Consider the following 121,896-nt stretch of genomic DNA (forward strand, 5'->3'; position numbering starts at 1 on the left):
TGTCCAGCAGCTCCGTCAGCGGACATCTGGGTTTGTCACCCAAAATATGTACAAGTTCTTCATAAAACGGGCAGGTGACTCGACCACGGCCCCTCTGTTTGCATCTTCATTTTTCTCTGGCACTGCAGCCACGTTCGCCTGTGCCCGCACTCTGCCAGTTGTCTGGAAATAATTTCAAACATTCACCTATTCCAACATGTCCCCTCGAGTTTGCCTTTAACTGAGATACACCCCAGATACTGATTCGGATCAAAACCCCACAGTTTTTTGAGTTTTGTGACGTCAGTCTCACATCAGTGGTGGTCACACTGAAAGACATTAGACTCTTATCCAATTTGTTACCACATATGATGGAGGCCGGGGCCTGTTGTGAAAAAAATCAGATTTGCAATGTTCACACTGTCAAGAAAATCAGAACTGGGCCCCTGTTCCTTTTCCTGCAGTGTGAATGTGGCCTTAGGAACCATCTGCTTCCTGTAACACAGCACTTCTCAAAGTGCAGTGCGGACAAAAGAGGTTTGGATTCCTCCTCATCAATTTCCAAGAAGAAAATCTGATAAAAAGAAAAAAACAGTTTGTTTAAAGCACACACTTTGGGCCAAGGTGAATTTAATCACCCCTGAGGAGGAAACGTATGCTCCAGCCACCAGTAAGACATGAATAACACAATATGCACTTATCTGCCTATTGACGTTCATTATTTCATGACTGAATCCACTGTCGATGTAATGAAGATGAAATAAAATTTTAAAATGTCTTTCAGTAGCAGATTATATGTATGAAGACTCACCAGATACTTCTAATTAAAAGCCTCTAACGAGCACAAGACGAGTTATGCTTTTTACTGCCAGTGGATCTCAGCACCCGATAATATTAATATCTTATAATGTGACAAAGGTTAGATAAATTCCCTACTTTTGTACTGCAGGTTAAGCTGTGAGAGAGAGAGGTTCATCCTCCCACACTTTGAGAACTCCTGCAGTAGCAAATGGAGTCAGGCTTCACCCGCTCTGCACAGGAAATCAACATGTCATCACTCAACCCTTTAGACAACATTGTGACTGTCTGCCTTCCGTAACCCATAAGATCCATCCATCCATCCATTTTCTACCGCTTATCCGGGGCCGGGTCACGGGGGCAGCAGTCTCAGCAGGGATGCCAAAACTTCCCTGACCCCAGACAGGGAAGTTTGGAGTAGAGCCGCTACTCCTCCACATCGAGAGGGGCCAGCTGAGGTGGCTCGGGCATCTGGTTAGGATGCCTCCTGGACGCCTCCCTAGGGAGGTGATCGGGACATGTCCCACTGGGAGGAGACCCCGGGGAAGACCCAGGACACGCTGGAGAGACTATGGGCCAATTCCAGTTCCCATCTTAACCCTCAATCTCAACACTCAAGCTCAAAGCTCAATTTGAGGGTCCCTCAAAAATGAGAGTTCAGGGATATAATGTGACTCGGAAATGGGACACCACTTAAACGCAGTTACACCCTTAAACTGAAGAGGGCAGCACTATATCGGATAAATCGCAGCACTAGCCACGTAGAAGAAGAAAGTAAACCCGGAAATAAACAAGAAGAACAATGTCGATGGAAACTCCAGCTGCGTGGGCTTTGGGAGTCTTTTTAAGATTGTCCATAGAAAGAAGAAAAGCAGTGCGAAGGAGAAGACTCTTCAGACACATGGCAGCACTGATGACTCAGATACAGGTGTGTGTATTATACACGAGCAAACATAATGATAATAATAATAATAATAATAATAATAATACATTTTATTTGTATAGTGCTTTTCAAGATACTCAAAGACACTTCACAATACAGCAAAATAAATTAAAAACAGCAGCATAACAGCAATGCATTCTGGATATCCCTTACCGCCAAAGGTGGTCTGGGAAAATCTCAACATTGAGGGACATAACCTCCCTCAAACTCGTCCCTTTGCTCAAAATATTTGAGAATTGGGACAAGACTTGACTCGCGGGAGCGCGCATTTTTAAGATTGAGGGTTGAGATTGAGGGTTAAGGGGGAGAATTGGAATTGGCCCTATGTCTCTCGGCTGGCCTGGGAACGCCTTGGGATCCTCCCAGAGGAGCTGGAGGAAGTGTCTGGGGACAGGGAACCCATAAGAATAGTCTCACAAATGAACTGCCCTTTGTTTTTTCTTTTGAACCCTAACCCTCTTCATATTTTACATTTTTGTATGTGAGAAGTTCTTGTGTTGTGATTGTTATCATGAGTTGTGCCTTCGACTCTTCACCAGCCTGCAGGGGGGAATCGGTTGGCAATGGACTTTCTTGGTTGAATAAAAGGAAATCCATTCATCCATCCACTATACTGCTTTATCCAGCTTATGGTGTCAGCGTGAGAGAGCCTGGAGATAGATGATAAAGGCAGCATACAGTTTGGAAAATAAAAGTTCCAAAATAAAATTACAATTGTTTAACAAAATGTGGGTACGGAGCTCCCAAAGGGACAACATTTCAGGAGCTCACCAGAAAATTTTATGTGAGCACCTGAAAGTTTTCTTCTCCATAAAATGACAGTACAGGAGTTGGTGCGTGTGTATTTTTGACTTGAGGCTTCATTATAAAGAAATTGCTGCTTTGCTTGCAAGTTGTCATGGTCATGTAGTGTCCGAGAGAAACCTGAAGAGGATTTTGAAGTCCTGTGGTCTGTTTCAGTGTCAAGGATACACCGGTTTGGGTCGTGTATTTAATTTCGTAGAGGAACAGCTCCAAACATCTGGGCAGCTCTGTGGCTATCGATGGATGTACACAATATGTGAAGAAGCAGGATTGTGTGTCAATAAAGAAGAGGTGCGCTTAAAGGAATACTCCGAAGATTTTGTACCCACGCCCTATCCCTATCATTTACAGAGTTAGATAAGCTCATAAATACCTTTGTTGTGTCCGTTCGTCCAGCCGCGGGCTCCCAGCTGTTAGCATCGTAGTTAGCTTAGCTCAACTACCGCAGGTGAAGAGGAGGCAGAGCCAGACTGAGAAAGTGGACAAAATACTCCTTCCAGTGGTCCAGGGGACGGCATATTAGCACGTGAAGTAAATCCAAATGGTTATAAAGCATTTTAAAAGACGTGTTATCTTTTCAATCCGTTAAAATAACGTTTTGATCCACACAAACCTGCGCATGCGCAGTGTTCCGCGGAAGGATATACCGGAGCACAGCAGTAGAAGCATAGACTCAGCCGCTGTGCGCCTGGTATATCCTTCCGCAGCGCACTATGCTTGTGCAGGTCTGTGTGTATCAAAACACTATTTTAAGGGATTGAAAAGAAAACACGTCTTTTAAAATGTTTTATAACCATTCGGATTTACTTTGCGTGCTAATACGCCGTCCCCTGGACCGCTGGAAGGAGGATTATGTCCACTTTCTCAGTCTGGCTCTGTCTCCTCGTCAACTGCCGTAGTTGAGCTAAGCTAACTACGATGCTAACAGCTGTTAGCCAAGCACTGGACGAACGGACACAAAAAAGGTATTTATGAGCTTATCTCACTTTGTAAATGATAGGGATAGGGCGTGGGTCCAAAATTTTTGGAGTATTCTTTTAACTCTCAAACACACTACATGACCATGACGACTTGCAAGCAAAGCAGCAATTTCTTTATAATGAAGTCTCAAGTCAAAGTACACACGCACCAACTCCTGTACTGTCATTTTGTGGAGAACAAAACTTTCAAGTGCACACTTGAAACATTTCAGGTCCGCACGTGAAAGTTTTAGGTGAGCACCTGAAATGTTTTCTTAAAGGTGCTGTAGGCAGGATTCTGCATCTCCGCCATCTTGCTTAGGGTTACCTAAGCAAGATGGCGATTTGACCCATCTAAGATGGCGATTTGAAACCCAGCACAGCCAATCCTGTCCTGTTTTCTCTGACATCACGCCCTTACGCAAGTTAAGCCCCTCCCACAAGAACGTGCGACGAACGCCCCTCAACCAATCACGGTTAGAGCCTCAGGGGCTCTTCTGATTGGTCAAAGATACCTGGAGCTGTCGAGATTCCTTTTCAGCTCAGAACAGGGACAGAGGGAAACGCTGCGCCCTCGCGGTAGTACAATTATGCTACACTCCTAAAGGATTATCAGTGGGTACTCTAACATTTAATCCAAAGAAAACACAGAAAAATTAGCATTGAATAGCAAAATCCTGCCTACAGCACCTTTAACATTTATTTTTTGCATGTCCCTTAGGGGCTCCATATGTGGGAGACATGAATGCTATAAATATTAACAATAGTGGTGAGCAAGCGCCGCAGGATTAAAGTTTGCAGTGTCTATAAGCACCAGGAGTTTTGTGTTTTCACTTTAAATTGTTGACTTGTAAACAGGGCCTTGATAAGAAGGTTGTAGGTTTGATTCCCCTTCTCCCAGTTCAATTGAAAAGGAATAAAAAGAGCAATAACACAATGTAAGTATGAAATTATCAAACCAAGGGCTGTTTTCTTTTTGAATTCATGCAATCTCCAAACAGCAAACTTACACTTTAGATGGATTTAAACACACCGACTTTTCAAATTCTACTCCGTGCAGTTGAAGATTTTGATATTGTGCTGATTATTGCGAAGTTCTGGGCAATTGGCTCAGATCTTTGAAGCAAACAGATGATTCAAATCTAAATGTGTGTTTTTTAAAATATCCTTTGCAAAAATAAATGGTATGTAAACCAAAAATACCCAGATCTTATTTTGTTTTGATTTCTTAATCAGAGCTGTCAGTATTGTGTCGTTGCAATTCGATTGTTCTCCGTTATTGATCAACAGTGACCTTTGGTTCCCGATCCCGTTTCTCAGTGGCTTCTCTTGCTGGAGTCTCCTCTCTTTGTTGGATTTAGAAACAGAAAACAGGCGCACTCCTCCAGCTGCTTCGACCCTGTACATAAAGGAAACCATTTCCCTCCCTTGTATTTGATTACTACTCAAAAAGCTTCCGAAAAAAGCAGCACTCCAGACTCCATTCAAGCTTCATTCGTACAAATTTCTGCCCCCTCATGCTTAAACAGCTGAGAAGTGCCTCATATTCACGCAGCTCCTTTCAGCTAATGTGTAATCCTGCAGAACTCGGCATTGAAAATACATGTTTAGATCCATAAATAGCTCTGAAAACAGAAGATCATGCTCGAGCCGCTGATGCGTTTGATACACACTTGTCAACAAGGAAAACATATTTCAGAGGATTTGGCAGCTCGTGACAGACAGAAGGGAACCTGCAAGATCTCCGTCCTCTGCTCTGAGGCCTCCACACTCCTGCACTCTCTCATATTCATGTATTTAAACAAAAGAGAAGAACTGTGTTTGCTAAGGAAACCAAGACACATGTTCCCACAAGGGAAGCTGATATTGTTCCAGTTGTATTTTTGTTTTGTTTTGAGGTTGTTTTTTATTTCGTAATTTTTTTTTTTTTTGTAAAATTGTTGTTGGGGAACATAACTCTGCTCAGACCTTTGAATGTCACCTGGTTGGCATAAAGGGAATCCAGAGTAACAAGAGCAACACAGGGAGAAAAATGCACTTTTTGTTTGTGTGTGTGTGTGTGTGTGTGTTCGAGATAGCTGCTTCAACCTGACTCGCCTATTGAAAAGCAAAAGGTTCCACAAAATAACAAAACTCTTTTCATCTGACGGAAAATAAGAATTTCAAAGAAAACGGGTGAATAATGGCATAAGCATGGAGTTGAAGTGTACAATATACATGCTACAACTTATATAACTAACTATTAGTGCACAAACAACAGCTGCTGTGTTCCTGGTGTGCAGAAGAAAAGGCCCCAGTGAAATTTCACCTCTTCTTAACCTCCGTGGAGGTTAGACAGTGGTCTGGAGGACACAAATAAGAGCTGGAAAGTAACTTGATTTGAAGTTATACATAAATAAAAATGTAATAACCATCAAGCATAAAACTGTTAGGGAGCAAAACTCCCTTGTCATCCCTTGCTTACGTCTTGATCCAGACTCAGAGGAGACTTTCTGCTGTTCCGGTTGAGGTTGAAAGAAGAAGGAAAGAAGTTTCGTTATAAATGGCTAAAGGTTTAAAGGTTTAAGCTGCTTTTTCGGACAACTTGGAACTTGAACTTGAACATTTTCTGCCTTCTTACTCCCACACCCAATTACATGGAATAAAAGGAAATAATTATTTGTCACAAAGTTTTTGACTGCTGGTTAAGAGCAGAAACTCTGTCCTCACTATCTGAATCCCGGATGAACTCTGTGTGAACGCAGCTTAAAAAATCCCCTCAACCTAAAGTATAATTATTCATTTATCTCTTGATCTGCAGCTTGGTGTTGTGCTGCACATGCAGTGGGATCGGTTATCAGTGCATCCAGCTCAACCGTCCTCATTTCCTCATTCCCTGTATAAGCAAGTCTGACTTCACAATTTAGATTTTCCAGCCTTCAACTTTCTGGATTTAATCAAATAAAAGCAGGAACAAAGGTGAGGAAGAGATGTGAAGGCAGAAAAGAATGAGGAAACAGTCTTTTTTTTTTTTTTTTTACCAAAGTGAATTTGGGAAGGTGTTGGGTTCAAGGACTGAGTGTGCAGCAGTGAAAAGGTCAACAGGGTGACGTGGATTACAGATCAGAGGCTGTGCACGAGGGCAGCTCAACAACCCAATCCTCAGTGTCTCCTTTAGCAGATACAGATATTTTGGCTTTAACAGGAGAATTATTGCAGTGACAGTCTGGATTCATGGTCAAATATAAGTCACTTCTAATCTTACACTAACATCATTTCTTCACATGATTCCAAAAATAGCATTTGAGCTCTTGACAGATGTGACAGCAGCTGCATTGTGTGACGTGATCGATAATAATAACTGACCTGTGAGTGCAGGGCTGTGTGTTGTGTCGCAGCAGCCTGGTATTGTTTGCATGTGATTTAATGACGGTGAACGATGAGTTCAGATTTCTCAGCATATGAGTCCTTCTGCCTTCAGCTGACTGCAGGAGCTTTAATGAACTGAAGGAGGAGCGTTTCAGACTGTATGAAGCAGCTCGTCCGGTCAGATTCACTCACAAAGGTAGAAGCTGACACATTTCTTTAATTAAAAAAAAGAAGCTGTTTCTGAAATGTATTTTCTTTATATATGATGTCTTGGTTAGTCTGTGAAGAAAGGGTTTGCATCAGAAAGTGTGTAAGATGACCTGTTGCAGTCCGTTCACACAGCGTTGCCGGGGATGGGCTCCAGACGGAGAGATGTGGACGATTAGTGAAGGAAACTCCAGCATCACACAGAGACTAACGGAGAACGTCTCCACACAGCGTGACGGCGCGGCGGACTGACCTGCAGCCAAACACCAACATGTTTAGAATTTTCAAACCATTTCACAGCCAGCTTCTGAGCTCCTCCTCTAGCGACCGAGCTGCAGGAACACATCCAGGGACTCCGAGGAGCTCGGGTCCTGAAGCAAACACGGTTCGCAACCCGTGGCTATTAATCTGAGACCCTGGACGCTGGCGGGGAGGCCCGCCGCTCTGCCTTTCTCCACCGGATCGCCTCGCGGGCTCAACCAGCCGTGAGCAACACTTTTTGACAGGCTCCTATTTGCAAGCAAACTAATCCATACAGGCGCCGAAACCAGACAGAGTGATGCCAGAGTCGCATGCGGGGTGAATCGGGGTCTAACGACAGCCTCCCCCCTCCCTCCCTCCCCCCGGCTCCCATCTGACGCCGCCTCATCTGCATAACCATCTGTAAAGCGACGCCGTTTGGGGAAATAATTTCTGCACGCCTTCGCCAAACGCTGCTAGATTTTCCTGATCTTCGCATCGATGCCTGTCTGGGGGTGTGCAGGTTAATTAAATGTGAATACCGTGGCAGCAACATTATATCGAGCACACAGTAAAGGCAAAGTGGAGTGACTGTTTGAGTTGCTCCAGCGGCGATCAATGCAAAATAACGAGGGAGAATCTGTCAGCGGGCCCAGAATGGATGGGGCGGAGTGTGATGTGCAGGCGAATTAAGCAGCAGAGAGAAGACGCTCGGGCTGCGTTTGAGGTTCAGCCGCGCATCAGTAATGAGTGAGTGGATTAACAGAGAAGAGGCTCTGACACTTTCGGGTTACCTGTGAAAAATGCCAGCGCAACATGAGGGGGATTATCAGGGGCCACTTGAATACAAAGAGCATGAGTTACTGTATCAGTCCTCCATTATTGGGTTTGTATTCAGAGAGAGAGAGAGAGAGAGAGAGAGAAAGATCTGGATGTCTCGAAAATTTCAAGCCGCAGAAAAGTTGACAAGCCGGCTCCCAAACCATGCCAACAAATCACATTTTGTATCTGCCCCCTGGACCGGTTTTTATTACTGCATCAACAGCTCACCGAGTTTTCCTCAAATCTGCCTCTCAGTGGGTCATAAAGTGTGAAATCTGTGTTCACGCCTTTTTGACAAATCATCTGACAGCAGAGAAAAAACATTTGCATGCTGGTGTCAAAGACCATGAGATGTTGTTTTTTTTTTTTTTCTTCTTTTAATTTGACCAAAACAGCCAAAAATAATTCACAGACTGAAATTCTTTGGGCGTTGCACGCTCTCCATTAATTAAGGGGATTATGATTGATCCGCTTTTAATTCTTATTGCATGTGCCTGCTGGTCCTCAAGAATCAGTTGGAGCTGATTGTTGTATTTTATTCATTATTGGCCTTTTTAAATAGTTGATTAGCTTTTGTTCATTTGAGATTCATCAAATTTCTTAAAGGGGCTGTATCATGCAAAATTCTCTTTTTGTATGTTTTAACCTTGTTATATAGTTATGTACTCACCAAAAAACACCCCCAAAGCGTTTTTTTCCTTCGTGCCTGCGTGTTTGTTTGAGCTTTCCTCGTTTTTGTGCTGCTCAGAGAAGCAGCCCCTCCCGCACCCGTGAAAACAGTCTGTTTCCCATGTTCACGTCACACTGAGAAGATGAAGATGATAAGTCTACAGTTATACGGGTTAGTTACAGGCTGCTTTTCCAGTGAGAGTTTCACCAGTTAAGAGATTTTTGAAATGAAGTGTTTTTGTGTCTTCATTTTAGAGAAGTTTTGCATTTGTGCGACGGCGACGGCTGAAACACTGAAACTGATGTGTTTAGCATGTTGGGCCACCAGTGAGCGCTGCTGGTAGTTTTTGGAATGAATCCACACAGACAAGAATAAGTTAAGATTGCTATTATAGGTCAGAAAAACTGTTTCCACTGAGTCTGAATGTTTTCGAAAAGTTTCACCTTTGAGGCGTTTTGAAAAAGTTAGGAAAGGGGGCCACCATTGCTGTCATTTACAATCTGTAGATAAGATCTGTTTATGACACCGCTGACGCAATAGCAGTGTTTCAGAAAAGTGGGGTTTTCCCCCGTTTCCACAGAGACTTAGTCAGAGTGTTTTCAAAAAGTTCCACTTCAGAACGGACATGCAAAAACTTTTACTTTTTCCACTAGAAAACGTCGTCCTGTGAGCTTGGGCTTGAAAAAACAAAAGGCTTTAACAGCTCCCTAGGAAAGAAAACACTCAATTTCAAAGTATTCCAGTGAGAACTATAAAGGGTTAAATAATTCAGCATCTTAAAGTACGTCTGCAGATATAGTTTGTGGAAAATTTCCACCGCATTGCAGCCAGAAGTCTGTGAAAATGCATCATTAAAAGTAATCAAACTGCCAGTCTTTAGCGCCAGAAACAGCCTTCAAATCCACACAGTGACAGGGAGTTCTCATAAAGGAATATAAGATTTATGGCATATTTATGACCTCAAAATCCACATTATTGGTGGAAATGGTTCTCGAGTAAACCGAGAAAAAAACTTCAGCTTCCGTCTTTTTATCAGGAGCTGCTCGTCGCACCGTTTAATGACTGAGTGTGGTTGTTTCCCGGTCGTCAGTGACGGTTTGAAGCTGTCCGCGCCCTCAGCTCGCTTCACGAGCATCACAGAGGAGCCCGTGCAGCCTGGAGGCACTTCGCCATTAGTCCTGATCGAAGAGGAAAGTGTGTGATTACTTTCACAACTGTATTCTCCTCGTGAGGAAAGAGTCGCAGGAGGAAATGAGGTTTGGATTGAGTCGCACTGAATCACTGTGGACAGAAGAGAATCGGGCCGGTTTATTAAATGCAAATTAAAAGAGTGGGAAATAAGCTCCAGCATATGTTTATTGACTCTTGCTAAAAACAGCTTGCAGTCACACACACACACACACACACACACTGCCTGCAGCAGCTGGGATAATGTGGGCAGTGCAGGAAGTCATTCCTGCAACAGCGATGCTTTTGGCCATAGCGTAAGTCGGCCGTGTTGTGCTGTCCCTAAACCCTACAAGAGTTTTGCGTTTTCACTTTAAAATCTTGTTTTCCTTCATTGTTTTTGAGAACCTTACAGAAGCAACTCGCCTGAGCACCACTGTGGCGTCGATGAACCGGCCTCACCTCACCTCAAGCACCGTTGTCTTCGAGTCGGCGGTTATTTTCCTGCTGCACCTTATAGATCAGAGAGCATCTTCAGGTGAACATGTTAATGGAATCAGTCATTAGACGGAGCCACTCGCTGCTGACAGCTCAGCTAAACTTAGCGCCGGTTAATATCGCAGCAGCGTTACTTCATACAGCCATTTGCACATTATCAGGACGGGCTGACTGCAGGAGGACAGTACAGCCAGCACAGAGGTTCTCTAATTGTGCACCAAGATAGTTGTTGTTTGATGAAATGATTAAATGTGAATCCAGAGGATCGTCTTCAAAAAAAGCAAGTCAGTAGGATCTTCATGATAACCTCAGCATAACGGTGTGTTTTCCTATTTTCACACCCGGGAGCTGATCACCACATTCCTTCTTGTTTCTTCAGTCTGTGCTGAAGCATTCTTGACTTTTTAGTGAAAAGGATTGAGCTTGTTCTGACAAAAAAACTCCCCACACATCCAAAACTGACAAGAAAGAGTGTTTTTTTTTTCTTCTTTTCTCCCCAGTTGGTGCGTTTAGTGTGAATTCAGCATCACATAAATGTCGCGTAAAAAGGCCAGTGATGTTGCCGAGAGACAAGTCGGCTAATGTAGTTTCTGTCTGATCTAGTGCTGCCTCCTCGCTAGGTAGGGAGGAACAGGGGAGAGATAACACTGTCATGGCAGATTTTGTGTTTTAAATCATCTTAGCAGCAGTGTGCACTCGGTGCAAAGTCAGAGAGCAGAAACGTCGGGGTGATTTTTAACAGTGACTTGACTTTTGAACAGCAAGTCAAGAGGCAGGAGTGGAGTTCTGCAAGCTGAGAAGCAAGAAATCAAAATCAAGTTGTTGTTTTTTTTAATCTTTTACTCAATCAGGCTCCTTTTTTTTCCTCAGCTGCCGTTTCAGCCGCAATTCAACACGTCACCTGTCCATTAGTCTATATTCATGTCTACATACAGTGGTTTTAAGTGGGTCGTTTCAGTGTTACCACTGGAGATTTCTTCCATTTTGTGGCTTTTTTTTTTAATGATGCCTTCCAGATTTCATTGAACCAGTTATCTTACAAATCCATAGATGAAGCTTGAAGCTTACATCTGAGTGAAAACAGTGGACATTGAATTCCAATCAAACACTTCAGTTGGGTAAGATATTAAAAACGATGAATCATGAGATCATTTGACACCATTTATCCCCTCTCCGTGAATATAATATTCAGATTTCAGTGCTGTGCAGACGACACACACACCTTTACCTTTCCACACAGACAATTTGACCCTAATCCAGTGTCACCACCACTGGCTGAAGAAAGCAAGAAATAACTTTTTTCTCCTGACCAGCCTCCAAACTTTGGGCCCGATTGATTTAGATCAGGGTTTCTTAACCCTGGTCCTAGAGGCCCAGTGTCCTGCATGTTTTACCTCTCGCCCAGTTGGAACACGCCTGATTGAAATGAGAGCTAATTACTGGGCTGCTCGGAAAGAAGCATGTTCACGCTAAACGAGTGGATTTTTAATTTACAGGAGTTACATGAGACACCATGGACTTGGACGTATTGGTGAAGGAAATTAAATTGATAAAGTCAAAGCTATTGAGACTGGAGAAAAAGAGCCACAACAACACACAGTAAGATCTGACTGTGGCTTAATTGGAGAGTTGCTGGTTTGATCCCCCGTCTCTCCATATGGTGAAGTCTATTTGAACAAGATACTGAAGCCCAAATTGCTCCCAATGGATGGATTGAGTACCTCGCATGGCAGCTGCCTCCGCTCGTGTGTGTGTGTGTGTGTGCGTGTGAATGGGTGGATGTGACTAACAATGTAAAGCACTATATATATGTAACACAAATGAAATCCATTTAGCATCTTATGGTAGATGAATTGCATTTATGACATTTTTCACCGCTTCAGCAGCTCCCAGAGTGTTTGGAAATGTTAGTCCCATTCACACACACACACACACACACACACACACACACACACACACACACACACACACACACACACACTCATCAGTGGTGACAGCTGCCATGCAAGGCACTCAATCCATCCTCTGGGAGCAATTAAGGTTTCAGTGTCTTGCTCCAGGACATAAGGAGGGAGATGTGGAATCGAACCTGCAACCTTGCAGTCGAAAGATGACCCACTCCACCAACTGAGCTGCAGTCAAATAAAAAGATTAATAAACAACATTTACAGAAAACTGTGCATTGTTCACTACATTGTGTTTCATGCATGAATTAGCATAAACTCCATCCAGTATTTTGTGCAAATTGGAAAACGAGGTCACGTCTGAGCCTGATTTTATCAGCCTGACACAGACACAACTCAAGGTAACCAAACTTTGTTGTGCATAAGCACAATTATAAATCATCTTATAGTGAAATGCACCGGTAGTGTCAGTCTTGTCACACTTGATCAACATCTCATTGGACAGTTGATAAATGCTTTCTGAGGGCATCACCTTTTCACACACATGTTGTCAAGTCAAAGGTGAACATTACGTTTACTCATACAGCAGACGTTTCCTCAGTTATATAGTCATTACAAAAACAGCCAACAGCGTTGACTGGTGGCCCGGCACGCTCACTACATTATTATCAGCGTTTCTGCAGTTTCCGTTGCGTTTTCACTCGAAACGTCATGAAGACTGAGCTTGAATGCCCTGCACCCTGCTGCACACACACTGAACGCCCTGCACCCTGCTGCACACACACTGAACGCCCTGCACCCTGCTGCACACACACTGAACGCCCTGCACCCTACTGCACACACACTGAACGCCCTGCACCCTACTGCACACACAATGAACGCCCTGCACCCTGCTGCACACACACTGAATGCCCTGCATCCTGCTGCACACACTGATCTGTAACTCCCACTTTCAAAATCTTCCACTCTGATTCTCAAAGTCTTGCACTTTTTACAGCTAGTCCTGTACTTTGCACACTCTATTCCAGCATTTTTTTTCTCTTCCAAAATGTCCTTGATACTTTGACTTTTAATACACAGCCTTTCCCTCTTTGTGAGAGTGAAGACCAGGGCTCTCTTCACTGAATAGCCCAACTTTGTGCTTTGTGTGTCAAAGAATCTGTGTAATCTGTTGAATGTCGGTGCTTTGTGTGAACACTCTCCACCCTCTTTGGCTCTGGATGGCTCCTGCGTGGTCCAAGGCTATGGAGCAGGAAAATGTGTGCATGTCAAATATTTAAGAAACAAGAACAAAATGTTTTGTTGAACATGTATTGAGTGGAATAAGAATGGAAACAGAACAGTGGATTCATGTGATAGTTCTTTCAAAACCACAAACCCCAAAGGGAGGCCGTGAACTTCTTTACACTTAAGAGTAGAAGCATCATATGTAAGCAAATATAACTAACAACCTGTTTATTTGAAATATGCAGCACATAATGAAGAGACTGAACTTCACCCCTCGAGCAGGAAAGGTTTTTATCCTTGTGTTACTGTTGATTTCCTCACATATTGATGCTGGGGTTCGAAATACCTTGAACCTGAAGATTTCCTCTGACGTTTTATAATAACGGCCTGAAATGTTTCTCTGCAGCTGGTGGAAATATCTCTGCATGACATGGCGCCATCTGTTCGGCCAGTTATCTGTGAGAATAAGAAAAATTCAGCCGCTGACAACCAAAAACAAATAAGAGTGTGAGGTACATAGTCAAAGGGGATTTCGTTTTAAAGCACAGCTGTGTATGGCTCCAAGCTGCACTCCGGAGGCTTGTTTTTCTGTAAGAACAGGTAAACAACAGAATCCGTCCTTCCTCCAAAATGAAAAGATCACCAACAGTTTGGAGAATATATGGTCAAAGTTCAGACTAATACCTCTATGTCTGCCATACAGAAATAAGCAAATAAGTCACATGACCAGCAAAACTCAATAAAACAGTTCATAAAAAAATCTGTATGTGTAATTTGGCTGTTTAAACCCACGCTGACAAGTTTCCAAGTTTAGTGGTTACCACGTCTCATCGTGATGATGGCAGGTGTCGCATTGCTCTCCCCATTCAGATCTCAGCTCTACGTCCAAATCAATAGAATCTGAGTCATTCCCACCGCTGTCCTGATGGGTCTGCGATGACAGACAGACAACCAGACACTGATGGATATGGAATCTGAAGAAGGATTTCTATCTCAAAGCGAACATGACATGCAGAAGACTTTTCGCTCGAAGCCAGATTTGTCCGATCAGAGGAAATCTTAAAAATGAAAGAAAAGGAAAATATGAGTCCCATCACACCCATGTTAACTCCAAAATTTATCAGCCGTCTTTAAATGCAGGCCGACAGAGACGCCTTTTGGAGCGCAATGAAGACAATGATATACGATCTAAAAGTGTAGAAATCATTCCAGCTCGGACTGCAAATGGCGTTTAACCAGCAGCTCCAAACAGTTGTCAGCAACAATATTCCAAAACTCCAACATTCAAGCAGAAGTTAGCTGGAGACAAAGCTTGCTCATTGTGGGAGCTGGGTGGGCAGAATGTTAGAGGGGGTTCATCCTCTCACTGAAAATTTCGACGCACACTGTGAAGAAATTGCGTAATTTCAGATTCCATTATGATTCTGAAAAGCCTTATGACGGGAAAGCTGACATGTGATCTGTTCGGCGCGGACACAACAAAAAATGTCTTTACAATTAACCATCCAACAAAGGCTGAGCGGCCAAATAAAGACAATGCGCTCAAACTTAAGCCTAACAAGCCCACAGGAAATGTCAAAGTTTGAGTGTGCTCTCTTCAGATGCTCCATTATATTCCCTTTTCATGGACGCACTCTCTCTAAAAAATAAATAAATAAATAATACGAGGCTGTTGGAGCAAACGGCACAAAAACACACTTCTCAGTCCACTCACTGCTAAATTGCCTGTTTTCATTGTTACATTTCCTCCCCTCTCTCTCTTTCTCTTTTGAGTGCTACTCTCAGGTCGCTTTAGTGGGAAATGCAGCCTTCCAGAAAAAGTGGGAGACCACTAGCTGGCATTACTCTGAAAAACAGACCAGCAGCCATGGCTCTGTCTGTATTTAAATCAGCATTTACTGGTTTTTCAAGGTCTTGATATGACCCTCTGACATTGATCATGTTCCAGTGGTATTATTTTGAAAAAAGCACATTGATACTGTATCTTTGCAGGCCCATTCTGATGTGAACATTACCTTGGTTCTTTCTCTAAAAACCTGTTTCACAGCCTCTTGCATGACGGGTTGGGAAAGAGTGTGAACTTTATAGAAACAGGATGAAATGAAGCCCTTTCTTTTATCACAGTATAATTTGGGATACATGTGATGATTCAGATAAATACGTTTCAAGAGAGTTTCTGTTGCTGATGCCCACAAGTTGACAGGAGAACGAGTACAGGATGGATGGATGGATGGTTGGATGTTTGGATCGATGGATGTTGGATGGTTGGACAGATTTATGGATGGATGTTGAATAGTTGGATGGATGGATGTCAGATGGATTTATGGATGGATGATTTATGCAAAACCTGAATACATTTTAAAGCAATACTCCTTTCAGCCTGATTCTATTCTTTCTGCATATTCCATCGCATAAAATCATGATCTAAAATTGAATCAAATAAAAGTGTCATCATTAAACTTTTCATTAGTTTCAATCTTTTAACTTTAGGCACATTACATCCACCATATTTTAGAAAAAAAAAGTTATTGTATTTCTGCTTATTTCAGCACAATAAAAGCAAATCAATTTTTTGCGTATAGACAAAACAAAATAAAAAGCAAAAATAAAATAAATAATGGTGGGGATCCTTCCAGCATCCAGCAGTGACATATAGAAATAAACTATTTAAAAGCTTCAGTCTTTAGTGGAAATAGGAAACTTGCCCTCAACAACATAGACAGAGATGATCAGTTCAGTGCTGCTGCTCTGCAGTCTGACTTCGCCTGTTTATCGGGAGAAGGTTCTCCTGGTGGGGGTGTGGAGGTTCTCCTGGTGGGGGTGTGGAGGTTCTCCTGGTGGGGGTGTGGAGGTTCTCCTGGTGGAGGTGTGGAGGTTCTCCTGGTGGGGGTGTGGTCTCTACAGTGGAGGTTCTCCTGGTGAGTACGAGCAGACACAACACAGCACTGATGTTCGAGCTGAGATATCGGCGATGCTGCCATGACAGGGTACACATGTTTGTGAAAACATGCAGAATGCAACAGCGGCAGGAGAGGTTTTTTTGGACATTTTCCCACAAGGCTTTATGTTGAGATTGTAGTCACTATTGGTTGTAATTGGTTTTGTAAACGTATCATCTGGTATACTCACAAGAAAGATTTTTCTTAACTTAAGGTTACTGTTGCAGCGTTTTACCGACATGGCCAACTCCAGATGAAATTGGACTGTAAGTGGCGCCTGAGCGGAAAAGTGCTCGACGCCTTGGTTTTGTAGCATTTTCCTCCATAAATGTGGATTTTCTGTTATGTGTTGCAGACTGGGGTGTTAGCTGACACCTGTGTAACATATACATCCATGATTATTATGCTCCAGACTGTTAATCTGCTCTTTCATTGCAGATTATTTGTAGGAAACAAACAGCATACAATGTTAGTTTATTATCACTGAGCGTTAGAGTTTATTTTGTTTATTGTTTTTCTTCTTGTTTCGACTAATTGCCCTCTGTTGACCAGCCGCTAGTGGATTTCAAATAAATAATGACAGCTTTGGGAAAGTAGCTTGTAGGCCACAAAGAGTGGAGAAATGGTCCAGCATGTGAAGTGTCCACATTGTAGATGAATCCAGTTTTGGCATTTAAAGGAAAAAGTAAATCTAACAAACTCTTCGACTTTTGAGTGATATCGTGTTAAAATTCAGAATTTTGTTTTCAACTCTCCAGACTTATTTCAACAACAAAATTTTGATTGTGTTTTAAAAAGAATTTGGTCCTGGAAGATCACAACACACCTGCACTGAAGCCACAGAAGAGGTCTGGTTCTTTTAGCATGTTGCGTACCCGGCATGAAAATAATGAGGAGAGAATCCTTCTCCTCACACAGCCTCCAATTTTATCAACACCACTGAGGGTCACTGACATTTAGCTTCATTAAACCAGAAACAGGCTCTCATTCAATGTTTCTTTTTCAAATTTAGAGTGGAAAAACAAAAAGAAGTCCTTGGGGATTTTTTTTTTTATCTGTATTTTTTACATTTAGCTCTGCAAACATCTGAGGTTCTCTGGAAAGTTTCTGATGAAAAACTTTTTGCTCCAAGGCTGGGTTTTTAGGCTTTTACCTTAGTTACTGTGTGTGTGTGTGTGTGTGTGTGTGTGTGTGTGTGTGTGTGTGTGTTTTCGGTCAGTCGGGTCTTCGATGAGGGGTTCCTCACTTTTGGAACAGACTTCAGAATTTCAGATAACAGCGCACCAACTCAGAATCAATCTTTCAACTATCTGATCATTGTGTTATGTTGTTAAGGTGTGCTGTTATTTCAAAGGAAGAATAGAAAGTAAATGAAAGTTAGAACATTTTCAGATGTGGACGTGTCAGAACACAGTTCTACTGCTGCTGCTGGACTTCAATGTTTTTGTTATTTTTTTTTTCCGCTGGAGAAAAACAGAAAAACAGCATGATTGGTCAAATTTCAGTAAATTTCCCTCCAAGTGTTTTCTCTGCAGTCACATTGTCACATTACATCATTCTAACTGAATAAAGAGATCAGATTCTCCTCTTCAGACTGAACCAAGCGATCACATTATTGTGCAGATTTATGTGCAAAAAGAAAATCATCTGATTCAGTCAGTGGATCAATCCCATAATCCCACATGATCCCACATCCAGCCTCACCCAGAGCCAGAAGGTATTGCAGAGGGATTTGTTACCTCGACTAATGAAGCTTGTTTTGACTCGTCTCTCTTTTCACTTTAAAATGCCAAAAAGAAAAAAAAAAAAAAAGCAGAAAAGTCTTTTTTTTTTCCTTTTTTTGTGATCTGTCTCACAACGTTGTAGCTGACTGCTGCCATTTTTCCTCACGACATGCACACGACCAGTGTCATTGAAAAATACACTCTAAAGAATTATTTCACGGATTTAGAGTTTTTTTTCATAACATTGTTAATTTTAAGTATTCTAATGGGAGGTCATCGTTTCAACATCAGTTTTAAACAGTGGCGGACCGTGCATTTCACACTAAGGCCTTCAGAACAGATCCGCCTGAACCAATCCACCTCTCAATAACTATATTATGTCTATTAAAAAAAATCTTATTTTGCAGATATGCATATAAAGAGTTGTTGCACAGCAGATAGATACTTGTGCAGCCACAATAAATGCCTTTGCTGAAGTGCACAAGTCTCCTACTACATCTGCGCACATACAATAAGCATCAACTTAATAAAACAGCAATATTATTTAGGAGAAGAGGAACATTTTACTCACCAAAATCCCAATTATTTGTAAACAAAATCCATCCTCCTTTGCTTCCTCAAAAAGAGTTCAACTGCTCTGTCATATAGATTATCCGTGCGTTTCAGTTCCGTAAAGCCAGGGCTTAAAGTCCAGCTCGCCCTGTGGTATTTCTGGCATAAGTTTTATTCCTCTTCAGGGCTTCTTCTTCTTCTTCTTCTTTCGAGTAATTGCGGTAGGCGACCTACAACTTAGGTGCATACCGCCACCTACTGTATCTCTTGGTGAATGTAAATCAGAGGGCCTGGATCTGCTGTTGTTAGTGTAAGCTAGCTAGAAGGCGCTGAGTCGCCAACTCGAAATCTGATTGGTTGAAGCAACTGTCTGTTTGACGCTTCACTTTACTATACTGCGCTATCAGAACGGATAGCGAAGGCCTCGGGCAGATTTCTTTGACCCTAGCAAGAGATGATGCCTGAAATCTGATTGGTTAAATGATTTAATATGAAAAAAACATGTCTGGAAGCAGCGCAACCATGGGAAAACTATGAAAGGAACTGGAACATACCGTTTGGAATCATTTATTAATTATTTATGGACAAAATATAATTTACATCAGTCTGTTATTCAGATACTTTTTAGGCCAGCAGAGAAGGCTTTGCAGGCCCTGACGGCCCACCACTGGTTTTAAATGAGATGATTCTCTACAGCTCCCTGACAGAAACACCGGCAGATACAGATCCAGCAAACTATAAATCATTTTTAATTTAGAGTAGCATCAAAGATGATATAATGGAAAAACTGCAAGTTTCCAAACATCTTTACAGCAGGCATTGCTGTGTCACTTTGGGACACAGTGGCTGGGATGCTGGTTGAAATCTATTGGAAATGTTCAATTTGGAGTTTGCCGTTTTTCCTGCATCTGCAAGATTTTTCCCTTCCTGCTGGCAAAAACTCATGCTTGTGATGGACTGGAAACCCACCTTAAATCTGAAAGGCCTTTCTTCATTCATTTCATTTCAAGTTCAGACTGGCTGAAGCCGCCCATGGCTCTTGTCTGGATGCAGAATCAGGAGAGTAGCAGAAAGAAGGGAAGGTTCGCAGTGAACTCAAAAGAAACTTCTCCACTCCTTCTCATTGAAAGTCTCCGCTCTGAAAGCTAAATCTCTTCCCATCTCGACCCTTCTCTGAAATGCTGGCTCTTGCCTTCAGCTTCCTTTGAAAACTTTGCAGGGAAACTTGGGGCATCGTCTGCACAGAGAACCTCAGTGTCCGACAGTAAGCCTTTCTTTCTTTTCTGCTGTTTTTTCATCCCTCTGAATGGCTGAGCCTTGGTGACACTGCAGCGGCGGCGGCGGTGGCTCAGAAAGCCGTGCTGACACTTTGACAGGAACACTCCGGCCCTTTGTGGCTTTGCGAGCGTTCCGGATCCAGGGCAGTAACACGGCGCTCCCGCAGGAATACAAAACCGATCCTCACATGGCAGCTTGACAAATCACCTATCGATAGCCAGCCGTATAATTCCTACCAATATGGAACATCAAACCGGGACGGGTTTAAATACGGGGGCTGTTTTGCAGAGAGGCGGGTGACCGCCCTGCAGCCCCGGGTTGGCTTTCACCTGCAGTGCCCGACGCGCCAAAAGAACAGCTGTTGTGTGTCCGTGGTGTTCATCACACGTGACTGTGCTGGGCAGAGCGAAGCATCCCTGAGTGCTGCTGATTCATCGCAGGAGATTCACCGGGTGCCGTATCGATCCGTGCACCAGGGCTGTGCTCAAGAATATCATTCCCCTCATCAGGCGACAGTCAGACGCCACCAGGCTCAGCAGAGTCACTCTGAGGAGGAGATCTTTTAACTATATGCAGGCATCGAAGTCCATTTTTATCCATCATTTCAGCAGCACATCACATGCAAGAGAACCGATTCGTTCTTTTTTAAAACTCTTGACGCCAGTGATCTCTGGAGAAGTTTGTATAGAATTGATTCCTGCTGTTTTTTTTTTTTTTTAAAGCAACCCAGAAACACTTTTTTTCTTTGTAAGAAACAATGGTATGTGAGACTCCTGTTCAGTGAAAATCTGTCCCTCTATTTCTTCCCTGTCACATAATTTGGGTATAATTTATCGGTTAGCAATATTTCTGCTGTCATGACTCGCCCTACTCTGCCTATGATTGGCCCGTCAGCGCTCATGTTGCACAATATACAGAGACATTAATCAATCAAATCAGCAAGTATGAGCTAATTAGAGGCAGAGTGGGGCGGGTCATGGTTTCGTCATGCGAGAGAAAATAACAGTCAGCCTGGTTTGCTGAATCATGTGGTGCATCATGGGAGATTTGACAGTTGGTGGATGCAATGCTGACTGAAAAACAAGTGGGTGTAACCATGGATAGCTGGACCACTCTACTGGTTGAAACCACCTGTTATTCTAAGACAAGGCAGGATACAGTCTGGAGTAGGTATGGAGACGTAGTGGCTTCCTGTCTGAAGTCTTTACAACCACCGAGATAATTTACGAAAAATGGCTCTGCAAAGAGAAAGTCTATTCGCCATATTTGAACCCAATATGCATTGCAAATGTTGTCGAGCCGGAACGTTGACCCGTTATGTGTCTTTGGACAGTGGAAAGAGACTTCAGAGAAAACTAATGAATGCAAGAGTGAAACATGCAAACTTCACACCCTGACAATCCCTTTTCCATCCATCTCCTTCAGTTGGTCTCTTTCTTCTACATCCCAGCTCCAACATCCAGTTTTCATCCCATTACAGCATTAAAAACATTTGGTTTGTTCCATTCTCTCTGATCGGTCGCCAACTCAGCTGCTCAAAGCACCATCTGGACCAGGTTCTCCAGGAGAATCCTTTTTTTTTTGTTTGTTTTTTTTCTCCAGAAAGGGTCAGTTTTTTTTTTTTGTTTTTTTTCCCCCCCATTATTCATGTTTTCCAGTCATTCGGAGCTGAGATGGCATCAACATTCCCGCTGTCTTCCCTTCAGAGGAGGAGATAGTGGCGGTAAGCCGCTCGCCGGGCTCCATAAAGCAGAGTTTTCTCACAGTGATGTCTACTGTTTGGACTCTGGTTTGCTTATTAAATAAGACAGCAGTTAAAGCAGCCTCTAAAAGACTTGCAGCTGTCACCTCAGATTTTCCAGTTACTGGAACGCAAACTATCATGGGAATCTTTCCCATTATTATCTTCCCTCCCACCTGATGCCAAGTCTGTAAAACTGCCTTCTGCTTCAACTGCATCTAAAAACAGAAGTCTAAGTGCTGCTGTCCAGAATCTGCAGCTGGAAGTGACACTACGAGGAGGAACTTAATCGAATTGAAACGCAGACAAAGAAATAATGGTCTGAAAGGTGATGAGCTTCATGAAGCCAAACAGAGCTGCAGAATCAGCTGATTAAAAAAGTTTTTTTTTTCACCAGAATGAACTGTCTAGGTTCCCATAAGAGATTCTAATTTGAATAAAAGATTTCTTATTTTTCTTCCACTTTTTGCCTTTGAATAAACACAAGCTGTGATATCTCAAAATAAACTTATTAATACTGAATGCACTACTTCTATCTCCTTCAAAAACCGAGCAGCAGATATTTAAGGGAAATTATCCGACATTGTGATGATATGAGTTAATTATAAGGGCGACGACTACAGATGTTTCTGCGCAGCAGGGACAAGGGCGCAGATCTCACCGAGTTGGTCGACATAAACTGAGATGAAAGTTGGCCCCCGTGTCTCCCTCTTTAATTTCTCAGATCTGAAGCAGTCAGACGCCCCTCCTGGAGAGCTTCGGCTGGAGCTGCTCATCAGCGCTGGCGGGATCTGCATGTCTGAGCTCTGGCTGCGCTACACGCAAAGATGCAACTCCTCACACCTGTCACGGGGAGTTTTGGCTCCTTCATCTTATTCAGAGCGAGGAGATTCTGCACTGACGGCAATCTGAAGGCTCAGCTACGCTGCTCAAAACCGGTGACAACGATTCTCCTCTGGACAAGGAAGGATAAAAAGCACAGTGCAGTTCAAACCTAAAAGACTCATCAGTGTCCTGGAGGTTGACGACGAACTTGGGCTGTAATGGAGTTTCTGAGGGAAAAGGTTCGGAGCCTCTGATTCAAGGTGTGACTGAACTCATTAGTTTTGGGTGAGTGTGGTTCAGTTGTTAGAGGGGCTTATGTATTAACGGAGTTGTCCCAGTCCCCATCTCACCATGTCAGTTTCTTGAATTCAAAGACGGTGAAGCTCAAAGTGCTGGAAATGGACATGGAGCATCGGCAGCCTTCAGTGTGTGAGACCGCTCTGAGCCTGCTGAGTTGATAGAAACACTTAATTGTACACACTGATGAGATTTATGAAATGAGAAAGAGATGTCGAGGCACTTAGAGGAGCACAAGTTAAAAAAAAAAAACAGTTGCTTATCTGTGTCTCCTGATATAAGAAAAATAAAAAGAGAATTATGAAGCACCTCTGCTGCAGAAGTGAAGACTTTTGCCTCATAAAGTTGGGCAGCAAAGTCATGTAGTGGATGGTTCTTTTGCCAAAGATATGTGTGTGTGTGTGTGTGTGTGTGTGTGTGTGTGTGTGTGTGTGTGTGTGTGTGTGTGTGTGTGTGTGCGCGCGCGCGTGTGTGTGTGTGTGTGTGCAATATACAAATGGATGATTGCGTGCTGAATGATGTTAAACACTGTACATGAAAAAACAATGTCTTGTCAAACACATTTTGGTATTTGACAGGAGAAATGCTAAAAATGATGTAATTAGCACATCATAAGTGCTGTTGGTCGATTTTGGAATGAAACTACACATGCATGCCTGCATAGAACAAGTTGGATGACCAAGTTGGGATTTCCAGTCCAGGCGACTGTCAACTCTAAAACTACGGAGTCCTGGACCAGAAAAATCTGCACTCTGAGTCATGACACTGTTGTCCATCTACTCGCCCATGTGCAGAAGAATACCAGTTGTTGTTTAGATCACCACCAAAAACACGAAAATGTGTGTTTCTTTTGGAAAATGTCATGTAAACGGTACCTCAAAGTAACTTTTTTTTTTTTTTTAACCTGAATAAATGGATGAATAGTCTAGTTGGGTTTCTGTTTCTGGAAATTGCAGTTGTTTATATTCTCTCATCATATAATTTTTTTCCCCATTTAACTACCCGCTGTAACGTGTTTTGCCTCTGGGTCTCATGTCGGTCTCGAAGCCGCTTGCATTGTATGTTGCAGCTGTAAATCAGGCGTTTGTCACTCTGAAGTCGAACAGAGACGGGTTCACACAGCCGCGGATGTGCATGTGCTATTCTTACATCCTCCTCGCCTTTTTGATACCTTCGAAAATGTAGGACTCAAGCACTGCACCTTGTTTTTTTTTTCCTCTGACAAGAAGAAACACAAACCTTAAAAACAAAAAGAAAAAGGATACAGCTCTGAGTGCACATTCGGGAACACACGGTGGAATGTGTTTCCAGTTTCCAGTCGGCTGTGATCATTTTCGGGGTTGTGCATTATTCAGCTCGGCAAACGAGTCGCTCCTTCCCTGATCTCCTTTGAACAAGCAGTGTTTTGTTTACATCAGACTCAAGTAAATGTTTTTGAAGTGTCTTATAGCACCATCAAACCAGCTCCCCTCATCTGTTATTCCAGTTTGTGTTTGGGCTCTCGTGGTGGAGGTCTTAATAACAGAGACCCATCTTTGATGAGAGCGGCGTTATAATAGAGTCGGACTGTGTTTAAGTCTGTATGCTGGGATGCTCATAATGAATCCTTCTCACAATACAACTAATAAAATAGAATACATTTATATGCAAATTGGATGCCAGTGATACCACGTTGCCAGCAGGTATTAGGAAATAAGCACGTCTTAATGAAATACCTTCTGCTGCCTGGCCACAGTGTTCTATAAAGGCGCTCACGATTCAGCACAAAGAAGGTCAATTCTGGTTTTAATGTTGCTTGCTCACCTTTGACAAATGAGTTTAAAGGAGCAGAGAGGGTGTGCTGTTTCCCCCGCCACAGCGGGGAGGCGGGGGCAGGTCAGCCGTGGAGGCCCTGGGAGGACTGGATGTGATGCCAGCAGGGGCAGAGGGGAAGGTTTAAACTGCAGAAACAACAAGTGAGTACATGATACTCTTACTGCAGAGTTAACAGATGCTGCAAGCTACTGTTTACTGGCCAAACCCTCCCCGTTCTGCAGCATCTCATCCATGTACCAGCCCTAGAGGGGCCAAAGGTCACCGAATCACCCAATTAACCACCGTTTACCAGATAACTTTAGTTAGGGTGGAATTGCTGGGATGGATAGAAGGAGACTTCCCTGCTTTGTGTGTGTGTGTGTGTGTGTGTGTGTGTGTGTGTGTGTGTGTGTGTGTGTGTGTATATATATATATAGTGGCGGTCGCAGAAAGAGGAGTCAGACAAGTAACTTCCGCCTTTATAAACCCTGCCACCGGTGCACACACCTCCCCACGTCGGCAAGCCCCGCCCCTCCTAATGTGAGGAAATCCAGCAGCTACACAGGCACCACACAGCCCGATGTGGGGGGGTGCTCCCTCCTTGGAGGCTGCGCCACCTCCACCAGCTCCTCCGGCAGAACGTGCGCAGGCCTTCAAAAGATCCACCGAAACCCTGACCTGCCTCCAGCCATTGTCCAAAAGAAAGTTGTTGGGCTCAGCTTCCAGGACCCGGAATGGGCCATCATAAGGAGGCTGCAGTGGGGCCCGGTGGGCATCATGGCGAATGAACACAAACTTCGCTGCCATCATCATCCTCGGTACATAGGAGCGGGGACGCTGATGAGCCGGAACCGGGACAAAATGCCGACTGGCCTCCATGGAAACAGGCCGCCCAACTGCCATTGATCAGGGTTCCGACGAATCAGGGAGGAATTCCCCAGGAACCCACAGCGGCTGACCCAGGACCAGCTCCGCAGAAGACGCCTGGAGATCCTCTTTAGGGGCCGAACGCAGGCCCAGAATGACCCACGGCAGTCGGTCAACCCAGTTGCAGTCCGTAAGGCTGGCACGGAGGGCCGCTTTCATGGAGCGATGGAAGTGCTCGCACAGCCCATTTGCCTGAGGATTGAATGCCGTGGTGCGGTGGAGCTTCACACCGAGGCTCGCCACCACTGCTGTCCAGAGCTCAGAGGTGAACTGGGGGCCCCTGTCCAGCATTGCCTCCCTTTAAAACTTCATATAGAGGGCGCATCAGATGAGTTGCGTTCTTGATGAAACGGAAGTAAAAGTTCACCATCCCGAGAAATTCCTGCAGCGATTTGATGGTGCGAGGATGAGGAAAAGCGGAGATCGCCTCCACTTTAGCAGGCAAAGGAACCACCCCGCGAGAGGAGATGCAGTGGCCCAGAAACTCCATCTCTGAGAGCCCGAACTGACATTTAGCTGGGTTAATGATCAACCCATGCTTGCTAAGCCTCTCGAAGAGCTGTCGCAGGTGTAACAGGTGCTCCTCAGCCGAGGCGCTGGCCACCAGGATGTCATCCAGGTACACAAACAGGAAAGGCAGATCCTTCAACACTGAGTCTGTTAACCACTGGAATGTCTGTGCTGTGCCCTTAAGTCCAAATGGCATCCGCAGGAACTCGAATAGATCAAACGGTGTGATTAATACAGTCTTACCCGGGGGTGGACCGGGACCTGGTGGTAGCCCCTCACTAAATCCACCTTGGAAAAAATTGCTTTCCCAGCCAGGTGGACCGAGAAATCCTGGATATGCGGAATGGGGTACCGATCGTACTTGGTGACATCATTAAGGCGCCAAAAATCACCTTACCATCTGCAAAGGTGAGGCCCACGGGCTGTCAGAGCGCTGCACAATCCCCAGCCGCTCCATCGTGGCAAACTCCTCTTTGGCTTTTCCTGAGAAGCTGGAGAAATACCAAGGGCTGAGGGAAGAGATAGAGAGAATATGGGGTGTGAAGGCAACAGTGATACCAGTAGTGATCGGGACACTGGGAGCAGTAACCCCCAAGCTGGGAGGATGACTCCAGCAGATACCAGGAACAACATCTGAGAGCTCTGTTCAAAAGAGCACAATCCTAGGAACAGCTAAGATCCTGCTCAGAACCTTCAAGCTCCCAGGCCTCTGGTAGAGGACCCCAGCTTGAAGCAGACAGACACAATACCGCCGGGGTGGCGAGAACACAGTTATATATCCCCTCTTCTGCTTCAATCATTTTAATCATTTTAAGCTGATCTTTTCTTTTGAATCTACATTTTGTGTATTGAGGAACGACCCAAAAAGAAGCAAAATTGGAAAATTCCTGACAGTGACCAGAGACTGAGGGTGTCACTCACCCCCAGGACCCAGCACTGGAGGCAGACACACACTTGAATCTACGGACAGAACTTGAAAAAAAATGGTTTAATGTGAGAAGCATGCACTGTGAAATTCCAGTAACCATAAAAACATACATCATACATCATTTTAGATTGCACCCCTAATCTAAGCATAAGAAACAGCTCTGTGCCATATTCAGGATAGTGTCCCAAGAAGGTGTACCACCAGTTAAAGAGCACTTCTTGGGCTTTCTTGTTGCAGAGGAGTCAACAGGAGAACATTTGTCAATTCTAATCCTAAAAAGGCTGGAGGAGCTTAACATTTCCTTTTAAGACTGCAGAGGACAGTCCTGTGATAGGAGCTGAGGAGGCTCCCCAGGCAGGGTGGTTTTTGTATTTTTCATTTATAAATAAAAGCATGGAAACTCTGACAAGGCTGGCGTCATACCTGCGGCCGAACCCACGGACAGGCAGCAGCTAATCACAGTGGTATGTCCTCCTGAAACATTTTGAGCCACTTTGAAATCATGGGCAGAAACCAGATGGGAAAGCAGAATAAAAAGCATTAGGGCAGTTAGGCTCATCTGGAGGTGAAGGGAAACAACTACAGAGCCTGTGGTGGTGGTTGAATCCGTCTTTGACAGAGGAGATTGGATCCTATGTTTCTGCATTTGTACAGTCATATGGTGTGACATCCTCATCAAGATCCAGCATGTGAGTGAACTTATGCAGTCTCCCTTCATGCAGATAGATGTGACTGTCGACCTACTTAAGAAAAACAAAGATTCCCTCATCAGTTACTGGATTTTCTGATGCACAAACAATGTTAAAGCAAACGCGTGAGAAATGAATGTGGAGGCTGAACTTAAACAAAAGCGATTGAGAGCCACCAAAAGGCACTTTGGTTATTAGTCTCCAGACAAGGCCAAGCAAGATGCTCTTAAAAAAAAAATGGAAACCACGTAGTAGTGGATACAGCCATCTCTTCACTGGATGAGAGATTTCAGAGTCTTGAGGAGGTGAATGACAAGTTTGGAGTCCTCCTCAGTTTCCACAGTTCACAAAAAGTAGAGCTGCTACAGCAGTGTCAAACCCTGACCCATGACAACCAGCTGCTGTCCAACCAGTACATTAATGGTTCAGAACTTGGAATGGAAATGCAGAATTTTCTACCATTGCCGTCAAAAAACATGACAAACATTGAACTCTTGACCTTCCTTCATGAGAAGGAATACACTCCATAATTATTGATCACGGTTATAGAGATCATTGATTATATAGACAACATATGCTGACAACATAGCAAAACTTTGTCAGATTGTGTTTCTTGTACAATTCTTGCTTCTTGACAATAAATATCCATCACTGATCAAATAAATCTCAAATGATTTCATGATATTTTTGTCTGTTTATCATATTGATAAAATAATAAGTAACAGCGTCTTAGCAGCCACTGTCTTGTTTAGTTTTTTTTTCTTGTGGGCGTTTTAATTTCAGTCTAGTTGGCTTTGTCATCAAGGTCTTGCTGGGATGCTGCTTGGATGAACCGGTCGCTATTTGCTACCAAGACTGAGCGACATTCTTTCCATGTTAAGTGTTTTATCAACTCGATGGAGAATCTGAATGACATTGCTTTACCTTAACCTGTTAATCTGCCCTCGCATGTCTGAGGTTGATGCGTGTTTAAGTGGAGCGCTTGTTAAGTGAAAAGCAAATACACCTCATTGGTCGGAAGCTCGAGATAATCTTTATTTTCTTGTTTTTCAAAAGGAACTTTATAGACTCTGTAATAATACAGTTACAAAACAAAATCATCATGCCAGCAAAACGAGACTTGAGGAGACAGTTGAACGACGAGACTCAACCAGAGACACCAAGAACAACAAAATACAGAAGACTCAAAGCGAATCAGGTAGAGATTGGTGAAATGCCATGGGCTACAACCTGCAGAATCAATACAATCTATAAAATTATGAAGTGAAACATTTCAAGATAAATTGCAGCCTATCATGAGTTTTTTTGGTTAAAGTGTTATGAGTTATATGACATGTTTTTTAGATTTAACATGTAGGCCTATATCAAGTTGCTTTTGATGTCACATCAAAAAGCCACATCTGACAGACCCTATGCATTCTGTCTTGTTCCACTTTTATCAAGACATCTGTAGGAAAAATAGGATATATATTTGTCAACATCTTCCCTAAAAAATAAGAAAAAAAAATAAGGATTTGTATAAATTTGGATAAACTGACTTCCTATAAGAATAAAATGGGACAAATATGTTTCCGTGCCAAGTAAAAATGCATTTCGCTGTGCTCTGTATATAGCGCTACACAAAACAATGCTAATACACACTAATCTAGGGACTCTCCTCATTAACAAAAACGATACACACACACACACACACACACACACACACACACACACACACACACACACACACACACACATACTGTCAATGCTGTTGTTGGAGGTGGCAATGTGAAGTGAGGCCTGGCTTCTACTCGTCCAGTCTCGTCCAAATCAAGCAGCACTGACCACCTGCTTTGAGTCAACCAGTCAATCAACCAATCAACCACTGACACACACACTCAGGAGAAAGGGCACCTGAGGAGACTGCAGATCAGAACACTCATGACTCAGGTCGTGACTACCCAGTCCCAGGAGAGTTTGGAGTGGCTTCAAGCAGTATTGTCATCTCAACAGAAAGTTTCTTGGTTTTAGATTTGTGGCAAAAACAGGCCCTCAGTTAAAGCGACACTAAGGAACTTTTCAACCTTAATAAAACATTTTAATATCTTTTGTGATGATACATCGACTTACAACGGGTTGAATGACCCCTCTGTCACGGGCTGAGGGCGTCAGTATTGCTTTCACTTGGACTAAGAAACTGTGAGGAGGGTGGTAGGAACCCAGCACACGGCATGCGTCACATTATGATATAATATTGTTTAGCCACCATTAGATTCATTACCTCGTCGCTATCCGTCCTTCACACAGCCACTGGAAACAAATGTAGGCGAGTTCAGTCTGACAGCATGCCACCGGGAGCAGCATTTTACGACGTCACGCACTAGTCCTCATGGGAACTGTAGTATTCCTTTAGGCAAAACACTACCGCTTTTGTCCACTGGCGCCGCCAAAATCAACGGAAACTGAAAGTTCCTTAGTGTTACTTTAAAAAACAAAAAAAAAAACAAAAACAAAAAAAAAAAACAATTGAACACCCTCTTCACAAGCCTGTTCTCTCATTACCTCTCATTGTGCCGTGGTTTACGTTTGTTTCCAGCTTACATGAATGTTTGGAGCTTTAAAAGGGACAAAAAGGGACGGTAATGATAAGCACTTGTTGCACTGAAATATAACTTCGATAAGATGTGAAACTGATGACTGCAGAGGGAAGAAATGACAAAGAGAGAAACTTGATTTGCTCATTTCTCCCACGGAGAGTGTGGAGGACGCTGCTCTGTGTCCAGCTCGCTCACTGGCAGATGTGTGGACATGTGGCTGCGGAGGACACATTTCAGAGCCGTCCAAAAAACCAAGTTGACTTGCTTCCATGCTCCTGGATATGCAGAAGGCAGTGATTCCATAATATGTATTTGTTTAAAGAGAAGAGAGATTTCAGAGAAAAATGAAAAGGGTGAGCATGGATCTCCTGAAGCCTCCAACAGCTCTTCTGCACATGGAGCCATTCGTCCTTTGAATTGCAAAACGTATGACAGACTCAAGAGGTGAAGGTGTGTCAGTCTTTATCCAATGATTTCTCCCTAGACCAAACAAAATGCTCAGTTTACACCAGTTTATTTAAGGAAAAAAAAGAATATATACAGAAAATAGCCTAAATTTAGGATCGCATTTAATCAAATCTTCTAGACTTTCTCACGAGAGTATGTTTTGTGCTTTGAGAGTCTGATGAAACCTTTAACAATTATATTGAGTTTTAAATCCTGCAGGAATATGAAGCACTTTGTCTTAACAACTCTGCTGGCAGCAGCCACCAGTCAGTGCAGGTTCATGCAGAGATGCTTGAATTGTTGACGTTATGCATTGCTTCAGTGGCTTTACTTTTAGAAAAACAAAAAAAGAGCAACAGAGTCCGGAGGTCTTTTTAAGATACCATTCAAGCAAAAACATTTCAAATGAAACTGTTTTTTTTTCAGAAAGTTGTGTTTTCAGTGGCACCAAGCAACAATATCACATAAACCCCAAAAATGCAACGAAACTTTTTCATTTTGACTTGAAAACCTTGTCATAGAAGACAGCTGATCAATCAATCCTTAAAGCTATAGTGCGTAACTTTTAAATGTCTATGAACGTCCGTTTTAGCCAAGCCACTACTAGTGGAGATGACAAAATGCAGATTAAGCCGATTGGCTCCTCTAACATGTCGCGGGATTTTTCAGTATATATAATTATTGCTTTGCGTGTCGACCGGCGACATTCCCGCGCTGGCGCGCAGGAAATTACGCATTTTACGTCACAGCAAGAAGGGAGGGGGAGGACGCGTGGAGGGTCTCATAGCAACAGGCTCAGCTCACAGGCTCAGGCAGACCGAGGAAGCGACATGCTACTTCAGGGTTCAGTCCGGGCGCCCCGCCCGCGCTAAGTTGTGCAGCACCCGGTCAACGGAGGAAAAAAAAAAAAAAAAAAACCTCTCAGATGGCGAACACCGGCAGCATTAGCGGCGTTAGCAGCCAGCAGCGTTAGCAGTAACACCACACGCTACCCCCCACCCCACCCCACCCCACCCCACCGCCAAACTCTTTTCCTGTAGGAAACACTGTACTTTGTGTGTAACACTTCGTTTTTCATCAAGAAGCAGCTACTGGAGACCAACGGACAACAAATGATTTCTGCTGACCACCACTGGGTCTTTTCATCCACTAACCTGTCAGTTACACATTAGCAGGCACCTTGTCTATTGTGTATTAATAAGCTATTTACATTTCTGTGGCAAAAAAAAGAAAACAATAATTACCTCTTAGAAAGAATCCATCTTTTTTTTCACCAGCTGTCCTTATTCACGCAGAATAAAAACCGTTTCCAACTGTGATTCGCGCTGTGGAAACGCGAATCACCGTGGCAGATTGGGGGGTGGGGGGTGGGGGGGGGTGGGGGGGGCACTGGGGACACCCGAGCATACGTCATATGGAAGCGCCGGCTTTATTGTTGTAATAACGCAGAATTCCGCTAGAGGGCGACCGAAGTTACGCACTATAGCTTTAACTGGCATTTTTTTTAAAGAAAGCAGATCATGTTTGAGAGTTCATGCTCCATAGATAGTGAGAAGAGGTTTTCCTTCATGTGCAGTTCTCAGAGAATGATTAGTTTACTGGAGTCGGTCGCATTGCACCAGTTTGTAATGCTGCATCAAAAGATCAAGAATCTCCTGGTTAGTGTGCTCCATGATTTGAAGAACATTCCCTGGTTTTTCCTCGATGTGTGTCTGTAAAATGACTGAGTGACTGAAGCCGACGTCGCCTCCTGGAGCAGTGCTGATTAAAGCTGATCCGCTGGCTCCTGAATGCTCCCAGTTAAGTAGTGACCATATGAAAGACATAGCAACCAGGTGCAGACAAGGTGCCAAATCCAACACTTCTTTTTTTTTAACTTATCAAGCTAATTAACCCATGTAGAGCGAGGCTGCTGCCTGATATCAGCAGCCATCTGCTGACGTGCTGTCTGTGCCATTACTGTCTCCTCCACCCACGTCTCATCAGACAAGCCACCCATCAATCACAATCTGGTGCTCTGGCTTGCACTCTCATGATTAAGGCCTGCTTGCAGCATCTCGCTCTAATTATTAATGAGGTGAACATATAAGAAAAAAAAAGGAGATGTATGGTGAGATGAGGAGGTAGCGTCTGCTGCCATTTGCTCACTGGTGCTGGAGAGAGAGGATAGCGCAGTTTAGACGACGGTGTTTGAAGTCAAAGCACAACAATTTTACCTTTTTGTCTCAGTAAAGGTTCACATTTAAATGGCAACGTTTAGAAAACTATGTCCGTTAATGATTTAGTTTTCACGCAGCTCCATTGGTCGTTGCTTGTCTTTGTAATGAAACCAGAAACTAGTGGCCTAACTAGTGATGTGGCTTTTTAACTACATCATGTTTCATTAAAGAGTTACTGGAAGTCCCAATTTGTGAAATGTAATCAGAAAAATGTCTCCATATAATAAGAATTATCTAGTTAGAACGACATATACAGTCATTTCCAGATTATAAAGCACAACTGAATATAAACTGAACCAACTAAATTTAAGGAGAAAAACAAATATCCATGCAAGCTGCACTGGACTATAAACTGCTGGTGTTTTAAGGTGAATTACCATATGTAAAGGTTCATGAAGAGAGGAGATTGTCTGGAAAAAGATACCTGTTTGGGGAAGCTTCTGTTTTATTAACATTTCAACAAACAAGTTGCAAATTTGCAGAACTTATTCAAGTGTTACCATTTACTGCAATAGTACAGAACATGTGCTGTGCTGTACACGTAGCTCTTCAGACACACAAACTTTCACATATTTAACAGCATTTGAACCGTGGACACTGTGCACGAATAATAAACAGTGCGCTTAGTGATCTACAGTATAGCAGTACCGGAACAAAAACCTAAGCTTACAGCACCTGACCAGGCAATATCAATGGCTCAATTAAATGTTTTTAAAAAGTGCCTGTAACATGGCAGTAGGTCTAAAAGGGCTTAAAATATTTTAGTTAGCACATATTTTCGGATATCTATCTGCCTACAGTTTCCATTCTTTCTGCAAATGGGTCCCCAATTTTATCAGCTGGTCTGTTAATTCACCCGCCACGTGGACCACGGTCTGTTAATAACACATCAGAATATGATTGGCTGATGATACTGTCACTTAACGTCACTCAAACCAATGGCAGCATCCAGCTTGGATCCAAGTCAGCTGTGAGACTCCAGCTGCCACAGCAGAGGGAGCTGAGATGCATCTAAGGACACAGGACAATTGAGCTCTACTAAATATAACCATTTGTTTTCCGGATAAAGTTGCAAAGCAAACAAGTAGTAGACTCCAGACACATTTCTGGGTCCATGCAGCAGCTCTGTTTCCTTCTCTGACAGCCAGATCGATTGCCTTTAACTTAAAAACTGCATTATGTGCATTTCTTCATTTGTTTTCCATCATGAGGGTTTGTGCATGAAAACTTTGTTTGTCTCGGTCTCGTTGGGTCTCTCCTTTCGTTGTTCGAACTGACTGTCTCGCTCTTTTCCAGCCTCTAGCATTTCCTGCAGGAATCCGCTGTGAAATCCATAGAATTAGAAGGTCCGCTAGTGGCCGTTAGGTGGAAAATTCCATAGATGAGCTGCACCGTTGTATAGGTCGCTGGTTTCAAAGCATGAGAATAAAGTAGTGACTTATGGTCCGAGAGTTACGGTAGCTCAGAGAAGTATTTCTTTACTGCTACAGTTCTAGGTTTCTGTATCGCGTAAACTCAGCCTCTGTCTGGAAAAGATCATTCCGGTCACCAAGCAGCTGCTAAACCCTGAAAAATATATTTTCTAAACAGATGTATTACGTAGCATTGCTTCTGTCTGTAATCTGACATAACAACACATCTTTGACCCTGTTTTCCACAGCTTTGGTCACAGCTGCATTGAAAATGATTTAAGTGACCCTCAAATAATCAAAATTTGAGAAGATGGCACATTTGTTCAAAGACTCCACAAACAAGGACGTTCATAAAGGAATGTGAGAGCTTGCTGCTTGCACATGACCCTCGTAACTGAAATCCACTTCTCTTTTTAGTGTGATCTGTGTTACAACTTATAATTACCACAAAGGACACAGACAGCCTGAATGAAGAATCTCAGAACCACGAAGCACCTGATTCAGAAACACATCCACTCTCTGGCTAACACAAAAGAGAGGCAGCGTCTGATCCCCGAAAAAGTCAAAATGTGAGGAATCCTTTGTCATTCTGCACAAATTCACTCTTGGAAATATGGAAAGTGCAGGTGCATGCATCCTTCTGGTTAGCCTGCTGACCCCTTGTAAAGAGCAGCGGTGTTGTTCACTTGGATTCAATTATTGATCCCTGGGTTGTCTGAGGTTGGCACACCTTACGATCAATGGTCCTGATAATGTCGCTGAAATATCTGCAGCCTGACTGTACTCAGGTTTGATTATTCAGATTCTATTCCTGCAATTGGGCTAAAAACCCTTAATAATACATATGGAAACGATTCACGAAATGTCGATATTTTTAATGCATCTCACGACAATGCAGCCTAACCATAGTTTGTGGATTTTACTGGACACTTCTTTGTCTAATTCAGATAAATAGGCTCATCTGAAATTGTTCTGCTGCTCTCTTTCTGTTCCTTGCTCCAGATTTTATAACTTTAAATTCAGATTTTTTTTTTTCTTTTTGAACATGTTTTTCTGTCAGTGAAATACAGTAATAATGGTTTTTCGGTTGTAGCCGTACAACATTGTTGTCATACAGCAACATCTAGTGGTCACAGATGGAACAAACAGATACATTTTCAATATTAAATTCACTTCTTAATATAAGTTGTATGATCAGCCAAACCACTAAAAATAGTGTGTCTCATATTCTGTGTAATACGGTAACTTTAAGACCTGGTTGAAGTATTTTGGCGGGGATGTCAGTCATTTGTTTGCTTTGTTTCTCAAAGAAGCTAAAATGAAATTTCAGGTGTTATAAAAAGGATTGTTTCTAATCCTGTTAAGACAGAAATGAATTTACTTTTCATGTTTTCTGTTTTTTGAGGCCTCGCAGTTGCCGTTAAACAAAGCACTTAAGTTGTAATTGACACGCATTAAACACGCACATGAAAATAATGTAATCAAAGACAAAATGTGTGGCCATCCTGAAATTACAGCTCAGACTCCAGAATTAAAGTCAGTCCCAATTAATTCAAGCTAAGCTGCTATCAATCCCCCAAAACAATAACTGCAATCACTGTATCTCATAATCCATTATTAGCCCATATAGTCATGAAAAAAGAGCAGAATTTCACACTCCAATTCTCAGAGGATGGGGGTTTTTTTTTTCTTTCTTTCTGGAAAACAGGAATGAAAACGGTGTTTGCTTGGATCAAGGCTTTAAATGGGTGAAAACCCGACTGCACATGTGACACTGAACGCAGCATCTGCTACCTGCGCAGGCAGAACCGGACCAGCCTCCCTGGTGCAGACGGGGCTGTTTAAGGTGGCTGGAGAAAGACGCCAGTGTTCACTAATTAGATTTCCAGTTATTGCTCATCTGCGAAGCCTCTGCGAGACTTTCGAAGACAACTGTAACTGGAGGAGTGATATGAACCTCAGAAGCACCGTGCAGGGTTTCTTTTTTTCAGAAATATGTTGAAGGTTTTGAAGCGTGCAAGCGTCTAAGAATTGTGTTGGAAGCTGGGCTGGCGCCCCGCCGAGCTCAGCGTGGAGCGTTTCTCTCCTTTCACCTTCCCAAACACACGCTGGGAGAGCTGGAGGCGGACACTCAGACATACATGAAGCCTTTGTCTGCACAGCGTCTGTTTTCTTGTGTTTTGCGACGGGCCGGCCGACACCTCGGTATTTGCCTTTTTATTGCTGATAAACAGCATGTCCTTGCCCGCATCGCCTTCCCGGCACCGTGGCGTTTCAAGTATTACGGTCCTGCTGAGGCAGCCTGGATGGGTCCTTATGATGTCCCACATCCAAACAAACTGTCAAACACTCCCCTCTCGTGCGTCTGCGGCGAGGGGAAGGTAACCAGCGGGCCCCGCCAGCGGAGACCAGTAAAAAGAAAAGGTATGAGCCATGAAATATTCATGGCTGTATATCCGGAGCAGAGCCTGTTTTGCTGGGGTGGGAAACACATGACACACAGCACGTCGCTGTAAAGTAGCTCATTCCTCTGCTTTAGAGCAACGCGCTGCCTCAGTGATTACATCAGTCAAAATGTCAACATGAGTCTGAATCAAACGTAGAGGATGTCCATACACTCATCAACAGTTCCAATTTATCCAACAAAAGAACCAAGGAGGGGGGCTGGAGCCAATCCCGCCTGGCTCATGGGTAGGGCTGGGTACCGTTTAACGGTACTTCAGTGGTACCGACCGAAAAACGTCGGTACATACTGGTACCGAACAAGAGACGTGCGTACGGGTATCAGTTTCGGTTCTTAAAGCGGCTGCACGGTCAATAATCATGCGCGGAAACGATCGTTCAGTTCTTCTCTTTTACTGAAAAAACAGTGCATCACATCATTGAACATATTACCACGTCTTGCCGGCTCACACTCTTTTTCTAACAACATGCAGAGAGAGCCTGCAGCCTGCAGTGCCCTTCTTCCTCTGTGGTGTCTGTGTAAAATAAGGCTGAACATGCAAACAGCACACCTTGTGGCCATGAAGTGGAAATGTAGTCATGGCGTCGTCTGTGCGCCATGAAGGCAGGTACCGAAAAAAGTACCGTTCAGGAACTGGTACCGTACGTGAGGTATCGAAAAAGTACTTGTACCCGAAAAATATCTAACGGTGCCCAGCCTTAGTCATGGGTGAGGGCAGGGAGCAGAGGGCAGAAGTCGCTCAAGCCCCGTTTATTAGGTTTGGAATAACAATGGAATTTCAATGAATGAATAAACTTATTTTGAATGCATTTCCCAAAACCCAACAAAAGCAAACCCACACACACTTTGACAGCACACGACTTGACTCAAACAAACGGTTAACATGAATTTCAAGTGAAAAGTGAAAACCTTCATGACATTTTGAATCTGTTTACATGATGACAGTGCTCGGAGTCACTGGAAAGAGCAACTTCTGGAAAATGACTCCCATGGTGAAACTTTTCTCAGAGTTGAGGGCTGTCGTGGCTCAGCTGGTAGAGTTTTAGAGTTCAGTTACTGTAATAATGATCCAAGTTGGTCGTCTCTTCATACGAATATCGTTGTTCTCACAATTTTCAATGCTGATATTGTTTTGTTAAAATTGCCATTTAAACATGCAATTTTTCTCAAAGCCTCAAAAATTATGCTTTTCACCTGAAACGTTCTGAGATAAATGGAAGCCACATTAACACCTGAGACTAATGTATGCTCTCAAATGAACCTGAAATGCTAGTTTTTTGATTATGAGATTTGATTTTTTTTTTCAAATAAAGAATGACTACCATATTTCCAGGACTTTAAATCATACTTTGTGTATCTGTGACTTGTATATTGACAGTACAGCAACAGATTAATGCTGCAGAATCACAAAAAAAACTTTGATTATTCTTTAGTATGCACTTTTTGACAGTTGTGTTTAGGTGCACCTTATATTCAAGAAAACATGCCAAGCACAACCACATGTTCCACATGTTTTCGGATTAATCATAATAAACATCTTAAAGTCCCAACCCTGACAATTAAATCACCACTGCTTGTACGGATAAGTTTTTGTGCATCTACTGTGGAACATTTAGTTCAATAGTTTTTATATGGATCTTTAAGAGAACTGTCTCTAAATCTTTTATTATTTTCTTGGAGCCTACTTCATTTTGCTTCAGACTGCAGGCAATCTCACAAACATGTTATGCAACATAACTGCAAAGTGTCTTTTATGCAAGAAAACCATCACTGCCCTGTCCAATATGGCGGAGGCACCTCAGCAGAGCAAAGCGCTCAGTGTGTCGTCCATCTCCTCATAGCTGTGCTGACGTCTGGAGAGCTGTCATGTTGTTCGTGGTCATGTATAATCAGGGGTCATGACAGGCATCCACTTCTGTCGGCTACACTGAGAACCGCCCGCGGTTCAGAGGTCGAGCTGTGAGAACACAGCTTGTTTCCCTGAAGTCTGGAAACTTCATTTCTCAAGCAAGTTGAGAAAAGTTAATGTTTATGTTCTTTCTTTCCAGCTCAGAGATAAACGGTCTGCTTCACTGCGTTCTGTGGTTGAAAACACCAAGAATAACAGTTTTTATATAAAGGTTGTGCTTGCATTTTATCCTGTTTACATAAGAAAGATCTACTGGAAAAAAAATATTGTTTTGGTGTTGCCTTGCTTGGATTAAATCACCAAAGATTACAACAGAATTCTGATCCTCGATGAGCACATCATGAAATGTGACACCTTTGAACTGAACATGTTGGAGGAGTCAGTTTTCAAACATATCAAGACGTTGGTTTTACCGGTATCTAAATGAAATTAAATTGAATTGACTAAGCACATTCGCCTCTTCAGGCAGCTTTGGGTCGACCCTGGAGCCTCCTCCCAGCTGAGCCACCTCTCGACTAAAAGTTGCAGACTTTTTTAAAAACTGACTGTATTTCATGAGATACTCTGCATTTCTATGAAATGTATTTGCATTGTACAACTCACTGTACCTTTATTTTCACATTTTAAATCTTCCGTGGACTGGGACTCACTCGGAGGAGAGCAGTACTTTTGCTCTCCCTGAGATTTGTGGGTTGATTCAGCAGCTCGGATGCACTTGATGACAGATGGTATCTGGCAGACAGATTGTGGCGCGAGTGCCCTCTCCACCAGGGTTCAAGGTAAAAGCAAATATTGGGGGGGGGGGGGACGACTGCTTTTTCTGTGGAGTTTTGGCAGATGCAGCTTTGTACTTTTATCTTCTTCAAATTTACAGAATGCATTCAATCTTTTCTCAATCAAACAGCTGGTTTTTCATGAAAGGATTCTGACATCTGACCTTCAGCAGCTTTTCCTTTCGTTTAAGGATCAGTGGAGGATCACAAAATGTGCGCTTTATGTTGTAAAAAATGGCTTAATGGATACATTATTAATACAAAAAATGAACCAACAACAATTTATTTACTTTCTGTTACCTTTTCGAAAAACTTTTAATCATGTTACCATCAAGAGTTTAAACTGAGAGTTGTGTCGAATGTTTACGTACAGTACATTTGTAGGAAAAGGAAGCACCTCAGTCACTATTTCACTAAATGAAGCTTCTCAGTGTTTCTTTTTACATTTATGGCACTTTTACATTTGTCTGAGTATCAGTTATTACTTTTCTATCATAATAGTTTTCACTGAATTATTTTCATTGTTTTTCCAATTCGGCTTCACACTTTGGAGCAAGGCAGCAAGGTCGTGGATTTTTTAGTCTGTGTCATATTTATAAGCAACACGAAGATGTTTTCACCGATGAAGCTTCTTTATTGTCAACACATGCAATCAAAAACTGAAAGAGCTAAAACAGCAAGCTGGTGGTCGAGGTTTCTGTAAACTCTCTTGATGTTATGCAATGGTATGCAATATCCCATTTAATTACAGTAAGATGATTCAGAATCAAAATGAATGGACGGATGGACTCTGGACACATCTCAACGTTCTTTCCTGTGTTTCCTTCAATAGATGGTGGAAACCAAAATCAAAATGATAAGTGGTCATTAAGACTGACTGATCGGAAAGTTAATATTATATTTACAGCTTTTTGATCCCTAAGTAATTCCCATCAACTGAATTATTTGTTTTTTTCATGCCACTTAACATAGCTCTCCATGAGTTTTGAACTCTGACCCCTCTGTGCTTTTCAGTGACCCCAATAACTTCCCTCCACGTCTATATATTCCCATATTTGCATTTCATTTTGATAATCTAATCTTTTTTTTCTCTCCTCCTCCCCAATTCTTTTGAAGTGCTGCACCTGTCTTTTTCAAATTGATGGAGACAATTTTATTAATTCATGATGTTTTGTCTTTTGTGTGTGTGTTTGTGTGCGTGTGTGTGTGTGTGTGTGTGTGTGTGTGTGTGTGTGTGTGTGTGTGTGTGTGTGTGTGTTCTCGTATTTCTATCCTTGTTGGGGCCAAATGTCCCCACAAGGATAGCAAAACGTGGAACGACGTGCCTTGTGGGGACCTTTTTCCGGTCCTAAGTAGGAGAAACAGTGTTTTCTTGACCATGTTGTTGTTACTGAAAAAAGTAAAAGTGCAAAAACATTTCTTTAGGGTTAGGCTTTATTGTGGTGTGGGTTAGGGTTAGGGTAAGGGTCAGGGTTAGGGGCTAGACATGAATGGGAGTCAATGGAAGGTCCCCACAAGGATAGAAATACGAGACTGAGCGTGTGTGTGTGTGTGTGTGTGTGTGTGTGTGTGTGTGTGTGTGTTTGCTCAAGCTGCAGCGTGCACTCTGTTCTCCGGGCTATTGTAACCCCAAAACAGGAAATAATTAGCATGAGTGCAAAGTCAGGCTGAGTAATGCATTAACACAAAATGTCAAGCTGGTTGTGAGGCCTGCTTTCAAGCAGTTTACACTTTATTAATCATGGGATGGGTTCTGGCAGAGTGTGAGCTGCTCTACGTGACAGACGTGTGCTGTCAGAGTGCAGATGGACACACTCACAGCGCACCGCGATGCCGCTATTTTAGGATCTGTGACACCAGTAGCTGATTGTTGTGATGGAAAACAGGTAAATTCACCGAAGTTTCAGTTGGAGAGCTGCTGTAGCATTAGCCAACCTTCTTGCTTTAAGGCAGGGGTGTCAAACATAAGGGGCAAAAACTGGCCCATTCTTAATGTTTATAGGGGTGATAAAACAATGACAATATATATCACAATATAACTTTTCTTCGACAGAACATTAAACTTGGCCGATAGACCATTTGATAGATTGTATTGGTCCATGCTTTGACAGAATACGAACATCCACTGAAAACGCCAGCCGCTCCACACTGAGCCAGTCGGGTCAAGTTAGCAGAGTAGCTGCTAACACTCCAGCCGCCCTGAACCTCAGCAGTCCAGGAACCACCTGTTCGGGACACACAGTATCGTCTTTAACTTTAACACTAAATAAATATTCAAATAAAAATAAACCTGGCTTCTTCAAATCTCACTAAAGAGTAACAACGGTCATTTAAAACGGACAAAAACAGTGACTTGATTGGTAATACGATCAATATCGACTGATACCAACCCGTTTCTACCATTTCCATGGAAATGAACATCCTTTTCAAAATGTTTCTCTGTCAGCACAAAACTTTTCTGAAACAAAAACACACGACCAGTGTGTCCTTGTTTTGAGACGCTGTCGAGCAAATTGATTCTTAATGAAGGAGACAGTCAGTGGACTGGTTGAGTCACATGAGGGAACTAAAATATGAAACACTTCCGGGAATGCTACAGTGAATGCCTGAATAACTGATCCAGCTGTGCTTTGAAGGGCTTCCCTCCACACCTGCCTGACATTCACCGTGTCCACTCTGAAGCATCGTCCCGTCCCGTCCCAGCTGTCCCTGCTGTCCTGCTCCCGATGGGGTAATCCAAACCATTACCAGCCAAATCATCACCCTGCTCTGTTCAAACGGTTCCCAAAACTACTGGAAGCCAACACTTCTGAACCCTTTTCACATAAAACAAAGAGAAATCCAATAACAAGCAAAAGAGCATGGATGAGTCTTCTGTCAGAGATGTCTGATCAAAATGATTTAGATATAAATTTTCTGTAAAAAAGCTTCACTGTTTCTCTTGTAAATTTCCGAAGGTGAGCTCCAAGTTACAAGGACGATATTTCTTGATGGTCTGTCTCTGTCAAGCTGGCCATGATAAAAGAACTTGTACACCTGTGTTGCCTCTGGTGGGAAAAAAAATTCTTCATGTATTCAAAGGAAGCCGCAGTGAAACTGAAACGCAGCAGATGTTCTTTAAAAAGACGCTGATATTTGACAGAAAGACGAGAGAAAAGCAGCGCAGCCCTAACCCTAACCCTCGGTGAATACAATGACAATATTATTGACAGCAATAATAATAATAAAAATGAAAATGAAAGACACTGAAGCCAGAATTGCTCTATGGATGGATTGAACACCTTCTGTGGCAGCTGCCTCCGTTGTTGTGTGAATGTGTGTGTTAACAGGTGAACGTGGTTAACAGTGTAAAGGAGAGAAGCACTGAATGAGTGAAATCCACTTATCATGAATCTCGAGCTAATAAGAAGTGTACAGTGCGAGTGTTTGAGGCCATGTATAGCTGTTCTCTACAAAACCTGAAAAAAGTTACGTTGAAGTCAAATACATGAGCGATTAAGCTTTTCCAAACTTCCTCCTAAACTGTCTGATCGTGATTTTCGTTGACATGTGCACGTTGTTTCCAGGCTGGAAATCAGTAGTTTAATACACTTCTATTTCTATTACATGAGTTTTTTGTTTTTTGTCTTTTTGATTCGCAGATGTAAATTTCTCACAGACCCACTGAGATTCTTAACGATGCTTCTTTGGTGAAGGTGGAAGCTGCAGGGCCATATAAACCTCAGTTTCTCCGGCGGTGACTCAAACCATGCCTTCCTTATCTGCGGACACATGGTCTGAATGTTGCTAATGAGTTTCTCGCAGATCGCCGTGAAAAGTCGCCCTCGCCTCTTGTTCCGGCGGCGCTTCCTGACGTGAAGGAAGCTGATCCTCAGACGCTGCTGCCCTCAATTTCAAACCAGCCCCAAATCCTCTTAATAGATTACGCACCATCAATCAACACACATAAAAGCAGGAGAGGGAGTAAACTCAATATCCATGACTAAGCTCATTTGCCCTGGTGGTGATCTGACAGCCACCACCAGAGAGGGGATGTTGAGATACACTTTGCCACCACATTACATCTCACCCACAACAGCAGACAAGGCTAATGAAAGAGGATATGGAGACTTCCCCTCCAGCAGCCTCGGCTCTGACAATTGCCAGATGGGACTTTTTAAGAAGCCGCATCTCGGGAGAGTCCAGAGGGGCTGTCATTGCACTTCACTTTCATTTTCAGTGTCGCAGCGGCAACCCGTAGCCAATTAGTCCAGCGGTCATCAGCGGACGGGGAGACGGGTCCGCGGTCAGTGCTGGTCCTCAGATGGCTGACCTTGGGAGCCGCAGACCTTCCCTGCATGCATCTGGGTCTACAGAGGCACTGAAGCTTACAGGCATCCTCCCTGCTGCACCTCCTGCCCCAAATTAGACGGGGAGGGCTGTAGATTACACACCAGCACCAAAAGTGGGTCACTCCTGCCCCCTACTGGCCAGTGAGAAGGGAAGACTCTGGAGAGCAGCACGAGGTGAGGATCAAATGGACGGCGTTCTTAAAGAGAGGGCTTGGCAGAAGTCACTCAGGGGTCTGTTTCACAGCAGCACCGTCACGAGTCGTAGCACCAAAGGGAGGAAAATATCCAAGGAAAAAAACCTGAGAACAAGCACTTCTGTGTGATCTGGACTTTCTATTATACGCCCTTTCAAAGTCACTGAAAGATTCTCACCAAGTTGGAAGAAAAAAACACTTTTGAAACTGTTCTTGACTTTCAAAACTAGGCCACTCCTGATCGGGAAATTGCACAAAGGACGCGCGCAGCCTCTTTAATTCACACCCTCTGTAATGAGCTTATGAATTATGAGTTTTCCAGGGGAAGTAATGGATTTGTATGCTGAAGGAGCTGCCGGAATGACAGCCTGCTATAAATGAAAAAAACGACTGGCGCCGTTACAGTCAGCCATTATGGAAATGTCAGGTCATTCCTTTTGCCTCTGATGTGAGGCTCCGAACTGCACTACGTTAAATGTAATCCATTTACCACGTGGACATACTGTAATTATAATCATAACAAAATAATCAGGAAATTGAATTCCACCACAGCCGGCCATTATTGTGTCTCACTTTAGCAATTATCCAGTCAGCTCGAGGAGGCGTGCTTTGAGAGCCTCATATCAATTGTCACAGTGTTCGCCGTGTAATCACACAATACGCTCAAGTTCTGCACATCCTGGATACAGAGGGAGCTTTCGGCATTCATGCACATTCTTCCAGTCTAAGAATGATTCTGACTTGTTCGATTTGTATGATATATTTTTTTTTCGTCTGTCTTTCATAGCAGGATGATTTGAAGGTGTCCTCAGCTCAGATAAAAGCTCCGTCAGAAGCGGCGGTGGATTCCGGCAGATGCTTCCCGTTGGTTCATCTGCCTCTCCATCACCATATAATGGAGCCTGGAAGGCATTCAGCACATCATGGAACGCCGGCCAACGGGTGAGGCGCTCGTAATGCCGCCATCATGCCTTTAACCCAAACTGTTAGCGCTGTCATCAGGCGCTCGTTAAAAGCAGCGCGCCTCCATATGCTTCAATCAGCCATCCGAGCTGCATTCTAACTCTAAGAACCAGTGTTTTCTTGTGTGACCTAGCATTATCAAAGGCATAGGTTCCTAATCTGAGGTCCCAGAGATCAGGAGGATGGAGCAAAGGCTTTGAAGAGGCCAACATGTGTACTCATGTCAAAGAAAACCATAGAAAGATGTTTTTTTTGGTTTTTTTTTTCTAGAATAGATTTGTTAAAGGTGCTGTAGGCAGGATTACCTTCGCAAGATGGCGATTTGATCCATCCAAGATGGCGATTTGAAACCCGGAGTCGTGCCCACCTCGGGGTGCTGAGCGGTGCCGGCAGGGTCACGGCCGCCTGCGCCGGCGGGTTGATTCACCTGTGACCTTTTCACGGCGGGCCTGGGGTCAAAGCCTTTTTTTTAAAGAATTCCAGTAGAAACAGACGGTGTCCTCCGTGGTGTTTTGATGATGTTATGTCCAACGAGGCAGGTAAATATGCAGGCCTGGACTTCCTCATGCGCATTCACGAGAAGCAGAGCTTTGAAGCGCCGCCCCTCGACCAATCAGGATAGAGCCTCAGGGGCTCTTCTGATTGGTCAAACATACCGGGAGTGGTCGAGAATCCTTTTCAGCTCAGAACAGAGACAGATGGAAACGCTGCGCCCTCGCACGGTAGTGCAATTATACTACACTCCTAAAGGATTATCAATGGATACTCTAACATTTAATCCAAAGAAAATACAGAAAAATTAGCACTGACTAGCAAAATCCTGCCTACGGCACCTTTAAGCTGGAGGTGCCTGCTTCTGACTGTCCACTGTCATGTTTTAGCAAACAGGGCTGGAAGCCAATTAAAGCTTAAAGCAAGAAATGATCTTTTAATATTGGTTTTAAGGTGTTTGGAATTATCTGCAACCGACCTTCAAACTCTTTATATTTATTCCACTCTGTTCTTTCTTTCACAGTCATTCGCAGCAGAAAGCTGAAATGAGGCGCGATCAAAGGAGGTACAGACTTTAGGTGTGGGCAGACTGATCCGTCCAGTAAAACATTGACTGTGTTGTGAATATTGAGAAGGGATTGTAGATAGAGAGTATTTCTAATGGAATGAGAGCAGTGAGTTTGTCTGCCTGTCCGGTTTATCAGGGAATATCTGTAGATTACATTGCTATAATCCTACAGAGAACATTGTCATGTAGCTGGAAGCTGTTTGGCAGAATGTGTGAAGGAAGATTTGTTACGGTGAAGAAAACCAATACAGGGTTTGATCTTTGTGTTTTTCAAATATAGGATTGCTGCCAAGCCAGAGTCGAGATATTTCAGGGCTTTATGCTCTTAATCTTATTCACACATCAGTGGAGGCAGCTGCCATACAGGGCACTCAGTCCATGATCAAGGACACTTAGGACACAGCATATCGACAGGTAGGGATGGGGAATTGAACCTGCAACCTTTTGAGACAACCATTCCACCAATCAAGCCAAATCCACCAGTTTTTAGCTTTCATTTTTATCGTGTGGTTTTTATCTTTTGACTCAAGGATTTAGCAGATATTTAAAAAATATATATCATTTAGTAGAGGTATAGAGGTACTGTATTGTAATTCTACTGTATGTTAATATGTAGCAGAAACATTTGTACAAATACAAAAAAAAATTGTCTAGATATTCTTATCATCACACTGTCCAGTTTTCACAGTCAGTCCTTGCTTCGTTCCGTCTCCTCTCTGCAACGCGCTGAGAGTTCTGCTCTGCATTGTCTATGACGAACGGTCTGTTGAGGCGTTTGATCGGCAGATTTATCTGTAAATAAATGCTGCTTGAATACATAAAAGTGGGAGAGTGTTTCTCAGTCCTAATTAGCGGCTGCAGGCTCAGTCTGGATGTTTTGAAGGCACAAAGTGATGCAAGAAATCAATCATTCTCCCTCAGAGGCAAACTAAATCTGAAATTACAAACTTGTTTTGAAAAGGCGAGTGCAGATATCTGTGTTCAAATGTAACGCTCAAAAAAGGTGTCTCCAAAAAAGTTCAATACATATTTTCCAAAAATATGCTTCAGGTACAGTCTGTCATATTTCAGTAATATCATGATTTTATTGCTGTTGGATTTAAGATTTATGGCTACGGTGGGCAGTGGTCTCACCAGCTAGTCAGTTTGTCTGTAAATCTACCATCTAGTCTGTCTTTACTCCAAAAGGAAAAACTGAACTGAATAATCGACACATAAACTGGAGCTTTCAATTACTCACGAGAAAACAAACAATAAAACTGAACCACTACAGTGCTCACTACTGCCACCTAATGCAGAAAACCGACTGCACCTAAACTTACTGAAAGTAAGAGTGGAGATGAGTAATGCCTTCCCAACCCCAAGATCCCCCCAGGCCAGACCGTCAAACTGCCTAATTTATATTATCGGGTGAGTTTTGTGAAGGAGTCCTAGTTTAAAGGTACAATTAGTAATACTACGTCCCATCGCTCAACCCCGCCTCTGCACAGCTGGCGGCGCTGACATAAAACACAGAACGCTGCACTGCTTGGTTGGCAACCTTGGAAACTCACATTTGATTGGTCCTGGACCCAGGAAGTAGTGGAAGGTTAGCCCCGCCCACTTGACCTTTGTGACAGAGCGAAAAGTTCAACCACCCAGGAAAGACTCAAAGTCAAGCTGCTAAAGTCCACATTGAGAGGACTCAGTGGAGGTGGTTCATGTAATCAGGATGCGTCCAGTGTGGATGAAGAAAGGAAGATCGATTCATGGACTGTTGTTTTAGCTGAAGTGCACTTTACCTTTGGACATCTGAAAGTTATACAACGACAAACCAATGTACATTCCTAAAAACAACAAAAACCATCCGTGGTCACTGTAAAAACTGCAAAACTGAAACATTTCCGATCCTTTTTTGAAGGACTTTGCAGTCTGTGTCTGAAAGTGAATTCCACGGATGGGGTGGCGACTGAACAGAAGGCCACGTTTCCCATGGTGCAGAGAGGGGATTGGAGAGGAGATGAGTTATTGCTGCAGAGGGAGCTTGCTGTGGTGTGTGAACGTGCTGCTTTCTGGCAGCAGCGATGATGTTTCGGAGGCCTCTGCATGAAAAAAACCTTTACTTACAGGGACACACAGTGTGTGGTCTCTATACCGTAGCTATGAATATCTGATTTTTTATTTTATTTTTTTCATCATTTAAGTGGTCTCAAGACAATCGTACTCATACATTCATGCACAAGCTCACACACACACATGCAGAAGATAACAAAGCTGCCATCCACTGTATTCAGCAGTCATTAGGAGAGACCTGGGCTTCAGGGACATTCCAACAAGTGGACACGAGCAGACAGAGAATGAACCACCAACCTTGCAATTAGAGGACAGCCAACTCCAACACCTGAGCCTCAACCATCCCAGTAATGAGTGTTATACAATGGTTAGAAACACAGAAACATACCAAGACACAAATCTGGATTGTGCAAACTTGTTTACTTTTCTACTTTCGCCTGTTTCTACAAAACATTAGGAACTCTTCCTTTTCCCTGTTTTGAGGTTTTCTAAGCATTTTTTCAGCCACATTTATTTTGTCACCCAACAAATCGACAAGATCATTATGGTTTTGTAACACGACCCAGACACTGAATGGAGTTATAAGCCCATGGAGTTATAAGTTACTGTATATGTTACTAACAGCCTTTGGTGGCTCCTTAGGGTCAAAACAAGACATGCAAAAGCCACAGAAACCTCTCCATCTCAGACCATTCACCGTCAAGCTGCCATTGCTGTGTTGTGACTTTCACATATTTCTGTGGTTTTTGTATCTGCTGAATTTTGCATGTGCGTTTCATCATTTGCCTTGAGGAGGATTATGAACGCGTCTGGACGTTGGAAGTTTGTGTCGGAGTGGAGTGCGGCATCGGGTCGCCCACGCTATTCGTGGTTCATCATAAAAACATCCCTCACCACTGGTGAGTGTAATCAATAACGCTGTGAGCAGGTAGTGCGGCCCCCACTGCGCCCCGCGTCGCCCCTGTCTGCAGTCAGGAGGTGAAATAAAACTCCACTGAAACTCAGCACGCACACACACACACACACACACACACACACACACACACACACACACACACACACTTCCTGCTCCTGTGCAGTATTTCACCTGTCTACTGGAGCGGGGCATGGTCTGTGTGTTTGTTTGTATCCAGTTACTCTGTTGAGGTTTGCTGAAGGTTAATTTAGGGTGTTTCAAGCAGCTCTTGGGGTTTGGGTTCAGCCCGGCCGGTCCTGATGCGACTGGGCTCGGCTTGAATAAAAATGACGTCATTCAAACTGAAAAGACTGACTGAGACAGAGTCTGAGTGAAGTGAATGCTTTTTGAATACTTGGAAATTGAACATTCCAGTTAAATAAATATTTTTTTGAAGAAAATCTGAATTTTCACCTTGGTCTCTTTCCAGACCTTCCACCGAACTCCGACCTGACCACATGCCGAGTCGGGGCGACCACTCGACCCTCAGTGTGCAAATGTTTTTACATTCATGTTGTAGCTTTGCTTGGGTGTTTTGTTTTGGCTTCTGTTTTTGTGTAGTGTGTGCGCATTTGAATCTATGTTGTAGTTTCTACATTTGAATCACTGCAGATTTTGTATTCATGTTTCCAGCTTTTGCATCAGTTTGTGTTGTGAATCTGATGCAGCTTTTCCATTTGTGTTGCTGCTTGAACATTTGCATTGAGGCTTATATGTGTCTGATATAGTTGAAGTGGCTATTGTGGCTTTTGTGATTTTGTTTAAGTTTCTGCATTTGATTTGTAGATTTTACAATTTTGTTCTGTCTTTTACATGATGGTGTTTGTAATTGAGTTACAGCAGGACATTTGTGTTGTAGCTTTTATAATAGAGTTGTGGTGTTTGAATTTTTTTTTTTTTTTTTTTTTTTTTTTTTTTAATATGCTGAGCCAACTGAATTACTTCACTGGGCAATTTCAGACATGTTGAGGCTGTGTAGACTTCATTTAATTGCATAACACAACTTATTTAAAGCGCCAACGCAAACTGGCAGCCTGTCTGGGCCGTGACGGAACGGTGCAGTGGATTTAATGGCGCCAGAGTCCAAACACTGCACAGTTCAATAAGCCAGACTTCAGCCTGCTTTGTTTTTAATTTACATTTCCACGGCCGCAATCCATTTCCGCTTGCCTGCATCAAGAAGACAGAAAGCGGCATCAGTGAGAGCCACTAGTGAGGTGTGATCCTGTGTGTGTCACCGCAGAGGCTGATACACTGTCAGACGCTATCGAGCCGTTATCGAGGCCTCTCGGACAGCGGGACGAGCGCACTCAAAATGTGTGCAATCACAGCGTCGCTGACCAAAGTGATGAGAAAAATAAATACCCTGATGGAGAATCCATGTCTTCCAATCAAGACAGGCTAAATAGAGTCCTCTGAAAACTATTGAGCAGCCCGTGGCGCAGCACAGACATTCACATCCTGGATATCGCAAGACAAGATAATGCCAAGTGTGAAGGAGTTTACTTTTTAAAGAGACCGCAGATGTGGACGTTGAATCGGCAGACAGACTCTGCACCTAATTCTTGAGTTTGTAATAAACTGTGGGATTTTCTAATCCAAAGACAGAAAGCAGCCAAGCGTGAAGCAGCTAAAGAGTCGGATAGCGGAGGCCAAACACTGCGCTGGAGCAGGGTCGGTCTGGACTGGATGTTCGCTGGGTTCAGCTGAAGTGGATGTTTAAGGAAGCAAGTATTTCAGAACAGGTTCAAACTAAGTGGTGAAATGGTGAAAACATGGATTCAAAACTCAAAGAGCCCAAAAGTAAGAGTTCATATGTTTAAATGAAGACTCGCTGAAGTGCAGGCTCCAAGTCTAGGTTCTCAGTTTACTCTTGGAAGAAGCGGTTTTAAAGAGGAAAAGTATTGTTCATGACAGATTGAACTTAATCACACATATTTAGTATTGATCAACCTTCTACATTTTAATAATTCATAAAGTCTCCCTCTGTACGTGCATGGTATTGATCAGTGGCAAAATTAGCATGTCATCTATCGAACGCCATCATATCCATCACATCAGGAGGGAAACATGGGCCTATGCGTCCCTTTGACTGTCTCACTGTCAGTGCTGTCGAACATGAAAAAGACCATAGAATATGAAGCTGAAGCCAAACTCTCTCAGAACTCTCCAGCCTTTGTTTCAGAGTGAAATATCCGAGGAGTTTGGATTCCAGCGTCCATCCACATTACTCCGCTACAGAATATGATCAAAGGCTGCTTGGGATCTTTTGGAGAAGCCTCTTAAAGAGGAATCATTATTCAACAACTTTCAAGAAAAAGAGCATCAAATGAGTTTCATCAAACGGAGAGGCTGCCCTCCTACAGGTGTAATCTGGGTGAGAGAGGCTCGGACCCTCTGATCGATACGCCGCTGCTCTCGTACTTATAACCAGAGCAGACAGTTAATTATGGCATCTAAAAGCCCAAACAAAGCAGATCAGGAGCTGAGTGAATTAGAATGAAACCTGAAACTTTTCTGAGTAAAGCAGACTTGAATCTCAAGTCCAAAAAAAAGAAAAAAATATATTGTTACATGCAGCAAAGAAAAGTCCTTCATGCGTCGAGTCCATCGTTTTCAAAGGACACTGACAGCTTTTGAGATCTTTTCTTCATTCTGTGCAAAACACAGAGAGAGAGAGAGAGAGAAGGAATAAAGAGGTTAAAAAGAGGTGATGGGAAAAATAGACTGAAGAAAAAAAAACAGCCCATGTTAAGTTTGTGTAAAATACTAAGGTGGTCGGCAATTATAAACACACGCTTCAGTGCTTTTCGGCCTGTCATAAATCTGGAGTCTAATTAAAGAAAAACAACTTATTTGAAAGCAATTCACGTCAACAAGACACATTAAAAAAAACCAAAAAAAAAAAAAACCAAAGGTTATTCATTTCATTTAACTTTAAGAGTTGTATCTGTATTTCAGGATGTTTGGCTTCAACTGAATGTGATTCTCGTCTTGGAGCAAACAAATGTACAATCCTGCTGAGAAAACACGTTTTTTGGCAGATAGATGTCTTCTTTTGTCCGGTCCTGACATGATCTCACATGTCTGAATTCTGCCAAATAATAATAACCGGTATTCATGATCTGTACGACAAAGTGTCAGCTGTTCAGTTCTTTACATAGAACTGCGCTCTAAGAAAAAACAGCACTAATAAGACATTTGTCTACATCAGTTTGTGGATGTGTGGTAAATAATACCTAAAGGTCTCAAAATTGACCAAAATTCACTGGCGATCTGTAAACATTCCGTTCCTGCTGTGTTTTCTGCAGTTTGTCATTTTGGCGTCGTCCTCGTATTCGTTCTCAGTGTATGTTATTTATTTCTTTGTGGTTCAGTGATGTCTTGTTTGGCCTTATTTAAAGTATTTTTGTGTTTTTTTTTTAACTTTTGCGAGGTGGCACCGTGTGTTGTGAAAGGCACCACGAAATAAAATGCATCATCCTTAAGTTTTGACTCGTCTCTCAGTTCTTCCTCATCTCCTATGGAATCATATTTGTGCAAGATTCACAGGATTGTGACATAATTCCATGTTCTGCAGCCTGGCAGGTCCAACATCGTTTTGTCAAACACATCCAACGTCACTCCTCAGCACACGTCCAAACACAAACAATTCAGAAACATCTGCTCTGAGTCCCTCAATCTGCCACCAGCATGGTTCATCAGCTGCAGGCCAACTTTCTCTGAGCCTATAAAGTTTAGCACATCTTTTACAGTCAAAGTATTTGGAGCTTTCGGCACTGATGAGAAGCATGAGGCTCAACTTGGGTCATAAATTGGCCTGCTGAAGCATGTGAAACAGACAAGCTTCAGCTACGTTCAGCTGCGTTGCTTGATACAGTTGTTGAGTAAGGAAACGAAAATGAGTACAGGCTTCTTGATATTGATACTGAGCAGTATGGGTAATTCTACCAATCAGAGTCAGTCTGAAGCAGCATTGTTTGGTGTTGTGTGACGAAATGGAAAATTAAGGACAGAAAAGGTCAAATGTGTAAAGTTCATCCATCCGTCATCAAAATGGCTCGATCCAGGCTGTTGTGTAAAACACAGGTCGCTCATTTACAACCCAGAGAGGAAGCATGCTGTTGTTTGAATGCAGTCCATGAGTGACAGGGGCAGCACAGCCTCTGGGCGTTTACGCGAAACCTGAAGGATCTGCATTCCCCAGTGTTTAGATCAGGACGGAGCTCAGAGATCATGGTCATGGAGGAGGAACGGGGAATGACATGCCGTGGCTGGAACATAATTCCTGGCCCGCAGCCATTCCTGCCAGCTATGAATGCCGCGGCGGCGGCGAGGAGAGCGTTAGTACGGATCAAGCCTCGCAGGGAGACCGACGGCCGCCAGCATCATCATCATGAAGTCCTTGGCCGTCCTGGCGCTGCTCACCTGTGCGGTCCGCGCCGGCCCGCTGGGGCGGAGACGGGGCTGCCCGTCGGCGTGCGACCCCTCACAGTGCCCGGCGCTGCCGCACGCCTGCTTCTACGGGCGGGCGAGGGACGGCTGCGGCTGCTGCGTGGTGTGCGCGGCCGGGGAGGGCGAGGCGTGCAGAGGTGACGGCGGAAGCCCCCCCTGTGGCGACGGGCTGAGGTGTGACTCGGTGCAGGGGCTTCCCAGCGCCTGCGTGTGCGTCACCTCCGGCCCGGTGTGCGGCAGCGACGGCAGGACCTACCCGAGCGTCTGCCGGCTGACGGCGGAGAACCGCAGGGCCGAGGTGGGACAGACCCCGCCCGTCATCCTGATCCAGAGGGGCTGGTGTGACTCAGGTGAGTCTCAGCAAGATGGAGACCTTTAATTTCTCAAACGATGAGCATGATGAGGGCCAGGAAAGTGTCAACCTCTCTGCCAGAGGCAGCAATTACAGGCAGCAATACCTCTGCCCTAATCAATGAGTACAAGTATGAGTGCTAATCTTTAGAGTTGTCGATAAGGAGCACTGATTGACAGAAAAGTAAAATGAACAATATAAGAAAACCTAACATCCAGGTCTGGGTCTGAGTGGATTTTAGATTTTCTCCCCAGTTTCTTTATACTCTTTTTAATTTAGCTTGTGCAAGTCCATCATTGATGTTGAGGTGCAATAAATCGCTGGATTTCACCTTTAAACCTTTAATTCTGCAGGGAAATGATCTGTCCCATAAATTGGGGCCAACTACTCATCTTCCAAACACATAAATGTGGTCTTTTATCATCTCCGGCACTGTTTAATTTCACCTGGAAGGCTAATGTCCCTCTCCTCACACTATGCAAGACTGGAGATGATCTATAACGGAGGAAATGTGTCCTGTTTCAATCTACTGATGTACCTCGTCTCTCGTCTTCTGCATATTCATGCTCAGTGGCACCACGAGACAAAATGCAGTCACAAATTCTCCCCTAATGATGTTTAATTCACTTGAGGGGAAACCCGGCGGCGCGCTGCTGCACAAATATGTCCTCTTCACTCTCCCTCTCCGTCCTGTTGATTTCCATAACGTGCAGCTTTACGTCACAGTCATCCACGGAGGTGCAACCTGCACGCCATGCATCACACCTCCCACACAAACAGGTTCATTCATGCACAGAGTCCTGTCAAATCCTGACGGAGGGATGCGATCGAGAGGAGTAACACTCACCTCTGTTTACTCTGAAGCCATCCGTCTACAATTGGTCATAAAGCTCCAAATTCACTCTCTTTCACAAAGTGAAAATGTCAGTACAGAACATCGAGTCCATAGTTTACTGAATTCACGCATATTTCTCATCTTTAATTATGTTTTCTTTTGCGGTTGTTAGAGCATCTTAAAGGCTGAGCTAAAATCCCTAAATTACTGTCATTAAGTCAAAGCGGCTGTGCGGTTGAAAGACATTGAAAGGCTGCCGGTATGTGAGCTCTTCGCTGGTTCACAGTAACTTTTCAGACTCCGTAGGTTAATGATTCTCCATGTGAGGTTTGAGTGCAGCATGGTGGTGTAGTGTTTTGTAATGTTGGTCTTGATTCCCGGCTCTCTGTGTGCAGTGTCCCTCTGTGTGTGCATGACTTTGTTTGCCTTTGGGTGCTCCAACTTCCTTTCTCTAATCAAAGGAAATCGACACTGTGAAAACACACATGAGGGCCTGAACCCACATTTCTGCAGGAAATAAAGTCCGAATGAGGTCAAGCACATGATCATGTTTACTGAATTAATTCAAAATGGATGTGTGATGGTAGTAGTATGATAATATTCTCTTTTGACAGCACAACAACACCTCCTCGCTTCTGGTTTTCAGGTTTTGAATTACATCTTACACGACAGTTGTATAAAAGCAGTAAAGCAAACAGGATGAATTCCCAATGACTTGAATTAATCCTGTAAAATTACCTTACCTGTGCAGGTCGTGACATGACAGAATTCCTGTGTCAAATTTTGCTTTTGTATGAAATATATAGGAAATACTGTGTAACTCTTGTATGCTGATGATAAACACATTTATCTCTCTGCTTGGTTCAGGTCAAAATTATGATTTTCTAAAACTTTCTGGATCTAAATGAGAAAAAAACAGAAATGTTGGTGGGGGCTGGAGTCTTCCCCAGCTGGATGTAAAATCCACAGAAACGCTCTGAAACTGAATCATGAAATACTCTATGTGAAGGGTAAGGGTCAGGGGCCAAAAGTATAATCTGTTTTTCTGACCAAACCAACAAACGAAAAAGGAAAAAACGGTTCAATTTTCCTTTTTTCGTTTTCAACCAAAAACGAAAAACAGTTTTTTTCTTTCTCAATTCAAAACCAAAAACGAAACCAACACAAGCAAATTACGGCCGAATTTTGTTTTTTGGATTTCATTTTTTCGTTTTTTCGTTTCAGGTCTCAAAACGAAAACAAGGAAGCACGTGACCCCTGACCATCACGGGTCAAATGGACTCCCTACCAAAATAAAAGCCTTACCAATAAATGGGTAATAAAAGATAAATTACATTAAATTATTTTTATTTTTGCACAGCATTTATTGCATACACTACTAGGCTTGTAATAGTGTTAGAAAATAATAATTATTATTATTATTGTTAACAACAATACTACTACAGTTGAAAGATACATCTCACGGATGCGCTGGGACACATCATCAGTGATGTAACCTGGGGTCATTGGGTGTTTCGGGTCTTTCAGCATCAGACACCCTCGCCCAGGCGACCCGACCAGAGGTGATCAGACTCTGGCCTGTGTCCCAGGAGCTCTCGCCCACGGGTCTGCCCTCTTAATCCATAGCCACCTTGTGGCTTTCTCTGCGGCTTCAGTCATGGATCTGATGGCCTTCTGCTTCGCCTCCCCTGTGAGGCCCAGCAGTGTGAGAACTTTGCAGAGGGATTGCCCTGCAAATCCTCAGCAGCCTACCTCCAGAGGTTCACAAGAGGCTTTCCAGCCCTGCCTCCTGCACTCGTCTACCAGTTCCTGGTACTTGGCGCGTTTCCTTTCGTTGGCCTCGTCCATGCGCTCTTCCCAGGGAACTGTGAGTTCTAGCATGACCAATTGCTTGGTGGATTCTGACAGTAAGATCATGTCTGGTCGGAGCTGCATAGACGTTATCCTGGCTGGAAACTTTAGCTGTTTGCCTAGATCTACTTGTAGTTGCCAGTCAGCCGCGGTGGTGAGGAGGCCTGATCTCACCCTCGGTTGTTTTTCTGGCTTCCCTCCAGTTCTGTGGAACTTGATGGTCTGTATCCTGCTGTGGCTCTTAGTGCTGCTGATGGCTGTGGCTCTGCTGTCAGCAACTGCCTGAAGGACCTGGTTGTGGCACCAGCGGTAGCGTCCTTCCCCTAGTGCTTTTGGGCAGCTGCTGAGGAGGTGTTCCAGGACACTGGGGACGCGATGGTGTTTCTGTTTTTCCCCAGACATGGAGGTGACCTGGGCTCAGTAGGACATCATACACAGCCTGGACTAAGAATTGGATGTTATGAACGTCTGCTCTTCAGAGGTTGGACCAGGTGACCTTCCGTTGCAGAACGTTCTCCCACCTAGTCCACGCTCCTTGTTGCCCCATTCCCACCATCCTGCTGGTTCATTCTTCCTCCACGCCTGCCCGCACCTCCTCCTGAATGAGGCGATGTTGCTCTTTCCCCTGGGCCTTATCTGCCCTGGTTGCCAGGAAGTAGCCCACACCTGCGCGGCCTGAGGCTATGGGCCCCACTTTCTGCCTCAGTCGCGACTCCGCCACCTCCAGAGTTTTGTCTGCCCTCCATTTCCTACCCGTTCATACCTGGATACCAGCCAATGCCACTTTCTCATCCCTGGATTCCCTGTACTGCAGGATTTCCCATATTCTGGACACCTTGAACGCTTCAGTGAGTCCTCTAATAATTATAATAATGAGTTTCGACTTCTGGCCGTCAGATGTGTTACAGGTAAGCCTCATGCATATCTGTGAAAAGTCCGAGCTCCCAGAGTTACACTGTCATCTGTCACGCGCTATTTATAATAACAGAATGCGGCTGCGCTCTGCGATTTTTCCAAAATGGTGACATTGCTACAGCAGCGCACGAACAACTAATTCTGCTTATTGCTGTGAAAAACAGCAGCAGAAACACTCACCTTGTTGCAGCAAGTCTACAAGGATGATGCTCTGGGGAAGACTCAGGTCCATGAGTGGTCCGGGCGGTTTAAGAAGGGCCAGATGTCGGCGCGTCAGGTCCGCTCAGCCGTGAAAACAATGCTGAGCTGCTTTTTCGCTATCCAGGGTATCGTCCACAGCGAGTTTGTCCCTCCAGGTCAGACTGTAAATCAGGACTACTACATCGAAGTCCTCAGACGGCTCCGTGAGGATGTGAGGAGGAAGCAGAGCGTAGTGGCGGAGTGGAGCCCGGTTGATCCACCACCACAGAGCGCCAGCGGACACGGCGCTGCGCCTCACGCAGTTTCTGGAGAAGAATGAGATGACTCTCCTCCCCGATCCGCCTTATTCGCCAGATGTAGCCCCGAGTGACTTTTTCTTGTTCCCCAATTTGAAGAAGGAGCTGAAGGGACAGCGGTTTGCAGATGTGGAGGAGGTGACAGACAAATCGCAGCTGGCCCTGAATGGCACAATTACGCACGGGTGTCACGACGCATTCGTCAAGTGGGAGACACGCCTGGAGCGCTGCATTAATGCGGATGGAGATTATTTTGAAGGCAACGGTGGTGTTTTATTTTGAAATGTAACAAATAAAAAGTTATAACCAAATTCCGGTTTCTTTTGGGTACCCCCTCATACTTTTGGCCCCTGACCGTGAAGGCACTGTGTTCTCTAAACATTATTCGGAGGATAAAAACCTGGTTCGCATAACAGTGTCTCAATGAAAATGCACCATTTTTGTATTTTTGTTTCAGAAAGTAAAATAAGTGTGAAAAAAGTGATCGTGATTGGACTGATCATTTTAAAATGACCCTGAACTGAAGTAAGGTTGTCACATCTGGCTCAAACCTTTTTTTTGTTTGCATGGCACTATTTTTCACCATTTTCCTCGAGAATTTATGTTTATTTTGTTCGGTTGGTGGTTAATACAAGTGTCTGTGTTGCAGTTTGTTAGTGACTTTGACTCAGAATTGTGTTTGTGGTAAAAACTCTATTTAGGTAAAAAAAAAAAAAAAACCTTCATATGGTGTTTTTGGGTCATATCAGCCAGCCACATGGTTCACATGTGCAGCAGCAGCGTTTGGAGTCAGAGTGTACAAAAAAATTTGTGCTCACTTGAAAACGTAAATGGGGCCTAAATCTCTTGATGTTTTAGCTTTTAACTTCTCTGTGAGGTTTCTTTTTCCACATATTGGAAATATCCTAGAACCAACTCTCAGCAGTGCTCTGCTGAGAAGACTCACAGTGACAGGGAAGGGTTGGAGACGGACGGACGCCATGGACTTGGTGAGAGTTTGGACGGGAAGGACAACAGAAAGTTGTTGGCGGCAGGTCCTGAAGAGCACGTAGGCAGCTGCAGTGAGTGACAGAGCAAGGTGAACAAGTCATCATGGAGGTGAAGGCAGGGCCCAGAGCGCGGCGAGGCGAGGCAAAGCAGGGCTGGAGGGCGATGATAGCAAACCCGGGAGAACAAAGTTCGCAGCAAAACGCGTGGGCAAAGCACTTTCTGTTGCCAAGAGCAGTGGGAAGCCGGAGTGGCTGCTGCACGGCGGGCCGGAGATAAACTGCGAGCTGACGTCAAGGGTTGATCGGTCCGGGAAGTGGAGGCAGGAAAAAGAAGGAAACACTGATTACGACTGCAGATCTGAGAGTACGAACAGGTGGAGGGACGAATGTTCTGCATGAAAACAGATGAAATGTTAGTCTGTTGTGACCTCCAGTGTCTGTGGTCGTGATTAAATGAAGCTACTTCCAGTTATTCAGTGATCTTTTCTGGATGGAGCTGTGTTGAAAGAATTCGTAACACAGTATTTCTATTCTGTTCTATTGCCATTTTATTGTATTTCTTCTTGTTTTATTGCTTGTACTTTATATTTTTAAGTTTTTATGTATATTTATACTTTGTGGTTGCTTAAAGTTCTGTATGAATGAGGCTAAGTTCCATTCACGGAAAAACCAAAAATGAATACTACGTGTTTCTTCTGTTCTTCTGTGGACTAACAGCTTTTTTCAAAATGTTGCCATATAAATGTGAAACTTTTTTGAAACCATAACGTGAAAAATGATGGTGAAGGAGTGCTGCTATACTGTGTTCATTTTAATTATCAAAGTATTACGTAAAGATTTATGTTACTTTTTCAGTTATTTCTGTGATATATTATCTGTAGCATTGCAGCTGCATGTGCAGAAAACAAATACTGCCCATGGGAATAATATATCTCATCAAACAAACACAATTGTGCGACAGAGAATGCGTCAAAGTGACGTGTTTATTTTTCAGTGAATGGAAATCATTAAATTCTCTGGAGGTCTGAGAAAAACGTACATGTACTTAATCTACATATGTTCAATACATCAAATACATGTGGACATAATTTACTTCGTCATGTCAATTTCTGCATCTGCTCTGTCTTGTAAACGAAATTATTCTCAACGCATTTTGATGTAAATCAATGCAAAACACCGGTGAAACGTTATTAGCAGTGATGATGTTCCACAAACCTCCTGACTTATTAACCAGCAGCTGCCACTGCGACGCCGGCTTGTAACTGTGCGGTAATAAGCTGACTGTGTGAGATTGTTCGCCGTGCGAAGCTGTAGGTAGATGTAGATGGGCGTGGCCTTTAGCTCCTCGTAGTCTGAAGTGTAAATGTCATTGTGTGAAAAGGGCCTTGTCTGGCTCCAGCCAGCATGAAGAGTGACCACAGCAGGACTGGTGCAGCTGTGGCAGTCAGGAAATCCAATGAAACAAAAGCTGTGAGACGCATTTGAGTGAAACAAGCCTTTAAAGGCAGCACTGCAGCCCGTGCAGGGGAGGTAAAGCCAGGACTTTGCAGCGTGTGTCGGGGAGGCCTATCGGTGTGTTTCATCACTCTCCCACCGCCGCTCGGCCGCCACGGTGATCAAGAAACAAACAAGCCGGAAATCTGGCGTATCGACAGCGACTCGATTGGAGACGTGTGGCCGCGCCGTGTACGAGCACCGGTACCACTTAGCAGCACGTTTGGGCACCCAACTGGCTGTTCTGGGTATTCCAAGTCAGAGGGAAGCATTCACTACAGAAAAAAAAAGTCAGATTTTTGCAGTTGGTTCATTTTTAAAATATGTAGAGAAACAATATCCACACTTTAATTCAGTGTGTTTGTCCTTGTCCTTATTCAAACCTTTCATCAAAGCGCCGGTCAAAGTCCGCTCCATTCACTCATTTCACGGGAGAAAAGTTACTCTCCTCACAGAGATGCCATTCAAAAAGGAAACTGCACATGAAAGCACCCTAACTTTGAAAGGTAAGTAAGTGAAAGAAGGTGAAAATATGAAAACAAGGTCAATGCTGCTCCGTCGTGTACAAGGAGATGTCGCCTGACGATTGTTTGTATTTCTATTCCATCCTAAACTTACTCATTCACGATTGCTCCAGGCTGGTAAAAGCAGTGAGAATACACAAATGAAAAGTGAACTTTCAATCAGACTTTTCTAGATATGAAATTAAATCTCCTTCTTTATGGCAAAGAAAAAAAAAAAAAAAAGTGTAGTAACGTCCACCTCTGCTGACACCTGGTGAAGATTTGCAATGATTCGTTGAGACAGAAAGTTTTACATTTTCAGCCCAAAATCTCTTAGTAACATTGTCACTTTCAGGCCCCGATTTACACAAAGTTTGCAAAGTTTCGTGTTCAGACGGCAACATTTTGAAAACTGTCCATTTAGATGGAAACGGCAGAAACACTGAAATTTGCAAGTTAGAGTTTCACTGATTAATCTGTGCTTCCGGTGACAATATGCGTTTCTGAGCAGCACATAATCTCTCAGTTGCTTCAGTAAAATCAGTTGAATCAGTCCTTGTGCTTTCACCAGTCTGTATTTAAAGGTGTGTGTACATCTGCTGATGAATGCCAGCGCTTGCCACACACACAGGGGATGCAATTAGTTGATGTTGAGAGGTTGAAAGCCGATGTTTTTGGCAAAATGTCACTTGGTCTGTGACGGGAATGTAAAATTGAATGTGTGATCCGCGCGGCGCCCCGTGAGCAGATTAGCACTTGTTTTGTAATTTGGAGCCTCGATGGTAGATTAGATGACACGTTGAATGTGAGCTGTGTTCATCTGACGGATGATTCGCAGCCCAGCAAACTGGCATGGTGGCACGGTGTAATTGAGAGGATAGTGAAAGCTGCAGTTTATCCTGCCAGCGTGCGGCATACTGTTGATTTGTCAGCGGAGCGCTCTCTGACGGGCGGGAAAACAACAACGGGGGGAAAAAAGGTTGACGTTCTGCCAAAGTAGCTCTTGGCAAAAGACACAGCCTCATTTGCATTTAAGGATGCTTCTGCAGGGACAAGTTTGTTTTTTTTTTTTTTTAACTTTGTAAACAGCAGTGGGAGCGAGTTGTGGCTCCGGGACGTTTGTACGGACAGCAGAGGGGAAACTGCTCTGGACGGTTTATCGAGCGGGGGGTCGCCACAGACGCGGCCTCGGGTGACCGGCGCCGCCATCCGCTGCCGGCTGGATTTTAAATGAGCTTTCATGTCCTCTCGAAGTTACTCTGAGCTTCACTTTGGTTTGACAGCAGATCTAGAGACAGGTTTAACAGTACTGGATGGGAGTGTTTAAATGAAGGTTGTGTGTCTGGGATAATAATATGTTCAGCTGCACGAGCTCAAAGTGAAACAGGCAGCACCAGCAAAGTACACATCCTGGAGATATGGATTCAGGATAAGGATCAGTTGTGAACCAGTCCACTCATTCATATTCTATTTATTTCCAAAAATGGACCTATGGGATCTGAATCGGTCAAAAGGCACGTTTTAATGAAGCATTTTGGTTCAAGGTCACATGGCTCCTGAGGAAATAACTGCAGCATCAGCATAAGATGCCAGTGAGGCCGCTTTCCTCCTGGCAGTGTTTGAACTCCTCGTGAACTTCGACTTTAACGTCAAACAGAATGTCATCATCAGGCTGAAGCTTCGTCAACGCTGGATGTTTCGGCAGGTGAAATCACAAGAGTCAGGCATGGATCACTAGATAAAACACGAGTAACCACACGGTTAATGGATAAATCAACTGGATTTAGGCAGGAATTTGGAATCTGGGCATCAAGAATGGCAAAGTAAATTCAGATCAAATCTTACAGTGATACCGTTGTCAAGTTTCTTGTTGGAATCAGGTGTATTGCCACTGGAGGAGACCTAAAAGCAGGACTGGACCCTCCTGTCATGTCAGGGCACACTGACTCACACCGGCTGTCTGAGACGACACGTGCAACACCGTCAAAGGAATTTCAGTTTGTCTTCTGCTTCTGTAACCTCTTCACTAATTTTAATTCTTGTCCCGTCAACGGTGCCAGCTCAGAAGTGGAACTTTCCAAACTGGTAGTTTTTTTTTTTTTTTTTGAGATTTCGGCTGCATGAACGCTCCATAATCTGCCTGTAGAGACGAAGCTGCTCTGCCTCCTGCTGCTGCTGCTCTCGTCAACTTTCCAGGCACGGCGCTCTTCATCTCAAACGAGCCTGATATCTGCGGTTCTGCTGCATCGCTTCCATTACTTCTTGTGTTGCTCTCTTCTGAGAGACACACTGTTAGAGGAGTGCAATGCTTAATCAGTGGAGTGCTTGTTTAACATTGCTTGTCTATTTTTCTCCCCTCCTGTCAGTCCCCCTGTCATGTCACAGCCGGCTGACGACCTTTTTTTCTTTTTTCTTTTTTTTCCATCATGACAAACATTTTGAGGAGAAGCCGATGCCGTTAATGGTGGTTCGGTTCAATCAAGTAACAAACAGAAAGCCAGTTGCACGGTGACAACAGGCACAATGGAAGGATGCGCAGACTGCCCGACCTGCCTGGAATTCAGGCATTCTGGTTTTTTTCAGTTGCACGTGTTGCTTTTCTTGTTCTGACAGGCTGCTGAGAGAAAGGTGTGTCCTTTCCTGCCCTGCTGTTGTCCTGTTTGGAACAATCCTTCGCCCACCTGAACATCTGTTGGCCATCCGCTCATCAGATACATGGTTTTCATACCAGACGGTGACAGTGAAGATTCATGTTTTCATCTGCATGTTCACAAATACAAACACGAATAATATTTAGAGTCTGAACTGAATCTGTTCATACAGGGACTTACAAATATATTGACACTCCTTCAACTTCCCTACACTTTGTCACATTACAGCCACAAGGGTAAATGTATTTGAACGGAATCATCAACACGATGCACATTCATCCATTAACACACACCTTCACACACCAACAGACGCAGCTGCCTGGCAAGGTGCTCAGTCCATCCATGAGGAGAAGTTTAGGCTTCAGTATCTTCCTCAAGGAAATCAAAAAAATAAATAAATAAATAAATTTAAAAAAAATCAGAATGCTCAATACATATTGAACTTTCTGGGTCTTTCTGAACGTTTCCTTTCCCTGCAGGGACGCAGCATCCAGGAAGCATGCGCTACAAGTTCAACTTCATCGCAGATGTGGTGGATAAAATTGTGCCAGCTGTGGTGCATCTGGAGCTTTTCCAAAGGTAAAACTAATTTATCCTTTCACCCATCCATCCATCCATCCATCCACCCATCTATCCATCCATTCATATTCTATACTCATTTAATCTAAATTTGGGCACAAAGAGCTGATTGCATTTGATTTTTCACAACTGTGATCAAACTTTAATTGATTTTTCTGACTGTGAGCATACAGAGAGCTGTGTTTTAAAGGTAGAGGCTTATAAATTGATTGAAATAATGAAGGCTTTGTTTCTGCAAGAACGAATGCATTGAGGCCTCACTTACGGCGTTTGGTTTTCAAGAGAAAACCCACAACTTTTGTTAGGTTTTGGGGTCCGTTTACATGACAATGATGTTCACAGTCACTGAAAATGCAACTTTTTCAAAACGTGTAGACAGAGGAAGACACAACTTTTCCAGGAAATTGGAATGTTGTAACTGTATACACTCATCTCGGCTTTAAAAAACACTTTTTGGCTCCTGCTCAGTAGATGACTATAACAACAATGTTTCCCTGTGTCATGATTCCCAGTCCAGACTGTCCTGGTCCTGGTCCCGTTCAGATTCTCCTGGATGGAGAGTTGATAGTCACCGTAACAACAATCCATCCTGGTGGTCTCCATCGTTAATGTTTATAGCGCACTGTTCTCCGTGAGCATATGTTTGAGGTTTTATTACAAAAACAACCAACAGCACCCAATTTATGCCATGTTCAAAACGCTGTCATGTAAACGCTAAACTTTTTTGAAATAAAAACATAAAAATTATGCATTTCACTCGAAAATTTGTCACATAAACGGGGCCTGAGTGTTTCCTTTAGAGTGTAGACCTTTAGAGTCACTTATTAACCCGAAGGGCGATCAGTTAGCATCAAGCAGGCTTCATTACAGTAAAGAAAGGAAAAAGTGCCCGTTATGCCTGCTGGAGTTTTTACTGTCAACAGGATGCCGTGGACTGGGAGGGTCATTGTTCTGTGAATTCAAATGTAGCGTGCGGCACGACATATCGGCACCACTCCCCGCTCCACATGCTGGTCGAGGCCGCAAAGGAAGCCAGGACCGGTCCTGACTGTTATATAAGAGTTAGGAGACAGGAAACAACACCAAGATCCAGAACTGGGCATCCATATTTCCATGTGCAAGGCCATCAGTCAGTCAGTCAGTCAGTCAGCAGTGAATCATACATGCTGGTGAAATCGCATTAGCACCAGAGCCGTACTGGGAGCTTGCGAGAACCTGCTGGAGCCTGCAGCAATCCTGTTGTAAGAAGCAATTAACTTTGACCCACATGAGTCTGAAGGGAAACAACATCTGCAGGACTTCAAGTTTTCTAGAAACACTTCTACACTGGAGATCAAACTGGGTAGTAAGTGACTCCTGACCTGAAATGACTTTGCTCGCCATCGTTTGTCTTACCAGCGATGAACGAGCTCTTCTCCGTGCCTGGTTTCTGTCCTCAGGGTGCCGTTTTCCGGAGAGGAGGTCTCGGTGTCGAGCGGCTCGGGGTTTGTGGTGTCGGAGGACGGCTGGATCGTCACCAACGCTCACGTACTCGCCAACAAGCAGCGGATAAAAGTGGAGCTGAAGAGCGGCGTGCACTACGACGCCAGCGTCAAGGACGTGGATCAAAAGACGGACATCGCCCTCATCAAAATCGAGCCCGATGTGAGTGCCCTGCTGTTTCGCCTCTCAGCCCCCTGCAGAGTTTCGGGCTAAATCCGGCCCGGTGCTTCTCCTCTGGCCTGGCAGCTTGTCATCTGAGGCCAACATCAAAGTGTGATAATCCTGCACACAAAGCGGGAGAATAATATTCCAGGGAGAAAGTCATCAGGGGCTCGTGCCCACAAAAATTAGACTCTGTTCCTTAACACGATCAATTTGTCCTCTGAATTCCTCGGGTAATTTGCTCATGTCTCGTAAATTCAAAGTCCCAGGTACTTCTGTTTTTTTTTTTTTTTTTTTAGAGCGGTAACTTTTTTTGTGAGCGCTCCTCTGAATAAAACATGTCACAGCTCCGACATGCTCGTACACAACCGGCTGCTCTGTATGGCTGACGGGGTTTTGCTCCCGACCACTTCAGTCAGACTCGACTCAGCATGAAGAGCATGATTAACATTTTTAGCGCTGATCTGAATACAAGAACACGTCGAGATCACAAGGAGTAAACCAGAGGCGTCGCGGTCTGGCTGCTCCGAAAGTCAGCAGATTTGTCTTCTAACAATCGGGAAGCGGTGACAGATGTGCGTTGCTGTATTTCTCTGTGATTTGTTTCTGAGGCGGGGTTCAAAAGCCTGCCTAAAAGGCACATTTGTCGTGACATAACACTCCGCGCCGTCGGAGACGGGGCTGTAAATTCAGGTTGAGTATTACAATCCAGCCCAGAGATAAACGGTCTGAGCCTGGAATGAGAGGAGACAGGCGGAGACGGGCCGGAGCGCCGCTCAACACGACCGCGGCTGAACTCATCTGCATTCGTGCTTTTAAAAAGGAGCGAATTCCCAGAGTGGCACTGCGAGAAACTTTAACCACCAGTGGCAAGATTCAGTCTGACTCATTGTGCAACAAAAATCAAAACCCAACTGTTGTGAATTTAATTATTTTGAGAACCGAGCCAGCATGTCAGTTTCAGTAAACAGAAAAAACAAAAATATCACAGATGAAATTTTAAACTTTCCAGCAGAGTTTCTGGATTTATCAATGCAGCAAAGTTAGAAGTTCAAGATACGAAAACTTTCCAATAATGCATTTCAGCGTCCTTTTAGTATCCTAACCAAAAAACAAGGCCATTTCAGGCCCCGTTTACACCACAATGTTCTGAGTGAAATCGGACTGTTTTTCAGAAACGTTTCAGTTTTCCACTGCAAGGCTTTGAAAATGATGTCTTGTCTATGTGCAAGGAAATGCAGAAAACAACGTAGATATCATGTAGTGCCACAAGTTGGCGCCTTGTTCGTTTTGTTTGCATTCCCCCTGGAGCTGCACAGAGCTCATTTACATCACATGGAATTCATCCAACTTTATGCAAATGCTGTCACTCATAAGTCAAAAGAATCAAAAATGCAAAGTGGAATTACAGTATTTCTCAACATCATAGCTTTTTCTTCTGCTTTTTTAGACTTGCACATGCCTAAACGTTCTTGCAATCTGGACTCAGTGTGCAAATCTGTCTGCCCCAACATCCTCCCTGAAGATGCTCTAACAACATCTCATTACCTCAGTGCGTCTTCCTCCAGCAGACGTTTTTCATACGACCACGAGAGTTTGCTTGTCAAAAAAATCCCAGCGCAGCTCGTTAGAAGCGCTTCAATTATCAACAACAATAATTTTCTCAGTGGGGAAGAATGTGGAGTTACATCAGTGTATTTCTGAACAGGCCTTTCTGCTGCAGACTCTTTGACTTTGTCCCTGAAACAGAAGCACTTCCCCCAATCCAGACGCCCCAGTGAGTCACCACGGTGGGAGTAACACACCGGCATGTAGATCCATTTGAAACTTTAGACATGTTTTTTTGTCTCTTTTCATGCAAACACTGGGCTGAAAGCATTGAAATTTCAGCTTCAAGAAAATATTTCCTGCAGTCACATTGCTACACTATTATTGTCATGTTGTAAAAGTTTAATACAAGAAAATACATAGGTGGATCAACTGATCAAAAGTCTCTTTACCAATCATCAAAGAACTATTTCGAAAGGTGCAGCAGTGGTTAGCAATGTTGCAGCGCCGCTCAGATGTTCCTGGATGTTCCTGGTTTGACCCCGCTCACCAGGAGGCCCATTCCGCTCCCTGTGTGTGAAGCTAGCAGCACTAACCTGCCACTGTTGTTGTTCTACTCACACTTAGACATTTGGAGCAGCAGAGTTAGAACGACGGCGCTCATAATTTTAACCACTCAGTGGATGAAGTTGCAAGCTATGCTACATGCTAAAGAGTTTCGGAGGTCACACATGCTGAACATGACAAAAGTATAAATGACACACTCATCTCGGTGAAAGCGCGTTCTGCCACTGACTTCCTGTCTGGTGGCCCCTGCAGGGCCCCCTGCCCGTCCTGCGGCTCGGTCAGTCCTCCGACCTGCGACCGGGCGAGTTCGTGGTGGCGGTGGGAAGCCCCTTCTCCCTGCAGAACACCGTCACCACCGGGATCGTCAGCACCGCCCATCGCAACGGGATGGAGCTGGGCTTCACCGACTCCGACATGGACTACATCCAAACCGACGCCATCATAAACGTGAGCTCGACTCAGACCCAGAGTTCACCTTACATTTGCTCCAGCATGGCGTTCATCCTGATGTTTTGTTGCTCTTTTGATTCGCAGTTCGGCAACTCTGGAGGACCTCTTGTCAACTTGGTAAGAGGATTTACAGTGCTCTCACGTTTCAAGGATAACACCACCCGTTTGCATATTTATTCTGCTTTTTTTCTATGCATTTTTCTTGTTTCATTCATAGCTCACGATTTTGCTTCCTTGAACAGAAATGTTCTCTGGTTCAAGACTAAATCCTCCCTTGAAATACTGCAGGAACAAGATCCCGATTTTGTCGGCCGCTGTATTGTTAACGTGGAATAAACTCATACGGATGATACATTAATCAAGGTTGCTGCCTCTGGCTTATTTTCCCTAAAAATGCATTTCTTTTTAAAAAGGAGAATGGTTGCCATACCAATGCTGCCTCCTATAAATCGTCCTTCACTGTGAAAACACACAGATAAGTAACTGCAGTAACCAAGACCGATGGTGTGTGTTGTTGGTAGAAAGAACACTTAATAGACTGTGAGCTATTATTGCTGCAGTGGAAGAAAAAGGAACAATGCTCCCTCGGCTACTTTGTTTCTCTTTACGTGGCAAAACTGCGAGATCAATAAATCCGACCACTTCTACCTGCGTGTGATCCTCAGGATGGAGACGTAATCGGTATCAATACTCTGAAAGTGACTGCAGGAATATCTTTTGCCATCCCTGTGGACAGAATACGCCGCTTTCTTGCTGAATCCTACAACAGACAAGTCAGTGGTGAGTGAGCAGCTGATGATGGCTGCTGTATTCAACAATTAATCTTTCAATCAATAAATACATGTATTTCTTTTCTTCTAGGGAAATCGACGACCAAGAAGAAAATGATCGGCGTCCGGATGATGCCGCTCACTCCGTCGTAAGTGAACTTCACATAAACTCACTTCCTGTGTTCACAGCCTCAGCTGACTGGTCATTTATTCAGATTCTTATTGATTTATTTTCATTTTCAGCCTGATCAAGGATTTCAAGACACGTGAGCCTGAATTTCCAGACGTGAGCTCAGGAGTTTACATCTATGAGGTGCTTCCTGGAACAGCCGCCTCCAGGTAGCAAAGCTTCCTATCACAGGGTTCAAATGTACAATCCAGATTGATAATAACGAGACGCGCTTGTTCTTAGCTGCTCCTCAGATGTTTTAAAACTGCACTGATCTGTAGTTTTTAAGTATTTTTACATCTTCGGCCTTCATGTTTTGGTTCATAATCAACCACTTAACTTTGGATTAATTAAGCCACAACGGGCAGCTCTTACCAAGAGTCTGGCTGTATTGAGCATAAAGGGGCTTTTTTCCTTGCGTGGACAGATGAGGTGATGAGAGGTTAACACAGAAAAAAAAATGTGTTAAGAGAAATAAAGATATTGTATAAATTGGAGATTAAGTGCACTCTTGGGTGATACGTCACAGTAAGTTTATACAGTCTTAGTTTGTTGCCAGAAACTCATTGTTTTAGTCTTATATGCAGCACAAACACGACCTGCGTCTGTTTTTTAAGTGAGAGGTGCCATCGAGTTATTTTTATATCTGAAAGCTTCACCTGGAGCTGATCGGTATGATGCACAATCAGAGCTCTGGGTTTTGCAGAATGCAGCAGCAGTGCGGCGAGCTGGTGTCGGAAAGCCTCTGGATATTTCCCAGGACTGGAAAAAGAATATCCCCGCAGTTCTCAAGGCTGCAGATTGAACTGTGGTCCAGTTGCTCATTATACTTGTGCTTCCCAAAGGCGAAGCTCTGACATCTCTTTCTTGGTAAAGGCAGGATCTCTCTCTCTCTCTCTTTCTTTAGACTTGCTATAGTCTTAATAGCCCGATGCCGACCCCCCCTGCCCCACCTTGACATTGAAGCCTGAAGCTTTTGACAGCACACAGCAGCACTCTAACATACAAGCAGCACAGCAGAGCTCGTCAACTTGCGATGACAATGCTGCTTTGTCTGCAGCCGTGCTGTCTGCTGGAGGAGGCTGCACGTGTTCCCGTCAGTCAGCCGACGACAGACACGCGGGAAAATCGTGGAAATATCAGCCAGGACAGAGACTCCTGAAGTCGAGAGGAAAGCTGATAGGTTGACTTTGTTTTTTAACGATGGGGTTTCCAATCAATCGAGGCAGACAAGTGGTGAAAACTGACGTCTGTTATATTCGTCACATTTGGAGTTTGTTCTCGTTAAACCGTCAGTACAGATGTCGGGCAAGCGATAAATTAACAGTTGAAAAACAGCGAGTCAGATGGAAATCTCTGCACCAAACAGCAGAAATAATTCCCTCAAGAAAGTGAAACCATACTGATGTTACTCTAAACTCAACTCCAACAACGATTAGATGAATTGCCCAGCTCCAAAGTCTGTTCGGAACTCTCAATAAAGCTGTCACACCGGTCCATGAAGGCACCGGCCAGCGGTGCCATGACGCCCAATCACAATCCTGGAAAAAACAAATGCAACGGATGGCACGAATTACTTCCGGTCCCTTCAGCGATGACGGGGCGAGTTTCTTCTAAATGTAGCGTCAGATGACAAAACAACTAGAATACGAAAGCATTTGAAGAAATGTGAAATCAGACACAGCTTTAACATCATGTATTGTCTTCACAGTAGCTGAACTGTCAACCCAGGTCGCCACTGGCACAAACTGTGACCTTAAACTCCGCCTCCCCCGGCGACATGTAAAGTTTTCAGACATAATCATTTTCAGTGACTTGTAGATTCGTTGACCCTGAACTTCTCTGCTCAGTCCCAGTCCGTCATGTGTGATTTTGTGGTCTTGTTGTTTCTGTTCCCTCAGCGCCGGCATGATGAATCATGACGTGATTGTCAGCATCAACAAACGGGCCGTGCACACCACGCAGGACGTGACGGACGCCGTCCAGAGCGGCACGGCGCTCTCCGTGCTGGTGAGACGAAAGGACGGAGACGTTACCCTAACTATCGTTCCTGAGGAGTTGGACTGATCCCGCCCACGGCCAGAGGTTGAGCCAGATGTGGCTCAAAACCTTCACCAGACTTTACCGATGTCAGGGACACCGTGTGAGATGAGACTGATCCGATTCTCCTGTTTGGTGCCTGAAAGGGCTGCAGAAAAACTGAAATGCAGCAGGACTGTGACTCACATATCTCATTATTAGCTTATTAATAATAAAAAAAAATGGATTCAATATCATCCACTTCCTTTCAGCTGAGCCATGGGCAAGTCTGAGAACCCAAACAATCAAGAAATCTGTCACTGTAGTTGGGGTGTGACATCTGGTGGATGATATTTACTGCTGAGTGAATTCATCTTTCATCATTAGGAAGCATTCATCCTTCACTTTCCCATCTCTGCCCAGCATGAAAGCCTTATTTGACCCCCAGTTCCAATCATTTCACGCACAAACCAACAACCTGTTTCAAAGAGACGCTGGTTTCTTTGCATTTTATGCAACTGGTCAAAATTCAAAGCGAAGAAGAGTCAGACCAACGCGCAGCATGGTAATGTACTCTTATGAAGGAAGTGATTGAAATACCATTCAATCCAAATAAACCACGACAACCACATTCCTCCAGGGACATATTGAACAGCGCTGGTTAAAGAGTTGCAGTTTTTCAATCTGTTCCCACCATTCTACGGCAACTACTGTTCTGCAGCAGCATATGGTTCCAGAATCATCTGCAGGCACCACCATGAAGTATTTTCTAAGATGTCGACGGCGTTTTCCAGTGATTCAAGTCAAGCGGACACACTGACTGCTTCTTTCAGCCTCACCGACAGCCTGAGCTCAGCTCCGACTTCAGGAACCACAAACATTTTTTTGTATGATCAAGTATTTTACAGTAAATCAGAAACTGGACATGAATGTCTGAGCTAACTTCCACGACCATCCATTGAATATTTTGTGTGAAAGATGAGGAAGGAGTCAACAGTTCATCATGATCATTAGAATTCCTGCTTTTCATTCATTTCCCTGTAGTCGCCGTCTTTCTTTTATCAGAGGGCTTTAAGTCCGAAAGGTCTACCGCAGACTCTTCTTTCAGCCTCATGAATGAATGAGCCTCACCAAACTTGACCTCAGGTTGGGCTTCACATCGACATTTATGGATCAACTCAGTATTCTGCAGTTTATCTAGAAGGAAACATGAATGTCTGAGCTAAACGTTTCAGTCATTCATTGAATATTTCTTAAGAAAGATGAGAAAAAGTCAGCAGTTCATCGAAGCCATTAGAATTTCCCCCATTCTGTTTTTATCCTGTTTGTTTGATCGACACTATCCTGGCCACACGTTTATGAAATGCTCCCTTATGAATGGATCAGCTCTCCCAAAAAGCGTTCATCTGCCATAGAACTGTCTGAATGTCAAAGGTTTTGGAAAACTACCACAGAAGAAATGGTACCAGTATTTTCTAAAAGGAAAAGACTCATTTCTGATCCTCTGTTTGGTATTATAAAGTTCACATGTGACAGCTGGGTCACCTCAAATGTATGTGGATGGCTGAATAGTTTGCATGTTCTGGCATCAGTGATAAGAGTCTTAGGAACGTTTCAAGTGAAAACGTATGGTGTTTACCCAAAAACGTTTTGAAAATGAAGCTCATTTACAAAGAAACAGCAGAAACACTGAAAAACGATGTAGTTCACATATAGAGCCATGAGTGGGTGCAGTAATGTGACCCAGTTCTGATCTGCTTTTCAATCATTTAAGCAGGAAAAAGATTCATGCATTCAGATATTTAAAGATTGGATACAGGCCTCATTCATATGTAGAAAAAAAATGTGATATGTGATGGATATCTGCCAATGTGACCGCCGAGTAACCAGGCTGATCAGACGTTAACATTGTGTCTCTAACATCAGACCTGCCACCATCTAGTTTATTTTGTTGCATCGTGAACATGTGGTGAAGTATGGAGGCTGTTGGACAGGAGGAAAATCCAGTACAGTGGTCAGCTGAAGAGGTCACATGACTTCTAGGTCTTCGGGAAAAGCAGGAAACAGCTGCAGCGTATCTATAAGACACAGCTCAGGCCCTTTTTCTCCCTTACTGCCTAAAAATCCAGAGAACGTTTGGCAAACATCTCATGCTCTGAAACATTTACATCAAACATTTTTCATTCGTTTTTACATTTTGTCTTCTCAGAATCGTACACTGGTCACTTGATAAAACATGCATATGTGCACAGCTACTTTTTCTTCGGATTTAGGCAGGAAATGGAGCCTTCGTTCACGTGCTGATTGTTCCAATTCACACTGTCCATTTGAACTTGTTTTCCATTGATCTGTTTCCTCTTCTGAGTGGAACGTCTGAGCCAACTTCCAGATGTTTCCAGCATGCACACTTCTTCTCCTGCAGAGAGTCTGGACCTGCTGAACCAGAACTCAGAGGCTGGTGGTCTTCTCTCAGTGAGGAGGTCTGGTGCTGCGTGCCTTCGCCTGCAGCCTGACCTCGATACAAACAGTATTAAAGGTGGAAGGACGGACAAACAGCCAAGGGAAGAACCTCCCAGTAACCGACAGACAGAGTGATACTTACCTTCTGGATGTGAGTTTATTTTCTGCTCAGACCGCTTCACCTCAGTGCCACACACTTCATAGATACACTGAAGTTCAGACGAAGTAAAATCAGGTTGTACAACTTTGTATATAGACTATATTCTTCAAAAACACTGCTTGTCACTGGGCCAGTGGAAACACGTTGATCCTCAGTGTTTGTGGGAGTATATGTTGTGTATTTTGTGGTTGTTCCTGCACGTGTGTCTCTCATACTGCTGATGTTTCATGTACATAGCCGTAATAAAACCTTGAGACGAACGCGGACGGTGGAATCTGAAGAATAATTGCAGCTGTCATTACTATCAACTAATGCTTTCGGTAGTTTTCACACTTTCTTGACAATTTGTCTTTGCGGTTGACGTTGTAATTACAGCAGCATTCACAGCGAGCAGACAGATCGTGTGTCATCGACATGCTCCTGATGACTGCAGCCCGTCTGCACAATTACCTACAAATGATACTCGCATTGTCGTCTGGCGAGACTGACAGCGCCGCTCATGAGACAATCTGCTCTTCGGCGTCTGTTGAATTGATCCGCCCGACATCACTTGTATCTCTGACGTGACTTCTCTGCATCTTTCCACAACAAAGTGCAAGACATGTTGACTCTGCACGTGACGGATGACGGCGATAGATTTACGATCCAGTTCAAGTGCTGGGGTTGTGTGTGTGGTCCTCCAGACTGCGCTGTCATTCAAACCCGGAGAGCTCACGTCTTTCAGGAAACGTCTCTGAAAGTTTCTCACTGCGGAGTCCAGGAGTGAGGACGCCGCCAAGTGCAGACGCACAAATAAACAACACAAAACAGAACAAGCAATCATTCCTGAAGCTGTGACTTCAATAAAGACAAAACCAAAGTACAAATTAATAAAAAGGGCAAACAAATACAGACGAGAGCCAAGAGATGAGCTCAAACAGATCATCAAATTGAGGAATGGTCAGCGCGCGCACACACGCACACACACACACACACACACAGCCAGTGTAAAGGTATATACTGTAATGTTAAAGGAAAAATATTCCCATAACAGACTTGTTCTGCTTCAGGCTTGAGGACAACATCGTCACTGGATTCAGGGGTCTGAAGCAGACATGCACGACGGTGGCCCATGAGGACCAATACTCCCGGAGAACTGCAGTCTTCTTTTATTTTCCACAAAATCCATAACTTAGCAGTATGGTTTCTCATGTACTTGCTCAAACTGAAAGGTAGTCAACATCTGATCAGTTTCAGAGGGAAAATTGCCCAGTTTGACCACAGTGGGATGTGTTTTTCCCCAAACAGACTTTTGTTCTGGCCTGCTTTTATCTCTGTTCACTTTTTATTCTCAACAAACTGAAAGGATAAGACCATGCTAGTGGCGCAGTGATGGAGCGGCGACCCATCCAGAGGGTGTCCTACTCGCACCAGGATTATCTGGGATTGGCTCCAGCGCCCCGCCACCCTGAACAGACTCAGATGATGCTGCTACCTCTAGACCGGAGGTCTGCAACCTGCGGCTCTGGAGCCACATGTGGCTCTTCAGTCCCTCTGCAGCGGCTCCACGAAGCTTTCACAATATGAAAAGTGAATGAATATTAAACTTATTTTCATTATAGTGACACACCACAGTACTATTCAAAACGATTCGTCAATCTTGGTTCAGTTACTTTTACAATTACTTAGGTTTCCCGAAGTAAACTTAGGGAAAATAGCTAAAACCACGAGAAATGGGGAAAAAGTGAAAGAACAGCCTAAAAAAATGTGAAATGTCTAGAATTTCTAAAAGAACGTAAATATGGTTGGAGAAAAAAGCATGTAAAACTGCTTGAAAGAGGTAAAGTGGTTGAAACTGCTAAAGTTCAAAATTGTCAACAATTAATACTTGAAAATAGGAGCAACACTGTTAAAATCAAGTACAAAAATAGGTTAAATTTCATAAAATGTTTACTATTCTGAACCCTAACTTCATAAATGTATCATAATATATAGTTTTTGTTTGTGCATCAAAACTATACATGAAACTTCCTGAGCTGCATTTGCCTCATTTTAAAGGTTAAAAGTGCTTTGTGGCTCCAGAACAACCTCGGCTGAAAGTCACAAAAATGGCTGATTTGTCACAAAGGTTGCAGAACCCTGGGCTCATCTGTCGCTGTTCAGCACCCGTCAGGTAACAGGTAAACGGTTAAAGCCCCCTGATGTGAAGCATCACTGGACTGAGTGAGCCTCCTCAGTCAGTTTGTTGGGAGCAGAGATGGTAAGGCAAAAAACCCAATCATGAAAATTCAGGCACTTTATCAGGTCATACAGACACTGATCAACACCAGAGAACCCTCGGGTTCCTTCTCGGTGTCAGGATAAAGGTGAATGTGGGGAGTCTGTGGTCAAATCAGCTCGTTTTGTACTTCCATGTGCAACTTTCAGGAGCCGACATGCACAATAAACAGAGAAGAAGCATTTTCAATTTCTGGATCATCGTAACGTCTTTATTGACTCACATATGAAACACACAAGGCAAATAAATAAGACAACTTAAGTTCACCCTAAAAAAGAACAACCGCAACAGGACAGGCGTTTTCGTTTTGGCTGCACTGATTTTATATACAGTATTATACAAACGTCAGAGACTTTCAGAGCTCCAATGTTCCCAAACGGAAAAGAATACAGGACGTCTTTTTACTGAACTGGGGCCAATCTGCAGAGCTGGATTTGGATTTAAGGATAAATCAGATTAAAGGCTGCCTGCTCAGATCTTTTCACTGCAGCATAATAGCACATGAATTGCCTTATTGTGAATTAAACGGGACATTGCGGTATGGAAAGTAGTATTTTAATGCTTCCTTGTACAAAAGATGTTTAGCCAGCTGAAAGTACATCGCCTGCTAAAAGCATATTGCCGATGAGGAGAGTCTGAGAATGGAGTCAACCTTTTATGACGAGAGCTGAAAGGGGGTTTTAGGTCCTCAGGTAATGAGACCCGATCTGTCTGTGAAAAAGAGCCTTGACTTCAGGTAAAGACCAGAAATTTAACAAAGTGGGAGATTTGAATATTTGATGTCAGACTTAAAAAAAAAAAAGGTTCCTATTCCGCAGCAGTCAGAGACCTTTGGGCGGAATCGAGACTCTGCAGCTGAATGTAAAGAGGGCTGATCGCTGCCTCACAACAACAGGACGTGAAGATCCGGTGCTGGAATGTGCTGCTCTGCCACCTGCGTCCACCAGACGTCAACGCAAGTCAGTACGGGAGCTTTCTCTAAATCATGGCCTCGTCAAAGTGACGGCCCCCTCCGGTCTCCGCTAATCAGCCCGAGTGCAGCTGAAACGCTCTGCGAGGAAGAACAGAACGGCGGCGGAGGGCCGGCTGCTGATGGGGGATGTTGCCCTCAGGACACGGCGCAGTGTTCCTGGAATCTCTTGAAAAGGAATGTAAGATTTATGTGAGAGGAGCAGAGAAAGTCCAAGCCAGGATGCTCTAATTGCTTCTCGTGTTGAGTTGGAAGAAAGCGGCAGGTTTTGTCGTTTTGACGTTAAAGTTATGGCTCGCTTTGGGGCGATAACAAAATGTCTCGCTGCGGTGGAGGTCAGGAGGAGGCCATACAACTCTCTTCACCCTCAAGTTCCTTCAAGCTTCTCAGCTGCACCACTGGAAACGATGATTTTCTTCACGACGGGGGTCAAACTGTTTGAGCCGTCATCCTTCATCACGTCGCCAAGTCGTACTGTTTTAAGAATCACAAAATAAAAGAACCAACCAAACGTCAGCGTTTCAGACTACAGTGAACTCACTGTCTGTCAGTAGGTTTCTCTCATCCGGCATCTTCTCAGAGCAGAGGATCAGAAAACAAGGTCGTCACCCGGGCTCCGGCGCTGGGATTTATGCAGACGTGTTACCATGGCGATCAAACAGTCTTGCACAACGCGGATCTTTTTTAAAACGAGACTTATTAAAGTTTCATGTCTCCACTTCAGTAATCTTTGATCTTTCAGTTTTTGGTTTAATTGTGCTGCTAAATTTTGCTTTTTTTGTTTTTCAAACTCCTTTGAAAAGTGTTACGTGGGCAAAGTTTGCTTCAAGATCTGTGGCGCTTTCTCAATAACGAGCCACATCATTATGACCACGTGGTCTAAGTTTAAAGGAGGACTGCGGAGGGGTTACCGCACGGGTATGCTTCCAATCTTAGGACTGTCCTACGTGGAGTTTGGAAGTGCTTTAACGGCTTGTGTAGGGTTTTCTGCAGATACTTCCTCTGAAGACGTGCTTGGCCCGGCTCCAACGCATTAGAGCCTAACTGTGATCGGGAGGTTTTCAAGATGGACGGATTTGTTTGAAAAGTGAGGCTGTGGAGTTTGTCCGTATTCGATGCTCTGGCTTACCCCAAACTCACTCACCACTGAACGCCTGTAACGGATTTTGGGAATACTTTGCCTCGTAATGTGGACACAGAAGGGTTTGTTATGCATGAAGATAAACATAAGAGAATCATGAAGTTTGAAAAAAAACGGGAGAAAATACAGACAAATTGTGACCTTAGCTTGAACTACTGCAGCTGAGGTTCTGGAGAAAGTCTGCCAGTCTGATTGGTATGCGCGCTTAAAGCAGGAAATCTGAAGTGAATTAAATTAAATGTCTTCGGATTATTCTTCGCCGAGTCCCGGGGGAGGCCTGCGGATCCCTTCAGGAGGTTCCCCGGATCCCTGCTCCGATAACTCCACAGCCCTGAGACCTGCTGGAGGCAGATCTCTGTCCCTGGAGTCCCGGTGAGGCTGATGGAGATCAGTCCGCTGGCTCTCAGTAGTACGTGCACCAGTTACTGTAGTCACTGGGCATGAGGCCGCCCGTGATGAGCAGGATCAGGTCCACGAACCACCAGATGCCCAGGCCGCCCAGCGTGAGCAGCTTCCCCACCGCCGTGCCCGTGTGGCCCAGGCAGAAGCGATCCACGCCGAAGCAGCCCAGGAAGAAGGAGTACAGGAGCGTGGTGATGAAGTAGTGTCCCGTGTATCTGCCACACAGCCACAAGAGCACATGGACCTCAGCACACTTCATACCACCTCAAAACACAATGCTGAGGAATCTGGAAAGATTTTCTGTAATTTACAAAAACTAGGACACTTTTGCTGCTTTCATTTTCTCAAAATTACAGGATCAGTGGGAGGAAGGTGCCTGATAAAGTGAATATTAGCAAAAATTAGCTGAATGAAGACGCTCTATAGTCCGGACGTTAGTGAGATTATGATAAGACAACCAACCAGGCTGTTGTTACGGTGACTCTCAACTTTCCCAATTCCCACCTTGGGAGCCGTTTCCAGCCGGGGTTTTCAGTTGCTCTGAGCACTGTTATCGTGCAAAACGACAGAAGTTTCCACTTCAAACCATCACCGTAAATGGACCCAACAACAACGAAGCCTGAGGTTTGGTGAAGAACACGTGGAGCAGTGCACCTGCTCTGTCCTCTCCACACACGCTTGTCCCCGTCCTTCCTGGACGGCTGTGGAGCTTTTGTTCAGGCGCTGCTCTCACTGCGTCTCTTCCTTCCAGTCTGCTCGCCTTCTATACAGACCAGACTGATGAACGCTGCTTGAAGGCGGCGTGCTGTGAACACAGGGCGGCCGGTGGAGCCGGGGTCTCACGTACATGAGTACACATTGCCATCTAGTGGTGGATTTTGGAAAGGTGAAGGACACCAGTGCTTTAGCTTTATTTTTGTTAAATTTCCCAATAAGTCCTAATGTGTAAAACTGACCGATAAGTTAGCAGCAGTGTGCTTATCGTTAAAAATGTAGGGAAATATTAACATATGAGAAGACTGTGCAATGATGGACCAACTGAGGGATAAATACAGCTGTCATTAATACTTTAAACAAGTTCACTTTTAATAAAAATTCAGCTGCTCTGAAGCTGTTTTTTTTAAAGGATTCCAGTAAGCAGAATAACCTGTGATTTTACATGAATTATTAAGATTGTTAAATTGTTGCTTTGGAAATTTTTGACATGAAACCATGAAAGAACAGAGGGTTTCTAATGTGGACGTTTGTCTAAACTGAGTCAATACTTCTTGAAACATCAGGAGATCAAGTGATTAAGCCCCGATGCACACTGGATGCGGTCCGGCTGCGTTCCGTCTCCGGTCCGGTATACCGCAGCACTGTGATTCACACCACCTGCGGTGTCTCTGCAGTCAGCTGGAGAAGGTTGCCAGATCTGTCGTTTTCCCCCGTAGACAATTTGAAACCCGTTTTACTCAATAGAAAGCAGCCCAAACCGCCATCTCGGTTGAAAATGCACGTTAAAACCGTATTTGTATGATAAAAAACACGTCATAAACACATAATCATTTCATCAACCCGTCCGACGTTTTCAAAAAAGATGCTTCATTTGGCTGAAACCCGCCCAATCTGGCAACACGGAGATGCTCCGGTCATAGAGCTGTTTTGAGCCATTTTGGTGTCATTTGACTTTATAGCAGTGACGAAGTACAAAACCGTTCATTCTTCTAAAGCGTATAATGACTACATGGCGTTGTTTGTTCTGTATTCTACCAGAAAAAGTAAAAAAATTGAATATTAAGGCAAAAACACGACACAGATTTTATTTTGAAGTCACTTATTTTGGAACACGTATCGCGTTTCCTTCCGGCACCCGACTTGCTTCTGTCTGAATTGACGCGGTAGCGCTGCGGCATGCGGAAAAATAGGATCCTTGCGGAAAGAGACTGGAGCTCCGCAGAGGCTCCAGAGCCGGACCGCAGCCGGACCGCGGCCGGTGTGCATCACAGCATTGATTTTAATGACTACGGATTAGCTGCGGTGTCCAGACCGCAGCCGTTCCGAAACCGGACCGCATCCAGTGTGCATCAGGGGTTGCTACTGTACAAGCACAACATGGCCGTGGAAAATAGCTTTTTCTGCACATGCTCAGTAGATGGACAATAACAATGTTCAGAGAGTCAGGACTCCCAGTCCAGATTCTCCTGGACTTGGTAGTTTTAGAGTTGACAGTCAAGGTAACAACAATCCAACTTGGTGCTCTGCCCGTATGAATGTCTGTGTTCTCAAATTCTAAATATTTATAGTGTATTGTTCTCTGAGCGTATGTGTGTGTAGTTTAATTACAACAGCACCAACTGGTGGAGTGACTTGCAAATTACATCATTTTCGGTGTTTCCGCTGTTTTCGTGGAAGTGTACATCATTTTCAAAATATTGCTGTGTAAACACGAAACTTTTCAGAAACCAAAATGCGAAAACATTTTGTTTTCACTAGAACCACTGTCGTCCAAACTGATCCCTATATTCCATATAATACAGCGGAGCTTCCCTTTACAATCAAAGAAAATGTTCACAGTAAATCTAAACTGCATGTCCTGTCAGCTGTGATACATTCTCTCCATAAATGACTCAAATCTGGACAAAACGGGTATTAAAGATGAAATAATAGAGCAGATTCAGAAACAGTGAGCACAAAAGCAGGCTCAGTTCTAATGTGAAATCATTATTATTGAAGTGATTGAGATCTGCAATATTATCGGTTTTGATAAAAATGTGTTCAGTGCTTCCTCTTTATTTCATCATGATCTGCAGACAGTCATTAAACCTTGCTAAGATTACCTTGGCAAGAAAACAGCCCAAAAACAAATTAATCAGGATCTCATGAGTCCTTATGTATCACGTGCTGTGTTCAACTTATAACTGTTAATACAGTTAAACATTAGCTAGAAAACAACGACATTTTAATGACCTAAAACACCCAGAGCTGAATGTTCAACTCTGAATATCAGACACACTCCACTTTTTCAGACTTATTTCCAACTAATGTTTAAATCAAGAAGGTAAACTCTCTGTTCATAGACAGTAAAAAACCTTATTTACACATTCTGTGTATTTAAAAAATAGTAAATACTGCCTATTTTGTGTGTGTGTGTGTGTGTGTGTGTGTGTGTGTGTGTGTGTGTGTGTGTGTGTGTGTGTGTGTGTGTGTGTGTGTCTCACTTGATGCAGGGCACATTCCCTCGGGTGAACTCTCTGCGTCCGTAACACTCGATGTCGTCCAGCGCCGTGCACACCACCGGTGTGTGGTTCACCTCCTTCTTCGTTTGACCGCCCCACTGAAGACAGAAGTTGAAACACGTCAGTTGAGCTGTGCACCGGTCGGCACTGGGGATTTCTCAAGAGGCAGACCGTACCCCGACGCAACCGTGGCCCAGCTCCAGGAAGGCGGTGTAGTTGCCTGCGTGGTCCACAGGGTCCTGGCAATACACAAACTCATCCGGTCTGCACGGTGAGACGAGAGGAAACACAACATAAGGGGCATGTGGGGAAGCAAACACGTCTCACTCCATCATGTCTACATGTTAATTATGTTTTACCATAATTTTATTTTTATTATTATCATTGGCAATAAACAAACCTTTGAACCTTTGGAGCTCTCCATTTTACAAGGTAACATTCCAGCTTCATAATTACATTAAGTTAACTAACAATGACAGACAAACTGGTCATTCAACAACTGACAAGAAACCTCAACATCTTTCTTTTCATCAAAAAAAAAACAAAACAACAAGACCTCTAAATCAGGTTCCTGGTCAATGCCAAATATCAGTATCATCATCCTTGTAGCCCAAGTAATTCCACATAATTGATGTTGCTTTTCTTTTTGGCACCAAATTTTGTTTTCAGTGATGTTCTCTTGTTTGTATGTGTGTGTATTGTGCAGCTCTACCAGGGAGGACGTGGCTTACACTATATAAAGTTCACCTCAAACAGGATGTATATTAACATTAGTTCATTAAAAGGCAGAAAAAGGACCTTTAAATCTGGGTCATTTTTGAACAGGTTTATGGTCGTTTGGGGATTTTGGGTGGGTATTGCATCTCTCTAAATTTGAAGATAATTTGTCTCTGCCAACATTTTGCATATTTTATGAAGTTGTTATCACCCCTCTTATTGATGATTGTGTGCATATTTGTGAAGGTCCAAGGTGTAATTGGGGGACTCTGAGGAGATATTATGTTCTCTTCTGCTAATCTTGTGCCACATTTGTGCAAATCTTTGATTGCAGTAATTCTGTATCGTTTTGAAATCATTTGAATTTTCTTGTCTAGTATTTTATCAGTTTTGAGACCCTTCAATGTAACTTTGGATCACTTCTGAGTATGTTTATAATCATGCTGTACCTTTGTGAGGACACAGGGTTGGAGTTATTTGTAGATGATCTCTGTGTATGTTTTGTGAAATTCATGAGAATGTCTCAACAATTTTTAAGCATTTTGTGTATATTTACTAAACTCTTCTGCTAGTCGTGTCAAACATTTGTATATGTTTTGTCATCCGTTCCACCTTAGACTATAAATAAAGTTATTTAAAGCCTCTGTTAGCATCAGCCGAAGCTAACGTGCTAACTGTACTTACAGATATTCGCAGAGGACGACAGGAGACGGGGGGTTGTACTCGAGCTCGGTGGAATTCACACTGTCGGTGGGTGTCTCGGTGTTGACGGTGTCTGGTTGCTCGCTGAACGGCGGCTCGGTGGCCCCCGGTCCTGTGGCTGCTCGCTCGGTGGCTCCCGGCCCGGGGGATGCGGCGGACGGAGGCTCCGTCGTAGTCGAGTTCTGCGAATGAATTCCTTCCAGACATTGCAGTAATATCACCGTCAGAAGCAGCAGGAACTGCCCGCAGAGCAGAATGTAGCTGACAGAAATCATTTTTCACCCGCAAAACACGTAAAATCCCGATTTGAGAGGTTGTTATTGTTGTTCATGGCTCACGGAGACGCCCAGCTACCTCCGCTGTGACGTCATTAGTACGCGACTGCCCTGAGAAGGAATTCTACTTCCGCCTTAGTAATAATAATAATAATAATAATAATAATAATGATAATGACAATCTCAAATAGAAATTCAATCATCATTCTTTTATTTCCTATTTCACCAAAGGCATAAAAGTTCACTTTAAAATTGTGAATGGAATTCATCCCTCTGCTGAGTTCCTAAGACACCGTTTTGCAATAGATGATAGTCGTACACTATATATATATATATATATATATATATATATATATATATATATATATATATATATATATAATATATATATATATATATATATATATATATATATATATACATATGTGTGTGTGTGTGTGTACCATGCCACATTGTTTGTTTACAAATTCGTTGATAAAAAAATTATAATAACAATAATATGAAGAACAACAATGCATATTTTAAGCAGCTGAATAATGTTAAATAGCCACATACAAAATTAAATACACTGTGATACGCTGTAATTAACTTTCACTTAATTCACATAGGACTATATATAATGTATTTGTACTATATTCACATCAAATCACAATCTGATGTGAAAGAGAAGAAAATTCAGAGAAATTAAGAGGAATGATTTCAAAATAAGTCTACAACACTAAATAGAATTGAAGGCCACTGGTCCATACAATACTACTTCATCCTGTGCAGAGTTGCAGGTTCGTGGAGTCAATCCCAGCGAGATTGATGAAACCCAAATCTGGACATGTCGTCGACCCAATGCATAGCAAACAGAGAAACAGACATCAGCATGTTTTTACACTGCAGGAGGAAACCGTCCGGACTATCCAGAGGAAGCCTACTCATGCAGACTGGCCCGTCCTGTGTTTGAACTTGTACCTTCTCTGTTCACTGAGAGCAGTGGTTCTCAAATGGGGGTGCAGGTACCTCTGGGACCACAGAGGAGCCCGGAAACTTTCATTGGGGTGACCTGACTGAGACCACTACTCATAAAGGGGTGGCACAGAGAATGGTAGAAAAATAAATCTTCTATGTAGCAACTTACTCAAGATATGCAGTTTTTCATGGTCACTCATGTGAAAAACCTGGTCGTAATCTGTGACTGTGGCTTAAATTGAATTCCGCTTATTAAAAACATTTCAAAAATAGGTTTTTATCAAGAGGACAGAGTCCGCCCCATTCTCTCTCTGGCCAGCACGGAGATGTTGATTCACCTTTTATCACCAGTCGTATTCACTATTGAAAATACTGCTTTCTGGTCTTGCTAAAATCATTATTTCAGGTCTACAACTTTTGCAAAATTCAGTAGCATGTGTCCTAACGAAGACCAAAAGGCGGACTCATATTGCACCGATTTTACAATTATTGCGCAGAGCAGAAGGGCAAAATTTCACTTCATCTTGATAGTCAGTATCAATGCAGAAAGTGAAAGTGGGGCCTCACGATCCTTCTGACTTTTTGGGTTTTACGCAGGAGGCCAAGCGTTTATAGCAATGTCGTGTTTGGATCCTTCGATGTCGGCTCTTCCTGTCATTGTGAAGCAGAATTCACCAAAGAGTTGGGAACATGAGCTGGGATATGCCATCGTGAGACAAGTCAGTTTGACCTTGCTGATGATGTGTTGTTGCAATATAATTTTGGGCCAGCAGAATCTCTCTTACTGAGTTCAGCTCTGCACTGAGCTGTTCGACTTGCTGCTGCAGAGCTTCTGTGGTTGCAGCCTCCTTCTCCTCCCTCATTTGCCAGAGAACCTCCCAGTGCTTGTTACTCTTCGCCCTCATTTTCTGGCTGAGAGCTTTCAGCTGGCCAAAGCTCGGCTCCTTCAACTCTTTGGGTGCCAAAGCTTCTTTCTCAGAAAGGGATTTATTGAAAATGCTGCATTTATCAATAATCAATAAATTCAGGAATAGATAATAGTGAAAGAATTTTTAATATCATTATTATTTCTTTAAATATATAATTAACATTGATAATTCTAATAATACGAATATTCTAATTGTAATATTATATACTATTAATTTGGAAAATATTAAAAAATATATAACGGTAAAATATTTCCCAAAATGTTTATTTATTGAGCACTTTAGCTATTCAAGGGTACTGGAATGAAAAAAAAAAAAGGTTCACAGGGGGAAACTCACTGAAACCAGGTTGAGAACCATGCGCCGCTCTGTGGCCTCTGAAACTGAAGAAACTAAAATCAAGAGACTTCATTTGGTATTTTTTTCTTTATTATACTGTAGGAAGGAAAATGAAGCGTGTGTGTGTGTGTGTGTGTGTGTGTGTGTGTGTGTGTGTGTGTGTGTGTGCGCTGTTGCATAAGCTGCCGGATAACTTTTCTCATAAAAGCGTCAAAACTGCATCATTACAATGTTAACAGTTTGTTAATGAGGTATTTGTTTTTATACTGGCTTCATTCTGGTAAACTTCATTTAAAGAAATCTGTCAACTTAACGGAAAATACAACCAACAAGTAAGCAGTTTCTGAATCTACAGCTGCCATAAGATCCACTCTGCACCATCTAATGTCAACACAAAATCCAGATGTTTGTCATGAAATTGATAAAAGGTCATGCTGTCAGTTTTGAGCCATGTTTGCAACAGCAAGTATGAGATCCTGCATGACTGAAGGTTCAGTTTGGAGTGAATTCAGTGTCAGCAGACAGCATGCAGGTATGCGGCAGCCGGTCAGAACTCAGTACTTTTCCTGGCCTGGCTCAGTCCAGTCTCCTCCTCTGGGCTTGTCTGCTCTGTCTCTGGAGGCATTACCAGTTCTGGGGTCAGATATTTGAAACCGACACCCGCCACAGAGGAAACCGGTGTCGGTACTACTGGAGAGGGGAAGTAATCCAGGCTGTGGATTCTTGGACAGCCTCTAAAGTCCACTCTGGACCGTGCCGGTGGGATGAGGTAGTGGGCTGATCCCGCAGAGACGCTGGAGTATGGATAAAACAGGAAAGCTCCGAAGTGAGAGAGGCTCATCAAGTCCTGCAAACAGGAGGAAAAACCACGCAGCGGGTTATGAATGTCCGCTGGAAGAATGACAGGACAGGCCAGAGATGTTTCTCAGTATGAACTGCATGTTGTTTTTCCCTTGTTTCCATGGAGACAGAGACAGAGCATGTCCAAAAAGTTCCACTTTGGAAGCCGTTTTCAAAAAGTTGTATTTTCAGTGGCTCCATTATCGTGTAATCGGACACCAAAACTGGAATAAAAGTTTTGAGTTTTCTCTTGAAAATATTGAGGTTGAACGGTTGTTGCTTGGAAGCTACTTTACTGGATCTTGAGCGTTCCCGATGCTACAATGAAGAATTAGAAGCTTCCTGTGAATACGATGTGAACTAATCTGTGCTCTCTGCTTCCCTCAGTTCTTCGCTGCTTCAGAATTTCACGTACAATTCTCCCACTGAGCATTTCTCAACACTCATGATATAGACCAGACGTTCTCATCATTATTTCCTCATCACCCACTTCAATTAAAAAAAACGTAATCTAATTCATAACTATGGAAATTTTGAAAAGTTTTTCAAAATGTATTTATTAATAATTATATTCATATAATTAGACTGTAATCAAAAAGAATTTCACCTGGACCACAGCGTGACGCTGAAGGCTGATGGGGGCCGGCATTCTGGTGGGGCCCCCCACTCCCAGCCCACACGGCCCCGCTGTGTCATACCAGCCGTTCACCTGAGCCGGGTGAAGGTATCGGATATTCACATCCGACTCCAGGGAATAAAGGCAGCTGCGTGGAAAAGCGTTGCGTAGTTTGCACAGTTGTTCATCATCTGACTCTCGGCCCGGCCGCTCCGTCGATACGCCGACGACACGATTCTCTTTAGGGTCCGTTTCTCTCCGTGCCGCCGCTGGAGTCTGAACAGTCCTTTCTGACACCGCTTCTGTTTCCTTGTGGGTTTTTTCAGAATCATCCTTGACATTTTCGTCTCTGTCGCTGTCACTTTCATGGGCATCTTCCAGAAAACAAAGCCATAAATATAAAAGTTAGTTTTTAATTTGCATATGGAAACCAACAGTGCTGACTGACAAATCCCGATTTAAGCAGTGAACGCTGAAGATCCAAGTTTTGCACCTGAAGACTTGGAATTTTCTGAATATTGTGGAGAAGAAACTGTAATATATTCATGATTCACTTCAGTCATCCGCATCTCTTTAGACTTCGGCGACAAGTGTTGCAGTTTCCTGAAAAAAAACAAGAAAATACAAAAGAACAGGATCAATAGTTTGAAAGTCGTTACTGATAATAGAAAGATGAAACTAAAGTTTTCTGTAAGAAAAAAAGTGGTATTACTTTACAATGATGTTTTAGGATTTCAGTGAGTGAGATCAAGATGAAATCATGCGTTTATTTTTCAGATGGGTGGCTGCATGTGTCTCGGGGACCACGGAAGGACAACCCAATCACAGCAAAAATGTCTTCCTCTCTAGCTGAGGGGCAAATTGTACTGAGATTATGTCTAAGGACAGAACAGATTGGCTTTATATTAAGCCTAGTGATGCTAATATTTTATAATTTTCGCTTTAAATTAAAATTAGTTTCGCAATATTTAAGTAACAATTGACATTAATATTGATATAAGTATTGACCTAAAATACCAAAAGTTAACCTTCCTTCAATCGTCATGTTCTGAATGACAGAAAAGCAGGAAACTGTAACAAAAATTTACTATGGCTACTTCAACTCACTTCTTATGCAGTATTATTAATTGTATTATTAATTTACTTATTAATTAGAGATTTACATCATTTTGAGACAGTGATTCTTCTTAAAGTATTTAAAATCATTTTTATTTTCTAGATCTAATCCTGACAGACATCTGTAACATGGCACTGTTAAAATCAGGGAAATGGCGTTTTTTTTTTTTTTTTTTTTTGCATCTTTTCAAATTGAATTTTGTTTTTTTTCATATAATAAATACAGATAAATTATAAGGAATCCTATTAATAATTATTGTTGTCCTTTCTGCTGTTAGAAAAACACTCAAATCTGTTTTTATCCATTTTTGCAAACTAAAACTGTCCAAGCTTCTCTGCCTCTCCTTCATGTGAAGTAACTTTTTGTATAACGTCATAAAATAGTTATTTACCTACAATATTACTGAATAAAGAAGAAACTTGCAGGAGTTACTCACCTCTTTTCTCTCCGTCCATTACCAGTGTCCCGAAACCCCTTTGCAAAGGGATTATTGTCTATTTTCAGCTGTGTGATCTAACCAGGATACACAGAGGACACAACAACGATCTAAGTGATGTTTATTATGCCTAAATGTCAACAATTTCCTTCTGAACGGGTCTTTTTCAGCCCCTTACCTTGTCGTTTTGATAAGCTGTCACTGCAATGAACTCTGTCTCGGGGAAGATATAGGTCCTGAAAGTGCTGTAGGGAAGCTTCAGGATGTCATTTGCCTTCACGACGTGAAACCTGGGTTGGTATTTGTGCATTGAGTTGAGAATTGTCTAGAAATTAAACACAATAATAGCAAACATTTTAGAATAATTACAAAAACACAAATGTGAGTGCAATGTGTCAAACACCTGTCTCCCTAAACGGTGATTCGTCACTTTTTACAACTTCTTTAAATTATTTTCAAACAACTTTTGAAATTTGGTTGATATTTCTACACTGTTAATAATTAAGCATTGTTATTTTCCTTTTTTTGGAGCCTGAGAGCAACACAACTAATACAAATGAACAGAATAGAAGAGAAGCAATTTGTTAATAGAAGGGAATTCTTTCATGCATTGTTTCACAAATTATAAGTAAAGGTAAAGATAAAATTATACAGCATAAAATCAGATAAGTAATTTTAAATATTGCAAGGCGTCATAGTGGCTACACATAGGAAATAAATACTTATAAATCTCATATTTTAAGTGATATTTTGTAGAAATGTGCTGTTTGAAAATCTGAATTATATTCCAAATCAATGTAAAAATCATATACAACCTGAATGTGTGTTGTTTTTTTTTTTTTACATTTAATACCATTTTGCGCGTTTCTTCGCAGCTCCTTAAACATTCTTGTGTGCAAATTGTTGTTTAGAATCTGTTTTTGTCTATGTTTTTGTACTTTTTTCCATAACTGTATAGTGAAGTCAGGTCTATTCATTCTTTCTTTTCTGTTTACTGCATTGAAGGCAAAACACAGGCCACAAGCAGTGCGCCAAACAACATAACGCAAGACTTTAAATTTACCCCCCAAAAAATGTTTTCAGCAACACTTACGAATCCGTGCTTGTCGGATATGTTGTTGGTCAGTTTCAGCTTGTGGAAGTTGACCACTTTGGACATCCACTGCTCGCCCGTGGCTGGACTGTCGGGATGGATGTACATGCGCTTGGGCATCTCCGGATCCGCCTTCCCCGCCACCATCCAGCGCGAGTTATGAAATTTATATCTGCAGTCATCCGCCGCCACGATGTCCATCAGGAGGATGTACTTGGCTTTTCTGTCCATCCCGCTACACCGGGCCTTGAGCGGGGGAAACATGCGCCTGTGGAGGAAAAAAGAACCGGAGAACGGCTCTAACGCGCGCGGTCGCGCATGCTTCCATCCGTGCGTAAAATTTGAAATCGCACTCACCTCCCAGATTTTGTGATGACCATTTCTGTGCCGCATTTGTGGAACTGTCTCCAGAGATCGCTGGCTTCCAGATAAACTTTGGGTTCATCCTCTGTCGTCTCCGCGCTTTCCATGGTTTCGAGAGGCCGACAGAACATCGCAGACTGCTCCGGCGGCTCGGCGCTGGAATCCGAGGGTCCTCTGGAGGACACGGGGATCACCGGGAACAGAGAGGGACCGGCCAGGAGAGTCCCGTGAAGGGCCGCATCCGTGACTCTCACCGGAAAGGTCCGTGGCACTTCGCCTGGGACGCACAGTTTAGAAAAGCTGCGCATGGCGTCCAAGATGCAAAATAAACTTGTACGCACGAGTGTGATCGCGTTACACTTTTACGCAGCTCTTAAAAGGGCACGGTGAACCCCAGCTGAATAACTCAAATGACTCTGGCGCATTCTATTTCAACTGTTTCACGCTGCTCGGTTTATCTCTGGGTGTTTTCTCTGGGAAAACCCTAGCCCCCAGTCCTGCGCGCTCTGCGCCTCCCAGCCAGTGTCCAGACAGATTTGCTCCTTGACACATTTAGACTCGGTGTGACACCCAGCAGTGGGTGGGGTTTCCTTGGTATTCCAATTTATATGGAGGGAAATGCTGTCTCAAGTTTCTTTGGTGGTGTTTGTGAAGTAATCTGATTGCAATCTGTCAGAGGCGCAACAAAATTACGCACGTACAGAGCTATAGCCTACTTAATAGAGAAATCACTTATCCTCCTTAGTTCACGAAACAAAATGAGTCTGTTGAGATAATGAGTAAGTAAGTAAATAAATAAATAAATAAATAAATAAATAAATAAATAAATAAAGCAGAGTGAGCCGTTAAGAGGATCTCATATTTACGCTGTAATGTGCGCAAATGATGTGAAATCCGAAAAATATAGCCTTATTATTATTATTATTATTATTATTATTATTATTATTATTATTATTATTATTAATTATCCGCCAGACCGTTTTGGGTGATGAACGTGATCTATGGATTGCGCCATTGGTCAAATGCGCAGCGCGGTTGAAGAATCTTTGCGCAAATGACAGATCGATTTAGATAGTACCAAAAGTGCTTTCCTCGACTGATGTGGTTTCTCTTCGCCTCCACGCAGCAGCAGCAACAGCAACGGCGGCGGCGGCGGGCGGGGATGGGGATGATGGAGATGAGGACGCACGGCTGTGTGGAGGAGCAGCCCCCTGCCAGCGATTGTCCCGGTTGGATTAGACTTCGGGTTTTAGTTTCAAGCTTTTTATTGCTCGGTGGTCCATGACAGCGCAGGAACGTCCCGGGGAAAACTTTCCAGTGAGTGAGTGCGGCAGGTTCAGGGCGCATGTGATGTGCGCCACCCATGTTGCCGCAGCAGCCGTATAGGGACTCATCAGGCATGCCGGCATGGGGAGGTGGCGCTCGATCACATGAAGACCGCCAAGTGTGAAAATGTACTCTATGCCGCCTTGATCAACAAAGCGGTCTCTATTACTACAGCAGAAGTTCAGTAACACACACGTGATGATGATGATGATGATGATGATGATGATGATGATGATGATACCACAAATTTCAGGTGGAGATTTCTTTGGTAGAGTACTGTCCTGTCATGGAGTCCTTCACTGATGCTTGGTTTAGTTTTAATGTTCCTTGTCTTTTCTTATGTGTGTCTTTTTATTCAACTTTAAACTCTTGCTTATTTGACTGACCATAATCATGTTCGGTGGCCATATTTTGATTTCTAAAAAGAAGAAACTTGGCCAAACACTGCAAAGGATTTATTTCAAGAATTAAAAAAAAAAAAAAAAAAAAAAGGAATCTGTAAAAACGATGAAAACCAGATCTTCCTCTGGACAAAAAGACAAAACCTCAGATTCCCTGGACAGGACGTGAGGAGAGGACATTTTTTTTCACCCTTCTTTAATAGTTATTGTGTTTTAACATCCTGGTTTGTCCCTGTATTGAATTCATCACAGTGATTTTGATATTTGTCTCATTTGTCTTGTTGCTCAACATGACTTGTCTCCTGTGTCTTGTTACTCTGACCACTCCTGTGTCTTTTCTAATCACCTGCCTTGATTGTGTCCACCTGTCCCTGCAGCTATAGATTCAGAGGGGGTAGCGAAGCCCTTTTGGAATATAACATTTTCTTCGTCTTAAGGAGTTACGTCTTTTATGATACATGAGTTTAAGCATTCATCTTGAAAATTTATGTGGGTGTTTCTGTACTAAAACATGCTGTCGTCATCATTTTCTTTTCCAACAAATAAATCATCAACTTAACTACGAGAAGACCAATTGGAAATTCATGTTGGGCTCATTAATTTGGTTCACTGCACACTCCACCTGCAGTAATGACAGTGACTGGACACTGGAACACTGGGAAACTGTCACAGCTCCCGTCCAGACAACATTTCTTCCAGGGATGAATTTCGTATTTTAGCAAACTGATGCTGAATCTCTTTGGCATCCGTTACAATAGTATGGTTCCGAGTCTGAGCACTGACCTGACGAGCCTGTTCTGCAGACCAGTGGAAAACACAGGAAGCATGATGAGAGGAAAGGTTATTGTTTCATTTGCTGTTTACATTTCATTCGGGATAAGATATTAAGGCTTGCATGTCACAAAATATTTTTCTTAAAATATGACACATGGTCACAGCTTCTTTTGGAAAACTAGCTGTGGGGTTCGACAGGTTGTATACATTGCAGCTGGTGCAGTCTCGCATCTTACAACAGAAAATCCATGAAACCATAAACACATTCAACAGTAGCGTCAATGACAATGCACTGAAATAAATTTTGATGCATTCACTGCGTGTAAACCTCTGTGTTGATGACTCTCCTCTTATTTATAGCTTGTTACAACTTTCGTGGCCTTTGATGAGACAATGGTGAGAGGCAACAGCAGTTTTTCCAAAGGCAACACGCTGAGGCTTGAATTACAGCGAGGACTTTGCTGTGAAATCAGGAAATACCTCACACTGGAGCTTTTGTTGCAGCTTCCCGACGTCCCTCTGATCAGATGCCTAAGTAAGCATACGTCTTATTCAGAGGTCATTCAAGATATGCAATGGGTGGCTGAGCCATGGATGACCCAATCTGTTTCTGGCAGGGAGGCAGGGGAAAACCCCGCTTGTCCATCAGCCAGCATCAAAGGGCCAGTCGGTAATCTGAAACAGGCCGGAGAATGATGGCAAACAAGACGCCTGGCTGTTATTTGTGGGTTTGGCCCTCAAGCTGCGTGTGAAACCTGTCACGGAGGATAAACCCGCAGATCTCCACTGGGCCACTGCCCAGTAACACACTCTCCCCAATAAAACCACCACATTACTGGACGGATCCCTTTAGGTGTCGGTAATACGGGAGCCGCTTGAAGCGCTGGGAAAGGAAGTTGCGTCACCGACGGCCTTCCCCCAGAATAAGTCCAGGCTCGGGTGAGTTTTCCATAGTACAAGTGTGGCAGCCGTGGAGGTGACGGGAGTGTGAGCATGAAAATTTGAGATTATCGCCATGAATTCGATTCACAGCAAGAGGCGGATCTTTCTTTTACTGCACCGTTTAGGAGTTCTGGGATAGCAGGACAGAAAAGACGTGACAGAAACAAGAAGAAAAGAAATGAAGCAACAACTTGACGTCAGACAGCGAGCGAGCTAATCCACCTGCTCAGACTGGATGGAGACACACGCCTGTGTTCTTCCCTGTGAAGCTGTTACATGCCTTCTCTCTTTGAAACATTTCTGTTTATCTTCATTTAATCCCGACCCTTCCCCACAGCCGAAGGTGGTGCTGAGTGTTTGGGTGAGAAATATAGACGTATGAATACGTGACTTTTGATTGTCCATTGGAACGCGGATTGGTACTGAAACAACAGCTGCTGTTTCACAAGAGAAACTGATCAGAAACCATTCAGCCAAAACCCTCTTATGTATTGCAACACAACAACACAAAGCCAGATAAAAATGTAAACAAGCAGTCTTTCAGGAAAGGATTTAAGATGGTGGTAAAGTTTTTAGGTATTCCTTTGAGGTTCTAGACAAATCTGCCAGCCTGTATGGGAACTGACAGGACAAAAAAGGATTTTTCACCACTTATTTGCTGCTTCTTTGAGTACATGCTGACAGATAGCATTGGGAGAAGATGTTTGGGAAAAGTGTATTTTCAGCAGCTGCTCGGACAAAAGGTCAAAAACTTGACTCTGCATCGTCCCGAATGAAGGCAACAAGCTGCACAAGATAGTCTGCAGAGAAACCCGTGTAGTCCGTCTGGCAGTCAAACCTTCCGCATTCACTTTTGAGTTCATGGCATCAAACACTGTTTATTTGCAATTGCTTCAACAATATCTCCGATCGACTCCCTCCGTCGACTTTATCTCCTCTGACGGGAAATCGTCTCCCCGACCGAGGGTCACTGGACCGTTTCCAGGCCTCTCTGGCCGCGCTGTCTCCCCAAACACCTCTGGTGTTTGGACAGTCAAACGTTGACGAATGGCCTAATGGTAACAGGTTAGTGCGAGTGAACATATTTGGGCCTTGGAGGTGGGAGGAATGTAGTTTAACAGCCGAGCGGAGGTGCGAGAAGAGACGGGGGCCCGAGCTGATATCAAACACACGGCGGCCGCATGCCTGGAGGTGGGAAGACGAGCCATGAGAAAGTCAAGTGCAGCCAGCCTCTCCGCATGTTGTGTTATCGCTCGGCGGAGCGACGCCAGCCCTGACCGGCAGAAACATCCTGACCTGTCGTTCACCTGCTGCCTGTCAGAGTGTGTCGGTTTTATACCTGAACCATAACAACGCCTCCTCTCAGCAAGGACTTCAACAATCAGAGCGATTTTTCTTTGAGAAGCTGTTTCCAGATGTAAAAACTACCAATATGTAAAGTTTAATTTTAACTCCATTAGCAGCATTCAGTGATGTTACAGGCTCCCACCAGTCCGAGCTGCAGTGAAGTGTGTGTGTGTGTGTGTGTGTGTGTGTGTGTGTGTGTGTGTGTGTGTGTGTGTGTGTGTGTGTGTGTGAAGTGTGTGTGTTGAACGTGATTCGCACACAGTGACAGTCAAGCTGTGTGTTTGTGGACGGGTCCGGCAGCAGATAACCTCTGGGTCTCGTGGACGAGTGTGGGGGTTTGAAGCCAAGGATTCACAAGGTGCTGCTGAGCATTCCTCACATTTTCCAGCGCCTCAGATCCTCTGTGGAAGAAGTCAGACGAAGTGAAGGCTCATCAGCGTAGAAATTAATGATGCATTCTTCAACACTAAACTTCCAGAAGAAATGGTTTTCCTCACCTCTTGTCATATTTGTTATCCCTCAACCTCTTAACAGATGCTCGACATTCCAAGAAAAAAATGTAAACATTCCGATAAATTTGCTTGTTTTATTATCATCCAGAAAAGTATGTTTACAGAGAAAATAACACTTTTTTTTTCTTTGATTCACAGATGCTTTTCCTTGCAGCTGAAATTTCCTGTCAAATCAAGTAAATAAAGTAAAAAAAAAAAAAAAAAAACTCAAATGTTTCCTCTTTTCACAGGAAGACATTTTACTAGGGCTGCACTGATACCGATACCGATACCGGTATCTGGTATCGGGTCCGATGCTGCACGCCATGCCTGCACTCCGAAAAGATACAAAGCGGTGAGTATTTAGTGATGTTATTCGTCAGCACCATCATCTACAGGGATGAAGGAGAGCAGGAGCGATGGCAGCGTTTCGGAGATGCTTTAATATTTATGAGAATGACAAAAATAAGACGGCATTTTATACGTACTGTTATTGGTACTAAGTAGCTAAATATTAGTTCTTGTACTTGAACTCACCCTTTAAAAACTGGTATCGATGCGTCCCTACATTTTACAGCTGAAAATCCTGCTGGTACACAAACACCAGGCTGTCATCTGATGATACTTAGACCTTTATATCCACCTTCCCTGTGAAGCTTTTTAATGATTATATCTTTTCTTTTCTGCCAGTTTATTCTGCTGGGGAAGCAAACTTTACACAAAACACCTGTTTATTGAAATAAAGAGGATAAGAAGCATAATAAATCAGCTGTATTGAACTGTGAGTGAACAGAAGGGATGAGAGGAGCTGTGGGAGGAGGAGGAGGAGGAGGAGGAGGAGGAGGAGGAGGAGGAGGAGGAGGAGGAGGAGGAGGAGGAGGCCTCTCCAAATCAATTTTGACACATTAGAACTATTAGCTTATTGAGAGGCGAAAGATAGATTGAAGGCTGGACGTTAAAGGGAGCTGTAACTGTGAAAGAGCTTCTCTGCTGATGAGCACTCTGGAAAGTGATGCTCCACCCAAACAGTCCTCCATCACTACTTATTATGTCTGCAATCCACCCGCTAAAACAGGCTTTATAGTTTTCTTGTGAACAGCTAGAAATGTACCGAGCAATGAATCATTGCCTCGTACTGCTCTGTTGACTTTATGCGACATGTTTTAAGATATGTTGGGCGTGTTCAGGTTCAAACGGTGGTGTCATGGTTAACACTCTGGCCTCATGGAGAGAACGGCTCTGGTTTGATTCCAACAGGGCATTAGAGTTAAAAAGAAAAAAAAAAAACAATATAATAAACGTACGTTTGTAGTTGTAATGTGGTAAATGGTATTCAGAGAGCATGAAGATTTTTGCAAACCGCTGGATCCAACTGAAGGTATGATATGAAACAGAAACAAACACCGACACATACATTCACACTTGATGACAATATGAAGTCAAAAATTACCCCATTATACTTGTTTCTGGATTGGAAGAAGGAGAAAACCATTGCACGCACAGACAGTACATGCAAACATAAGAAAAAAAAACTGAAATTACACAGTTGAATTCACTGAACCAATGCAAAAAAAAAAAAAAAAAAAATTACAAGCATCACTGAAATCAAAGGAGAAACACGAAAGCCTTCTTTATCTTTCACAGTTTTGACAACACTCGTCCTCCACTTGCCATGGTAATTCATCGACTCTGTTTTGTCTTTTTAATCTTATTCAAGTTGAAGGAACCTGATGTGAAAACCGGTGCACTTTTCAGGGTAATTTACAGGAGCTGGCAGGCTGTGGTTAATTTTCTGAAGTAGCTTTTGACTGCGTGGGGACGTCGATCGTTTTAAAGAAGAATTGTTCACTGCATTCAGGAATTTGCTCAAAACCCAGACAACTTCAAGCTCCTTCTGCAAACGACTGAGCCAAAAATCTGGCACGATGAATTCATATTTTCTCACTAAGTTGGGATGTTGTTGTTGTTTTGTTTCAAACAATAGAAATGTAAATTGCTTTAATGTAGTCTTCATAAATCAAGAACACAAAAAGCTTGTCTTCATCTGATCACCGTGACAGTGAAATACTGACTGTGAATGTGTCTGGGTAACACATCCTGGAGAGAAAATAGCTAAGAAATGAGTGTTTCAATTAAGAAGATGTGTTTTCCTTTTGGTCAGCACAAAGAGCCGGGGGGTGGGATGAAAAGCCCATTAAAGAGCGTCTGAAAAGAGGCGCGGCTGTATTTCACCCCCGCTGACTGATGTGACGATATTCTCTCAGGCCTGTTGATTTGAATCGTGTGAATATTTATGTCTGGAGGTGTTTGTCGGTTCTTAATGTCTGCGCGCTATAAGCAGACACTTATTGTCTGCTGTAAGTGGTCGTATATTAACCGAGGCTCGTCCTGCCAGAGGAGGCATTGAGGTCCCCTCATTATTTAATCATTGGCTGCTTCAAGCCGTGGGCTCGTCCAGAGCCTGGAAGGACGCTACCTGGTTAGCCATGAGCTCCCATGGGCGATGGAAACTCTCTGCAGGCAGTGTGGAAATGATTCAGTCACTGTGCTTTATGGCAAATGGTCCACACCATTTATGTCAATAAGATAATCCCTCAACAGACTTCAATATCCTGTTCTTTAAAGAAATAAAAGCAGTGGGTTCAGTAGGTAGTATGCATTTCCTTCATGCGATCGTACTGCAGATTGATCTTGGTCCAAGATCAAGAAAATGTGGTCTTGAGGTTAGAGAGGCAGATGTGTGGCTGGAAGTCCTCAGGTCCCTGAACAAGACCCCTGACCCTCACCAGTTCCCTGGAGCACCATCATGTGGTTGACCTCTGGTCCTGGTCTTCTCTCGGTCGCTTAAAGTCTTGGCGTTGGGCTCGTCTTCTTTTTATGCTCATTGTAGCAAGATACCAGCTCCAACTTACTGATGACTTCCGTGAACTCAGTCATACATTTTAGCAATAGTATGATTGAAGACCTGTGTAGTCCATGTCATCAGCCCATAAAGTGTCCACATACAGAGCAGACATTTTCACTGTCTGGATCTGAATCGGGTCAGGCGTCGATGAGGAACGTGGCGTCCAAGTGCATGTTTACATGGCTGTAATTGATCGCAGTATGCACTGAACGCCACATCCTCATGACAGACATGCATCAGATACTGGTTCATCTGTGGACAGCGTTGCTTTGTTTGTTCACTTGCTGGTGCCAAACGTATTGCGTTGAGCATGCGTGTTGGTAAAAGTCGGTTCCGCTCCCCCCGGGGGAAACACTCACTCCCGATTGTTTGCCCTCCAACAGGTGTGGATGGCTTTAATAAAGATGAGCTCTGAATCTGACTGGGACCGAGGGATATTAAAATATCTTTTGACCTTGCACACGGGGATTACAGAGCAAGTCTGCCCCGGCGGGAGGCGGCCGGGGACGGCGTGCTCGGCGAGCCTGCCCGCTCAATAACTTGGTCCAGAATTTACGGCCCTGCAGACAGGGGCCCCGGGATGTGTGTGTCGGTCTCCGCTGTGGATTACTGGATCCACAAATGGGGATGCGTGGGTGTCCGGAGAGGTGCGAGACGCTTGTGTTTCGGGTTTCAAGGTTCAACCGGAATCCTGCAGCTTTCTCAATGGAAGTGAATGATATCCTCCCAGGGGACACATACAGGAAGCGCTAAGGGCCCCGCAAGTCACCGGCGGACCATAAACACCTTCATGTTTGTTCTCCTATTCCCGCTCTGTTATTTTTTTGTCTGTCTCCGAGGGGCAATAGCATCACTCTCAAGTGGACTGCATTACTGTGATTCCAGGCCTGGCACTCACCGTCACATGTCAATACTTGGCTGCGTCCATTAATCGAACCTCTTCTTTATGAGAGCCGACGAAGAGGCAGAGCGAGAGGAGCTGAGTCAAATGAAACTGTTGAGCCGCATGTTGTCACCACATCGACCATTTAGAGGAGGGGAAAAAAACAATTACAGACAGGGCTAACAATAATATATGCAAAACTTGGTTTTCCTCAGAATTGAGGAAAATACAGTTTATAGTCTATAGTTTTTGCACAATGTAATGAAAGTCATGTAACTGTAGGAGCCATATTGTACCAGCAGATGGCGCTGTTGTTTAGTTAGGAACTGAGGCAGACGTGCAGAGACCGGCAGCTCCACTGTGGGACACACAGGCCAGTAAATACAAATAATCTTATTTCACCTCATTTTCAAACATTTTTTATTATTATAATTAATATGGTTAACAAATAAATATTCCTGGAAAAGAAAAAAAATCAAATTTTATGAAATATTTTATTATATTGAGAACCTGTTGTGCGTGTGTGTTATTTCTTTCCATTAAGTTGTCTAGTCGTGATTTCTCATAACTAACTTCTCCTAAAGGTTTTTGCACAGACACCTTTTCAATATGAGCTGTATTGATTTTAACATTTTATTCATTACTTTCTCCACTTTCTTTAACGGAATTCATAATATTGTGAATTATTAAAAATAAATATTTTTTCAACAAATTGTCAACAACAGTTTTAGTGATGTAATTGTAGTTTGATAGTTTGAAAGAGGTGTACTGCTGGTGTGGGGGAGTGGGAGTGGGTGTGGAAGTTGTAAAGACAGGAGCTTTACAGTCTTCCAGGTGCTACAAACAAACGTTCACTGCTTGTTTTGACTCACCGGAAACTGACAAACCTTATTGTGACCTGTTTTTCCTGACGTTTTTAAGGCTGACGTGTACGATGGCCAGTCTCAATGTCTCTGACACACCCATCAGTGTGACGGCATACGTTTGGGTGTGTGTAAAGGTCTGAGCCCGGCTGTGAGACCAGATCAACCTGTTCTGTGTGCTTCACTCTCAGTGGAAGTCTGACTCAACCCACCATCGCCACATTTGGTGACTTCTTCATCTTCATTCTCCTTCTGAATCCTGAGATCAAGACAGTAATGTAATAGGGGGGGATGATTCCAAATAGTTATTGCTGGGGTGTAAATAGATATTAGTGGCCAGTGAAGTTATGAAATTGGATGAGTGAGAGCAAGGTGTGACCAAACAAAGAGCCAACCAAGTAACGGAATACAGGGTGCAGTTTATTTAGTCTAAAACATAAATTCAGCTAAAACTATAAATCGTGTTAAAAAAGAATAAAAGGGTTACAACAATACAATGGTCAAAACCATTCTAAAAGCGTCTTTAAAATATTGTGTGGGAGGTCCAAACACTTCCAGTATCAGTTCCTGGGTGCTGCTCCGGGGGCAGGGCTTCTCCACCCTGCGTGGATGGAGGCTGGATCCCCAAGGCAATCCCAATGCCGTCTGGTGCGGTGTGTAGTTGCTCCTTCCCCCGTTGCTCCAATCACCAGAAGAACGTCCGGACAGCACCTGCCACGTACACAAACCGGGCCAGCACAAAGCGGGAACCAAGCGACTCCAAGCTGTAGGCCATGTAGTGAGCACCACACCAGACGAGTATAATACTCACGAGCGTGGCAGGGTTTCCTCCCTGCCGCTGTGTGTCAACAGTGTGTGGTGCTCCAATTGGATCGCTCCGCTGGTCCCCGTCCTGGTTCCGTCTCCTGGCTCCGGAGTGCGGAATCCTGCCTACAGGTGCTGTAGGCAGGATTCTGCATCTCTGCCATCTTGCTTAGGGTTACCTAATCAAGATGGCAATTTGACCCATCTAAGATGGCGATTTGAAACCCAGCACAGCCAATCCTGTCCTGTTTTCTCTGACATCATGCCCTTACGCAAGTTAAGCCCCTCCCACAAGAACGTGCAACGAACGCCCCTCGACCAATCACAGTTAGAGCTTCAGGGGCTCTTCTGATTGGTCAAAGATACCTGGAGCTGTCAAGATTCCTTTTCAGCTCAGAACAGAGACAGATGGAAACGCTGCGCCCTCGCGGTAGTGCAATTATGCTACACTCCTAAAGGATTATCAATGGATACTCTAACATTTAATCCAAAGAAAACACAGAAAAATTAGCACTGACTAGCAAAATCCTGCCTACAGCACCTTTAAACAGGAAGTTCTTGGTCTGAACCTCTCGCCCCCGTCACACCTGCAGAGAGTGGATTTATGATGGTCTGTCTGTTGCTTTGCTTGTGCATCCCCCTACCTGAACCAGGGCTTGAATCCCTCCAGTAATATTTCTCTTTCTGTCTTTTCACCCCAATTGGAGTAGCAGAAAGTCTCCACCTCTGAGCCTGGCTCTGGTTCTGCAGGTTTCTTCCTCTTAAAGACTGGATCAGGAAGACTGGATCCAAGGCTGATTGGCTCACTTTCAGGAAACTCAGAAATTGCCCAAATTTTCTTTTCAGAAGAGCCAACTCTGATTTCTCTCTCTTGCCAACCACAAAAAAATTTAATCCTAAAATATTTTGAAAGGTGATTAGATTTATTTCAGCTGATGAGAGTCGTAGTGATCTCCCATCCAGCATTGTTTACAATGACACCACTGTATCTGATGAGGCTTCGATGCTCGATTGTTTTGACAAGCATTTTATTGCCTCTGGTTTGCACCCCTCTGCGATTTGCTCAGATTGTCCCCCTTCCAAATCAAAAAGTGTGCTCTGCTTAGGAGGGAATTCAATATTGGTATTGTGATTGACAACTGGCTTTTCCTTTAGCTCTCACATAGAATACCTGACCTAAAAATGAAAACTGAAATCGAGTTTCTTTTATCGCCACAGGACATGTTTTACTTTTGCAGTCAGAGAAAATTTATTTGCTGCCACCGTCCTTCCTGTCTTGGATTATGGTGAACTTGAATGTTCCTGCAAAATATCTGCTGTCACTGGATTCTGTGAAACTCAGAAGCTGCAAGGCCCTCACTCAGTATTAAACCTTCTATTGCAGACTTGAATGGCCTCCCTCCCTCCAACAGGAGGGAGCATCCTGGCCATATGTGAAGTCTGTGAAGGAGAACTACTCATTTCAGTTTCATGATTTTATTCTTTTGTTTGTTATCCAAAGTTCATGACCATGACCATCCCTGCTCCAACACAACTGTCTCACAGCTATTGAACCCATTTCTTTTCTCTAAAACTTGTTTCACCGGGGTTTTTGTATAGCCTAAGCACCACCTTTGTTTAAAATCATTGTTAATGTGATCTGTAAGTCTGCACCTTGAATACCGTGTGTGTGTGTGTGTGTGTGTGTGTGTGTGTGTGTGTGTGTGTGTGTGTGTGTGTGTGTGTGTGTGTGTGTGTGTGTGTGTGTGTGTGTGTGTGTGTGTGTGTGTGTGTGTGAAAACAGACTTGGTATTTTTACCTATATTTCTTTGGTTCCAGTGTACTTGGGTCTGTAAAATTCTGCAAATTCAGCTTTGTTTTTATGCTGATTTGAATGTTTAGCCCTTTGTGCTGCTTCTATTTTTTTATGAACATGAAAAGTGCTATAGAAATAAAGTTTGATTGATTGATTGATCACCATAGACTTCTATTTTTAAAAAAAATCTATTTAACAGTGTGAATATAGATTTATTCTTTTAAAAATATTGTTCCAATCTATCTATCTATCTATCTATCTATCTATCTATCTATCTATCTATCTATCTATCTATCTATCGACGGTCTCTAACCACGTGACCAGCCGAGCACCACGTGATCGCCGCTTGTCCAATGCCCACGTGACCAGTGTGTAGTGGGAGCGTTAAAGATGGCCGCCCGCGCCGCAGTCTCCCGTCTAAATCGGGGTAGTTTTGGTGGTTTTCTCTCGATGTTCGGCTTTATGCCCCTCCGTGACTGGACATGTGTGTTGGCAGTGGTGTGCGGGCTGTTGAGCGCTGCTCTGGGGGACGAGGAGCTCTTCCAGGAGGAGTTTTTAAAGCGGGAATACTCTCTGGTGAAGCCGTACCGAGGTGAGGTCAACCCACGATTAGCACACGTTTCCCCTCAGCTTCCTCTCAAAAGTCCAATTCTTCACTAAATCAACACATCTCACCTACTTTGACATCATTGTCAGAGGAATAGCTGACATCTAAGACACAATCTGGGGATAATAGCTGAGTCAGACGGAACTTTGCGCTCCTTTTTTTAAAACTGTCAACATTTTCAGATCTGCTGTCAGTTCTAGCTCACTAATTCTAGGAATAATGTTAATTATTGAACTAATCCTGTTTTTACTGAGAACAAAACTGTAAGGGGAGTAGCAGTGAGACGAATCCTGTCACGAGAAGTATACATTAAGTGAATGTTTGCAAAGGATTTTGGTAGATCGAACAGAAATTACTTCAATAAAAAAAACGTAATCTGTAAATAAATCTCATAATGAAGGCTGGCGTTAGTGATGTTTGTAATATATCTACATCTAAAATAAAATGAAACAGAACGTGACACGTTTTTTTAACAAGACTGTTTGCAATGACAATTAAAAAATACATAATATTTAAACTCCAAGCTTAGTTATTAAAGTTTGAACAATACTTGAACGTTTGCAGGATAAACCGACAAAAATGTTTTCATGATGTTACTCCAATTAGCTTTGAATTAACGTGCCAATATTGCAATAAATCTGGAGATAATATCCTGCAATCGTGGCCACTTAATGACCCCCATAATCAATCATGGACACTTCATTATACGCTCATTCTGCTGCACTAAAACGTGCGTGTACATATTTTTATATATATTAAAGCTCCTGTTATGTTTTAGATTTATGTTCTGTATAAAGTTAGGTCTTTTCTTTTTTTTAGATTTCTATTATTCTATTATCATTCTTATTAAGATTTGCTCTATTACTTATTCTTTATTTGCACATTTCCTCACTGTTTTGTGTTCTATGAGCCTCTGTAATGGTAAATTTCCCCGTGGTGAGACAAATGAAGTCTCTTCACCATCTTCTTCTTCTTCTTCTTCTACTTCATTTTCTTCTTCTCTTTAAAAGCGGAATTAACTTTTATTCGGAATTAAAAGACCCATGTCAACCCACCCACTGTGTTCCAGGTCTGGGCTTCTCTGCTTCTTCGCACTGGGACCTGATGGGCACGGCCATGGTGACGGGGGACTACGTGAGGCTGACCCCAGACATGCAGAGCAGACAGGGAGCCGTGTGGAGTCGAGTGGTGAGCAGCTTCTTTTCAGCGGGACTGATATTCGTGGGGAAAGGTGCATTTTGTGAGCGTTTTGGGAATTGTTTTGATGATAATGTTTACATCATTTAAAATGAAGTGAGTCCAGTCTGTCTTATTTTGCTCTTTTTCCAGCCGTTATTTGTGCAAGACTGGGAGCTCAAGTTGCATTTTAAAATCCACGGCCAGGGAAAGAAGAATTTTAACGGGGACGGAATGGCCTTCTGGTTAACTAAAGAGCGCATGCAGAACGGTAAGAGCATAAAATTATTTAAATGCCCTTTTCACTGTTGTGAAGGAGCGATTTAAAGAAGGACAGAGTGGTTGTTTTTCTCTTTGTGTGTAGAAACTCCACCCGTGTACATGACTCGCTTCATTTTATCTATATAAATGTTGAGAGCGCTGTTTGTCATTTTTGTGCACATTTTGCTGTGGCTGACTTGTTTCCTGTTTTGATGTGAAAACTCCCAAGTGGGAGAACCTTCCCAGGTCCCAGCTGCATGAAAGCAGGTCAACTGTCACTGAAGACTAAAAAAAAAAAACACATGCCACAGTTTCAAATGTCCTGTTTACAGTGGATTCTCAAGTGAAGACTGAAAACTGTCGTAGTTTAGTTGTGCGTTTACATGACATGCGGTGCTCGGAGCCTCTGGAAATACGTCTTTTCAATTAGGTGGAACTTTTCCAAAATGTTGCTGTATACATGTGAAACTTCTCTGAAACATAAACGGTGTTTTGACCTGAAACGTTATCGTGTAAAACGGGGCAGAAAAATTTCCGCTCCCCTGTCGGCCTCTCAGTGTCATATTAACCTCGTCTCTCTTATCTTTCTCAATGTTTGTTGCAGGCCCTGCGTTTGGAAACATCAACAAGTTCACTGGCCTCGGGATATTTGTGGACACGTATCCCAACGCTGACAAGACCCACGATGTGAGAGATGCTTTCTGTTTCAATTCCACTAAGTGGGGTTAGAGTTGAGGTGAAAACAGAATGTTTGAGGCGTCCAGAGCAGTCCAGTAGAAATACTTTGAGGTTGTTTTATATTTCTCTCAATGCCTTGTGAATGTGCAGAATTCAGAATGTGCCACATCTCAAGTCACTGCTGCTGCATGAACGCAGCTGAACATCTCCTCATCCGGGCGATCGGATCATCCCGTCCGTCTGGTGGCTCGTCGGTGGACTGAAGTCAAACTGCTGACCAGACTGCTCTGTCTTCTCCTCAGAGGACTTTCCCTTACGTGTCGGTAATGCTGGGAAATGGCAGCGTGGAGTACGACCACGAGCGCGACGGGCGGCCCAGCGAGCTCGGGGGATGCTCGGCTATGGTGCGCAACGCCGTCTACGACACGTTCATCCTCGTCAGATACGAGAAAAACCGACTGACGGTACGATCCACGTTTGATTCAGTGTATTTAAGCAGGATAGGTGGAAGACATCAGTATATAGTGTAATACCACAGTAATAATATTCAAACACGCTTTAGATTCAGTCTCATACTTTGTTCACACCTTTGTAAAAGTGAGTGTTTTCCTTCCTTGTTGTCTCTGCCGTCCTCGTCTCCTCAGCTGATGGTGGACGTGGACGGGAAGCAGGAGTGGAAGGAGTGTGTGGACATCTCCGGCCTGTATCTGCCCAGAGGTTACTTCTTTGGCGTGACTTCAGCCACCGGAGACCTGTCAGGTATGAAAAGACCCACGCCACGGTTCGATGAGATGGAAGGAACGTGTGATCCGTGGCGCCAGGTGTTGATTAACGCCTTGTTGGTCCAGACAACCACGACCTCGTGTCCCTGAAGCTGTACCAGCTGGAGGTGCAGAGGACTCCGCAGGAGGAGGAGGAGGACAACGTCCGAGTCCCCAGAGTGGACATGACACAGTTTCAAGGTAAAGGCTGTGGATGACTCCATACGGCGCTCAGCAAGGAAACATCCATCTGCAGCAGAGCACAGTAAACCCGAGCACATATCAAGAAATAACACATGGAAGTGCACAGGTTTCTCCCGGAATCGCTGATAAATTGGGATCCAGTCGAGCATTTGAAGGTGAAGACGTGGAAACAGACGCCCAAAATGCTACGACGGTTTTCCGTTTCCACTTGAAAATGTTAAACGGAGCCTAAGTGTATTGAAATCTTCCACAGAACTGTGAGCCACCCCTGATTTCTGCTCTTGTCTCTCTTCAGTGAAAGTTGAGGATGAGGGGGGGCGGAGCATCATCCACCTCTTCTTCCTCTTCATCTTCTCGGTGCTGGGCCTGGTCGTGCTGGTCGTGGTGGCGATCGTGCTCTACGGCCGCTACAAGGAAAATAAACGCAAGCGCTTCTACTGACGGGAGAGCGTACGGAGGTTCCTCACATCGGGACAGTGCACGGACTTCTCATGGCTTTACAAACGAACCGATCAAACGACATCATGGACGAGATGATGAACAAAAGAGCCAGATTTAAAGGTACAGTATGTGAGAATCTTTACTTTAGAATCAACTAGAAAACAGTCCTGGGACGAAGGAGTGTAAACACAACAGATGCTGAATCTTTTTATTAATGTCATTAAACTGAAGTTAATACAGTCGCTCACTGCTGCCACCTAATGCACAGATGTGGCACTCGGGGAATTTTACTTACTGCACCTTTAAAATGTTTTGGGTTCTGAATGAGAAATGAAAAAAATGCTGCTGAAGGAAAGATTCATCTCAAGCAGACGGGGGGGTCGCGGCGTTCCTCTCTGCACTGAAACGCTCTCAACACCACGAGAGGATAGAATGAAACGACTCCCAGTCGATGCTGACGTCTTGTTACTGGGCTGGCGGGGGGGTTCTGCAGACTGAAGCCACGTGCGCAGAGGGAATTCAAGTGTTAATGCACTGAAAGAGCAATAATAACCACGTGTCTCACGGACACAGCTCCCATTTAAAAAAAAAATCAGTATGCGCATGTAAATTCTTGATCTGAAAACTTCAGAAATCAGCAGGAGCGATGTGAGCAAAGCAGGAAATTCAAGAAGTGATTCTGTTACTTCGAATGTGTGACATGAAATTATCTCATTGCAGCGGTTAAACATCTGTCGTGTCAAATACAAACTAGGTGAGAGCCTAAATTTGAAAAGACACTTATTAGACATCTTTCAACCAACAAAATGCGTCTGTCAGTAAATTAACAACAGTGTAAGTACAAATTTCAGCCACAAATGGCAGAGAAAAAAAATGCACACACATATATATGTATATGTGTGTGTGTATGTGTACATACATATATATATATATATATATATATATATATATATATATATATATATGTATATATATATATATATATATTTATATATATATATTTATATGGAATATAAAATTAATAGTGAAAATCTACATAATTTCAAAGGTCCATGTCAGGTGGAAAACAAACGAACTGTAATCGTACACTTTCTGGAACATGGGTTTCAAACTTGCAGCCTCATTTAAGTCCCATGTGTCTTCTGAAGCTACTTGATAGTCCTCTGACATCTGTTATCCACATGTCTTCTTCTCATGAGCTGTTGAGCAGCTCATCTTCACCGCCGTGGCTCAGAGTTCGTCTTCTGATCCATGTCTGAGTTCTTGACGTCGCTGTGAGTCCGTTCCTCGTGTCAAAGAGTCCTTCAGGAAGACTGAATGAGTGAATCAGTGTGAGACTGCTGAAGCGAATTATACCAATTATACCACTCGGGTTCATCCAAAAGAAATCTGATAATCCCTCAATTATTTCAGTTCAGATAATAAATGAAACTGTGTTTCGTTTGCGTTTTCAACCTGAGGCCCCGTTTTACACGACAACACCTTCAAGGGAAATCACAAAACTTTCGTCTTTTTCTTGACGACGTTGCTCGGAGCCGCTGAAAACTGCTCCCAGAGTGTAACTTCTTGGAAATGCTTGGGCTCCGTAAGCAACAACCGGCAGCAGCAACTCGTGTTCCGGCCTGCCGGCGACATGGTTTCCAGTGTTTCTGTCTTTGAAAACGTGAAATGTTCCTGAAGGGGAAAAGGTGAAAATGATGTTTTGCCTTGAAACGTCGTCGCGTAAAACGGGTCTTGAAGCTCCGTCACCCCCTTGTATTTGGCTTCAGCCTGCAGAAACGAGAGCGCAGCTGCCTGTTCAGTCACTGTGAAGACCAGCCAACCTGTGGATCACTTTACACTTCTGCTGCACTGAAAGAAGGAAAGAGACAAACCTTGCTTTATGGGGAACTGAAGCACTTACTTTAGTTTTATTTGCTGATTTTTGAAGGACGGGTGGATTTGAGTTTCCAGTGCTGCTTTAAAGTGCCTCCCTGTGATCAGTAATGCGTTGTATTGTCAGTTCAAAGTGGAGGAAAACATGTTTAGTTCAGGTTCTGCTCATCCTGTGTTCCACGTTCTTCCTCCAGCACTGTGAACTGAAACAGCCGTATGCAGCCCGACTGTCCTCAGTGACTTTCACACTTCTTTCTCCTTCTTCGCTGTAACATTTTGTATTTTTGTAGACAAAAATAGCAAAAGCCAAAAGTTCAGTGAGAATCTGCTGTAACATTTTTAAATGGAGAAAGACCAATAATACTGCATCTGACCTTCAGTACTCGTATTAAACAGGCTAAAGTTACCAGTTAGTAATAGATAGAGGTACTTTCTCACTAGAAAACAAGATAATAAAGAGATTTCTTTCAGTTCTGTATGAGTTCAACTGATTTACGGTTTTCTTGAAGATTCTCGTACATTTAGATAATTAAAGGCACTTCGACCTGCGATAGTCTTTAAATCCTCTTGAAGGCTTGCAGATAGTCTTTTCCACATTTCTTGATTTTCTTTCTGTCTGGGTAGATGCTCCATTTGATCTTTTTGTTGGTGTTAAACGTTTTGTTATTGTAAAACTAAATATGAGCCAATATCAGTTCTATTGGTTTTAAATTAAATAAAGTTTAGAGGTATTGCTAAGGATGTAAATCTGTCTGAATAAACGGTTGATTTTTTTTCATGTGTGAAGTGTGGTTTTGTTTTGTCTATTTATATTACAGAAAACCATCCAAAAAATGTACCTTGATACATTTATTCACTATCTTGAGAGTTAAAAATGAAGACGTTTTGAGAAGAAATAAAGGGTTTTTATCATTTAAATAATTCAAAAGTAATTAATTTGTGAAAATATAAATATTTTCATCACATAAACTCTATGCAATAAAGAAAAGGTTTCAAATGACAGGTTATTTTGGCATTATTTCACTGGTGTGGCCCACTCCAATAACAGGGCTAAATTGTGACTTAAAGGATAAGTTTGGTTTAAACAGTTTTCACGTTGTTTATAGAAGGATGTAGAACAATATACTCACTCAGAAGGGTTTTCTGATCCGAAAAGTGGTCCGGGAGAAATTTAGATCCATAGTTGAGCTGCAGACATCCATATACTGTTAACCAATGGGGCATGTGTGGCGCCGGCTCCCAAAACAGCTTTAATCGTCCATAAACTCATTAGTTTCACCAGTATTTCCTCATGGTCCGCTCACGCCACTCCTCCACCACAGCCCGGTGTCGCAAAATACCTGCTGTTGCGGTTTTACAGATCTCTGAAGTGAATACAGTGATACGGAAGTAAACTGAAGTACATTCACCAAGAGACACAGTAGGTGGCGCTGTGTACCTAAGTTGTTGGTCGCCACCCGCTCCAAAGAAGAAGAAGAAGATCTCTGAACTGCAAATATCTTACTTCCAGATCACCGTATTCACTTCAGAGATCTGTAAAACCGCAACAGCATGTATTTTGTGACACTGGGCAGTCGTCACACATGCGCCACACATGCCCCATTGGCTAACAGTATATGGATGTCTGCAGCTTGACTATGGATCTAAATTTCTCCCGGATCATTTTTCGGATCAGAAAACCCTTCTGAGTGAGTATATTGTTCTACATCTTTCTATAAACAACGTGCAAACTGTTTAAACCGAACTTATCCTTTAAACTCAAGTTAAACGTGAGTCCTGCTGTGAAGCATGGTGGTGGCAGCATCATGCTTTAGGGTTGCCTCTTCCCTGGATGAGCGAGGCAGCTGCCCAGAACTTACTTGAAAATGCAGCTATGTCACACTCAGGTTACCTGAACACACCAGACTTAAGACTTAACATCTGAAGGTGATCGGTGGTAGTGTGGTTGGGGGGGGGGCTCTCGAGGACGCTCCCAGACTGCCCTCCGTCAGCGGCTCTTCCTCACCTCCGGGTGTGGACGCCCCTCCTCTCCGCCGCGGTGCGGACGGAGGAATCCGTCATCTTTCCTCCGCCCTCGTGTTTTCCCTTCCTCCTCATACCTGTCCGTCGTCAGTCGACCCCGGGAATGTCGGGAACTGAACCAGATTAACTGCTCACTGCATCCGTCACCGGAGGCGGTGTGTGGAATTCAGGTAAGCCTTCAGGCTTTTTCTGCAGTTTTATCTGATGAGTTTGATACTTCAATTGTGCCTAAAATGTGTCAGTGTTTGCATGAAGTATAAGGAGCAACATGTCAAAGTATCTCAGGATGAATGGTTTTAAATGCAGGAATTAAAACAATCTTTAAGGAGAATTTCTCAAAAATTCACAGAATGCAGAAAAGAACTCTGGAGACAAAATCCTGTCACCTCCCTGGAAACATTTCGAAAGCGAAGCTGCTGCAGAAGGTTAATGTGCAGATAAGAGCAGAACACAGTGACTAACAGGAGCCTCGGTGTGTCCACGGCGGCTCCCGGCTCAGTGTTTCCACATCAAACAGCGCTGTGCTGTAAACACTGCGACACCCACAGCGGCCGGGCGCCCGACTGGAGTCAGTCTTTCTCTCTTCTGACAGGTGGAACACGAAGTCCCTCTGATCTTCCAGGTGTTAGTGGAGGGAGACTCTCTGGGAGGATGAATCGCTCCTGTGTGAACTGCCTGAAGAGTCTGCTGACCGCGCTGCACTTCCTCTGCTGGGTAGGTGCTGGACGCCACTCTCACTTCCAGCTGGTCCCTTCACACCCTGGCATTCTTATAGTCTTGGCTTCAGAACTGATTTCAGGATTCTTTGGTCCTTTTTACCAACCTTTCTTCTTGAGTAGTTTTCTTTCAACGTTTCAAATCAAAGAAAACTTTTCATAAAATAGTTTTCCCTTTGCATGGCCAGGTTTTAGAAGCATCATCCGTTTACACGGAAACAGCAGAATCGCTGAAGTTGATGTAGTGAGCAGGCCGAGACACCAGTTGGTGCTGTTGGTTGTTTCAGTAACGAAAACACACAAACATGCTCCCACGGTAAAAAAAAAAAAAAAAAAAAAAAAAAGGAGAATATGGATATCGCGTGAACAGACCAAGTCGGATTGTGATTACGGTGACTGTCGACTCTAAAACTACCGATTTCCAGGAGAATCTAGACTTGGAGTCATGATACTCTGGAGGAAAACACTGTTCTTATTATCTTTGGCTCTTCATCTGTGAATTTGCAAGTTCTTGCAGTGCATGTCTGGTTTATTTTCCCTGGATAGAAACCAAAACATTCGAAGTGTTGTGACTGTCTATGTAGAACCAGCAGAGGGCGCCACAGTATCGTCTTAGACTGTCTTCCTCTCCTGCTGCTCTTCTTCTTGAGTCGCACATCAGTCCTGAAACTTCCGCAGAAAATTGAGCAGACTGCAAATGAACCCACTGACCCACGAGCTTTGTTTTGTTGGATAACATCAGGATCTTCATAAGAAATAAAACATACGCTCACTGGTTCAGCAACAGATTCCTCTATTACTTTTTTTTAAACTTAATTATTTTCTAAATATCAAAAAAGATGTATTATTATTATTATTATTCTATTATTATTATTATTGTTGTTATTATTATTAACATTGTTTTTATTTTTATTTTAAGATTTAATTTGCTGATCAATTTCAAGTTAAACTTCACTTCTTATGTGTAATTTTATGTTTAAAATTGAATTTTTATGTCAAAACAAAATAACTTTATAAGTTCACAGTTCACTTTCTATGTTTAAAGTTCAATTTGAAATGTTCAAAATGTGTTTTGGTATGTTAAAAGTTCAACTTTAAATCTGGAAAAAAAAAAAAAAAAATATATATATATATATATATATATATATATATATATATATATATATATATATATATATATATATATATTCATATATACACACATTCAGTTTAACACTCAATTTTGCAAAAAAAGTAAGTAAACATAGTTGCCCTTTTGAGACATCATGATATGCAAATTAGATGAACAAATCTACTTCAATGTTTTGGTCAAACGGAATAATTTTGTCTTTTAAAGTCCCTCAAACCTGTTCCACGTCGCAGCCTTTTGAAATCTTGACTCCAGAGTTGCATGTCTGGCTCCTCGAGGGTGAACCGAGCTCCTCCTCTGTTTCCTCAGCTGTGCGGCGCCTTCGTGGTGGCCTTCGGCGAGTTCCAGATGATGCACTCCAAGTTCGCCTCGCTGGTCACGTCCTTCTGGCCCATCTTCCCGGCCAACACGCTGGTGATCACGGGCACCATCGTCACCTGCGTGTGCTACCTGGGCATTCTGGGGGGCATGAGGGAGAACCGCTGCATGCTCATCTCTGTGAGTAGCGCCCGGGGATTCCCATGGTGCTTTGCGGTGCAGCCTGGGTGACCGGAGGTGTTTGAACCCTGTTTGCAGTTCTTCATCTTGCTCTTCATCCTCATGCTGGTGGAGCTGGCCATGGCCCTCGTCTTCCTGGTCTACAGCCGAGAGGTGAGATGTTCCACCGCTCTGTTCGGTTGCCGCGCCTTGTTGTGTAGACGGGAGTAGCATTCAAATTGTTTCTGTCAAACTTCTCTGAAACGATCAGTTATCACTCGTTTTAACTTAAATTGGGGGACAGTGTGAAAAAAGTCATTGAAAACATGACAGTCTGAGTTACTGTATATTAGGGAGACAGTAGCTTTGGTGAAATTAGACAATTTAAACACTCTGATAATGACACAGACCTCTCGATATGCCACAATACCAGCAGCCTGCTGCCTTATCATGTTCCTGGAACCGGTATTAGAAAGTTCTCATCATCGGCCTGCTGCCTGCATGTGTCCTCATGAAACCAAACAGTAGTGTTTGTATTGTCCACTCTAACCCCCCCCCGCCAGATTCACTCCTACTTCGAGCGAGACCTGATGCGCAGCCTGGAGATCTACAGGCAGTCTAGTCCATCTGCCAACACGACCCTGAAAGAAGACTTCGATGCGGTTCATTTCCTGGTGAGGACCTGACCTGTATTTCATCAACATGGAAAACAGAAAGTTTGACTTAACCTGAAGGAACTTCTGAAAGCATAAAACTAGAAAATGAAGGGTGACGAACCAACAGTTCTTGGAGAGTATTTTGTGGTTTTTTGTTTTTTTTTTTTTCCACATTCCATCAAACATTTGCAAAGCTTTGTGTTTATATACTACCCATTACAGGTTGAACCAGGACGTCTGCAAAAACAGCTAAATATTAAAAGTTGAAGTTATCCTGGTAAACGAATCCAGAATCACTCATTTATTGCCCATTTTTTGTCAATTCTTCAGCCAGAAAATCAGAAGGTCTAATTTGCATGATGATTCAAGTGAAAATGCCTCGTTTTGTTCTCACTGATGAGAGTTTGAAACGACAGAAACACTGAAAATGTCTTAGCATGCCAGGCCACAAGTTGGTGCTGGTAGTTGTTTTCGTAATGAAACCACACGCACATATGTGTGAATGCGTGTGTGTCATGTGAATGGGCCTCCTTTGAAAATGTCATGTAAACAGGACCGACATAAACCCCATTTATCAAAACAGTAAAAGTTGCAGTACAAACTGAGAGTGTACCAGTTTCTATTGACAAACTCAGACTGTGATTAGTTTTGTGTAAAGTAGACCATCCATTTGCTTGTTGCTCTGCATGTTTCTTATGTAAACTCTGTAAATGTCAGCGTCCACAAACAGAAGCTGCTGGAGCAACGCGGCCGGTTCTCCATTTTCCATTCATCCATACTGTTCTTAACACTTCTCCCTCTTTCTACTTAAATAACATTAAATGTTCCTTCTTCGTCTCATTATTGTGTTTTTTTTTGGGTGCAGTTTAAATGCTGTGGCGTTCACGGTGAGGACGACTGGAAGGGGAACGTCCCGATCTCCTGTTGCGTTGACGACCCCTGCAACTCGGCAGTACAAACCAACTGGGGACAGGTTGGAGACATGCCATTTGTATGAATACAAATATTTGTTCTGTAAAGTATTCTGTGTAAATGAAGGCTAACCGAACAGACTGTACCTTCCAGGGCTGTCTGGACGTGCTGAGGGACTGGTTTGCCAGGAACTACTTGAGCACTGGGGCCGGCGTCATCACCATGTTCATCATACAGGTACTCTGCACTTCATTCTTTTCCATACAGATCTCCCATGTTTTCGTTTTTATGTTCACACAGCGACAAAAAAAGTCAGGATTTTTCATGGTCCCATTTCCACAACAGTGTTTTCAAGTGAAAACAGAAAAAGTTGGAGTTGAGTGTCTGTTTACATGAAAATACAACAAATAAGGACATTAGAAGAGCAGCTGATGTTGGAAAGTCTTGTGCAAGAAACAGAGTAGGAAGGAGAAACGATGAGAATGGAGACACTATATAGAGGAGAAGAGCATGTTATATCCTGATATATACACGTTGCATGAAAAAAGTGTCTCATAGTGTGGAAGAAATCATATATGAGCTAAGAATAGCGTGGGAACAAGAACAGAGCCCTGGGGCACACCCTGTGTGACAGAGACAAGTCAGGAAAGCTCTTCCTCGCCAGACAAGAGAGAATCATGAGCAACATGACAAATCTTTCTTTCTCAACACCTTGTCCTCTTGTTCTGCGAAACATCTTTTCTTCCAGTTTTTTCACCTGATTTATACATTTAACATAAATTCATATCCAATAATAGAAATCTTTGCCTTAGCAAAGCACTGCACTCATGTACTCTAGTTCATATGTTCAGAAGAATAAACTCAGTGCTGTTAGTAGGTCATATTTGGGCAGTTTGATTCTCCGCATAAAAGAATATATAGTAGAGAAACGGCGCTCAGTCGCCTGCAGGCAATCCTTTGCATGGACGGGGTTAGAGTATTGATCTGCACATCACCGGTTCATGGATGCACTGAGAGTGGACGTGCAGACGAGGATACAGTAAAGAGGGGAAAAGATGGAAGAAGATGATCTGTTGTGACAAACCCTCACGAGAAAATACTGGAAAAAAAACAGAAAGGCATCATGGCATTGGTGAGACTCACCTGAGCGTAATATTGGCTGTATCTGGCTCCTTAACTAAAATGACCTTGATTCCTTCGTGTTAGATGAGAACATCACTCTCAGTAATATGTCGATTCGTTCAGTGTGAAAAGTTGTCTTTTTGGAGATTTTATGTCTCTTATTAGAAGCTGTAATGTGTCCCTCTGTCAATGACTGATTTAACCACGTTCTGATTGCTCTGCTATTTAATGTTGTTTTGCACCAGATCCTTAATGACAGCAATTCCCAGTTTATTCTGTGAGCAGCACAACACGGGCGTCTTCATCGATTCAGCTAAAGCCACTGAAACGGCCCATTATTATACTGTAGTTAATAAATTAAGCAGCGTCAGTCTCTGGCCCTTCTGTTAAATGGCTCCTCAAATACTTTACTGACTGAAAGCTCTATTTTCAGTATATGTCAGTATATTGTACACTATATTCAATTGCATATTTTGTTATACGGAGCTAAATAAAGGTGAAATGAATAAAAGAAATTTAGCTTTTTCCTTTTTTGTGCTATATTCATAAAACATTCAGAAAATCTCACAAATCAATGTGTTGTTTTTCTCCCCACCTCTTCTTCTTCCACAGTTTCTTTGCCTGTGCGTCACTGTGCCTCTGTTTTGCCACTTCAGCCGAGAAGGACTGGGCTACCAGTGACCTCAAAAAAAAAAAAAAGAAGAAGAAAAATCTTCAACCATGCATACGATTCTTTTTACTCTTTCCTGGGTGTTTGCTGCCATTTGTCAACAAGCGAGGGCGATGAAGGAAAAGCTGAGGATGAAGGTGACATTCCAGTGAGATACATTCTGACATGATTCTGTCAAAAAAAATATGAAGGCTGAGAGAGAATCATCTCCAGGGATGCATGGATACCATTTCTTTAAAGTACTGCAGTAGTACTCGTGCTAACCTTTAGCTTACAGCCTGCTGTTCATGAGCGGACCAGTCAGACTTCAGCCATGTTTAGCATACAGCATCGCTGGCGTGTGAGCCCTGAAACTCTTTAGCATGTAGCATTGCTGGCGTGTGAGCCCTGAAACTCTTTAGCATGTAGCACGGCTCTGAGTTGCGTGGTGACGATCTCTGTCTTGGGTTGTATCTGGGATCTTTTTCTGAACGTGCGCAGTATCAGACCCGATACTGGTATTGATGTCAGTGCATCTCTACTCATCACAAAAGGAAAAAAAAAAGTTTTTCCTGTGTATCAAAAATTCAGACTCGCATTAAACCCAGGATTTCCCTCAGGAATGTGTGAGATTTCACCTCCTCACTACAAACAAACAACCAAATTAATTACTGTTTGCTGCTCAACACATGGCTTCTTCTGTAATTCAAATCTCTTCTTGTATACAGTTTTTTTTCCTTTCCTCCTCCTCAAGGTGAATATACTGTTTTTCTGTCTCCTGATGCTCATGTGTGAATTCGTTGGGGGTTTTACCCCCAGCATTACACTCCAAGGCTTGTTGATCATGTGGCGATGCTGTGTGATTAAAGTTAAATTGAACATATACTACACCTGTTTGGGAACCAACAAAACCTTTAAGCAGCTCTATGGTGCCTTTCAATAATGCTAAATTAACTGTAGTACAGAAATTTAGTGTTAAAAGCAGCGGTATACAACACACACACACACACACACACACACACACACACACACACACACACACACACACACACACACACACACACACGTAAAGGGACTGTGCAAACATAATTGTAATTAAAAAAGAAGCCTGTTAATATTTTCTTGAGTGCACAGACAGTTATCCATGGATTACTGTGATACTGCAGAAAAGGAAACATTTTTTGTTAACAAATAAGTTAAAATTGTTAAAAAAAAATGATCCAGGCTTTTTTTTTTTTTTTTTTTTTTTTTTTTTTTGGTGAAGTTTGATTTTTGGTTGACAGATGCCACACTCATGTGCAAACATTGTATATAAATCTGCCTTATCCTCGATTTTCCCTGCATTCACACTCCAGTTATCTCATTGAACATTCTCTTTTTTAAAATAAAAAAGTTCAATAAAAACAAGTGTGCTGAAAACAACACTTGCTGTACATGTGTGAGTAAATAGAACAACCTTTTCCTCCAGGGTGTCATGGCTCCCAGTCCAGATTCTCCTGGACTTGGTGGTTTTACAGTGATAATCCAACTTGGTGGTCTTTCCACTGTCAGCTGGGATTGGTTCCATTGCTCCATCACCATGAGATGGATAGAGCAGACAGGAGAAAGATGGATTGGTAGATCAGATCAAACAAGGGCATGAAGATAAGACGACAAAGCAAAGAACACAAAGAGTTAAAAGGAGCTGTAGCCAGCATAGATTTGAAGATTTTGCCACAAAATACCCATAATCTAGATTTTAGATGACCTTTTAGCTGTTTTGTTTAAATTGTGTCACTCCAAACTCAACAGTTCTCTGATCTTCAGCACATCATCAACTCCAACACATCTAGTCTGTTTTGCCATGATGTGTTTCATCAGGATGTAAACTGGAACAGGTAACGGCTCCCTAGATCTCCTGGATCCCAGCTGTGTGTGGACGAATGACCCCGGATTTCTAGATTTGGTTTTATTCCATTGCAATGTGCGCGACTGTGCGCAGACATTATTCTGACTGCGTGATCGATGCACTTCCACCGGCTGCCATAATGCAGCTGTCGTTTCTCGTTTCCATCAGATGCAAAATGAGGTGCTGAACAAAGGAGAGACGTGAGAACAGCAGCCAAATAATCTCTCTCTGAGAAAACTTTTAAGTTTCTCAACAGAGCCGGTGAGGCCAACGGAGTAATCTAATCTGAATCTGATGAAGAAAAACAAGCTGGGACAGTTTGTGAATAGAGTGACTGAGGAGGGCTTTTTTCCACTCACACTATATTTTGTCACTGGAGTCATGCAGTCATTTGGTTGATATTTTTTCCCTCCACACAGTCAAAAATTGTAGTCTCTGAGTAATCTTAAATTTTTGTTTCATATTTATTCAATTTAACCACAGAAAACTTAGTCCTGATGTAAACTTAAAGATACTTTTGTAATATCAACCAAAATCAGCAGGTTTTCAAACTTTCCTGAGCCCGTTTCTTCTTATCCAGTATGACTTTACTCCACAAGGTGGCGTATTGAGTTGCTCAAAGAAGCAGCAGAGGTAATAGTTAACGGCATTTCTTTCTAAACTACTGATTTAACTGACAAAATATGAACAACTGCAACAACCAACGGAGAAGAAGAAGAGCCAAAACTCTGCCTGCTGCTAACGTGGCTCAGCACTGCTACCTCTTAATCTCTTTCATGTTTCGATCTTTAAAGCTGACGACAGATACTGTATCTTAAACACTCAGAGCTGGATCACCTCTAAAAGGCCACCTTCAGAAGGTTCATTTCCAGCTGAGCATTGTTCTGAAATGCTTCCTCTCTTATCTTCCCCCATCTCTGGGTTCTTCATGCGAGCCATCCATCCAGATCACGCCATCTGTCTTTGAACTCGCATGGCGGGCGGGCGTTTACTGCCTGTGGCTGTGTGCAAGCCTGATAATGAAGGTGCTGATTACATGAAAGCGTCGTGGTGCTGGCAGCTCCAGATAGTGCCACTTGTGGCTGGATTGGAGATTTATCGCTTCGGCACGGCGAGGAATCTCTGTTAACAACTTCCTCTTGCGGAGCGATGCGCGGCCTGATTGATGCCTCCGCTGATTCCTCCTGAGATGTTTTCACAATCTCTCTCCTCTGTCGGCGTCCTGGGAGTGCCACGCCATGCGGTGACATATTCAATACTCGATCTGCTTGGTTGCATTTATCACTTAATCTTCTTAAAGTCTGAGACAGTGTGAGCAAGAGGAAATGGCACAGATGAGCCACAACATTATGACAACTTGTCGGTTGTTGTGTGCGGTCAAAACAACCGTGGCGAGACATGAACGGAGTTCCAAGTCAGGAGCAGAAGCATTCGAAGGACAATGAGACGCGTGTCTCAATTCAGCAGTCCAAGACGAAGAGTCCTTCTTCTTCTTTCACGATCGAAACAGTAGATCTTCTTCTTCCTCTCCTGTTCCTGAAAATATCTGCTGGTGACTCATTCAAAATGGCAGGACTCAAGGGACTCACAAAGAAAATCGGCTCCTGCTGTTCATCCCTCTGCCCTAAATCTGCCACCATCATTCCCTCCACCAGTCAAGTCTGTCAATCCTGTTGACCTTGACCGATGTCAGTGTTCATACCGAGCAGATGGGTCGACAGAAAATGTGACCATCGTATCCAACAACATGGCGGTCTTCGTAGGTTGACGAGCTACGTTAAGTTCTACACTCAAACCCAAAAACTGGTCATGATACTGAGTGGTATTCATGGACACTGGGCTTCCTGAGTAACAGAACTCAGCCCATCAGGATGGGGGTCCGGGTTTGTACTACACTCATCCTGAACACTGGAGCACCTCAGGGTTCTGTCCTCAGCCCCTTTCTCCTCACTCCTCTCACTCATGATGGCTCCCTAATCCAAGAAGTTCCTCCATGGATTTCTTCACACTACCTTAATGTTCGATCCCGCCTGTCCTCATCGCTCCCAAACAGGTGAGTTCAATACTCGGTTGTGGTCAATGCACCTGAAAAAATACGACCGTGTTAGAGAAAACTCTTTAAAGCTGTTAGTTGGTTTTTAACTTCTATAAATTGCAAATAAAACAAAGCTATAGAAAAATTCAACAGATTATCGTTAAATTTCAAATGAACCTAAATAAGATGTTAGTAGTGTTGAGCCAGAACTGCTTCATGAAGCTGCTGCGAGACCAGAAATTAGCCAAAGTTCGGTATTTCTCTACTAGTCTGGCTTCACACCGGAGAGCACCTTCAAACTTGACTGACTTATTGACAAACCAATAGAAATATTCTATTTTTAGAGTATGTTGAATCAAATGATGGTCCAGTTTGAACCTGAGAAACTCGTTGTAGTACAACAAAACTAGAAGTTCCTGGTCTGAGTCCTCATCCTGTCAATAGAAAGTTTCCTCCTCTGAGTCTGGTTCTGTAGAAAGTTTCCTCCTGAGTCCCTTCACATGACTGTTGTTATTGAAACTCTAGAAATCAGATTGAATTGAATTGTGTTGAATCAAATAAAGCTAAATGTGTTACTGCAGCAGCCTGTCTGCTGGTCGCTGGATGGAATTTATTCTTCTGGTGCAGTATAAAACACACTTGCAGGCGAAAAACCTCACTCTGCACTCCAGTTTGTTCTGCAGCAACAACAATGGTTCATGATTATTTACTGGCAACACATTGGTGACCTGTTGGTTCACTATCAATTTGTTTATTACTTTACCTTAAGGAAATGTTACCATCAGGGTTGAAAACCTATATCTCTACATTATTATATTATATTATATGATATTATATGATATTATATCATATTATAGTAGGAGCAGCAGCAGTATTCATAAAATTGTTGCTTTTTTACTTTATTCTTATATTTTCTACTTCTTTAGATACTTGAACAATGTCGATGCTTTTAAAGAGTTATAATGTTATTTTGAAGAAATGAACTAGATTATAGATCAAATTACCTATATTATGGTAACAGAAATATTCCTTTAACCATCTGAAAAATATGAATTATTTTGGATGTACTGTAGAATGAACCTTACCGGGCTGATGAAGTACTAACTCAAAATCCTGAATTAATTGGCACAAAAGTCATTAAACCCTGCAAAAAAAGGTTAGTTTAGTATACATGAACTATTTGTGTTCTATAATTTCACCTTTTAAAATATTTTCATGCAACAATTTCTCAAAAAGGAACAGAATTATATGCATAATGTAATAATGTAGAGGGGGAAATATCTGTTTTTGGGAATATGCAGCTGTGTGTGAAGGTGGCCTGAGACAAATGTGACAATACGTGTTCGTACTCTCA

The 121,896-nt window shown here is 43.2% G+C and overlaps 5 protein-coding genes across 7 annotated transcripts; 3 read left to right on the forward strand and 2 right to left on the reverse strand.

The window, feature by feature from the left end:
• The first annotated feature begins 53,491 nt into the window (after positions 1–53,491).
• htra4 (HtrA serine peptidase 4) lies at positions 53,492–74,101 on the forward strand. Its single transcript, XM_030104783.1, has 9 exons — positions 53,492–53,930; positions 64,147–64,246; positions 65,686–65,890; positions 68,258–68,452; positions 68,540–68,572; positions 69,121–69,235; positions 69,317–69,374; positions 69,469–69,564; positions 71,296–74,101. Exons 1-9 carry the CDS (start codon positions 53,522–53,524, stop codon positions 71,459–71,461), a joined length of 1,377 nt encoding a protein of 458 aa, XP_029960643.1. The 5' UTR covers positions 53,492–53,521; the 3' UTR covers positions 71,462–74,101.
• A 2,377-nt stretch (positions 74,102–76,478) lies between these two features.
• Positions 76,479–83,800, reverse strand: tm2d2 (TM2 domain containing 2). The gene is made up of 4 exons (XM_030105430.1): positions 83,423–83,800; positions 82,198–82,285; positions 82,004–82,119; positions 76,479–79,018 (listed from the first exon to the last, which is right to left on the reverse strand). The coding sequence occupies exons 1-4, from the start codon at positions 83,713–83,715 to the stop codon at positions 78,805–78,807; spliced, it is 711 nt and encodes a 236-aa protein (XP_029961290.1). The 5' UTR covers positions 83,716–83,800; the 3' UTR covers positions 76,479–78,804.
• Positions 83,801–86,152: 2,352 nt separating this feature from the next.
• On the reverse strand, positions 86,153–90,710 carry LOC115398249 (T-box transcription factor TBX3-like). The gene is made up of 7 exons (XM_030104930.1): positions 90,397–90,710; positions 90,040–90,307; positions 89,125–89,271; positions 88,947–89,023; positions 87,887–87,996; positions 87,385–87,767; positions 86,153–86,784 (listed from the first exon to the last, which is right to left on the reverse strand). Exons 1-7 carry the CDS (start codon positions 90,708–90,710, stop codon positions 86,485–86,487), a joined length of 1,599 nt encoding a protein of 532 aa, XP_029960790.1. The 3' UTR covers positions 86,153–86,484.
• A 12,605-nt stretch (positions 90,711–103,315) lies between these two features.
• LOC115398671 (VIP36-like protein) lies at positions 103,316–107,777 on the forward strand. The gene is made up of 8 exons (XM_030105568.1): positions 103,316–103,525; positions 104,610–104,728; positions 104,870–104,987; positions 105,582–105,664; positions 105,958–106,119; positions 106,300–106,414; positions 106,504–106,617; positions 106,916–107,777. The coding sequence occupies exons 1-8, from the start codon at positions 103,324–103,326 to the stop codon at positions 107,059–107,061; spliced, it is 1,059 nt and encodes a 352-aa protein (XP_029961428.1). The 5' UTR covers positions 103,316–103,323; the 3' UTR covers positions 107,062–107,777.
• Positions 107,778–110,981: 3,204 nt separating this feature from the next.
• On the forward strand, positions 110,982–117,684 carry LOC115398654 (leukocyte surface antigen CD53-like). 3 transcript variants are annotated; one of them, XM_030105536.1, is made up of 9 exons: positions 111,049–111,128; positions 111,308–111,383; positions 111,551–111,672; positions 113,113–113,301; positions 113,380–113,454; positions 113,844–113,954; positions 114,802–114,909; positions 115,002–115,085; positions 116,583–117,684. In XM_030105536.1, exons 3-9 carry the CDS (start codon positions 111,610–111,612, stop codon positions 116,649–116,651), a joined length of 699 nt encoding a protein of 232 aa, XP_029961396.1. In that variant the 5' UTR covers positions 111,049–111,128; positions 111,308–111,383; positions 111,551–111,609; the 3' UTR covers positions 116,652–117,684. The 3 variants fall into 3 exon arrangements, with proteins under 3 accessions (XP_029961395.1, XP_029961394.1, XP_029961396.1); XM_030105535.1 differs by lacking the exon at positions 111,308–111,383 and having other exon boundaries at positions 110,982–111,128; positions 111,581–111,672; XM_030105534.1 differs by lacking the exon at positions 111,308–111,383 and having other exon boundaries at positions 110,995–111,128.
• Positions 117,685–121,896: the final 4,212 nt, after the last annotated feature.

Source organism: Salarias fasciatus, chromosome 12 (genome assembly GCF_902148845.1).
Source record: "Salarias fasciatus chromosome 12, fSalaFa1.1, whole genome shotgun sequence".
Taxonomy (NCBI): Eukaryota; Metazoa; Chordata; class Actinopteri; order Blenniiformes; family Blenniidae; genus Salarias; species Salarias fasciatus.

Bases quoted from the DNA above. Each gene is read 5' to 3' on its own strand.
- htra4 (XM_030104783.1), top strand. From the start codon at position 53,522: ATGAAGTCCTTGGCCGTCCTGGCGCTGCTCACCTGTGCGGTCCGCGCC. The intron at 69,236-69,316 runs GTGAGTGAGCAG...CTTTTCTTCTAG, and splicing joins CTACAACAGACAAGTCAGTG to GGAAATCGACGACCAAGAAG. The intron at 69,565-71,295 runs GTAGCAAAGCTT...CTGTTCCCTCAG, and splicing joins CCTGGAACAGCCGCCTCCAG to CGCCGGCATGATGAATCATG.
- tm2d2 (XM_030105430.1), bottom strand. From the start codon at position 83,715: ATGATTTCTGTCAGCTACATTCTGCTCTGCGGGCAGTTCCTGCTGCTT. The intron at 82,286-83,422 runs GTAAGTACAGTT...CTCACCGTGCAG, and splicing joins GTCGTCCTCTGCGAATATCT to ACCGGATGAGTTTGTGTATT. The intron at 82,120-82,197 runs GTACGGTCTGCC...TTCTGTCTTCAG, and splicing joins TGGGCCACGGTTGCGTCGGG to TGGGGCGGTCAAACGAAGAA.
- LOC115398249 (XM_030104930.1), bottom strand. From the start codon at position 90,710: ATGCGCAGCTTTTCTAAACTGTGCGTCCCAGGCGAAGTGCCACGGACC. The intron at 90,308-90,396 runs GTGAGTGCGATT...TTTCCTCCACAG, and splicing joins GTCATCACAAAATCTGGGAG to GCGCATGTTTCCCCCGCTCA. The intron at 89,024-89,124 runs GTAAGGGGCTGA...TATCCTGGTTAG, and splicing joins CAGCTTATCAAAACGACAAG to ATCACACAGCTGAAAATAGA.
- LOC115398671 (XM_030105568.1), top strand. From the start codon at position 103,324: ATGGCCGCCCGCGCCGCAGTCTCCCGTCTAAATCGGGGTAGTTTTGGT. The intron at 104,988-105,581 runs GTAAGAGCATAA...TGTTTGTTGCAG, and splicing joins TAAAGAGCGCATGCAGAACG to GCCCTGCGTTTGGAAACATC. The intron at 106,618-106,915 runs GTAAAGGCTGTG...GTCTCTCTTCAG, and splicing joins GGACATGACACAGTTTCAAG to TGAAAGTTGAGGATGAGGGG.
- LOC115398654 (XM_030105535.1), top strand. From the start codon at position 111,610: ATGAATCGCTCCTGTGTGAACTGCCTGAAGAGTCTGCTGACCGCGCTG. The intron at 111,673-113,112 runs GTAGGTGCTGGA...CTGTTTCCTCAG, and splicing joins CGCTGCACTTCCTCTGCTGG to CTGTGCGGCGCCTTCGTGGT. The intron at 113,302-113,379 runs GTGAGTAGCGCC...CCCTGTTTGCAG, and splicing joins ACCGCTGCATGCTCATCTCT to TTCTTCATCTTGCTCTTCAT.